This window comes from Aotus nancymaae, unplaced genomic scaffold, assembly GCF_030222135.1.
Source record: "Aotus nancymaae isolate 86718 unplaced genomic scaffold, 86718_ANA_hifiasm-v0.15.2.pri h1tg000011l, whole genome shotgun sequence".
Lineage (NCBI taxonomy): Eukaryota > Metazoa > Chordata > Mammalia > Primates > Aotidae > Aotus > Aotus nancymaae.
The window spans coordinates 77274799-77415621 of record NW_026988422.1 but is presented as its reverse complement, the minus strand read 5'-3'; the positions used below and the strand labels follow the sequence as shown (position 1 = coordinate 77415621).

At 51.5% G+C, this 140823-nt stretch overlaps 5 protein-coding genes and 3 pseudogenes across 5 annotated transcripts in view; 3 read left to right on the top strand and 5 right to left on the bottom strand.

The window, feature by feature from the left end:
• Positions 1 to 11166, top strand: part of DDX24 (DEAD-box helicase 24) — a 24384-nt gene extending 13218 nt beyond the window's left edge. The window contains exons 3-9 of the mRNA XM_012458267.2: positions 1 to 357; positions 1379 to 1532; positions 1833 to 2348; positions 4535 to 4610; positions 7239 to 7427; positions 8990 to 9119; positions 10618 to 11166. The exon at positions 1 to 357 is cut by the window's left edge and continues 165 nt beyond it. Coding sequence (XP_012313690.2) covers positions 1 to 357; positions 1379 to 1532; positions 1833 to 2348; positions 4535 to 4610; positions 7239 to 7427; positions 8990 to 9119; positions 10618 to 10889 — 1694 coding nt within the window. The 3' untranslated portion in view covers positions 10890 to 11166. The remainder of the gene's footprint in view (positions 358 to 1378; positions 1533 to 1832; positions 2349 to 4534; positions 4611 to 7238; positions 7428 to 8989; positions 9120 to 10617) is intronic.
• Positions 11167 to 12719: 1553 nt separating this feature from the next.
• On the bottom strand, positions 12720 to 35414 carry OTUB2 (OTU deubiquitinase, ubiquitin aldehyde binding 2). Its single transcript, XM_012458266.2, has 6 exons — positions 35368 to 35414; positions 24897 to 24992; positions 23321 to 23439; positions 18144 to 18228; positions 17399 to 17593; positions 12720 to 16611 (listed from the first exon to the last, which is right to left on the bottom strand). The coding sequence occupies exons 1-6, from the start codon at positions 35368 to 35370 to the stop codon at positions 16405 to 16407; spliced, it is 705 nt and encodes a 234-aa protein (XP_012313689.1). The 5' UTR covers positions 35371 to 35414; the 3' UTR covers positions 12720 to 16404.
• A 17615-nt stretch (positions 35415 to 53029) lies between these two features.
• On the bottom strand, positions 53030 to 132990 carry CCDC197 (coiled-coil domain containing 197). Its single transcript, XM_064374531.1, is given in 8 exon segments — positions 53030 to 53233; positions 121031 to 121147; positions 122893 to 123030; positions 124846 to 125024; positions 126655 to 126771; positions 127761 to 128145; positions 130297 to 130393; positions 132950 to 132990. Coding segments are annotated over 8 exon segments (1278 nt in total).
• Positions 54155 to 66571, bottom strand: LOC105721261 (myb-binding protein 1A-like; annotated as a pseudogene).
• Positions 78203 to 79489, bottom strand: LOC135274152 (embryonic growth/differentiation factor 1-like). Its single transcript, XM_064374430.1, has 2 exons — positions 79315 to 79489; positions 78203 to 79128 (listed from the first exon to the last, which is right to left on the bottom strand). The coding sequence occupies exons 1-2, from the start codon at positions 79487 to 79489 to the stop codon at positions 78203 to 78205; spliced, it is 1101 nt and encodes a 366-aa protein (XP_064230500.1).
• LOC135274151 (uncharacterized protein C14orf132-like) lies at positions 97716 to 100352 on the top strand. Its single transcript, XM_064374429.1, has 2 exons — positions 97716 to 97809; positions 99933 to 100352. Exons 1-2 carry the CDS (start codon positions 97716 to 97718, stop codon positions 100208 to 100210), a joined length of 372 nt encoding a protein of 123 aa, XP_064230499.1. The 3' UTR covers positions 100211 to 100352.
• Positions 100921 to 114332, top strand: LOC135274150 (sphingosine-1-phosphate transporter SPNS2-like; annotated as a pseudogene).
• LOC135274149 (myb-binding protein 1A-like) lies at positions 116216 to 120287 on the bottom strand (annotated as a pseudogene).
• Positions 132991 to 140823: the final 7833 nt, after the last annotated feature.

Sequence of the window (140823 nt, the reverse complement as noted above, 5' to 3'; positions counted from 1 at the left end):
CTGGAGTGTTGCCTGATACTGTAACTGAGAGTGAAGCACTGCCCAGTGATACTGCAGCTGAGGCCAGAGCCAAGACTGGAGGCACTGTCTCAGACCAGGTGTTGCTCTTTGGTGATGATGATGCTGGTGAAGGGCCGTCTTCCCTGATCAGGGAGAAGCCTGTTCTCAAACAGAATGAGAATGAGGAGGAAAAGCTTGATGAAGAGCAGGCTGGAAATCTAAAACAGGAGTTGGATGACAAAAGCGCCAGCTATAGGGCATATCCAAAGCGTCCTCTGCTTGGACTGGTTCTGACACCCACTCGAGAGCTGGCTCTCCAGGTCAAACAGCACATTGATGCTGTGGCCCGGTTTACAGGTGAGGTTTAGTTACATTTAATAAATATTTTCTAAGCAAATCCCAAATGCTGGGTGGTAAAGATGAATGAGCTATGACTCCTGCCCTCTAGGGTAAGCCATTGTTACCTATGAGCCAGAGAATTAAGCCCTACAAAAATTGAGTGACGTTTTCTCAGTTACCTCAATGATAATACATAGTTGGTGCCATTGTAGATGCTTGGGAAATTTATTGGCTACACTAGATGCTCAGGGCAGGGATTAGCAAACTGCCTGGTTTTGTAAATAAAGTTGTACTGGAACACACCCACACCCATTTGGTTTTATATTGTCTATGGCTGGTTTTGTACTATAAAGGCGAAGTTGAGTAGAATTAATAGTTGTGACAGAGACCAGTAATGTTTACTAGTGACCTTTTAAGAAAAAAGTTTGCTGATCCCTGCTCTCACCAATTAGGATTTAATTCTCTCAGGGAATTCATTCTGGGAAGGGCTTCACTCTGTGTATTTTAATTTTATAATAAAAGCAGCAGTTAATTACCAAGTTGTTAATATGTGCAAAGCACTAAGCCATTCACCTGCATGATACTAAGAAGTTTTCCACTGGAGAAGAAAATAGAACAGGCAATTAGAATAATGGCCTTTCAGAATAATTCTAATTGAGGGAATGGGAAAGGCTTCCTAGGAGAGGTGTAGCACAGCTGAAGGTAATATTCCCCATAGCATTGTGGTACACCAGTGTTCAGTTTTCCCAAAGCTTTGGAAGTAAGCATACATGGGTTCAAATTCAGCCCTTTGATGCGGTTGGAGGGGAGGGAGTAGAAAAGAAATGAGTTCAAAGAAGTAGGGCCCAGTTCATAGAAGACTTGGTAAGCCTTCTAGGAGTGGCACCAGCAGTCTGGCCAGGCCTGCTCTTTTGTCAGTGCTCTAGAGCATTATGCTGTGCTGGTGACTATCTCAGCTAATCTGGGGTGCCTTTGTCAGCCATGTAAGAAAATGAGCACCCAGGTTCAATAAGTGTCCCTTATGTTTTCTGTCCCATAGGAATTAAAACTGCTATTTTGGTTGGTGGAATGTCCACGCAGAAACAGCAGAGGATGCTGAATCGTTATCCTGAGATTGTGATTGCCACTCCAGGACGGCTGTGGGAGCTAATTAAAGAAAAGCATTATCATTTGAGGAACCTTCGGCAGCTCAGGTAATAAATGGTACCTCTTCTTTCCCCTTTACTGCCTTTTCTGAAACAAACCTCAGGTGACATGGTGTGGGCAGTGCCTTCTTCCCATTGCAAAATGTCATGGTGTGGTATCATCCAGACCCTGGCCTTTAGAAAGCCAAGTGTGCATGAGGGAGATTAGTTGAGGCACTGATGGTGGTGGTGGTGGTAGTGAAGGGGGTGTGTGTGTGTGTATGTTTTTAGGATGAGAGTAGGGTGTGCTATAGATGATTCCTCTTGACCTGCTGCTGACCAGTGATACGGGTCTGTTTGGATCTGCAGGTGCCTGGTAGTGGATGAGGCTGACCGGATGGTTGAGAAAGGCCATTTTGCTGAGCTCTCACAGCTGCTAGAGATGCTCAATGACTCCCAATACAACCCAAAGAGACAAACGCTTGTTTTTTCTGCCACACTCACCTTAGTGCATCAGGCTCCTGCTCGAATCCTTCATAAGAAGCATACCAAGAAAATGGACAAAACAGCCAAACTTGATCTCCTTATGCAAAAAATTGGCATAAGGGGCAAGCCCAAGGTCATTGACCTTACAAGGAATGAAGCCACGGTAGAGACACTAACAGAGACCAAGATCCATTGTGAGACTGATGAGAAAGACCTCTACTTGTACTACTTCCTGATGCAGTATCCAGGCCGCAGCTTAGTGTTTGCCAACAGCATCTCCTGCATCAAACGCCTCTCTGGGCTTCTCAAAGTCCTTGATATCATGCCCTTGACCCTGCATGCCTGTATGCACCAGAAGCAGAGGCTGAGAAACCTGGAGCAGTTTGCCTGTCTGGAAGAGTAAGTTAGGACTGTCCCCAGAGGCATAGCCTCTAGTTAGTTACTGGGGTAAAAGTGGTCGGGAGGGTGGGGAAATGGTGAAAAAGCTACCTTCTATCATAGGGGCCTTATCTCAGTAGAAGGTAGCCTTTTGTTTGCACAGCATTTGGCAAGGTTACTCTCTTTAGTGGATTTGGTGGCTGTTAAATACCTTACAGAAACTTCAGTACTAATGAATATGGGTGAAAATACATAATATTGAATATTTAGACAATAGGTTCTATGCTGACACTTTAGATACATTATCACATTCAGTTACTCTCCTAATATCCTTAAGAGGAAGCAGAATAGATTCATGGTAAGAGCACAGAACCTGGAACCAGAATGCCTGAAATCAAATCGCAGCTCTGTCACTCCTTAGGTGGTCAAGTTATTTAACTTCTCTGTACTTTAATTTTCTCATTATTGGGATAATGAGAATAATAATAGAACCCATTATAGAGTTGTTGTGAGGATTAAGTGATTGTGAATTCATGCGTGTAAAGTGTTTAGAACAGTCTCTAGCACATAGTATGTGTGTATTGCTAAATGTTAGCTTGAATAATTTCTAGTCCTACTATTACATGTTACCATTATCACTGTTCTCATTTATAGATGAAAAAATCAGGTCTAGAGAAGCTGATTAGTTTGCCCAAGGTTTCTCTGCCTGGAAGTGGTGGAGGTGGGCCTCAAGACAAGTCTGTTGGACCTCAGAGCCCATGCTGTTTCTCATCCTGCTGTCTTTGTCCATCTACCTTTGGACCAGATTGATGCTTAGGGAACAGGGTGCAGATTGTCAAGATGAGGGCCTGAGAAGTTGAGGCAGACTATAAAGTGTCTTTTGCCAGTGTTTTGTCAGGTCATGGGGTAATTAGTTTCTAGAACAAGTGTTTGATTTACTCGTTTTTGAAAATTGGTAAGTGGTATCGGTGGTTTACTGGGATTAGCTTAGCGCAAGTCTTGGCAAACTATAGCCCTTGTGCCAAATTTTGCTTGCTGCTCTTTCTGTTTTCTTTTTTGAGATGGGGTCTTGCTATGTTGCCCAGGTTAGACTCGAACTCATGGACTTAAGCAATCCCACCTTAGCCTCCTAAGTGCTAGGACTACTGACGCACGCCATCTCACCTGGCTGCTGCCTGTTTTTATAGTAGAAGTTTTACTGGAACACAGCAAGACCCATTTATGTATTGCCTATATCTGTTTTTGCACTGAAATGGCAGAGTTGAATAGTCACTATAGACACTATGTTGTTCACAAAGCTAGAAATGCTATCTGGCTCTTTGTAGAAAAGGATTGCTGACCCTGACTTACAGCAGTAGTTTAATGTTTTACAAACTAGGATTTTCATTGCATTTCCCAGCTTTAGCTCAGAAATTCAGGGAGTGAGGACCCTGAAGGGTCAGAATCTTACATTTTGAAGCACCTGAAGTACTTCTGACTTTCCTTGAACCACACATTGAGAAACATCATCCAACACATTTATCAAATGCTTACCATGAACCAGACATTGTTCTGTGTGGTGGTAATACAGCAATGAGTAATGCAAAGTCCATGCTTTCATGGAGCTTACGGGAGATAGTAAATCGCAAAGTAAGCCCATAGTATACAAGTGATCCTAAGAATTAAGACGAGCAGGGGTTGGAGAAAAGAGATTGGGTATGTGTGGTCAGGGAGACTTCTCTGATGAGGCGAGAATTGAGCAGAGAACTGAAGAAAGCAATGAAGTGAGTCATGTGTATATCTGAGACAAGACCCTTGAAGGCCTAAGGAGTAGCAAGTGCAAAGGCTTAGAGGTGAGAACATGCTTGGTTTGTTTGGGGAATATCAAGGAAGTCAGTGCCACTGGGAGGAAATGAGAGGTTGGTAGGAGAGGAGGTCACTGACCCAGAATATATATGGCCTTATTTAACTCACTGGAGGGAGTCTTTATCATTGCGGAGTATGGCATGTTGGTTGGGGTCAGTGAGTCCCAAGTTTGGATCCAGACTCCACAACTGAATAGCCATATACGTACCTTGGGAAGTTAATCAGTTTATCTGTAAGAGGGAGATAACAGTGCTATCTTGTAGTTATTGGTAAGGACTGTAATGTTTTAGATGCTCAGCAGTTGGTAAGAATTTGATTAAAGATAGCTGTTATTATTAATGAGCTTTCTCTCTCTACTACAGCTGTGTTCTCCTGGCAACAGATGTGGCAGCTCGGGGTCTGGATATTCCTAAAGTCCAGCATGTCATCCATTACCAGGTAGGGGTATCTGAGAATTTATAGGCATCTTCCTGCATTGAATAGGGAATTTTTAAGGTAAGGTTGGGGGAGGGAAGAGGAATTGTTGGTTCCAGGACTCTTGCATCAGAGAATACATACCAATGGTGTCAAGTGCCCACTGCTCCCACTTTTGGAACTCTGCTAAGATTTGGTCTCCAGAAAACCTTGCTTTGTCTGATGTCAGGTAGCCCTTCTCTCCAAGCTACTTGATATTGTCAGGTTAGTGTCTTATGTTTTTCTGTGAAATGGCCATAATAAGTTAAGCATGTGAAGTGGTTACCCTGATGTAGAGAAGTATTAATAGAAGAGTGTGGTAGTTTAGATCTCTCCAGGCTCAAATCCTAGCTGTGTAACCTTGAACAGGTCATATAATTAAATTTATAAAATACTTAATATTTCTCGTGTTTTAAAAAGCAGTGAGTACCTACTTAGGGTTCTTATTAAGATAAGTTACTAGATATAAAGAGCTTAAGAAGCAACCTGGCACATTGTAAGCACTTACTCATGTTAACTGCCATTGATAGTAGCAATAATATCAGTGTGTGCATCTAGTGAATATCAGCATAGAGTTGTGGTTAGGAGTATGGGCACCTGAACCAGACTGCCAGGGTTCTAATCCCCAGTCTGCTGCTTCATAGTTGGTTAGCTTTAGGCAAGTTATTTAGCACCTCTGGTTTCCATGTCATTGTTTGTAAACTGGAAGTAACAATGCTAGCTACCCCATAGGGTTATCCTCAGAATTAAATTGAGCTGATGCTGGTGAAGCCGGTAGCACAGTGTAAACACTCAATAAATGGTAGCTATTATGGCATTATTATTTTTCCTCTTTAATTCCTCTTTGTGCTTTTAAAAATCTTTTAGGCTGCTCTTTCAGTGAAAAAACAAACTCAAAGTGATTTTTCCCATTCTTTCATAACAACAATCAACACAGAAGACTTCTGTAACCAAATGTGTGGGTGTTTTCAGCACATATCAAGCAGTAGACACCAGCTGGGTGTCCTCTAATTCAGTTTCATTTTCTGATGCTGTCTTCCTGGAGATAGTCTCAGATCCCACAAGATGTCCCTCCTTCTCACGACCAGTCAGTAAGTCGGGACCTCTAGAACTTCTGACCAACCAGCTTCAAGTTGGGGTTCCCATGACCCCTCTCTTTGGGTTCAATTAATTTGCTATGGCAGCTCTCAGGACCAAAATAAACACATTTACAGTTTATTATAGAGGATATTACAAAGAATATAGATGGGGAGTTGTATAGGCTGAGGGTACAGGGGAAGGAACATGGAGTTGCCATGCCCTTCTTGAGTACACCACCCTCCAAGAACCTCCATATACTCAGCTTATTCAAAAGTTCTCCAAACCCTGTCCTTTGGGGCTGTTTATGGAGACTTCATTAAGATGATAAATTAAACCATTGGCCTTTGGGAAGTACGGCTGAAAGTCCCAGCCTTCTAATCCTGCCTTGGCCTTTCTGGTGACCAGCCCCCATCCTGAAGCTACCTAGGGGGCTATCAGCCATCAGTAGTTTGTCATTAGCATACAAAAAGACATTACTTTGGAGATTCCTTTGCCAGGAAACAGGGATGAAGAGCAAATATATATTCCATGGTATCACAGGTGCTAATTTTGGTTTAGCAAATCTCTATATACTCTGCCCTTTTTGGGGGAAGTAGCAGGGTCAACCTTTGTGGAGTCAAGATGAATCAAATGCAGACCCAGCCCCTAAGAAGTATTGGATCCAGCAGAGGAGGTGAGATGACCACAGCCATAATTTAAGGTAGAAGTTATTAGAAAATTACAAAATACAATGGAAGAAAGAGGTAACTTCTAGTTTGGGAGTCTGGAAAGTACTTTCTAAAAAGATGCCTGGCATTTAAGGTGGAGAGGTTTTGGGCATGTAGAAGCAGAAAAAGAAGGAGCAAAGAAATGGGCAGTGTTCAAGGGCACTTGGCTTAGAGTGAGAAGAGGGGATTTGTTGGGAAAGGAGTAGTTGCTGAGGCTGGAGGGGTAATTTGGGGGCAAGTTGCTGAAGGCCCTGAGTGTCAGGTTGAAGAGTTGGGTTTTTATCTTCTAAATAAAGAATGGCAAATAAATCTCATTTCTAGAACTCTTACAAACACTTCATAGTGTCTGCTTAAAGTACTACATCGGAAAGGATACCTAGATGTTATCTGGGTCTAGTGGAGAAGACTTGTGTTTGATTAATGCTGTGTGCCAGAGGCTCGGTGAATGTCAGTAACCATGCCACATTATCTATGGCCAATATATATATTGGATTAGTATAACCCAGGGATTAACATGGTCTGTGGAGCTGGGCTGCTTCACTTTAAATCCTGGATAATAAGTGACTGCTGTGGTCTGGCTGCATGGTCCTGAGGACCTGAATCAGCAGGAGCATGGAGAGGAGAGCCTGCACAGTGAATGGGCTAAACCTGGGAATATTTTGAATGTGGGATTAAGAGAGGAGGGTTAGATTGCTCTACAATGCTGCAGAGGTTTCTACCTGCCTGGCTGGGAGTGGGGAGGGTCCGGCTTGGGGATGTGGCCCTGAGGAGAGGACCAGTGTTTGGCAGTGGCCATGTATTGATCTCCCAGTTCTTCCTGTGGCAGGTCCCACGTACCTCAGAGATTTATGTCCACCGAAGTGGTCGAACTGCTCGAGCTACCAATGAAGGCCTCAGCCTGATGTTGATTGGGCCTGAGGATGTGATCAACTTTAAGAAGATTTACAAAACCCTCAAGAAAGATGAAGACATCCCACTATTCCCTGTGCAGTCAAAATACATGGACGTGGTCAAGGTAGAAAGCAAAGTTAAAACCCCAGTGCTAATGAAGGGATTGTGCTGCTCCCTCACAGAGCACCTTGCTGTGGCACTCTGGCAGCATAACCCTTGAAAACTAAGGAATGGTTCTGCCAACAGCTGAACAAGACTTGTAGAAGGGATTGAGAGCAGCATGCCTGGGAAAAGGGAGAAAAGGGGAGTGACTGAAGGTGTGAGGCATTTTCTCCCTGAACCATTTCTTCCTTGTCTGGCCATGAAGTTCCCCCTCCTTACTGGACAGTGCAGTGGTTGGCTGCCTGGACATTCTCTCAGAGGGTTTTAGACAGTGTGGTTAGTTTTTTCGCTGAGGCGGATGCTGCAGGTTTGGCACATCCCTGAAGCAGGTACCAGTAAATTCCGTCTTTGGGGTTTTATTTTAACTCAGGTATTCACCAGGTGAGTGCTGCTTATTGAGGGACACTGTGTTAGGGACCAAAGTGGGGTAGGTTCTCCTTCCCAGAGGTTTGCCAGCTGTGAATATTAAGTTCAGGTACAATGGAGCCATGTGGAATTACTGGGCATATGCTTATATTGGGAGGAGAAGATGTTCTATCCAAGCTTCCTGCAGGCAAATATGTGGAAGGGTACAGAGGAGATGGAATACCAGGAATTGAGGGAGCAAAAGCATGGAACAATTCAAGGACTGTTGGCTTCTCTCACTCGAAAGAAATATTAGCTGTGTGGGGAAATAGGATGGAGGTAAGGATGGAAAGGTGGAAATCATAAGAGAATTCCCATTAGTAAGGAGGGTTAGGAGCTACCCAGACTTCCCATGGTTCCTTTCCCCACATCACAAGATCTTTCTCATTTTCTCAGGACATCTTGCCACCACATTGTAGCCCCAAAACCCCCTCGAGGGAGAATTGAAATGTTTTTTTTCTTAGCTTGGCTATAGAAACCAGCTGTTTTAAGAGTTCACTTTGGTTACCTATAGGCTGGCACTCAAACCAGTAAGGGTTTTCAAAGGATCTGGCTGTTAGATTGATTGTTGGGAATGTTGGCGGTTGTGTTTACATGTGTACACACAGATGTACGCAGGGTAATGGTTGCCCACTGGGCTTTTATCAGGAAACAAAGCAAATGAAGTTCAACAGGAACTGAACTGCTTCTCACTGATCACTGATCTCAAGAGCTTTTTAAAAACACTTCTTGCTGGGCGTGGTGGCTCATGCCTATAATCCTAGCACTTTGGGAGGCTGAGGGAGAAAAAGCACTTGAGCCCAGGAGTTCAAGACCAGCCTAGGCAACACAGTGAGACCCTGTCTTTACAGAAAAAAAAAAAAAAAAAACAAATTAGCTGGGCATGGTGGTGCTTACCTGTGGTCCCAGCTGCTTGGGAGGCTGAGGTGGGAGGATCATATGAGTCAGGAGGTTGAGGCTACATTAAGCCATGATCCATGCCACTGCTCTCCAGCCTAGGCAGCAAAGTGAGATCCTGCCTCAAGCAAACAAAGACACACAACTCAACTCAGGTAGGACTTTGCTTCCCAGAGGCCTGAACTCTCTTTCAGATGAGTATTTTCTGTTACTTTAACCCAGGAGCGAATCCGTTTAGCTCGACTGATTGAGAAATCTGAGTATCGGAACTTCCAGGCTTGCCTGCACAATTCTTGGATTGAGCAGGCAGCGGCTGCCCTCGAGATTGAGCTGGAAGAAGACATGTATAAGGGTAAGCCCTTCAGCCGGATGGGAATTGAGGAAGGTGAAATTTCCCTTTAACTTTTGCTTCGTTGGAACCTTCGCTACTACTGTAGGTCTTGTCAAAATCAGCAAGACGTCCTTCCCCTTCTTTGCTAACAGGCCCTAGTCCCAGATGGGCTTCCTCTGTCTCTGTCTTGCATCCTCAGCTGCCGCCTCTTACGTGGACAGGCAGTGGATACAGTGAGGAAGGGAGCAGGCTCTCTGGCTAGGCTGCCTGTGTTAGAATGCCTGCTCATTCCTTTTACTGTGTTACTGAGTCAAGTTATTTAACCTCTGTTGTGTCTCAGCTTTCTTTTTTCGATAAAATGGAAGCAATCAGCCATCTACTTCATGGGATTGTTGTGAAGATTGAGTTAAAAAATGTTAAGTGTTTGCAGCATTGCCCGGCAAATAGAAAGTATTTTGATACATTTTAAGCTATTTGTGACTATGGTTCCTACTACACCTGCCTTCCAAGCTGACAAAGCACTTTCATGCCATTATCTCATTTGATCCTCTCCACTTTCATGACATGAACATACCAGGAAGTACTATTATTTTACATATGGGAACTAGATACTCACAGCAGAGGCAATTTGTGCAGGGAAACAGCTCTGTCACCAGGCATTTCCTGAGCTGCTACTCTACATGTGGCCAGAGGATGAGGCTTCAGGGATGAATCTGCTTAGTCCCACCTTGAGAAAGCTCCTGAGTCTAAGAAGTTGTAGAACCAGATCTAGAATTCTATGCTTCTTCCATACCACCAAATGTACAGCTCAGCTGAGACATTGACACCTCAATGCTCAAGTCAGCAGATTCAGAGCCAAACTTACTGCTGTCTGCTTAGCATGGAAGCCAGGAGCCAAACCAGTGGGCCTATAGACAGTGAGCTAGTCCTGGTAGCTCAGGGTTGGGGCTTGGGCTGAAGATGTGGAGGCCCTGGCTTCCCTTCCTGAGGACAGGCTGAGATGGAACCCTTTGGCTCTGCCCCCCTCTGCATGTGCAGTCACAGCACTGGTGGCAAGGTACAGGAGAGCTGGGCTACAAAGAAGCATTCATTGTCTCCTAAGGGGGTTGTAGTTGTGAAGTCTCCAAACCCCAGGTGGGCAGTAAGTGGGTGGGTCATAGGAAGAAAAGTGATCTTCTGTCAGGAGACTTGGGTTCTGGGCTCTGTCCGATGGCTGGCTCTGAGATGTAAGCCAGGTGACTTCTCTAAGCCAATTTGCTTCATCTGTAAAGATAATTCCAGTCTTTGGGTGTTTTTACAAAGGAGAAAAGTACAGAACGATCCTGCGTATCCCCCGCAAATGGTTAGATGTTACCCATTTACAGCCCCTGCCAAACCACCACTGACTTCTTTGGAGAACTTTTGAACTCCGCCTCCCTAAAGTAGTTCTAAAACATTTTTTATTGTGTTATCCATCAAGGGAAACAAAATGTTTCTACAAACCATAGTAAATAGGATCTTTTTTGTATTGTGTTTCAAGGAGGAAAAGCTGACGAGCAAGAAGAGCGTCGGAGACAAAAGCAGATGAAGGTTCTGAAGAAGGAGCTGCGCCACCTGCTCTCACAGCCGCTGTTTACAGAGAGCCAGAAAACCAAGTATCCCACTCAGTCTGGCAAGCCGCCCCTGCTTGTGTCTGCCCCAAGGAATAGCGAGTCTGCTTTGAGCTGCCTCTCCAAGCAGCAGCAGAAGAAGACAAAGAAGCCAAAGGAGCCGCAGCCGGAACAGCCACAACCAAGTACAAGTGCAAATTAATTGTCCTGGTCACCTAATGTGTCGGTGACTGCACATTGGTCTCTGTTCTCTGGCTATTTGCAAAACCTCTCCTACTCTTGTGTTTCACTCCATCATCAACCCCAGGTAAAAAAGTCTCCCTCTCTTCCACTCACACCCATAGCGGGAGGGACCTCATGCAGATTTGCATTGTTTTGGAGTAAGAATTCTATGCAGCAGCTTAACTTTTCTGTAGTGTCGTGTTTATAGGCTTCTTGTGTGTTCAACTTGATTTCTTAAATTAAAAACAATGGTCAGAGCCAGTGTGTCATCCTAATTTTTTTTTTTTTAGCTAGAAGATGGGGGTGGTGGTATAGTTTGTTTCATTATTAACTTAGTGATTCTCCTGGGCCAGCACAGTGCTAAGCCCTTGAAAAGACAGGAATAGTGTCAGGTCTCTGGCTGAAGGCCAAGGTTGGACAGTGTGAATGGAGCAAGAGGCTGGAGTTGAGGCCTCTGTAGTACATCCTGCCAGGTCCTTGGTGCATGTTCCTGCTTTACCCAGAGCAACACCCTAATGGCTCCTTAGCTTTTTCCCACTCTGTCCTGGCTATTATCTGAGCCTCCCTGGGAGGTGGGCAGGAATGAGGTTGCTGTCTTCGGGCTTCCCTCACATCATAGAGCCAACAGTAATAGTCACTGGTTCTGGCATGTGGATCTAGCCCCAGCCTTGTCTCCACTCCCCTCCTCTGTGACAGAGCAGTCTCCTGCCCACGGATCTGTGCTTCCCTTCTCTTGTCCTGAGCCTTGGTACAAAATAGGCTTTTCCCTCAGTCTGCATTGCCTTTTGGCCTTCTCCGTCCTATGGATCTTCTAGTCCTGAGCCTCTAAGGGTTAGCAGTGCTTCTCCTGGGGCTCCCTTAGTGTCCTGTGCTTACCCTCTTCATAGCATTTGCCATGCTACGTTCCCTTAGCTGAGCTCCTTAGGAGAAGAGGACCTCAAGGCTTGGGTCAGCCTGGTGTAAATGTGCATTGAGGGAACTAAGGACCTCCTGGTGCTACCCCAGCTTTCTCTGGATCACTGTAGGTGAGTATCCACAACTCCCACAACCATGGGAGCAGCACAGATTTCTGCACAGCTGTCTGCCTTCCAAACAGGTATTCACTGGGGCACAATACAGTACAGCTGTTTAGTTCAAGGGATGCTAGGGAATTGAAGAGGATACATAAGTAGACCAAGATACCCCAAGATTTAAGTAGCCAGCCTCTCTCAGTATCATGGTTGGCACTTTCATCTACCTGAATTAGCATTTAGTCTTGAAGGTCCTGAGAAATATATATATATTTTGAGACAGGGTCTTGCTCTGTTGCCCAGGTTGGAGTGCAGTGGTACAATTACAGCTCACTGCAACCTCACACTCTGGGGCCCAAGCAGTCCTCCTGCCTCAGCCTCCCAAGTAGCTGGGACTATAGGCACACACCACCACCCCTGGCTGATTTTTTTTTTATTATTACTATTTTGTAGAGATGAGGTCTCACTAAGTTGCCTAGGCTGGTCTCAAACTCCTGCCCTCAAGTGATCCTCCTGCCTCTGCCTCCCAAAGTGCTGGGATTACAGGTGTGAGCCACTATGCCCAGCTCTAAGTCTTAATAGTCTTTTTTTTGTACTAAGCATATAGACACCCAGTGATTGAGACTTGCCCAGGGCCACACAGCAGCCAAGTGGCAGAGGCAGGATTAGTGTCTGCCTTCTGGGCCCAGGACAAGTTCAGAAAACTACTTCAGTCTTAACAGTGTTGCCAAGGAATGGCCTCCCATCTCCCAGTGTCAGCAGTGACCTGGATAGGAGGGGAAAGTGCCCCTGTCTGTGAGGTCAGCTGCTGACTAACAGCTGTCAGAGGATGGCAGGGAGACTCCAAAATGATGCAGTGGAGGTCAGTGGGTTAATAAGCAGGCTCAAGATCCCCTAATAGTACTTAAGCCGTGGGAGTGAAGCCACTTGTCACAAGCCAAACATAGATCCCCTGATAACTGTCAATGTCCTGCCCTAGCCACCTAACAGCAAATTATCTTCCTTTTTTTGGCAGAGGAGCTAAGTAGACAGGCTTTAAAAGACGGGGGCAGCCTTCCAGGCAGTGCTGTTCTCACCTGGTGAGGTGAAGTCAATGGGCAGAGCTTCTTGAGTATCCTGTATCTATGATTAAACAAGGAAGATCTCTCCCCAGCTAATTCACTCAGTACATAAGCACCACAGCAAAGCAGAGTTCTTGGCTGCATGCCAGGTACCCAGTATTAAGAAGCCAGGACAAAAGTAGTTATGGAAACCATTTTTAATGCTAGGAAAATGTTTTTACTTTTACTGCCCAGGGAAGCTGTAGGGCTTGGCCTACATCCTGGAGGGCCTGGGGCCTCTGGAATCCACTCATTGTCACTGAGCTACAGCCCCCTTCCCACTCCCGTATCTGCTCAGGGTGGCGATGTGTTTGGCTCCTAGACTCTGTCTAATGGTTCCCCTGACACTCCTGCTTGGGAAGCCACAGAGTCACTGCCAAGGTGGCATGCTTCCCCATCTGCAGTGCCCTGTGCTTCCCGTCAGGAAGGACAGGTTGGGAGCATCCCTTTGTGGAGCCCATACAATGAGGGTGTCAGGTGTTACAGCTGCTTTGACACAAGGAATCTCATTCCATTTTAACCAATAATCCAGTGATACATAGGTATTGTCACCATTTCACAAACTTTGGAATTGGGGCTCTGGGAGGTGAAGTGACTTGGCCAAGATCACACAGCTAGTAAGTGGCAATGCTGAGGTTTGAACCCTGGCTCCAGAGCTCTCATTTGTGCTTAAAATAGGAACCTAGTTGGCCAGGCACGGTAGCTCATGCTGGTAATCCCAGCACTTTGGGAGGCCAAGGTGGGCAGATCACAAGGTCAGGAGATTGATACCATCCTGGCTAACATAGTGAAACCCCTTCTGTACTAAAAATACAAAAAAATAGCTGGACATGGTGGCACTTGTCTGTAGTCCCAGCTTCTTGGGAGGCTGAGGCAGAATTGCTTGAACCCAGGAAGCAGAAGTTGCAGTGAGCCAAGATCGTGCCACTGCACTCCAGCCTGGTGACAGAGCAACACTCCATCTCAAAAAATAAATAAATAAATAAATAATAGGAACCCAGGCAAAAGCAGGGACTGTGCTCTTTCTGTTGCTAATTGTTCCCATTGATTTATAAAGTTTCCTTTGGAGACAAAGTATCATCATAAATATGCAGTTGTAAAAACAAGCTCTCAAAACAGCTCCTTCCAGCTTTTGGTCTGGAGAGAGATGGCTCAGTGGGGTGAGGGGGTAGAATTATCCAGGAAGTATGACTGCCAGGGTGATTGGCTGCTGTGGGCAAGCAAAGTAATGTCCACAGATGACTAGATTTTAACAAGGTGCCAAAGCCTGCCACATCTTTTTATCCATTGTGGTTTCCCTTCGAGACAAAGATCTGAGAAGGAACGAAGTGGGAACAAGAGCAATGGTTCAGATTTGGCCGATGGCTTTTAACTTGGCCTGCCTCTGCCAGAGCTTGAGTGTCCTGATTCTGAAGTGATAGAATAGATTCCTTCCTGGAAGAGGGCCTCTGTGAGCTTCTGGGGGGCTCTGTGATCCGGAAGCACAGCACAGGCAGATCTCACAGAGGGAATTTCTCCAGTCAGTCTGTCAAACAGCTCTGCTTCTGAGGCCACCACCCAAGCCACAAAGACATAGCAGCCAGTGAGAGCTTCTGCTGTGCTTGAGAGCCTGGCTGGAAGGCCCAGAGCCCACCTTATAGCCCCTCAGAACAGCCAAGGCACCATCCAGGCCCTGTGTGTCTGTTCACACCTTTCAGTTGGGAAACAGGGATCCCCTGGAGACTTGTCTGGCAAAGATGATAGTATTCACAAATCATGTCATGTGTTCACCCCACGCTTCCAGTGTACTTGTCATAGACCATGGTGGGACACTGAGCAAATTCAGAGGTGACGGTCAAGTTTACATTCCTGTGAAAAAGTGACATAATGACTTAGCCAGAGCCTTTGGATCCAAACTCCAGCTGAAGGTAGTATGGGAACCAGGGGCCCTGCTTGGAACTAAAGTCCCCTGACATTGGCTTTTCATGAAGGCAGAAGAGTTAACACAAATCTGACATTTGTGTCAAAAGGACTCTGAGGAGTCTGCTACCCAGTCCTTGTGCAGTCGGGTTGTCTGCAGACTCACGCAGCAGCACCAATAGATTCCAGTAAATCCCTGCAGAATGAAACCTGTGAGAAGGTGGCCTTTGATTAAGGATGGACCGCAGAGGACAATTCCATACCCTGCATTTTCCATTTCCTCCTACAGAGGAAGAGAGGTTGCTAGCAGCACCTCCACCCAGCCAGGGTGTGGGTACCCACTGGTGCCGTCTCGCCTGCCAGCCCACGGACGGAATCTTGAAGGTCCTGAGGCAGCAAGGTGAGGGGCTTATTTAAGGGGCACGGCCAGGTGGCCAAATGAGGAAGCTGCTGGCCAGAATGCCCAGGCAGTTTCCACAGTGGAAATCTTCCACACTCCCAACTTACATGGCTTGTCTGTTCTTTCCTACCTACCCTCTCACCAGCCCATAAAAAGGGCAGAAGTGGGAAAGAAAGAAGCTAAGGGTAGACTGCAAAGCGTCTGCTCTGCTCAGTTGGGTCCATGGCTGTGTGTGCTGATGTCTCTACCCATTAAGTATCCAGACTCCTAGGATTTGCTGGGGATGGTGGGACAGCTGCAGCTTCCTGCAGACAGAAATACACAGATTCTGGTCCAGACACGACCAGACCCTAGTCTTGTAAGCCTCTGTCCAGGTGGGGCTGACAACAGAACCCTGAAGGGCTCGTCCACCAGAAGTCAGGCAGTTCTGGCCCTGAGAGAGGTAGAGGGGCCCCAACAATTTGAGCTCCTGCTGAAGGCTAAAGACCCCTTTCTGGACTTTGGCAAAAAAAGAAGGTCTTTTTTTCTCCTTAAGTTAGGGACAGGAAAACACATCCATCATGAATGTTTGAAGCCACATCACAGCCCTCACATTCAAGTTGACCTCACCAGGCCATGTGCCAGAGCCAAGTGACTGGACTGGACTCTGCAGGCCTGGTAAGTCACTTGAGTTAAGACAGCTAACCTTGAGCTTTTCCTCCACTGCAGAGAGGCACTGCCCCTGGTAAAGAGAAACCAGAGGCCCCATTTTTCTACAATGGAATGTCTACATAGGCAGGAACCTCTTCCAGTTGAAGAAACAAGTCCAGAGAGGGCAAGTGACTCACCCAGGCCTCACAGGGAACTGGGGTGCATAGCCAAGGGCCCAATTAGAAAGCATTTGATCCTCCATCAAAATAAATGCTAAAAATGCCACCAAGTTACCACAGTCCGTAATGGGTAGGCCTCATTCACAGGGGCTTTGCCCAAAAGGCTGCACGTTGTCTTGCTACAGTCTAAATCGCTTAAAAAACGGAAAAGTCGGAATGTTCCATTCAGAATGCAGTCCCATTAGGTGACATGTTCCACTGCATGGCCTAAAATTAATCAGTGTTTATCAGCTGCGTAAAGGATGTTGTAGTGGGATGTTTTATAGAGCAGGTAAACTGAAGGGGTGGCGCCCTCAGGGAACACGTGGTGGTTCAGGGCGGTATCCATCTCGTCCACGTACTCCACCTGCAGGGCGATGCTCAGGGCCTGGGACAGCGCCGTGATCTGGATGTGGTCACACTCCGTGGCCATGGGCTCCACTTCCTGCAGGGGCCAAAATGAAAACACAAGCCAGCTTAGGAGGGAGGCCTGGCAGAGGACAAGTGCGTTCAACTCTGGCTCTCAGGGTCATGGTCACAGCCTCTGCTGGGACGTCATCTTCAAAACATACCATGAGTTGGGTACGGATAGTCTCATGTCACACAGAGAACAACCTCACTGAGAGGCAGGACAGCTAGAAATTGCCACAATTGCAAGAAGCAAACCTAGATCTTTTCAATTCTAGACCTTGTAGTTACACCTGAGAGCAGGCCACTACTTTAGAGGGATCTGGAAAGGTGGGGCAGAAATTTTTCAGGTTGGGCGTCAAAGAATCTTAGAAATAAAAGGCACCCTGTCATAGAGGGGTGACTTTAAAGCTTAAGTGTTTACAGAGGCCAGGCTGGTGAGTGAGTGAGCGAGTCCGGGTGCTGCAGAGACGACGGAGGAGGCAGAGGCAAGCAGGGTCTACTGCTTAGTGCCTGCTGACACTGCCCTGCAAGAGCAAGGGCCGAGGGGCCAGATCAACTGATTTTCCAACAGAAATCCAAACATTCATATGAAAACTGCCCAATTTAAAAATATCATGCATCATAAACGCGTCTAGCAAATGTGACTCTTAGACTGTGACTGGAGTTTTGTAAACAGGCCAATCCAAATCTCTTATTTTTCAGATAGGAAATCTCCAGGGAGGGGAAGTGCCGGATCCCCTGGCTAGGGATGGGGTGCTGAAGTCTGCAGGAGAGGGCCAGGAGCAGAGCCCGGGGTTGGGGCTGAGACCCCAAGCACCTACATGAGTGCAGAAGTCTTTGATGTCCATCTCCTCATCAATGAAGTGCCGGAAGAAGTCTGCTCGGTTCTTGATGAAGGCTGACGTGAGCAGGCGCAGGAATTGCACGATGTGGTCCGAGGTGCTCTGGTCGTTGAACACCTTCAGCAGGCTGGACACCGAGCCGTCCTTCTCTACCAGTTCCACCACGCTGTAAAACTACGTCCACCCGGCCCTCAGCCAGGGAGGCCCAAGCAAGCCCTGGCCCTCCATCCGCACTCTCCCTCCGCATCCTCCCTCCCCACGAAGCACTCATGAGCATTTTCATTTGTAGATTCTCAGGTTGAGGTCGAAAATCAGTCTGAGATTCTGCCTAAGCTAAGTAACCCAGGGTTAGCTAGACTCGGTAGTTTGTACACTAGCCCAGAGGCACGTCTAGGGAGCAGCAGTTGGGTCTCCCCCCATCACTACCTGGGTTTGGATTCTCAGGTGCACACTGGGCAAGGATTTGAGAGTCCTCAATCCCCGCCCCTTCACTAATTGGATGGGGAGGCACGGGGTGGACATGGAACAGGGTGACGGACGTGCCTTCTCCCAGAGGGAGGGCAGGGCCTTGGGCTCCCTGTGCCCACACCCCCCACAAGCAGGAAGCAGCCCTCTGTCCTTCCCCAGCCAGGAGGAGCAGAGCTGTGGGTTGTTCGGGGGCTCCAGCCAGTGCCCGTTTCTGCCTGCTCTGCCACGTGTGGAAGGAGGGACCAGGTGAACTCACAGCGTTAAAGAAGTTTCTGAACTTGTGCTCCTCAAAGCCAGCAGCCAGAAGGTCATTTGGAGTCTGCAGTACACGTTCTTTGAACCTGCAGGGGGTTAGACTGGGTGCTTACAGGGAAACAGCGAGTGTGCTGTGATTGGCAACTGTGCGTCCCCCTCTCAACCCACTGCACCCACCAACCTCAGCTCAACCGCAGAACTTCCCGCCCCACCCCCGACACACAGCCATGTCCCATAAACATCACCCCGGCACGGCCAGGCCCTGGTGACTAAGGTGTGTTGTGCGTGCATGGTGGAAAGACAATATGGACTAGGGCGTGTGTGTTTCTGCATCTTCTCCAACTTCCTACTCAGTGACCTCTTGAGGACAGCTTGACTCAGTCATGACAGTATTGAATATTGACACCACAGCAATCGGCTGACGACACATACCAGGCCTCCCGAACACCCAGAGCTGGCTGTCAAGCATCTGCCAGCACCGAGTCCCCCTTGGGGACCTGCTCCACAGGCCCTTGCTCTGTGCATGCTGGGTGGTTCCTCTCTGCACCCATTGCAGGTCCCCCTGCCATGGCGCAGCCCCTTTCTTGTCCTGGTGCCCTCGGGGGACATGGCAAGAAACCCAGGCCTGGCCCTGGCTTCAGGACACTCCGAGTTTAGTGGCAGCAATGAGGTATGGAGGAAGGGCTGTCTCCCACAAAGACCAGGTGAGTGGCCCTGGGTGACCGGCTGGCAGGCACAGAACACTAAGGCCACACCTAGTTCTCCAGCCCTGCACCCATTCCCTGGGCAGGGGGACCAGGCTCTGACAGGACCCAGGAGGCAGGTTTCACAAGGGAATACAGAGGCCTAGGCCACCTCAGAAGCTGCTGTGCTCCTGGAAGGCCTGGTGCCTTGTAGGAGGACGGGGGAGGTGAGCGGGGAGGAGAAGGTAGTGTGTGTGGACAGGAAGCAGGTCTCCTAATTCAGAAGGAGTGTTTTTGCCTAGAGGCTGCCTGCCCCTGGCTGGTCCTGGCATATCTGAGTCCTGCCTGAGCCAGGACTAAATTGTCCTATTGCAGGTTGAGATGCCTGAACTGGAGGAAAGGAGCCTGTGCTGGCTTCTAGCCGCAGTCCCCTCCAGACCTGTCAAGTCCCCCTATGGCTTCTGGCCACAGGTTCCCCTTTGGCACAAATGCGAATGGTGATGACGCCTCAACTGCGGGGGTGCTGAGGGTGAACAGAGGGCTGCCCGAGAGGACGAAGCCTCCACTGTGGCGGGACCTGCCTAGGCTTCCTCTCTGGGCCAGGGCAAGGATCTGAAGGTCGGTGCTGGCTGACGCCTCTCGCTCAGGAGCCACCCTCATCATCACCCCCTGTTCTGTCTTCAGCAGCAGCAGCCTAGGTGGCCCATAGCCAGGGCACTGGAAGCAGCTCCAGGAAGCAGCCAGCTGCAGTCCACCCGGGTCACTCCAAGGGCCCGCACCCTCTTCTGGTCACTCTGTCCCTGCATAGCCATGAAGTGCACTGCTCTGCTCCCAGCTCTCCTGTCCCCACTCCCGCCCCTGAACCTCTGCCTCATTCCACATTCATTCCTTGCCAGTGACTTGCGGGCCCCTCTGTGCCAGGCACTGGGGACGCAGAGATAAGCAGCGCGTGGGCCCTGTCAGAAGGGGGCAAGCCCCTAGGCCAGGACATGCACCCCCGGGAGGCAAGGCAGGGATGAGGGGAAGGACGGCACTGGGGCTCAGAGGGCAAGTTCAGACAGGCCAGGGCTACACACAAGCCTAGGTGGGACCTCTGCCAAGTCATTTGACCTCCACGACGCTCCTTTGGCTCATCTGTAAGACTGGGTAATAACAGTGGCTCCCCTCAAAGAGCGTGTTCTCCAAGCCTCTGGCACACAGAAGTACTTTGCATACTTCTGGAACAAGGATGCGAGCTCCAGGGCTGGGGCAAGCAAGCATACTGCTGCAACATGCTTGCCCCAGCCCTGCAGCAGCACTGAGCAGAGAACGGGTGTCTGCCTGGGCAGCTCTGGGCTCACTGCACACACGGAGACGGCGGGTTGTGAAGGATGGATGACACTGATGGTAAGAGCTAGCACGGAACACGTCAGTCAGTGTTGCAAGTACTCACGAGTCAATCACTTAATGCCCCGGACAGGGCTATGGCCACTGTTCAACCAGGGAAAGGAGCTACAGAGGAGTGAAGCGACCTGCCTGGGGCCGAGGAATCCAAAGCCGGGTCAGAAGCAGGGCTACCTGGGCCCAGAGCAGCATCAGGCAGCATGTCAGGCATCCGCAAGCTCTAGTGTGTGTAGGATAAGTGGGTCCTTGTGCCTGGAGCTCAGGGTGGGTAGGCAACGGGGCAGGAGGGGCAGGGGCCTGGTGTGGAGGGCCTTGGTGTCAGGGACTTCCACTGCTCCTAGAGGCCAGGGGCATATTTCAAGCCTGGGAGTGACATGGTCTCAGTTTTTGTGTAAGAAGATGCAGGCTGAGGAGGGAGGACTGCCTGGGCCCGAGTTCGAGGCCAGCCTAGGCAACATAGCAATATCCATCTCTTAAGAAAAAAGAAAGAGAGGAAGAAAGTGTTTTTTAAAACATTAAAAAGAAAAAGTGCCGCCGGGCACGGTGGCTCACGCCTGTAATCCCAGCACTTTGGGAGGCTGAGGCGGGTGGATCACGAGGTCAAGAGATCGAGACCACCCTGGTCAACATGGTGAAACCCCATCTCTACTAAAAATACAAAAAATTAGCTGGGGCATGGTGGTGCGTGCCTGTAATCCCAGCTACTCAGGAGGCTGAGGCAGGAGAATTGCCTGAACCCAGGAGGCGGAGGTTGCGGTGAGCCGAGATCGCATGATTGCACTCCAGCCTGGGTAACAAGAGTGAAACTCCGTCTCAAAAAGAAAAGAAAAGAAAAGAAAAAATGCCGATGGTCTCATAGAGCCTTGTGGTTTGACTTATCACCTGTGTGCCCCGGCCTGCCTGCTGAGCGCCAGCCTCGGACATCCACTGCCCACCAGACACCCCCACTCCATGGCTCCCAGACATTTCAGACTTAGCATCGCCAAAACAGAGCTCCTGATCCTCCTCTGCCCTCCCTTGCAGCAAACAACTTCTCCATCCTGCTAACTCTCAGGTCAAACTCCTGGGAGTCATCCTTGACTCTGCCACGTCCAACATGCGAGTCGGGCACGAATCCTGTCTTCGCCACCTCCACGGGTGTCTAGACCTGGCCACTTCTTGCTATGCCCGCTGCATCCACCTGCTCATGCCACGGCCATCTCCCCTCCGGATCTCTCCCTAGCCACATCCCCCTGGCTGTGTCCCAGCCTCCGAGCAGCCAGCAGGGCTGGTCCCCCGCGCTATGCAATCCCTCGGTGGCTCCCATGTCCTTCAGGCTGAAAGCCAAGGTCCTTAGAAAGGCCTGAGGCCCTGTGTACCCTGCTACCCTTACCTTTCCAACCCTACTTGAAGATGCCAACCCCAGACCTTGCACTCTCGGCCTCTTTCCTGCCTGATTTTTCCTATAATATTTATCACGGTCTGACACCTCAAACATGATACTCATGTACCGTCCATCTTCTCCCATTAGGACACAAGCCCCACGAGGCAGGGATTTTCGTCTCTCTTGTTCACTGCAGTATCCCCACAGCCTAGAGCAGGGTCTGAACGTGGCACCCTGTGTGTGCCGACTGGACTGGGGAGACAGGACGGAGTGAAGGTGAACAGAGCACGTGGGCTGGCGCAGAGAGAGATGCAGGGGCCGGGCTTGGCCAGCATCGCCCACTGAGTCCTCACAACAGAACCTTGAAGTGAGTTATCATGTCCACCTTCCACAGGCATGAAAACTGAGGGTCAGAGAGGTCAAGTCACTTGCCCAAGGTCGCACAGCAAGTAAGCGAGAGAGTGAGGTCTGACCTCAGAGCCCCGGGCTGCTGCATGGCACAACTCCAGGGGACACGGGTGATGGGGAAAATAAAGGTGGGGTCATAATCCCTGCACTGTGCTGTGTTGGTTCCCACAGGGCTGTGAGAAAGTTGGGGAGGGGAATGGCTTGAAATAGCTGACTCTCCATCAAAAGGGGCTCTGCCAGTCTGTCGCTGGGAAACGGCTTGGTCAAGGAACAGATGGGTCAGCTTCTACCCTCTTTGAGATCATGCGTATTTTGAACAGGAGATGATGGCCTTAACCTAGTAGTTCTCAACCTCATAGGGTCCACTATTTCCCCCGAAAGGAGATTCTTGGCAGTGTCTGGAGACAGTCTGGACCGTCATGACTTGGGGAGGGCATTACTACTGGGATCTCGTGGGTGCGGGCCGCCCCCACGATAAGCATGATCTGGCCCAAAACGTCAGTCGTGCTGCTGTTGAGAAACCTGCCTTAGCCAAAGAAGTGCTCTGTGACCCACTGCCCCCTGTACTGCTTCAAGAGTGCATGTGGGTGCAGGTCTCAGACGAGGAGAGCCCGTGGCCCTCACCAAAGCTTCCAAGGGCTGTGAGACCCCCAAAGGTTAAGAGCCAGGTGGGTTCCTTAGCTCCTTGCTCCTCAAAGCGTGGTCTGAGGCCCAGCAGCCTCAGTGTCCCCTGGGAGCCGCTGAGAAAAGCAGTCCCAGCTCTGCCCGCTCCCACTGAGCAGGAATTCGGGTCCTAGCCAGGTCTCAGGCCTTGTTCATCTTTGTTTCTTTTTCTTGCTATGGACTAGAGAATCAGGGGCTTTGTACAAACATTCAGGTGTGAGAAGCCCTGAACTAGCCGAGAGGATAGGGGCCGCTCTGGACACAGACCTTCGCCAGCATGAACCTCAGGGCCAGGCCTGGCCAGCTGAATGCCTGGGTCACACACACTCCAAACCAAGGTCAGCGGGAATTATGCAGAACACTGGGGCAAAGGTTCTTTTGTGCGTGTTCTCTTTTCTTTTCAGAGTGGGTCACAAAGTACCTGCTCCGTGTAACTCACCTGGACTGACCCAGGCCAGTGGCTGAAACAGAAGGCTGGAAAGTGCCTGGAAGGTCACGGATTCCATCCTTTGCCCTCGGCCGCCCCCACCTCCACCACAGCGGGCAGCTGGGCACCCCCAACATCAAACACCTCTGCCAGGCAGCCCTTCAGCTCACTCTCTGGGAATCTCCAAGAGACTTGGGGCTAACCCAGCACAGGAAACACAGCCTCAGAGCCCAGGAGGCCCCGACACTCACTTGAAGATCTCCCTGCTCTTCCCCAGCAGGGACTCCAGGTAGGAATAGCCCAGGGCCCTGTAGAAGCAGTTCCCATCCCCTTTGGTCTTCCGGATGGCGGTGAACCTTTTGCTGAGTTCCTGAGGGGACAGAAAGAAATGTGGGTATTTGCAGCAGCAACGGCTCTGTGTGGTTTGGGTGCTGGGACTGGCCACATGCCCCCATCTCTCCCAGGAAATGCCTGCTCCTTCCCTTCAGGCTCCTGTCCCATCAGCCTCCCACCCTCGTTCATCCCCCGAGATAAAAATACACCACATTGTCCTGTGTGTCCATCCCTGCCTCCAGGCAGCCTACAGCCCAGGAAAGAAGATGGATGATTAGACAGTGGCAGTGTGATGACAGAAGGTGTGCCCGGCTGGGTCCCATGGGGCACCGGCATTGCACTGGATTTTGAAAGTTGGGGAAGGCTTCCTGGGGGAGCAGCACTGAGGATTGGCAGCTGGCAGAAGTGGGGGTGGGGGCTGCATGTGTGAGCAGGGGCAGGAAGGGTGGGCTCCAGCTCTGCCTCTAGCAATAAGTAGGTGTCCCTCTGAACTGGCCTGCAATACCCTTTCCTGCCTCACAGGACTATAAGCAGCGTTTCGACAGCAGAGGATGATTTTCAAGGGGCCTGGGAGTTCCTGTTTCTCCACATAGCCATGAGAAGGCTCAGAGCTGACTTGGGCCCACCTGAGGGCATCTGGCAGTGGGCAGGCAGGCACTCTCTGGAGTCCCTGGCTCATCTTCCAGGAGGGCTCTGGGGTACATGAGAGTCAGCAGGCTGCAGAGCCCAGATCCTGCCCTGGGGGTGCCCCTACAGCAGCGTCCCAACCACATGATGCCCACACCACTACCCCTGGCTGCTGATGGACACCTGACCCAAGCTGGACCCATCAGAGCTCTGAGGATAAGTAATGGGGCCCAGCAATCGTGTTGCATGTCTGAGATCGAACTCGAAGGAAAGGGGCTGTGGGGCCAGTGCCAGAGCAAGCCTGTCCTACAGCGAGAGGAGGTCTACAGAGTGCAGAGAGCAGCCAGGGCCTGATGCCAGAGGGATGGAGCAGGCACCCACCTCCTCCTGCCACCCATGAGTGAGTGCTCCATGAGCCATCCCTACAGCCCGCCCACAAATCCCTTTAGCCTCACTGGGTGAACTTTCCCTCCAAGAGGACTTCCAGCACAGCAGTTATGAATGTGGCTTATGAGACTCGGCTGCCTGGGTTTAAATCCCAGCTTAGCCACTCATGAGCTACATGGCCACCACTTAATTTCTGTGCCTCAGTTTCCTCAGCTGTAAAATGGGGGTCATAAAAGTACTTACCTCACAGAGTTGTAATGAAGTCTCGGTGAATAAATAAAACGTTAGGATAGTACTAAACTTTTAAACGAAAATTCCTTTTTTGCTAAGGCAAATGTCCAACATCAACAGATCCTAGGAGTCCTTGCATTCACCCCCGAACCCAGCCCAAACTATTGGTCCTCAAAGAGGCATTGCCTTTACGCTCCCAACCCCAGCCTGTTCCGTTTAGGATGCTCTTCTCGCCGACCTCTGCCTCACCTGGATTTTCCTTCGGTAAATCCTGTTTTCAGGATGGTCCCGAAGAATGCATAGAATGTCACATTTTTCTGATATTAGGTTGAAAGATGTTTCACTCTGAAAGACAGGGAAGGAAGAAATGCTGTGACAATTTCAAAAGCAACCAATGGGATTCTGCGAGCTGGTGGCCTCTGAACTGCAGGTTACAGAAACAGTGAATGAGACCTTCCCACCTTCCCATGCTGGGAGTATGTTACCAGCACCCTAGACGCCTGCTGGGATCACCACGTTTCCAGGACAGGGCTAGTTTCCAGGATAGGGTTGGGGCCATTGTGAAAAGGTAGCCCTGGTTATGAGGAAACTCATCTTGTTACTTGAAACCTGATTCATTTCATAGAATGTGTACCTCAAACCTAATGAACCTTCATGCTGGAGGATAAGGCCCTTTGTCTCCCTTCATCCCTCCTCTCTCATTCATGCATTCATTCATTCTTTTATTCATCCCACAGTTCCTGAACATCCAGCCTATGCCAAGCACTGTGGCGCATGTTGGAAAAATGAAGGAAGAACACCTGGCTCCCCCCACCCACAAGGCTCACCGTCTACAGGGAAAAACAATAAAGATGGGGATAACAAGGTCCCCAGAAGAGGCTGCAACTGCATGACACTGGTACATGGAGACGCCAGGGAAGGTGTCAGCGATCTGAGTTCACGGAGCATAGGGCGGGAGGGCATCTTCATGCACCACCTACCGGCAAAAGTTCATACTGCAGCTCAGCTCTGGGTCTAGGTTAATTTCAACCCCAGAAAGGCAAGCCTGCTACAGACAGGGTCTCTCCAAGTCCAGGAATAAATCAGAGGGCAGGGAGGAGGCAACTGCAGAAGGAAGCTTCAGGGTGAAGGGAGCTTCAGGAGACACCTTGTTCTAGCAGCCGGCTCCCCGTGGGCCCTGTCTCCGCATTGTGCTATCTTGTCAGCAGGGTTCAAACAGGCAGGAGATGCATCTCTGCCTTCAACCTGCCCAGAGCTGCTTTGATTGCAGCATAAACATACTGTGAGAAAAATGGTGTTAAAGCCACTTTAGTTTGCAGCTTAAAAGAAGCAAGGCCGGCTCCTGCACACAACCCGGAGAGACCATTTTTATGCAATAGAGCACTGTGGATGGTCACTGTTCATTAGGATTTTTGTAAATAGAAATCTAGTTTTCCATCCATTTATCACCATCATTTTTTACATTTAGTTGTAACTGGCCTTTTTCACGTCACACCTCTGGCCACAGTGGCCTTTGCTGGCAGCCTCTCAGCCTCATCACTGACCAGATAATGACCTCAACCCAATACCATCCTGCTCAGAGAGGAGCCCTCTGATACTACAAACCCCTTTCTCCACTTGGAGAAATATCTCCAGGTTTTTGATGATTAGCTTTTTCTAAAACACAGCACACAGAAGCAGAAAGCTGGCCCATGAGATTAGACAATGAGGCTTAAATGACTTGTTGCCGCTGTCTCCACATGGGACAGAAGGCAAACTTCCATCTGGCCCTGAGCCTGTGTCCGGTATCAGGTCAGGGGAGAAGCTGGGACTGGGCAGGGGTGTTTTTAGGGGGCCTGGATGACAGCTTGTCATACTGTCTGCCATCTTCCATTCACCCGGGGCCTGGCACAGAGAAGGGGGTAAGCTACCTCCTCCATGAAGCCTCCCTGCTCTCCCCACCTCATCTGAGTCAGGCTCAGGCTCTCCCTTGAATTTGCACTTTATTCCTTTTCTCCCTTTCTGGTGGCAACAAACACAATCTCCCCCAGGCAAGGGGGATTTAGGGAAACTTCCCAGGAGAAAGCTTAAAAATAGAGGATGAGTTAATTGTTTTAAAGAACAGGATGAAGAATGTTTCCTAAAGAGTAAACAGCATGCAAACACTTGGGGGGTGGGGAGAAGGGATTCTGGATTTTGCTTCTAGAAGCTTTCATTCTTTACCCACCCTTCTTTGCAAAATTAATCCTGCCCCAGGCTCCTTCCTTCCTTCTGCCCTGACATCATAGCACAGGCTGGCAAAGCAACAGGAAAACCATCAGGAAGAGACAACCACAAGAGGGCAGGTGCCGAGGGCTGTTGTCCTATCAGCCGTGGCCCATTTCCTCCCCGCTAATGGAATCCCACAACACGATAAAAAATGCCTGAGTAAGTCACAACAATCCTACCGCTTTCCCATTTTCCTAGCCTCCCTTGCAGCTATGGGCAGCCAGGTAGCTGGGGTTGGCCAGCTGGACCAAAAATCCACTGGGGATTTCTGGGGAAGCTTTTGGTTTTGGATAAAAGGAACAGAGATGGAGTGTTCTACCCTATCCTGCCGTTAATGCAGACGCGATGTCTCAGCAGCCATCCTGCAAGCATGAGGCTGAAAGTCAACACGTGGAAGATGATCAGGTGATCTGCTGCTGCCCTGAGCCCAGGAGGTTTGGAGTGATAACAGGTGCCATTATTGTGCACAAACTATGTTCCAGAATTGGGGAGAGAGGCTGACATGTCCCCATTATCTCACTTAATCCTCACAACCACCTCCTGAGATGGGTATCATTATACAACAAGTTCAGGTGCCCTGTGCTAAGAAGTAATTTTAGGCAGCTCTATCTGACTCTGAAGCTCATGGAAATTCTACCATCCCAAACTGCTAGGCAGGCAGAGCACAGAGTCCAGGAGGTCTTGAAGGACCAAGGCTGCTAAACACAAAGGAACATTCCACACAGGGCAGCCTAGGGCCTTCTTCCCAACAGGCCAGGTCCCGACCTCCTGCCCCTGGGGCCTCCCCCAGCAAAGTTCTTCATCCTACTCCTGACCTTGGAGGCTCAGTGTCCACAACAGCGTTTTCTACTCTGAGAGATGCTCACCACAGGTGGAACAAGAGATGATTTACAGGCAACATCCAGACATGGTGGTAAAATATGTCAGTGATATCCAGAAGGAAAATGACTTTTCTACCTCCTTCAAGCCTTCTAATAGCATCAGGGAGAAAGACGGCTCTAGCATACCTTGAACTCCTTTCTACTTTGCTAGTCTCTCAAGAGTGGGCAGGCCTCTGACTCGGAGCTTAAAATCATTCCATTTTCATTTGTGTTTTTTTCTTTTAACTTAAACCAAGCCAGATTTATTGACTTCAAAGGCAAATTTATAAAAAGTTAACACGTTTTGGTCTATTCTAAATCATGAAAGATTGACATTACTAGCATAATAACAGTTGCTAGCTGTACAATTAATCTGGCACTCATACAGCATGCTAATACAGCAAATATTCATAGGATTCCATACGTTTCAGAACGAAAGCTCTACCTCTGCTGCCTGGAGTGGATGGTAAGAGGACACACAGGTGATACTGAAAAACAAGTGCTCCTGCTCTGCACCTCCCGTTCCCACTCACGCATGCTGACTTCATTCCAAAGTCCCATTATTTACCTAACACTGCGTTTATACTGTATAAAAGGCTTGTTGTTTTTACAGACTGCTGACTTCAAATGATGGCTTGGGTCTTTTTAAATCATGATCAAAAAGCAGAACAACTATATTTGATACTGCTTTGCTTAGACTGCCCAAAACCAAACCAACATGGCGGAAGGGGGACAAAATTAGCTGCGTTTACTCTGCGGTGTGTGAGGAGGCAATCGACGGAGGAGTGGAGAGGATTGAAGGAATTAGTCTTCAACATGCAGAGATAAGTACTTCAGTGCAGAAAACTGCCATCAGAGTTAAAACGAGGAATACTTCAAGGTGGATTAGGAACGGGGGTGGCACCTATACCAGGAAAGACGAGTTAGGTTTCCATTTGCTCTATTAATATAAACTTTGCATTTTTGACAAATCTACTTAAGCTCTTTAAAAGAGCCAAGTTAAGGAAAAATACTGCATAGGGCCGGGCGCGGTGGCTCATATCTGTAATCCCAGCACTTTGTGAGGCCGAGGCGGGCAGATCACCTGAGGTCAGGAGTTCGAGACCAGCCTGGCCAACATAGCGAAACCCCGTCTCTACTAAAAATACAAAATTGAGCCAGGCGTGGTGGTGGGTGCCTGTAGTCTCAGCTGTTCGGGGACCGAGGCAGGAGAATCACTTGAACCCGAGAGGCAGAGGTTTCAGTGAGCTGTGACCACGCCACTGCACTGCAGCCTGGGTGACAAAGGGAGACTTCATCTCAAAAAAATAAAAATAAAAAAAACACCACATAGCAGGTCGGAGCCCTCTCAGCTGCTAAGAGCTGAGTTCACACACCCTCAGGACACGCTATGGGCACCAGCCTCAGGAGGGTCTTTTTTCATTGCCCGCTTCATCCCTGATCCCTATTTCCATTCCTCCATCCCCCCACGCCTCTATAGGGATTCTCTACAGCATGTCTTTCTAGATATAGTTGTTTATTATTACAGTAAAACATACATAACCTAAAACTTATGATTTTAACCGTTTTTAAGTACACAGTTCAGTGGCATTAAGTACCTTCACACAACAGAGCAACGATCACCACCATCATCCCCAGAACTTCTAATCTTCCCAAACTCAAACTCCCGCACCCATTTTTTTCATGCATGTCCTTATGATGAATCTCTACTCATTAAATACTAACTCCCATCTGCATGCCCCCAGTCTCTGGCGACCACCTTTCTACTTTTGAATGTGACTATTCTAGGTACCTCATATAAATGCAATATATCTGTCCTTTAAAAAATACAGACTTGTAAGTGTGCATGCATTTGATGTTGGCATAATGTTAGTCTATAGATATTCTGGAGGTTTGTTTTTCCTTTACTCCACACTGTGTAAAGCTGCCCCTGCTTACAAATGTCTTGCAGGTGGGCTACCTCCATCTGCAGGTGACAGAACTTTAAGCTAGCTCCAGCGCCCCAGTGGTCCCAGATGTGCTTACTGGGGCACCTGGAGACAAGTGGATTCTCACTTTGGCCCTTCAAGTCCCCACCTGGCACTTCCGGAATGACCCAAGTCCACCCAAGTCGGTCCCCTGCCATGCCCCCCTAGCAGGGCCCTGGCCACACCCCTGGCAAGACTAGAGACTCAAGCTCCCTGGAGAACCCCAGGCATACCCTAAATTTACTAGCCCATAATCAGGCATGACGCTTGCCCTGGCTGACTCTCATTCATATTTGCTTTATAAACCATGGCTGAACATTTCTAGGATGTTATGGAGAAAGGACAGGCCACATCTGACAATGTCCTGTCAGACCTAATTAGGCCACCTAAAAGGACTTTAGCCCTTTAATTGCTGGTTTGCAAATAGATGCTAATTAATTAAGTCAGATAGCACAGTGGCTTGGAAACAGATTTAGCAGCTTGTGTGGAGGAATACATTTCAAAGTGAGAAAAGGATGATCTTTAATCACTGCTTTTCTCCAGTAACCCTGGGAACTAGCAGAAAGCGCTAGGACGTAGGCTTGCTGTTCAGACTGGCTTCGAGTCTTTGCTGGGAGCCAGCACTACATCTGCCCACTGGTCCTTCCTCCTACATCCCTGGAGCACTGGCTGAGACTGAAGAGCTGGCATATGAAACTCCCACCATGACGCCGGAGAGCCTGCCCTGGTAACCCCATCCCTCATCCATGTACCGAGCCCCACCTCCAAATTTAGGGAAAGTATGAGTCCCCACGTTCCTCTGGTTTTGCTGATTGAATTAAGTCAGAGAGCCTGCCAAGCCTCTGTATAGACTGCAGCCTGCCCGCATAACCCAAGGACTCCTGAAGCAGCCCTCAGCCATGGGCCCAGCACCGTGGACTGCTCCCGGGGCTGGAAGGAAATGCCCCTTTACATGTGTATTCCGGGGTATGATATGTGACATATGTATGCATGCAGTGCTCGACGTTTTTTTGTTTTTGTTTTTGAGATGGGATCTCACTGTGTTGCCCAGGCTGGTCTCAAACTCCTGGGCTCAAGCAATCCCCCAACCCTGGCCTTTCAAAATGCTGGATTACAGGCATGAGCGCCCAGCCTCAGAGGTGTTGTATTCATGAGGTGAGCGATGATAAAGGTTGGGAAGCCATGGATATAGGGCGGCCGAGTGCCCTGTGTGAGTTTCCTGTGACTGCTGTAACAAACAGTGTCTTGAAATAACACACATCTATGATCTGACAGTGCTGGAGGCCACAAGTCCCAAAGGAGTGCTGCTGGCCTCAAGCAAGATGACAAGTGACGGGGCTGTGCTCCTTCCACGGGCTCTAGAGGAGCATCTGTTTTCTCTTCTTCTGTTTCTAGAGGCTCCCGGGTTTCCTGGCTCACACACCCGCTGTGCCCCCACCCTCTCCCACATCACTCTGCCTCGCTCTCATAAGGACCCCGTGATTACATTATTGTGTCTACCCGGATAACTCAGGATCCTTCATTGAATCCCATCTGCCAAGTCCCTCTCACCATGGTAACATAGTCACAGGTTGTGGGGATTAGGACGTGGACATCATTGGGACCATTGCTCAGCCTGCTACATGTCCCTTCTCTGCTGCTCCGCTAAGAAAAGTGAGAAGACCCTGCCCTGAGGCTTCACCCCCTGGGTCAGTTATTGGCTGGCTTTGCAAAGACCCTGACCTGGGCCCTGGTCTTCCCTCTTATAACATGCCTGGACACGTACAGCATCCTCCCAACAGACCCTCAGATCTTCCTCTCACTAGAGCTCTGACTCCACGGCCACCCACCGCTCGGAAGTCCGACTGCCCTCCTGCCCACCTCGCCCCCTCCACCCCCCGCAGGCTTCTCCAGCTCCCCAGAATGCTCCTCCATCCAAGCAGAGCTCACGCCCAGACCCGGAAGTGCTCCTCCACTCCTCTCTCCCCGACCGCCCTGTTGACCCAAGCTGCCATCATCTCCCCCCAGGGAGGCTGCACTGACATCTGCCCAGTGACCTCCTGTCTTCCACTCCTGCCCCCATCCCAGCCCATTCTCCACAAGCTGCTTAGCCAGCAAGGGCACACCCTTCCTCCACGCCCTCCAGTGTCCTCGCTCACTGAGGCCAAGACTCAACCTTTTATACAACAACCTCCCAGGTCTGACCCCATGTGGCCCATTCACAAGACACACCCATTCTCACCTCAGGGCCTTGGCACAGCTGCTCCTTCAACCTGAATTCTTCCTCTGCCTTTCCCAAGATGCAGGTGGCGTCACCTCCTCAGAGACCTTCCCATTCCCATCCACATCCCTCTCACCTTTATTTCTTCAGGGCACGATCTGACAGGCTCACCTGCTTACCTGCATGCTGCCTGGCTCCCTCCACTGGAATGTCAATTCCATGAGGGCAGGGACTTTGCCTATCGGTGCTGGCTCCTCAGAGCCTGGCACACAGCCATGCTCCAGAAATGTATAGAGTGTTACGGGTTGAACTGTGTCCCCCTCCCACAAATTCCTATGCTGAATTCCTAATCCTTGGTACCTCAGAATGTGATTTTATTTGGAAATAGGGTCATTGCAGCCATAACGAGCTGAGATGAGGTCATACTGGAGTAGGGTGGCCCCCATCCAATCTGACTGGTGTCCTTATAGAAAGAGGAAGCTAGGACACAGACCCACAGGAAGCACGCCACGTGAAGATCAGAGTTCGGCAGCCACAAGCCAAGGAGCTTGGAGGGAGGCCTGGAACAGAACCTTCCTAGTACCTTCAGAGGGAGCACGGCCCCGCTGCCACCTTGATCTTGAGCTTCCAGCCTCCAGCACCGTAAGAATCCATTTCTGTTGCTCTACACCGCAGTTTGTGGTGCTTTGTTATGGCAGCCTGGGAAGCTCACACTGCGTGAATGAACGGGCGGATGCATGCATGGGATTAGCTGGGCTCTGGCTCCAGCCTGGCTCCCTCCAACCCTGTGTCCACTTCACTGTCAGAGACAGCATCCAAGTCAGCCACCTCTTACTTGTCAAAAATATGTTACGGTTTCCCCCTCGTTGGCGGAATAAAACCCAAAACCCACAGCACAGCAGTGAGGCCCTGCACAGATCATCCTGACCCCACCACATTTTCTAGACTCAATTTCCCTACCTCCCTCAATCTCCTTGCATCTTCAGAGGCTGTTTACCCTTGCCAAAATCCCCCATTCTTGACCATCCTTCAAGGCCTGATAGCCCACTGTCCCTTCACCCCGCACCCCCCAGTAGGAATGTACCCTTCCCAAATCCTTCTTGAACACTCATGTACATCCTTCAACACAGCTCAAAAGACCTTCCCCAGCTCAAAAGACCTCCTCTGCAAAGCCTTCTGACACCCCAACTCCCTCAGAGCATACTGACTTCCCACTGTGTTTCCAAAGTCCTTAGGCCTCTTAGGCATGACCTACAGCTCAGACACTGCTTGTGTCCAGCTGTCTTGACCAGCAGGCAGTGAGCTCCTAGAGCGGACAGGCACCTTGTCTTTCTCATCTGTCACAGTGCCCAGCACAGGCCTGACAAAGGTGCCTACTGGGGGCCTGTTTGACAAATGACAGAACAAAGCACAATAGGACCCTGTGGTTTTCCTGCTTATGTCTGACTCATTCATTCACCAAACATGAAATGCACCTTGAACGCAGGAGACCCTGCGCTATTCGCAGTCCCTGCCAGAGGCCTGGTCCTTGTCTCACCCCTGCCTTCCAAGGGGCTTTGTGTCTTCCACAGGGGGCCTTCCTCAAGCTTAGCCCAGTGATGTAGAAACAGGAAAGCAAAGAAGATGCTGTATTTTCCAAGGATATTTCTTCTGTCCACCACACACACACACTCACCACCATCCACACCATGCAGGCTCAACATAAAAACCCACCACGAAGCACAGAGCCACGACATGCCCTAGGTGGCTCAATGAATGCCATGTGAAGGGAAGGAAACAGACCCTGCATGGCTTCCACCCCTGTGATTCCCAGACAGATGTCCTATTTTAGTGGGTTAACCACTACATCCATCTCCAAGGCACCCAAGCCTCCAGTGAGGGGTGAGGGCTTTGGACCCCATCTTCCCTCTAACTCCCGGTCTCCCGAGTCAGGGCAGATGGGGGCAGAGTGAGCAGCCTCACTGCATGGCACAGAGAGCAGCTATGGCCTCTGCTGTGCTCTCAGCTGCCAAGTGGTGGCCAGAGGGCATGCCAGTCTCCAGCTCCAGGTGGCTAAGCCGATCATTACCCCAGCTCCACCACTCCCTGGTGAGTGATGCAGAAACACCTGGGCTACCTTCCAGGAGCAGCTCAATCAGGTAAACCCTAGGGCAGGAGGTAGAAGCAGGAAGCTGGTGCTTCCAGATGCCGCAGAGGCCCCCCAGCCACGCCCCAGCAGTAGGCTGGCTTGGCTGGGACATCCCCAGCTCGAGTGCGCTGGCTGCCTAAGCCACACCCAGATTGTGCCAGGCCATGACCAGGCTTTGACCCATGCCCCCATCCGGCAGCATCCTGCCGAGGTGACCCATTTTCCTGCCCTGGCATAGGAGAGAGGAGCTTGAAGAACCAGGGATCTATGCACACCCATTTCCCGGCTAATCATCTCACAGGGTCCCCCAGCAGCCCATCGCACAGATGTGCAAAACGGTGCTGAGGGGGAGAGCAGACCAACCAAAGACTCCTCGCTTTCCAAGAGGTGGAAGTGAGACTTGAACCCAGGGCTGTGTGGACCCAACTCAAGCCACCCAGCCCTCACTCCACAGGCTCCCTGTAGCCCCCCTGATCAGGGTTGAAGGGTCTTAGGGAACCATCCCACCCAGTCACCTACAGGATGCCTGACCCCACAACAACCTGGAAGGTGAGCTGATGTAACTCAAAGAGCACTGAACTGAGAGTCCAGAGGTCTGGGTTCAAGTTCCAGGTCCACCACAATCAGTACCAGCCCTTTCCTGCCTGGCCTCAGTCTCCCCACCTGCCCAAGCCTGGGGTTAGCCTGGCTCAGAGCGTCTCTGGCCCCGTTCTGTGCAGACAGGGCTCTCCATCAGGGATTCCCGAGTGTTTGCTTTTCCCCTACCCGTAACTCACGCATCTCACAACTTGAGGCAGCCTCTCCACGTGGGTCCTGACTCCAAAGATGGAGACTGTCCAGCTGCCCGCGAGGATAGGCGACCTGGCCCCCCGTGCAACCCCTAGATCCTCTCGTGGGGTTGGGGCAGGGGCCGAGCCCTCGGGTGGGTGGGGCCGTGGGCTGCTTACTGGGGGGCTACTTAACTAAGAGGAGGCGACCCGTAGCGCTGCAGCCTCCCTGTCCCCGCTCCCTTCGAGGGCTCCCACCCAGCGCCGTCGGGGCGGCGCCAGGGGCCACCTGGGGCGGACACGCTGGGAGCGGGGACTCGGGGCAGAGCTGGACCTCCTCAGCTGCGCGTCCACGGGGGACAGGGGGGCGCAACCCGGCCCCCAGCCTCCGTCCGGACTCCGTTTTCTAGGGGGTCGGAAGGCGGCGGGGGTGGGTGGGGGTCTGAAACTCTTGCCCAAACCCCGACCCACGGGTGCTCCCGCCATGGCGGCGACCCCGCCCACTGCGCCCCCTGCCCGCTCCCCCTTCGCGATTCCCCAAGATCACTGACCATAGTGACCGGAGCCGCCGGGCTAGGTCCGGCCCCAGCGAGGAGGGATCCTGTGCGGGAGGTGCCGCGGCTGGCGCGGGCGGGCTCCGCCGCTGGGTCGGGTGGCGGAGACCTCGAGGGCGTGGGGGCAGCGGAGAATACACCCGACCGCTCCGCAAACCAAAGGTTAGACCTCCACTGTGTCCCAGCAAGACACACGCCCCGCGATTGACGTCGCAGGAGAGCAATTAGGAGCCGGGTCGCAGGACGTCATAGAAAGTGGGTGGGACTTCACGCTCCTTCAGCCTATGCTTTAGGGCCCATTTGACAGGATGCCTCCCCCTTTTAAAGACACAGAAAGCTTTTAACTAGCCGAGGAGTTAGCTCAACCCAGAAAGACAGGTCCTAGTTTGTAAAGGCTGAAGGGCTTTTGAGCAAACCGAAAATTGGAGTCTTCGGAAGGATTAGCTGGCCCTCATTAATTCATAAACAAGGTCACATAAGTATAGTTTGCACAAGATCAGAGGATAGGCGCTTAGGGAACACGTGTCCAATAACATTAAGTGTGGCTTCTATATAATATTTTACCCCCTTCCAACTCATGAATCAGTAGGTTGCCACGCACCCAATTAATGTTTGTTGAATGAATAAATGTCCCGGATCGTTGACTCTGTGGCTCTGGAATTGTAGGGATATCCGTGAACCAGGTCTAGATGACTCACCTTGCGTACAAGCTCATTATTACTGGACATCAAAATAGGAATATTTATCATCCAAAGATTCATTCACTAGCCCTTGAGTCCTGGAGGAGCTGCTTTGGGTGTGGGAGGGAGAGTTTGTAGGGGAGGGGGACTCAATGTACTGCATGCATCCACTTTAGAATATTAATATTTCCAGGAGCATGTATTGAGCAATTCCCCTTCCTGCTGCTGCCCCCCTCCCCACCACTGTCCCCACTTACTCAGTAAGCCCCAGGCACCGGGCTAGGCTCTAGGCAAACAGACATCTGAAACCATGTATCATGTCCTGGGTAGGGAGTGTGGAGTTAATGGAGGCTCCAGGCGCAGTAACAATAACGGCTAACTTTTTACAGTTATTTATAGTTATGCAGAACACTTACTATGTATCAGGTGCTATCCTGAACTCTCCACAGAATTATTATTATTATTATTATTATTTTTAGATGGAGTCTCTGCTCTGCTGCCAGGCTGGAGTGCAGTGGCAGCGATCTCAGCTCACTGCAACCTCTGCCTCCCAGGTTCATGGGATTCTCCTGCCTCAGCCTTCCGAGTAGCTGGGACTACAGGTGCACGCCACCACACTCAGCTAATTTTTGTATTTTTAGTAGAGATGGGGTTTCACCATGTTGGCCAAGATGGTCTCAATCTCTTGACCTCATGATCCGCCTGCCCCGGCCTCCCAAAGTTCTGGGATTACAGGCATGAGCCACCTCACCCGGCCAGAATTATCTTACTTAATTTCCTCACAACCAGTTTATGGGGGTAGGTCTTGTTAATATTATCCCTATTGTACGATGAGGAAACAGGTACAGAGAGTTTAAGTTCCTTGCCTAAGTCCACACGGCACTCAAGTGGGATTCAGTCCCAGGCAGTGCAGTGTGACTCCAGAGCTGGTTTTGAATTCACTCTGCACGAGACAACAGGCTCTGTGTTACCCACCCCTGCCTTTGACCTCTGTTTGCTTTCGGAGGGTTTCTGCTTTTTTTTTCTTTTTTTTTTTCAGCCAAGGAAGCCAGAAAGGTGACAGGAGCAGCCCAGTGCTGCTGAGCTAAGAAGTGGCCTGGCTGGGCTGGATCCCCAGATTCCTGACTCCCCGACCACTACTCATTCCAGGGAATGTTAGGCTTCCCTCTGCAGAGGACTGGCTGAGCCACGTTCCATGGTGTCTGGGTGCGGGCATGGGTGAAGAATTTCTGGCCAAGGCTTCGATGAACCCTCAAGTTGGGCTGCACTAAGCCCTGAGCCCTGGGCCCACTCTCTGCCCTTCCTCAGGTCCCAGCAGTTCCAAACCAAGCGAGCACTGAAGTGTGGAAGGAGCACGGGGCTGGATTCCCTGAGAGATTCTGGGCCCCTGGCTCTGGGCTCTGCCACTCACTGCTGTGTGGCCCCAGGCAACGCCCGGGCCCTCTCTAGTCTTCTGGTTCCTCGCTCAGTGAGAGGATTAGACAATCTAGGTGGTTAAAAATGTTTTAAAAATTTTTTTTTAGTAATGAAGCCTTTAAACAAACACACACACACACAATCTTACAAGCATCTCAGTGTATGTGTAATAGAATATTTCCTCAAATTTAGCTCAATTAGCAGGGAAAATGTAATTTTAGTCTAACTAATCAGAATTCTTTGTAAGCTCTCTAAAGCCTGGTTAGAAGAGAAAAAATGTTGCAGAAGGGTTCTGTGGTTTTTGTTTGCTTGCTGTTGTTGTTGTTGTTTGAGACAGAGTCTCGCTCTGTCACCCAGGATGGAGTGCAGTGGCGTCACCTTGGCTCATTGCAACCTCCGTCTCCCAGGTTCAAGCAATTCCGCCCCAGCCTCTTGAGTAGCTGGGATTACAGGCACGTGCCACCACACCTGGCTAATTTTTGTATTTTCTTTTTTTTTTTTTCTTTGGTAGAGATGGGGTTTCACCATGTTGGCCAGGCTGGTAGCAAATTCTTGACCTCAGGTGATCCACCTGCCTCGGCCTCCCAAAGTGCTGGGATTACAAGCGTGAGTCACCGCACCTGGCCCTATGGATTTTCAACCTGGGTCCATGTTTAAAATGTAGACAGCGTCTTTAGGGGCTGCTCATGGCAGGGTGTCCACGTATCCTGTCTGGAATGAATTTGCTCCCTTCTTCCTGCATCCCTTCTCTCTGATGTCCAGGTGGCTGGGTGGAGGGGTCTAGGAATGGCAGCTGTCACTTCACAGGTCCTGAGGAGCCGGAGGCCTTGGGTGTCCTATCTTCCAGCAAAGGACGTGTGTACCTGGGTGCTGGGTGATGGATGCTCCAGATTTGGGGGCTGGGTTCTGCTGCCCATGCCACTCACAGTCTGACCCTTCTCAGCCTGGTCAGACCCAGCGAGCTCTCCCGGGTTGACTTCATCCCCCTCTCTGCAGTGTGGCCCCAGACTACCTTTCTCACCTTCTCTCCCTGACTTCCCCACTTGTCCCATAATACATGAGCTTACAGGGATGGCTTTGAGAGCCTGGACCCCTCCTCCTCGTGTTCTTGCACCTCTACGCACCTTTGCTCCTCCTGGCATGTCCGCTTGTCAAATACCACCCATCCTTCAAAGCCTGGCTCCTCATCCATGAGGCCCTCCCGGATTGCCCAGACGGTCATGAATCCCTTTGAATGTCCCCACCATGTCTGTCCTCCTTTGGGCCTCATACCTCTCTGTGCCTCAGTTTCCTCATCTGTAAAGTGGGAATGTTCATTCCTATATCAAAGATTACATGAGATGATAATGAAAAGTACTTAACATTGTACTTGGCATTCAGTAAGTGCCTAATAAATGTGGGCTTTGCACGGTGGCTATTCGGGGCCTGAGTCTCCTTCCTCCTGGTGTGACGAAGCCTAAAGGGGATAAGGTCACCATGAGGCCTGAATCTCGTGGCTTCACCATGAGGCCTGAGTCTCGTGGCTTCAACATTAGGCCTGAGTCTCATGGCTTCTATTAGCTGGTATAGATTTGCATGTGACAGGGAGGAGCCCCATCGAGGATGGTGTCTGGGTGTCTGAAAAGGGGGTTGTTTGCCATTTCCCTAGATCAATGGCATGAAGCTATGCCAGAGGGATTTCAGGCAGCCACACCATGCTGGCAAGAGTGGCCATTTTCCTGATGCTGATTACACTGTGCTATTTTATTCACTTGACAATGCCTTCCCCACCCTGCCAGCTGCCGGCAGAGTGCTTGGTAAGAAGACTGGGCCCCCAAGATGTAAAGCGCTTCACCTCTGTGCAGAGTGCAGGCTCGGCTCAGACTGAGTTTCCTCTGCTGGGTGCCGGCACTCTCCTCCGGCAACCTTGAGCTGGAAAACTTGAGATAAAAAGTCAGGTGTTGTTTCACTGCTGGGAAAGATCAGAAAGAGGAAGAGCTAGAATTAGCCCTCCCCTCACTGCTCCCAAACCCCAGTCCCAGGGGGCAGAGCTGGGTGCTGGCGCTGGAGCCAATGGCTGTCCTGGCTCCCACCCTCAGGGGCAAAGGTGAGAAAGAGGCTTTTGTTTTTGAGAAAAGAGGATCTTTCTAGGAAGTAGAGTGGGTTTGGGGGGATTAGGGAATGGGAAGGTGGATCCGGCTGAGTAGGGAGAAGTTTCTGGAATCCAGGAAGGGTAGAAGCAGGTGTCCTGGAACAGAGGAGACTCACAGTGCAGCGCAGTGACTCCTCATTCACAAGCCACTTGTGGAACCCCGAGAGGACAAGCCTGTATTGTGTGAGGGAACTCGGGCCCTGGCATGGTGGAGACTCCTTTGTCCTTCCCTTAGGGGCATGTTTTGGGCAAGGGGTGTAGCCACAAGGCAAAGGCATTCATTCAACACTCCACAAAGAGTTATTGGAAATCTACCAGGTGACAGGCACCCACTGCACATCCCTGCGTGAAACTGACAAAAGTCACTGCTGTCACTCAGCTTACATCCTCCTGGGGAAATAACCTCAATTGTTCTGCACTAAGTTGCTCTGGACCAGGCCACCTCAATGGGGTTGGGGGTGAGGATGGGGAGGGAGTTCCCCCAAATAACTGAGGTTCAACTTTCCACCAGCCCAGGGATACAGGACACACAATGAGTTCATTTTTGAGAGGAGAAACAAAAGAACCATGGGATTTCTTGAACCCCCAGAGAGGGCTCCAGAGGAGGCATGAATGGTTTTTCAAGTGTGAGGCAAGGAAATCGGAAGGAGAAGTCATTTTACGAGCTGGGTTAGGACCATGACACGGCCCCCGCTTCAGCTTACCCACAGCCCCAGGAGGGTGATAGATGGGCCCATTTTCCAGCCAACCACCCCTTTATGGGTTATCCAGAGCCTGGGTTTTGAAAGCTAGCGTTTTTCAGTTCACATGGCAAATGCATGTACCCCGTGCAGCCTCCTGGGCTGGGCAGAAAACCATCTCTAGTTTCTATGGGAGAAGGTGCATTTGCTGTGGTTTTCAGAAAGCCCAAGGCCAGTAGGAGTTCCCCAGGTTTGGAGAGAGCTGACTGTTCCTGCCCCATCTTCGCTCCCTGTGGTAGGCACAGAGAGCCCGGCTCCCAAAGGCAGCTGGAACACATTCTAGCAACGAGACCTTGGGAGGGTTATGTGACCTCTGTGATCAGTAGCCTCTAATGGTCCCCAGTGACTACCTGCCCCTCTATCTCCTGCGTTCAAGCCCTCGGGTAATCTCTTCCTTTGAGTGTGGGCTGGACCGAGTAACTTGCTTCTGACCAATACAGCACAGCAAAATGATAGGCTGTCATTTCTGAGATTAGGACTCCCAAAGCCTGTGGCTTCCAGCTCACTGTCTCACCCTCGCTCCCTCAATTGCTATGTTAGGAGCTGCTCTATGGAAAGATCCACAGGGTTGGGAGCTGAGGGAGACCCCCCCACCAACAACTGGCAAAGAACCACGGCCTTCAGTCAAACAGCCAGGGAGGAACCTCATCTGCCAACGCTGTGGGAGTGAGCTTGGGAGCTGATTTCTCCCTGGTCAAGCCTTCAGGTGAGACTGCAGCCCTGGTTAATAGTTTGATCAAAGCCTCTGGAAAGACTCAGAGACAAAGGACCTTTCTCAGCCGTGACCAGATCCCTGGCCCATAGGAATAAGATAATAAATGATCATTGTTTTGCTAAGCTTTGGAGTAATTTGTTAGGCAGCGTTAGATGACTAATACGGCCTCTCTCGTTCTCAGCCTCAGTTTGTTCCTCTATGGCATGGGTTAATGATACATCTCTGGGTGATTGTGTGGATGAACACAGCCTTGGGGACACCGAGTAGGTGTTCTACAGCACATTCCTCCGCACTGCTCTAGTTGCACAAATCAATGTCTAATTGCAAATTATGGCATGTACTGGGGAAGAAGAGAACAGCGAGCTGTGGAGCAGATGAGCAGGGGCCTGGCCTGTCTAGGGGGAAGGGGAGGCTTCTCTGAGGAGGTGAGTTTTCAGCTGAGGCCTGAGGATGAGTTGGAAGAGGCTTCACTTGTCGTCTTCCCCGTCCCCACGCTGACGGTCTCTTCCTTAGCACTTTGCTATTTCCCATCCTAGCATTTATCACAGTTCATGATTATTCACGTGTATCTGTCCCACCTGTTAGATCATAAGCTCCAAGAGGGCAAGAACTAGGTCACCACAGTACACAGAGTACCTAGCACAGTGCCAGGCGCATAGCAGGTACTCAGGAAAAATGCCCTGAATAAATGCGTGGGAGTAGGCAAGGGCGAAGGGACAACACTGCAGACAGCTAGGACAGCATCAGTGAACGTCCTGAAAAGGAGCCTGGTGAGTTCTAGCAACTGGGAGGGGCCAGTCTGGCTGGAGCACAGGAAAGAAAGGGAAAAGTGAGTGCATTGGATGAGGCTGGAGAGGTGGTCAGGGCCATGCAGGCTTTGTAGGCATTGGAAAAGGCGTTGACATGGGCAATAGGGAGCCATGGAAGGAGCAAGAGGGAGGGCGAGCATGACCAAATTTGTTTCTTTGAGGGATCGCTGGGGCTACTGTGAGGAGAATGGGTTTGAGAGGGCAAGAGTGGAAGCAGAAAACCAGGAAGGAGGCTGCCTAGTGGTCCAGACCAGAGATGGGCGTGGCCAGGTCCAGGTGGGGCGCAGAGGTGGGGAGAGTGGAAACGTGTCCAAGAGCAGGAGGAACATTGACAGCGCTTGGCGGTGGGCTGGCTGTGGAGCTGCAGGAGAGAGGGGCCCGCCCGGCTGGCTGGGGCAACCAGACCCCAGCGCAGCTCAGCCTCCGCTAGACTGAGACAAGCCCAGTGCCTGAGGGAATTCCTCAAATAACATCTCCCAGAACACAAAACATGGAAAAGTTCAAGGCTTTGTGATTTCTAGAAACTCTTTAGGCACCTGGAGAGCAAAGTTCAGAAAAGCTTGGGCTTGGAGTGGTTGGTAAAAACTTTTTTTTTTTTTTTTTTATTGCATTTTAGGTTTTGGGGTACATGTGAAAAACATGCAAAGTTGTTGCATAGGTGCATTCATGGCAGTGTGATTTGCTGCCTCCCTCCCCCTCACCCATATCTGGCATTTCTCCCCATGCTATCCCTCCCCAGCTCCCCCCCCACTGTCCCCCCCACTCCCCCGCAACAGACCCCCGTGTATAGTACTCCCCTCCCTGTGTCCATGTGTTCTCCTTGTTCAACACCCTCCTATGAGTGAGAACATGTGGTGTTTGGTTTTGTGTTCTTGTGTCAGTTTGCTGAGAATGATGGTTTCCAGGTTCATCCATGTCCCTACAAAGGACGCGAACTCCTCATTTTTAATGGCTGCATAATATTCCATGGTGTATATGTGCCACATTTTTCCTGTCCAGTCTATCATCGATGGGCATTTGGGTTGGTTCCAGGTCTTTGCTATTGTAAACTGTGCTGCAATGAACATTCGTGTGCATGTGTCCTTATAGTAGAACGATTTATAATCCTTTGGATATATGCCCAGTAAAAACTTCTTACAACACGAGCCCGTGTTTACAGATAGCGGCGGGTTGTGTGGGGTGAGGGCGGCTCCGCCGTAGCGGTCCCGGGTCTCCACGCTCTGCCAGGCAGGACTTGATGCGCAGCTTCCTGGAGCATTGATTTTACTCAGATTTTTACGGGGACAAAACATAGTTTTTGTACTAAAGCAATGCATTATGAAATAGAATGCAAATTCACTGATATACAATTTTCCGATGAAATACGAAACTGCAAAGAGATCCCGTGCTTCCCCTCTGGCCTCAGCTCCTGCGCCTGAAGGTCCGAGTTTGCTCTCCTTTGCCGTTAGGGATGTTGGGGAAAGGTTGAGAAGCTTTGACCAGGAAAAGCAGCTCAGCTTGAAAGTCAGCCAGACTTGGGCTCTGCCACCTCTTTGCTGTGTGGCCTTGAGCAAGTTACTGTCCCTCTCTGAGTCCAAGCATCAGCTTTGGTTGCCCTTGAAAGTACCTACCTTTCTCAGGCAGACTCTGACCAGCTGTTCCTCTCAAACTGGCTTTTCAACTCTCACAATCTTACCTTTTTACCATTTGCTGGAAGAAAATTAAAGTTTGTTCATCTTCTAGATGGCAGCATCTTGCCTGAAATAATTTCTATGGGAGGTCATAGGAAATAGAAAAATTGAAATAAATTATTGCAGAAACAAATAATTATGGGGGACCCGCCACACCATGTTCAGTGCAGGATGTGATGGTCAAATTTAAATTGTTAGAGGTCTTATATCAACTTTTCAAAATCCTTTAAATGATGTGCTACACTGCTCTATGTGAAAGAAAGAATTAGCTCTCGACTTCACCCCCCATCAGACAATTTTATAGCAGCCATGAGATCCTATTTTTAGTCAAATCTTCCCAAATCCTTTCTCTAGAGTTAGTGATAATCTATCCAGCCACTGTGAATAATCTAGAAGCAGACAGTAATTTAAATACACGCACATACACAAAAACACTCCCCGCCCCCAGGGGGCCCATCCTGTTTTTCTGGCCCTTCCCATCCCACCCATCGCAATTCCATGTTAAAGGTCCATAGGGCCAGGGGGCCTGAGGGACTTGAAAGGGCACCATGGCCTGTGTGGCTGCACTCCGCCCGGGACAAGTCCTGCTGGCTCCCGGAGACAGACACCATCCTCCGGTCGGCTCATGAGTCTCCTCCCTCCATATTTCTTGGCAGCAGCCCAGGGTGACTGGTGACAGAATTCCTGTGATTTCTGATGCTGTGGCAGCTGGGAGAGGGAACTCTCTCCTCCGGTGATTCCCCTGGAAAACTCACGGGCACTTGGCTGGCTTTGCAGGATGGGTGCTAGAGAGGCAGCTCATCCTGGGAGGTGGTGTGCCCTGTGTGCGGGACACAGATGACCCCGAAGGCCAAGTCGTAGCTAATATTCTTCTGCCCCGCCTTAAGCATCCCTCTCACTTTTGACTTCTACACGTTCCTTAAAATTTTCAGTTAGAGATTCACTCCTACGTTTGAGAATTTCATTCATTCCTCATTTGTTCTGAGGACATAAGTATGTATCACCCAACACAGATGTACTGAGGGCCTGTTCTGGACTGGGCTTCACACTGGGTTCTAGGCATGTGGTTAAGACGAAGCTTTTCCTCTTGAGAATTTCTCCTTGTAGTGGGGGAGAGAAGAGTGTAAACAACTAAGTGATGATTGTGACAAGGCAGGTGCTCTCAGGAGCCTGTGAGAGAGGCTGGAAGCCTGGGGAACAGCTCTGCTCTCTCTGCCTGGGGTAGAGGCAGCTGGGAAGGCTTCATGGAGGAGGTGAGACAGGAAGCGGCCAGGGAAGAGAGGGATGGGAAAACAACCATCAGGACAGAAGGAACCTCCCTAAAAGCACACTCAGGACTGGGGCTTGTCCTACCCCGTGTCCTGCAGCTTGAATGTGTGTCCACGCCAGTGCAAGCTGGGGGTTTGAAGGTTGGCTGGCCAGGGGCTTTGCGTCTCTTAGGTAAAAGCCCCTGGAGCAGAAGCTCCGGATGATTCCAGCTGTCCACAAGGGTCACTTTCTTGCTGGAGGGCAATGCTCAGACTCACCTCAGAGCAAATCAGACCAGTGCTCGCAACCCTTACTGTGCACAGGGCTCACCCAGGGGCCACACTTGAATGCAGATTCGGCCTTTCTCACAAGCTCTCAGTGGATGCCCACGATGCGGGTCCTCAGACCACACCTGGGCAGGGATCAACAATAACACACTCCTCCCTTGATTCTGTCTGTGAGCTGTCTTCCATTTGCACCTGAGCTGTACAATCTGTTCCTAGATCATGATTCACTATTGTGCTCCCTTCAGTCTATAGTGGCTGAGAGCTCTAACTCTGAAAGGAGACAGACGTGGGGGCTGTGTGACCTTGGGAAAGCCTTTAACCTGTCTGAGCCTCTCTGTACAATGGGATAAGCACTCTTGCAAGGTTCTTAGGAAAGCTGCCTGAGCTCTAACGAGCTTAGCACCCAGCAAGCATCCCACACGTTCGCTCTTGTTCTTACAGTTCCTTTACCACTGAACTGTCCTGTGACAGTGACAGTGGTTCAATTTAGAGCCCAATGCACTTGAATTCGTGTCCAGGCTCAACCACTGACTGTCTCTGTAACCTCAGACAGGCCACATTTTCACACTGAGCTGCAGTTTCCTCCTATAAAAGGGAATTAGGAAACACTTTCTGGGTCACAGGTTGTGGGGACAACTCAGTGATGCACGGTGACTGGTAAGCAGCATTCTGGTACCCCGTGAGGAACCTAACTTCCTTGTTCATGCACACACGCACCTGTTCCTTCAACACCGAACACCACCTGCTTTGTGCCAGCCCCCCGCTAGGCACAGGGAGTTAGAGACAAGGACACAGGGCTCCTGCCCTGAGCGTGTGCTCTGTCCACAGTGCTGGAGAGCAGGCAGGGACCTGAGGCTCCCTCTCTTGGATCTGTGAATTCAGTGTCCCATGCATAACTGAGTCCTGCAGAAAGCCCAGCAGCCGCCAGCGAGGGGTGAGCAAGTTCTGGCACGAAAAGGCATGGCAACAGTGCCAGCATCTTCTAGAGACTCCAGTCAAGGGAAATGGGGGAGCCTGTGATTTTGAAGATGTCTCAGACGTTCCCATGGAAGGCCTTTGGCCAGACTGGCACTTACAGCCTTGGAGCACAGGCCTCCCAAGTGGCCTAGCTGCTCTTGAGCCAACAGTAGGGCTGGGCCGGGCATCTGGCCCCTAGTGAAGGGGGTGGAAGCGGGGCTGGAATGCCTAGCACCTTTTCAGCTGAGGCCATGGCAGGGAAGCTGCTCCAAGATATTTCCTGTAATCCCTGTCTGGCCAGCTTCCTTACCTGGAGAATAGGACTCAGGTTGGGACACCAAGATTTAAGGTTAGAGACCAACGGGGACCCCTTCAGAGAGCAGGAGCCAGTGGTGGCAGCGTCAGGGGCAGGTGCTCATACAAGAACCAGAGTTAATGAACTTGAAGAAAACCCAACAACTGCGGGGGGCCAAGTACGTTTCTTCAGAGACTTAAAGACAGTTACATGGGTGAAGGATTTGACAATTCCCATTGTTCTTGGGGACACCAAGGGTGAGGATCAATGAGGTGCCAGGAAGAGTGGGTTTCTAATTTTTTAATAAAGTCTTTCTTTCTGGTTACAAAAAAACATGTTAATCACAGAAACTTTGGAAAATATACAAAAGTATAAAGTAGATAATAAAAAATCCTACAGCCTGGAGATAACCACTGTCAGCATGGCAGAGCTCTTCTCCACTTTTATGCATCCCGGCATTCCTGAGACAGGATCCATGCCCTCGCATGGCCTGGTTTCCCACAAAGGGGTGATGCTTAGGTTGGAGAAAACACAGAATTTGGATGTGTGCAGGTGTATCGGGCAGCAATTGCTATCATGCTGTGTAACAAGCAACCTCAAACTTGCCCTGGCTTACAGGTAGAAGCAGCATTTGTTTTTTCACTCATGAGTCTCTGGCTTGGCTGAGGATTGACGGATTTAGGTGCGTCCCAGCTGCAGGTTGGGTCCATGTCTGCTCTGCGTGACTCGCATCCTCTTGGAACGAGGGGGCTCCCTGAGGCAGGTTCTCTTCATGGGTGAGCTCACGGGTGGTAAGTGCACTGCACAATCATGTTTTAAGCCTCTGTGTCATAATCCACTGATATCTTATTGGCCAAAACACACAGCCAACCCAAGTCAAGAGATGGGGATGACTATTCTGTCCACCAGGAGGCCCTGGCCAGAGTGTGGATGTATACTACTGTCACAGCAGAGTGGAAACGAGGGGTTGATCATTTAGTCTACTACACTCGGTGGGTCTAATATTTGCTGCTATCTCCGAGGGTCCTGATCCTCCTGCTTAGAACACTGTTTTAGTAGACTACCTTCTACTCTTATATATGTATAATTTTTACTAAATCGAGTTTCTATTCTACCTTTTTTAAACCCCTTCTTGGTTTTTGTTTTCACTTTATACCTTGTAAATTTTTCTACATTAAGTATTTTTGAAAGTATGTTAATGCTGTGGAATCATAACATGTTTTGGCATCATTCATTAATCTCTTCTTCTAGGGTTGGGCTACTATCAATAACAACGTGATGAACATCTTTGTACAGAAACTTTGTCGGCATCTGTCATGGGCATTTCTTGCTTCTATTTGCCCAGTACCAAGCCCCACCTCCCTCTGAATCAGTGAGTCAGTGCCCTGATTTCTCTTTGGGGGAACCACCCCTCACCTACTTTGAGTCCATGTAGCTCATAAGGCATCCATCACTGGTCCCGGGGAATGGCCTCTAGCCATGAAAGATATTCTATCTCACTAAAACTCAAAAATTGGACCCGGGCCTGGCCATCCAGAGTATGGAATCCCCCTCATTACAGAGATTAGTTCAGGAATGACACAGTGCCTAGGCATGGTCAATTAATCGTTGTCTAAAAAGAGGAGTATGACCCAAGGTGATCCAATCAGAGTGGATCCTGAGACTGGCCAAGGAGTAGCTGGGAAGAGACATTTTCTCTTCTCTGAATTCAGCTTCAGAGGGTGCTGGCAATCCTGAGATTGCCGGCAGTGTCTTGTCTGCGCTGAGCCTAAGAATAAAGCCAAGACCTGGGCGATCAAACCCAGAAACAAGGAGACTGGATTCTGCTGACATTGTTCTCCTGATGAACTGTGCTTCCAGCAGGAATCCCTGATCTTTTCAGTTTCAGAAGCCAATGCCTTTCATTTGTCTCCTAAACTGAGTTGTGCTTTCTATCACTTTCAACCAAATAATAGCTCGGTGTTATTGACAGAAGTCCCTGAGCTGGAATTACAGTCGTCTGTCAGCATCTGTGGGGGATTGGTTTCAGGACCCTCCCCAACCCCTCAACACATTCCAAAATCCTCAGATACTCAAGTCCCTGGAATTAAAATGGTGTCAGATTTTATGCGCATCTCCTCATCTACTTTGAATCATCTCTGGATTACTTTAAATACCTAATACTATGTGCTCTATAGCTGTTGTACTATATTTTTAAAAATTTGTATTATTTTTTATTGTATCTTTAATTTTTAATGTTTTTCTTTTTTTCTGAATTTTTTTTTAGACCAAGGTTTGCTGTTGTTGCCCAGGCTGGAGTGCAATGGTGCTATCTTGGCTCACTGCAACCGCCTCCTCCTGGGTTAAAGTGATTCTCCTGCCTCAGCCTCCCAAGTAGCTGGGATTACAGGTGCACACCACCACGCCCAGATAAATTTCAAAAATATTTTTAGTAGAGATGGGTTTTTTTCTGAATTGTTTCATCTGTGGTTGGTTGAATCCAAAGGTGTGGAACACGTGTATGCAGAGGGCCGACCACACTGAGTCAAAGGACATTTTTAAGCCTCTCAAGACCTCTGAGCAAATTGCTTTCCAGCGAGTTTATGCAAACAATTCCACGGTGAGCCTAAAAGCATTTGTCTATTAGCTTTAAATTATTTTGACAGGCAATAATTGTATGATTGAAATATTCTTATGTTTATAGGCCATTTTCATTTATTTCATGATTTGCTGAAAATGAGCAACTGATGTCATTTTTTTGACTTTATAAGAGCTCTTTAAATATCAGAAACATTGATCCTTTCCCAAATTCCTCACCATTTACCCCCAGCTTACTGTCTTTGGATATTGGGATGTGCTCTGCAGTAGATGTATTTGTAACTTTTATGTGGTTAGTTTCTGGGTGTTACTCCTGTCGTTCTCATGCTTCCAAAGTCCTTCCCCATTGAAGACCTGGTGAGTATGGACCACGTTTTCTTCTTTTTGACATTCAGGGCTGGGCGCGGTGGCTCACACCTGTAATCCCAGCACTGTGGGAGGCCGAGGCAGGCGGATCACTTGAGATCAGGAGTTTGAGACCAGCCTGACCAACATGGTGAAAGCCCGTCTCTACTAAAAACACAACAATTAGCTGGGCATGATGGCAGGCGCTTGTAATCCCAGCTACTCAGGAGGTTGAGGCAGGAGACTCACTTGAACTTGGGAAGAGGAGGTTGCAGTGAGCTGAGATTGTGCCACTGCACTCTAGCCTGGGCTGCAGAGTGAGATTCTGTCCAAAGGAAGGAAGGAAGGAAGGGAGATAGAAAGAGAGAGAAAGAAGGAAGGAAGGAAGGAAGAGAGAGAGAAGGAAAGAAAGAGAGAGAAAAAAAGAAAAAGAAGAAAGAAAAAAAGAGAGAAAGAAAGAAAAGGGAGGCAGGGAGGAAAAGGAAGAGGTGGAGGAGAGAGGGAGAGAGGAAATTCCGATGCCCAGTGTTTCTCTGCCTGTGATTTCAGAGCTGTCTGCATTGGAGTCACCAGATTTCTGGGCCTTGCCCTAGAATGAGAGTCTCCAAGAGGAAGCCGTAGTTCACTCCATTTTTAGCAAGTTTCTCATGTGGTTTCAGTAAACATTAAAGTTTGAAAACCACTGCTGAAAAGAATTATAGAACACAAGTTGAGAGAGAACACAATTTGATTTCCCCTTCCCAAGAGCCAGTTTCCCCAGCACCAGCCATTTGGTAATAACCCAACTCTTCTAGGATGGTCCGTGGGAAGAATTTTCTCTTGCTTGAAGTTGCTGAAAGCTGGGATTCGTTGGAGGTAATGAGCTCTCGGTCTCAAAATGTCCAAACCCAGGACTGTTGGTGTTTTGAGATCCCACGATCCATCCAACTGGGAGGTCAGAAGAACTGACGTTTCATAAGGTACCTGAACTACTGCTTTTTTTTTTTCCTCCAAATGCCCTCGAAAGTTTTTCTCCAGCTAATATAGAACCCACGAGAAAAGTGCTTGGAAGGTGCAGGGTCAGGGCAGAGCGAGCTTTCTGTATGGCAAAAAGCCAAGAAAGGAGAAACAGCATTCTGGTACTTAACAGCAGCCTGAAGTAGCCACGCCATTAAATGCGACGCCCTGTGTCCAGTTCATGGCCCCAGTCCTGCCTAGGTGAGGCTGGGAGCTCCCAAGATACCCAGATGCTGGCTGCAAATGTAGATTGGTGGCCAGGCCATTGCCACGCCAAGCAACGGTTCCAAACACACTCCTTGTGATTGAGCTAGATCAAGCACGACAGGGGCACAGCAAGCAGGTGACAGGGGACAGAATGACATAGAGCCCTCGAAGGCACAGCCATCAAGCCAGAGAACTGTGCCCTGGGCGTAGAAGGCAGTGCTCTCCAGCACTTCCCGGGAAGTCAGAAAGGGTTCAGGCAGCCCTCCTGGAATGCCTGGTTCAGCTCCATCTTGCAGGGGGAATTCCGAAGTCCAGGCGGGGGAAGTTGGTGGTCACAGTGGAGCAGTGTCTGGCTTCAGCACGTAGGTTTTGCCATTACTCTAAAGCAGTGGTTCTCAAAATGTAACCCGAGGACCAGCAGCATCTGCCACATCCGGGGACTTGTTAGAAATGCAGATTCTAGGGCCTGGATGCTCTGGAGGTGGCCTACACTTTGCACTGATACAGGCCCTCCTGATGCGTGTTCAAACCTGAGACCCATCGGCTTAATCCTCTGCAATGGGGAAGACTAACGGGATACTTTAGCTTGCTTCGGAAAAGTGGGAAAGACAGAGAACAGAGAGGCATGAGTGTGAGAGGCTCCCCGTGCGGCCCTTGATGGAGTCTAAACCTCACAGCCTGGTGTTTGGAGCCTCACGTGGTCCCCCAGCCCACCTTCTCAGGCCACTCGGGGATCCTGCATGCTCCAGCCAAACTCCAAGTCCCTACTCTGGCATTTCTGTTGCTTTTCTTTAGTGCAGCCTCTTCCTTCTGAAATCCCACTCAAGCCTTACCTGAGGCGCCCTCTTTTCTCTGAAGGTCTATGAGATCAAAAACTCGAAACAGCGGCTCCCTCCTGGCTCTCCTTTTAAAAGCTACACTACTTGCTGGGCACAGTGGCTCATACCTATAATCCCAGTACCTTGGGAGGCTGAGGCATGTGGATCACCTGAGGTCAGGAGTTCGAGACCAGCCTGGCCAACATGGTGAAATCCCATCTCTACTAAAAATACAAAAATTAGCCTGATGTGATGGCACACGCCTGTAGTCCCAGCTATTTGGGAGGCTGAGGCAGGAAAATCGCTTGAACCCAGGAGGTAGAGATTGCAGTGAGCAGAGATCAAGCCACTACACTCCAGCCTGGGTGACAGAGCAAGACTCAGTATCAAAAAAAAGCCCCCAAAACCCCCAAAATACAACTACACTACTCCTAAAACCTGGCCACACTCAGCCTTCCTTCTTCCGTGCATCTTCCCTATTTAACTCCGTGGCCAAGTCTGACTCACCCCCACCCTCTCCCGGCAGCACCTGGAGTCAGTCGGGCTCTCAGGGTTCTTGGCTGTCAGTCAGCATCTTTTCTAAAACTCTCCTTTGAAAGTTCATTTGCTGACTCACACCTGTTCACAGCTCAGCAGCTGCTCTTAACTTTCAACCTTTATCTAGATAAATTAACAGCAGCCGACCTCTAGAGCTCAATTATTTTGGGGGCTGTGCTGGTTGCTAAGATGATTTTACCCCAGTGGCACAGTGAAAGCAAGCAAGTGCCTTCTATGCAGACCCGGGTTTTCCAAACTTGACCTAGAATGTCAGCCTGGAGTGGGGGGCTTAGACATTCTCTCACTGAGCCCCCATTTTTTTAGAAAAAGACAGGGTCTAGCTCTGTCACCCATGCTGGAGTGCAGTGGCATGATCAGGCTCACTGCAGCCTTGACCTCCCAGGCTCAAGCGAGCCTCCCACCTCAGCCTCCTAAGTAGCTGGAAACACAGGTGTGTGCCGCTGCACCTGGCTAATTTTTTATTTTTTATAGAGACAGAATGTCCCTATATTGTACAAGCTGGTCTGGAACTCCTGGGCTCAAGTGATTCTCCCGCCTCTGCCTCCCAAAGTGCTTGGGATTCCAGGCATGAGCCACTGTGTCTGGCACTCTCTCCCGATTTTACAGGTAGAAAAACCAGCCCAGAGAGGGGCCTTGCCTTGCCAAGGGCTCCCTGAGAGTACCATCCATCCCAGGCAGCTCAGACACCTACAGGATGGGTAGAAGCTACCAATCTGGTGCTCAACTTCCAGAAACCAGTGATGAGCTGCTCCCTACACATTCAGCGCCCCCATTAGCTCTGCAGTCTGCTGTGAGCAAGGTGAACTCCCATGGATCCCATGGCCCTGGTGGGTCTTTACAGAGCTCCTGTGACTGGGACATTCCCAGCAGCCAAGCATCTGTCCAAAGCTCCTCAGTCTCAGAAGCCCACCATGAAAGTGAGATGCAGCCCCGGCTCCCAGGTGGGGAGTCTTCAGCCCCGGGCCTTTCTGCCCCCAACTCAGGAAGCTGCCTCTCTCTCCCTGATCCCAGGCAGGCCTCACCTGGATCCCTGCCAAGCCCCCAGGATGGGGAGCAGCACCCCAAACCCCAGCTGGGTCCAGGACCCTGCCCACCCCCTCAGTGCCCCCAGACTCTCTTCCACTGGCTTGGAGGTGTCGGTGGCAATAAAAGGAGGCCAGGCAGGTAAGGAGAGGTCATGATGCCTCAGGGCCGGCAGGGCACAGGCTGGTCAGTGCAGGCTGGAGCACTCTGAAGTACGGGGACTGGGAAAGGGGGTCCTGGGAGTAGAAACCCGGCTCCTTGGACATTTCCTGAAGGGTCTGGGGTGTCTTCTGAGCTCCCGGTCCCTGAGGCTGTCCCATGATCAGCACACTCTGGGCTCCATGAGCAGTGCGATCACTCTCACGGTCTCCATTTTGTCCAACATGAACTCCTGGGAGGAAAAATAAATCTCTCTCACCTGACAGTGTTTTGGCCTCTGGACACCACTTCCCAGGGACCAAAGCATCATCAAAGGTTGACCTACTTCTCCTTTAACTCTCACAAGGGCCCTGCAAAGGATGTGGTATCAGTGCCACTGGGCAAATGAGCAAACTGCGGCTCAGAGAGGTTAAGTGACTTGTCTGATGTGGCACAGCCAGGAGGGACGGAGCTAGATAACTAGGAGTCCAGACCCTGATGTGACTTCCTGAATGTGGTTGCCTGCCTCTTCTCACTGCCTCCTTCAAGAAGCCCACCCTGACTGTCCCCAGCCTCCATCTCTGAAGGGTATTCATTTCTTAAGGACCAGATGAGCCTCCATCTCCTGTTACCCAGCAGAATGCTGAGCATATTCAGGTGACTCAAAGAGTCACTGGCTCTTAATTAGCATTGGCTGAGTGACTGACAGGTGTCAATCCAGAGGCCCAATCTGATTGTTGCTTGGGACCCTGTGATGTCACCACATAATTTCTTCCTTTTCCTTGGGAAGAAGATGAAATTAATACACTGTGACTATTTAAACAAATGTGTCCTTACTCAGAAATCTCATTATCTCTTTGCAATATGAGTAAGTTACAAGCTGTTTATAACTGGGGATGCCAATTACACAGACTTCAACTGAATGGTGCCCACTGAGTTGTGCCATGCAGCAGCCTCGATGCTGCCCTCCATGGTAGCCCTCCACAAACCTCGATGGGAGGTTCCTGGAGAAGCCCTTCCTAGCTGAGCCACGGGCTTGCTCACTGCCTACTGCTCACTGGACACTAGGGAAGAGCCCTGCCCTCAGTGTTCCTGGGGAGCTAAGAATCCTGTGTTTGGACATCTGCACTGAACCTGCCTCAAATGAGGTAAGCAAGTTCTGATTAGGATGAAGTCAGTGCTAGAGGTGGCAGATGGGAGAGTGTGGAAAGGACGGGTCTTTGATGGTGCCACTGAGCCTAGGATCACACCATGCCTGAAACCCACCGAGGCACCAAACTTCCACTCATGATACAAGATGTGCCCTGGTAGAGGAGCCAAATGACCTCAGAAAAGAACAAAGTTGGAGGCCTCACACTTCTCAGTTTCAGTATTTACTACAAAGCCATGGTAATCAAGACAGTGTGGCATAAAAACAGGCGTAGAGATGAATGGAATAGAATCAAGAATCCAGAAATAAGCTTTTGTATCACAGTCAGTTGATTGTTGACAAGGGTACTGAGAACATTCAAAAAGGAAAAATAAGACTTTCTAAACAAATGGTATCAAGACAACTAGATATCCTTAAGCAAAATAATGAAATCGGACCCCTACCTTACATCATATTCAAAAATTAACTAAAAGTCAATCACAGACCTAACAGTAGAGCAAAAACCATAAACTTCTCCCAAGAAGACATAGGTATAAATCTTCAGGACTTTGGATTAGGCAATGGCTTTTTAGACATGACCCCTAAAGGACAAGCAAATGCACATACACAAAGTAAAACTGTTGGATTCTTGGCCAGGCGCCGTGGCTCACACCTGGAATCCTAGCACTTTCGGAGGCCACAGTGGGTGGATCACTTGAGGTCAGGAGTTCGAGACCAGCCTGGCCAACATGGTGAAACCCTGTTTCTACCGAAAAATACAAAGATTAGCCAGGTGTGGTGGCGCGTGCCTGCAGTCCCAGCTACTGGAGAGGCTGAGTCAGGAGAATCGCTTGAACCCAGGGGAGGAGGGGCGTCCCCCAGCTGTTACCTCCGTGACCTTTGTCTGAACCTGGCCGATCAGCTGCTTTGACTCGGGGTCCTGGAAGCACGACCTCACCTCCCGCATGGACAGGGTCTTCTGGAGCAGCAGGCAGGCTTGTACCTGTGGTTGACTGAAGGCAGGTGCCTGGAGCCTTAGCACATCGGGTGCAAGAGGCTGAGGAGGGCGAAGGGGCCTGCCAGGCATGGGTGTGGGCGGCATGCTAGGCCGCCTGTTGCTCTGGGCTCCGTGACCACCTGCTCTCATGCCTTCGTGCACAGGTGGGGGCACCGAGGCCACCCAGCTGGACAGAGGTGAGACCACAGGTGGGACAATTCCTACCCATTCCTGGCTAATGCCATCTTCATTCAGTCTGCCCCCAGCGGCCCTGGCGCCTGAGCAGACAGTACCGGGGTGTCCTGTGTGGCCAGATGGGCAGCGGTGGCTGCGGGAGTGAGGCTGGCCCCGCCCCCTCAGCGCCTCTGTGCTCATGGTGTGGCAGGGACGGCTGCGCCCGTGTTCACCAGGGCAGCGCTCTGAGGCCCCAGAAGCGGGTTAAGCAGGTTAATTCACACAGGCCCTGGGCTGGGAGCCGGGAAGTCTCTAACCTGCTGGCGGGACTGCCCTGGGCCTGTGATGCACTGGACCAGGACGGGGAGCAGGCTCTTACAGAGCACCTGGCGGGGAGGGGAGGGCTGTGAGGCGCGCATGGGGCTGAGCAGGGACCTTAAGTGGGTAAGGTGGGCCCCGACACTCACCAGGTGCCGGGAGAAGAGGCTGAGGAACATGGGGACCGTGAGGGGGCTATGGCACTTGGTCAGGAAGGAGCTCAGTGCTGACGAGTAGACGCGCATTGCGAGGTTCAAGTCCAGACAGCCGGCAGCCTAGGCCAGGTGAGAGAACTGGCTGAGGCCAGGAGAGGGCCTCTGGGATGGGAGCGGAGACTGGGCTAGCTTCGGATGGCGGAGGGTTGGGTCCTGGGGAAGTGTGAAGTGTGTGGGCTCCGCCTGAGCCAGGCCCTGCTCACCTACGCGCCCTCGCGTGCTGAGCTGGGGTCGGTGCCAACCTCCAGCTCCTCCTGTGTCTCGTGCACGCGCCCCTCGGCAGTACCACCCTTCAAGACCTGGAGCAGGTAGAGGGAGGCACTGAAGTGGTAGAGGGTGGTGGAGTCGGGCTGGCGGCCAGCCTGCTCCACCAGCCGTGCCACCTGGCCAATGCAGGGCCTCGACGCGGTCACCCAAGTCATGGCAGTAGCGACGGCCAAGGCGCAGGTGGTGCCTGCAGGTGGTAAGGACAAGAGCTGGTGAGAACACTCTCGGTCCACCCCGCTCTGCCAAGCAGCGCCAAGCAATTCCCACTTTACAGGTGAGGAAACAGACCTGGAAGACAGACGTGACCGAGGCCACCGAGGAAGGCAGGGCCGCCTGCAGGTTGCTTGGGAGCTATGTGGGCTCTGCGTGCTTGGGGGAGGGGGCATCCCAGGGGAGAACAGAACAGCTCCCCGAGGGGGTCTGCACCAGGGCCAACCACCCACCTGGCGCACCTCTCCTGTCCATACTCATCCCTCATGGGGCAGTGGCCTCCAGGCCTTTTGTAAAGCGAGGCGAGGGTTCTGTGCTCAGAACCCTATGTGGCCCTGCAGGGCCGGGACAGAGTGGGGATGAGGGGCAGGATGCTCAATGAGCAACACTGTCCACACACGCTGGCAGAACTGTCTGAGAAGCTGTGGCCTGGGGCTGAGTGGAGGATGACCGCCAGTCACGCCCCCCGCCCTGCAGACCTTCTACGCAGTGCCCAGGAGCCCAGGCCTTCAACTACCCAGCACCTGAGCCCTGAAGGCAGGCCTGCACCTGGCACCTGCCTGGCTCTCCCGGGCCTGCCATCGCCTCCCTGCTGGGCCTGCCTCCAGCCCAGCCCTGCCCAAAGCTTTCTTCACGCTGCCAGCCTTTCCAAAAAGGGAAACCAGACCCACAGCCTTCCCCACGCCGATGCTCCTGCTGAAAATGCCACTGTGGTCCCAGCCCCACGAGGGTCAGGGCCTGCGAGGGTACAGGGGCCTGTGGCCTCATGCCTTGCCTGACCTCCCAGCTGGTGGTCTGACTACCTCCCATCCGGATGCTCTTTCCCCTTTCTGCACTCCCCAAGGCCTCCCAGCCTGACAAACTCCCAGGTACACTGCACCTCCAAGGACTGGGTGGGTGTCCCCTGCCACAGGTGCTGCCACTGTCCCCACCCACCCCCCACGCAGCCCCACTGGAGACTGTCAAGGGTTAGGATGGACCCCAGCTCCAGGGCACCGCTCGCACGTGTCAGGAGAACACGGGGATGGACCAAGGACCGTGTTAGTCACTGAGTGACACGTGACCTAGGGCTGAGCGGTGAGCCTGCAGGCTAGGGCCCAGGCTGGAAGCTTGGCTCTCTCCTTCCTGTACAGAAAGCAAGCCAGGAGTTCTGCCTGGGGGCTGGGGGCTGGGGACTGCTGGTCGCACCCACCTGCCCTGCCCCCGTGCTCACGTGAAGATGAGCGCCGTCTTGTGCAGGAGGTCATGCTCCTGCTTGGACCTGCTGCTGTGCAGGCTGCGCCGGATGATGCTCCAGCAGTGGCTCCAGCAGCTCCAGGACCAGGACATTCTCGGGCTGCTTGGTCACCAGCACCTCCACCAGGTCCAGCACCTGCGGCCAGGAGAGCTGGTCAGCAAGGCGGGGGCAGGGAACACGGGGGCGGTGATGGAGGCGGTGGGGACGCCGGCCCCCAGGCTCACCTGAATCTGGAAGTCACGCCACAGCGCCTTCTCCTTCTGCAGCTTGCTCTTGTCGTCTCGCCGGGCCTGGATCCGCAGCTTCTGCTCAGCAAACGGGCTGGCGAGGCTCTGGTCCAGGGCCATCATGGCCTCGTCCCCAAGCTCCTCCTCGTCCTCACTCTCCTCTCCACCCTGAGGGACAGAGGCCCAGCAGTCAGCCTGGCACACAACACGGGGACTCATGAGCCCTCCCCGGCCCCGCTCACCTGTACCTTCCCAGCCTGCAGCACACTCATCAGCTTCTCCAGGAAGCCCTGGTCCACGTCCCCGTTGCGCTCCTCCTCCTCGCTCTCCTCCCCCTCACTCCGGTCTTCACTCTCCGAGCTTCTGTTCTCCTTGCCATCCTTGATCTTGTCCTGTGGGTGGGGGCAGGCTCGTCACACACCTCCCGATCTTCCCACTCCCGCCACCCCACCTGGCCCGTACTGGCGGCACCTCTGCAGCCTTCAGCCACCGCTTGTCAGACTCATCCGTCACCACCACATGGTCATCCTCATTCTCACTGGTCTCGGGGTTCAGCACCTGGGGAGGAGACCCAGCCACTGACCCATCTGCGGCCCCCACCCTCCTGACCAGGCCCTGCCCAGCCTTGGCCAAAGGTCCTCATTTCAGGGAAGAAAACAGAGCCTAAGAGAGGTGGCCACACCCTGCAAGGCCAGGACAGGGCCTCGTCGAGACCCCTCCCACCAGGCGCAGGCTGGCAGGAGGGAGGTTGGGAGGCCGCAGGGCTGAAGCGCTCCCCCACTCGGTGCAGCTCGATGCGCAGTGAGCCCCAGCCCAAGGTGCATTCCCAAAGGTCCCAACTCACATACAGAATCAGCTGTAGGGCACGCGGGGTCAGGTGGGAGCGGACGTGGCCGAACACACTCCGGGCCACTTGGCACATGAGGTGGCTGGGCTGGGCCAGCAGGGCCAGCAGGATCTCCACCAGCACCTCTACCCATGGGGGCTCCTGGGGGTCTGCAAGCGGGAGGGATGGAGCCCAGGCACGGGACTGTTGGCCTCACTGTGCCACTCCAGTCCCTCTCGTGCCCAAGGACGCACCGTGTCCCAGGAGCAAGGACCCACCGATGGCCTTGGTGCGGCTCCCGCGGCGCCTCGCTCCCAGGCTCTTTCTGATGCAGGTCTGGATGTTGCCCAGCAGGTCACACCTCTCTGTAGGGGACTGGGGACAGGGTAGGACACACACTGGGGACAGCCCTTCTGAGCCAGGCAAGGGGCTGGTCAAAAGGAAGCAGTGGCACCAGAAGCCTTCAACAGCCCAGCCACTGGCCCGCCCCGGCCAGCCACCCTGCAATCCAGAATGGAAGACCCCAGCTGGACCCCAGAATACCGAGGGCTGAGGGCCTTTTTACACCTAATACACAGTTACAGGATCTGAAAACCTGCAGGGACAGACAAGGAGGCCAGCTCCCACTTTGACACTCAAGACAGGCAGAGCTGATAAGGATGGTCAGGGTCCCAGAGCAGCCAGCAAACCCCAGCCCCCAATTCGTACTTCTAAATTATTTCCTCCATGCTTGGCTTGGCATGAGACAGAATTGAAAGTCATTAGTTTCAACGAATTTAATTATATCTGAACTCATCTGACAGGACAGCCCCAGACTCCAGGGACTGAAGTGGCAGAGTGTGTGTGTGTGTAGGGCATCTCCACAACTGTGTGATCTTTGGTACTGAAAAGGCAGACTTTCCCCTCACAATGCAGTGGGCAGCTTCAACGTTTAGGCCAGGGTGGAGAAAGCAGCCCAAAGCCCTGGTCACTGCCCCCAGCTCCAGGCTGTGTGCCACGCAGCTCCCTGTCCTCCGGGCTGCACCTTTTTAATTTATTCATTTTTTTCTGAGACGGAGTCTCGCTCTGTCCCTCAGGCTGGAGTGCAGTGGTGCAATCTCAGCTCACTGCAACTTCCGCCTCCCAGGTTCAAGCAATTCTCCTGCCTCAGCCTCCCGAGTAGCTGGGATTACAGGCTCCTGTCACCACGCCTGGCTAATTTTTGTATTTTAGTAGAGACAGGGTTTCAGCATGTTGGCCAGGCTGGTCTCAAACTCCTGACCTCAGGTGACTCGCCTGCCTCGGCCTCCCAAACTGCTGGGATGACAGGTATGAGCCCCCGCACCCGGCCACAGCTGCACCTTTCATCTGAGGGTTGGCACAGCAAACTGCAGCCTCCTCTGTGCAAGGCAAGACCAGAGACCCCAAGGTTGCAGGCTCCACGTGTGTCCTGGAATCAGCAGGGCCATCATGGGTAAACTTTACCCACACAGCTCATCCACAGGCTGGGCTCGGAATAACAAAAGCTGGCAAGTAAAACCACCACAGCCAAGTGGCCAGACTGGCAAGTGACAGACCCATCTACTCAGGCTACGTAAGATCAGCAGCCTCGATAAGAGCCTCCCATGTTGTGAGAAGAAAACTCTCTAAGAATCAGGGTAAGGGCAGACGCAGTGGCTCACGCCTGTAATCCCAGCACTTTGGGAGGCCAAGGTGGGTGGATCACGAGGTCAGGAGATCGAGACCATCCTGGCAAACATGGTGAAATTCCGTCTCTACTAAAAGTATAAAAATTAGCTGAGCATGGTGGCGGGCACGTGTAGTCCCAGCTACTCAGGAGGCTTAGGCAGGAGAATCACTTGAACCCGGGACACGGAGGTTGCAGTGAGCTGAGATTGTGCTGCTTCACTTCAGCCTGGCGACAGAGTGAGACTCCATCTGAAAAATAAAAAGTTAAAGAGCAATACAGATTGTGTTTAAATGATCTCCCTTTTTCTTTTTGTCCTGATAGCTCAAACAGCAAAAGCCAATGGTCTGTTGATGATCCTATACCCCTTTTCTCCAGTCTCAAGTTGAAGATCTTTATGTAGAAGGAATGTTTTTTCCTTTGTGAGACAGAGTTTTCACTCTTGTTGCCTCGGCTGGAGTGTAGTCGCATGATCTCGGCTCACTTCAACCTCTGCCTCCTGGGTTCAAGCAATTCTCCTGCCTCAGTCTCCACATGGGCCAGGCTGGCCTCAAAATCCTGACCTTGTGATCCACCTTCCTTGGCCTCCCAAAGTGCTGGGATTACAGGCATGAGCCACTGTGCCCAGCCTATTTTATGTATTTTTCATCTTCCCCTTTTTAATTTATCTGGGTCCAACTTTGAGTCAGTCATGCCAGTGTTAGCTTTTGAAACATGAACACCGCCCACACCTGACTGGCATGCAACTTACATTTTCTTTTACAATGTTGTGCTACTTTTGCTGAAGAAAAGAGTATCCATGTCTTGCTTTTAGGCCTGAGATTTTCAAAGCATATGTGGGAATATATGATTGTTTTTGTAGATATGTAGAGGAAGATAGCCTTGAATACAATGCAATATTAAAGGATTCCATTTAAGATTTTGTAGTGTGCTTCAAAGAGCTGTGTGTTGCCAAGTTGCCACTTTAATTGTGAGGACACATGCTCCATGAAGCAACTTATGAGACAATTTGCAATTTTTTTTTTGTTACTCTTTAGAAACCTCAACTGAAGATTTAGTTGTGCTCAAGCATTCAGATTGCCTTTTCTTAATTTTTTTCTGAGAGGGAGTCTTTCTCTGTCACCCAGGCTATGTAGTGCAGTGATGCGATCTCAGCTCACTGCAACCTCCCCCTCTTGGGTGCAAGCAATTCTCCAGCTCAGCCTCCTGAGTAGCTGCGATTCCAGGTGCCTGCCACCACACCCAGGTAAGGTTTGTATTTTTAGTGGAGATGGGGTTTTACCATGTTGGCCTGGTTGGTCTCAAACTTTTGACCTTGTGATCTGTCTGCCTCAGCTTTCCAAAGTGTTGGAATTACAGGCAGGAGTTACTGTGCCCAGCCTGTCTTGTCTTTTCAAAACCACCCTTGGTGATTAAATATTAAATGTGTACTAATGGATATTACTTTGCTAAATACTGCCTAGTGAATATTAAATATTCTCACCTTTCAGACATGAACTTATGAATTCAATAACTGAAGATTTGCAGCTTGATAAACCAGCTTCAGGAGGTACGTCTTCAGTCTTAAGTCAGATGAGAAGATTATGTGCAATAATTATTTAATAATTAACATTGATTTCTTTAATGGTACCTTCCACATTAAATAATATGTCTCTAACTATTAATTGTTTTCCAGGATAAGAGAATTCATGCTGTCAAAATTCTAATACTCTCTAAAACAGTCAACTTATTTTCTTTGTATTAACCCATTATAAATACATGTAGATACTGGATTAATGGGTAGACAGCAGTAAAATAACAATCTTTGTCCTACTTCTCAGATGCAAGATTTATTTGGCACAGTGCATCGAACAGTTTATTGTCCAAGTCTATGCCAGTCAACTGAACAAGCATTCATCAAATGCTCGTGATACCCAGAACATAAGAAAGTTTCCTTTTAGAGTATGGAGCCATGCATATCATGTCTTCATTGTTAGATGTGTTTTCTCACTAGTTTTGGCTCTGGCGAGGTGTGGGGACAAAACAGAATGGAATTAAACTGTTTAGATTTACTAAAATGGGAGGATTGCCAGCAAGATCATGTCCCTAGTCTCCCCATAGCAAATGTCGCCTGCTAGCTGTTTATTTATTTATTTATTGAGATGGAGTTTTGCTGGGTTGCCCATGCTGGAGTGCAGTGGCATGATCTCAGCTTGCTGTATCCTCCCACCTTCTGGGTTCAAGCAAATCTTCCTACTTCATGTTTCAAGTAGCTGGGATTATAGGCACCTGCCACCATGGCTGCCTAATTTTTGTATTTGTGGTAGGGATGGGGGTTTCACCATGTTGGCCAGGCTGGTCTTGAACTCCTGACCTCAGGTGATCTGCCTGCTTCACCCTCCCAAAGTGCTAGGATTACAGGCGTGAGCCACTTTGCCTGGCCTGGTAACTGTTCTTGAGCACACTGAGTTCTGCTTTTTTCCAGCTTTAATGAATGTCTGGTTCTTCCTTTTTTTGTTCAGTGTTAGCATTGTTTCAGTAATAAGTACATTCTGGAATCTTAGAAATAGTTTCAGTCACAGGAAAGAAAAAATACTGCCTATTTTATAATAATAGTATTTCGGCCGGGCATGGTGGCTCACACCTGTAATTAAGGTGTGTAACACTTTGAAGGCCAAGGTGGTTGGATCACCTGAGGTCGGGAGTTCAAGACCAGCCTGACCAACATGGCGAAACTCCGTCTTAAAACAACAACAATAATAATAATATTTAACATCCCAAGTTAGTAAACCCATTACATTGAGAAAACTTGTATTTTTGTGATTTCGACAGTAAAGGAAGAATGATGTGCCAGAATCACCAAATTAAGAAAGACAGTGGATCAGCTTTTCTGCAAAAAAATTTGGTAAGCCTTTTTTTCCTCCTTTAAAGTATATTACTGAGTAATGTCTTTTGTTTTGTTTTGTTTTGTTTTCTTTCTATGGAGTCTTGCTCTGTCACCCAGGCTGGAGTACAGTGGCTCTCTGCAGCCTCCACCTCCCGGATTCAAGTAATTTTCTTGCCTCACTCTCCCGAGTAGCTGAGATTACAGGCGCACACCACCATGTATAGCTAATTTTTATACTTTTTTGGTAGAGATGGATTTCACCATGTTGGCCAGGCTTGTCTTGAACTCCTCATTCTGTGATTCCCACATTTTGGCCTCCCAAAGTGCTGGCATTGCAGATGTGAGCCACCACCCCTGGTGGTAATGTTTTTTTTATAATGTTTTATCTTAGGAAAGTAAATACAATGAGTAGGACTCAGCTCCAGTTTTCTCTTACTGGTTTTTTTTTTTTTTTTTTTTTTTTTTTTTTTTTTGGTGATGGAGTTTCAGTGTTGTTGCTCAGGCTGGCGTGCAGAATGGCACTGTCTTGGCTCACTGCAACCTTCACCTCCCAGGTTCAAGCAATTGTCTTGCCTCAGCCTTTCAAATAGCTGGGATTGTAGGCACCTGCCACCATGCCTGGCTAATATTTGTATTTTTAGTAGAGTTGGGGTTTCATCATTTGGGCCATGCTAGCCTAAAACTTCTGACCTGAGTTGATTCCCCCTCCTCCCAACATGTTGGGATTACAGGCATGAGCCACTACACCTGGACTCTTTGACTTTTTTTTTTATTATTTAGATAGAGTCTCATTCTGTCACCCAGGCTGGAGTGCAGTGGCAGGATCTCAGTTCACTGCAAACTCTGCCTCCCAGTTTCAAGTGATTCTCCTGCCTCAGCCTCCCGACTAGCTGGGATTATAGGTGTGACCACCACGCTTGGCTAATTTTATATTTTCAGTAGAGACAGGGCTTTGCCTTGTTGGTCAGGCTGGTCTCAAACTAACCTCAGGTGGTTCAGCTGCCTCAGCATCCCAAAGTGCTGGGATTACAGATGTGAGCCACCATGCTTAGATTATGGAAATTTTAATCCTACATAAGAGGAGAGAGTCGGGTAATGGAACCACATATGCTTTCTACTGAGTAGATTTTTCTGTACAGTCAAAGGTTTTCTGCAGGAGGATTGACACCATTGGGAAGCCACTTTTCTTTGGGCTTTACCTGTGCCTGGGTGCCACTCTGCAGTAACAGAGAGAGCTTTGGCAGTAGCCACCACCGGGCATTTGAAGGTACAACCTCAGCCAACCTTTCTTTTCTATCGTGTTCCTTAAATACTTCATCAACACTTCAAAATACTTAGTTTTAATTTTTTATTCAACACCTTTTGCCACCCAGAGTTGCTCCTCTGCCCCATTTTAATTCTGCTTCTCAGCAGAATTCTAGGTTATTGTTCTCTGTCCCCCCATTTTTTATAAAAATGTTCAAATCTTGTGGACTCTTTCTTGGCTCCTCTCTGTCTCATTTTCAGTCTCTTGAGGCCCCTGCCCTCATCCTCTCTACACTGGAGAGTGCCAGCTGGCAGCTTCATCCTGAGCCCTCTTTCTTCCTCTTGTCACCCAGGCTGGAGTGCAGTGGCACAGTCTTGGCTCACTGCAACCTCTGCCTCCCTGGTTCAAGTGATTCTCCTGCCTCAGCCTCCTGAGTAGCTGGGATTACAGATGTCCGCCACTATGCCTGGCTAATTTTTCTATTTTTTTAGTAGAGATGAGGTTTCACCATGTTGGCCAGGCTGGTCTCGAACTCCTGACCTTGTGATCCACCTGCCTTGGCCTCCCAAAGTGCTCAGATTACAGTCATGAGCCACTTCGCCCAGCCTCTTTCTCTCTTCGTACTGTGTCTTACTTACAGATAATCCCACCCTGCCCACCTCTTGAAAGTATTATATTGTCTGTGTCTTTGAGACTCTCATTCCTGGCCCTGAAGATGCTCCTCATACCAGACCTCTATATTTACCTATCTGCTTGACCCCTCCTCAGGCTTCTTGTGTCCCAGGCAAAGTCCCCATTTCCCTCTCCATGAGCTCCTCTCAGGGTCTACCAGCTGCCCAAGCCAGATGCCCAGGAGTTACCCTGAGTTATGATTGTCTCCCTTCCCGTATCCAGCCTAGCAAGACCTGCTGACTCTGCCCAAACACAAAGCCCAGGTTCTACCCCATCCTCCTTCACTGCCCTCTAGTGCTCAGTTAGAGCCATGCCACAGAGCAGCCAGGTCAGGCTCATTGAAAGTAGGAGGTGGAGCCTGTCATTCTCTGGACTGTCATCTGTAGTGGCTTCCACTGTACTTGGAGTAAACCTCACAGCCCCTGATTGGATCTGCAGGGGCATGGGTGAGCTGCTCTCTGCCATTCCTCTGCTTTTTCCACATGCCCTCTGTGGATTGCTTGCTCTGTGCCAGTCACTCTGGTCATTTGTGTGCCTCTCTTCCTCTCAGGTCACAGCCTCCTGGCACTGTTGCACTGAGGGCTGGTGTTTGTGGAATGCTGTTAGTTGAGGGCTTTCTGTGCTTCTCCTTTCTATTAGCATCACAGTTGAAATGTCACCATGCTGGAGAGGTCTTCACTGAGCACCGTCTCACCTCAGCCTCGAGGCTCACTGACTCATCCTCCTTTCATTTTTCACAGAGCGCTGCTGGCTGACTTTTTCCTCCTGCTTCAGCACAGTGGCCCTGACAGCCCAGATCATACCTGTCTTGTTTACTTCTCAAGCAGGTTCTCAAGTGATTCTCCTGTCTCAGCCTCCCAAGTAGCTGGGATCACAGGTGTGCACCAGCACACCCAGCTAAATTTATTTTTTATTTGTAGTAGAGATGGGGGTTCCACCATGTTGGTCAGGCTGCTCTGAAGCTCCTGACCTAAGGTGATCCACCCACCTTGGCCTCCCAGAGTGCTGGGATTACAGGTGTGAGCCACTGTGCCTGGCCAGGAATGGATTATTTGTATGCTTCCCCTTTTGAGACGTTGCCATGGCATTTGCAAACTGTCATGGTGTTGGTGGGGGTGTAGTAGCAGTGAGGATGACCAGAGGCCACTCTCGTCACTATCTTGGTTTTGGCTGGCCGCTTTGCTGCAACCCATTTTATCAGCAAGGTCTTTATGAACTGTATCTTGTGCTGACCTCCTTCCTCACCCTGTGACTTAGAATGCCTTACCTATCTGAGAATGCCACTCAGTAGGTCTCAGCCTCATTTTACCCAGCTCCTATTTTAGATGGAGTTGCTGTGGTTCAAATGCCTCTGACAGTATTGCTGCTTTCTTTATGGTCCCCGAAAGGGGAAAGGAAATCTTAGGATTTTCATTGCTGTGAACCACTGCAAGTATTGAGGAAATAATCACTACTTCCAACCTCATAATCCTGAAGTCATTTGGTACCTGTGAGTCAGGTGTTGGAAACTGGGCAGTGTGGAAGACAGTGCCCTGCCCCATGCGTTCTGGAGCATTTAATCTGGTGGGGAAATCTGTAGTAAGTAGGAGATATTTACTAGGTAAGAAAGTGTTGTGGTCTGGGAAAGAATTAAGTGGAATAAGGGGGATGATGAGGCAGAGGGTGCGATTGGGACAGCCTTGGTGATGCGTGATGAGCACATTCTGCAGTTGGTCTCACCTCTTTCTAAAACTTGTAGTTTTCACTCTCAACCCCAACAAAGCGTTCTTTTTTGTTTTATAGAAAGTTTGCCAGAATTAGGTTTATATATTTTCTTGTTGAAGTAACAGAATAATTTGATTTAACATCACTCTCTAGTATGACTGAAAGCCTCTAATCTTTACTGTTATTTATTTATGGGCATATTTCTTTTTACAGCTATGGTAATTATTTCACTTTGTGTGATTTCTCAAAAACACGTGTTTCTTATGTCAAAGAGCTCCTACACTAGATCCCTTCAGATTTGATGCTAATAACATGAAGTAAGAATTTAAGACAAGTCTTTAGATGTTAGAGGAAAGCCAATCTAATAGCAAAGAAATTAATTAATTAATTTCAAGTTGACATTCAAGTTGAGTTGTGGAGGTGCGGGAGGCAGTTTGGTAAATGAGTTCGGAAGTAAGGAGAAAGGTCTGGCAATAGATATAATTTTGGATTTTGTAGTAGTGTTTTGATAGCAGTTGTTGATAGCACCAAAATAAATTATCAGTGAGCTCCCTGACAGCTCCCTGACTTTTCTTTTTAAAGAAACAGGGTCGTGTTATGTTTTCTGGGCTGGGCTAGAACTCCTGGGCTCAAGTTATCCTCCTGTCTCAGTGTCCTAAGTCGTATCTAGGGCTACAGCCATGGGCCACCATGCCCAGGTTTGAGCCACTCCCAGCCATCGTGTTGCAAAATATTTAAATGTTACATTCAGAGGTGCATGGGAGATCTGTATATAAATAGCATCACGTAAATTGCTTGAATGTTTCTCTTTAGAGTTCTGTTTGGATGTGGCTTAAGAGCAGGGATTAGTAAATTCAGTTTTACTTTTTTTTTCTTTCTGTCTCCCGCTGGCCTTGACAGGCCCTGCTACTGCCTGACATTGGCCACTCCAGGCCCAGCTCTGGACTCCCCACAGCCTACCCAGCACCAGCTGCTGCCTGCTGGTGGCTTCCCCAGGCCAAGATCCTGCCTGCCTTCCTGCCTGCATCCCGGCTGCATCCACAGGCCCAGGGCCTCCCTCACATTGGCCCATTGGGGCCAAGCTTGTGCCTGTGGCAAACCTCTCTGGACCGAGCTCTCACCTCGTGCTGGCCTCAAGTCTAGGCCCAGGTCCTCCCTCGCAGCAGCCTTCCTCAGCCCAGCTCACATATCACGGGCTCTCCCGGACTAGCTACTGCCTCTCGGCGGCCTGTCCACGTCCGAAGCTTCTTCTCTGGTCCTGGCCTCTGCAGGCCCGGCTCCTGCCTGTGCCAGGCCCCTCCGGGCCCAGCCTCTGCCTTTCAGTGGACCCTCCTGGCCCAGCTCATGCCATCATGGTGGCCTCTGCTCAGGCCCAGCTCCTGCCACAGAGGCCCTGCCCCCGGCCTCCCTATGGCCCCATTGGGCCAAGCCAGTGCATCCCAGCGGCCCTTACGGGCCCAGCATTGGCCTTCTGGCATTCTCCCCAGACCCAGAACGTCTTCAGGTAGGCCTCTCGGGTCCCAGCTCCTCCTCTCAGTGGCGTCTACAGGCCCAACTTCCGAATTTGCCTTGTAGCAACCTATGTGGACTCGGCTCCTGCCCAGCTTTTGGACCTTTGTAGGCCCAAAAGCTCAGGCACTCAACTCAGGCTGTCCAGGCCCACCCAGCTCATGCCTCACGCTGGCCTCTTCAGGCTCGGCTCCTGCCCTCCCAGGGCGTCTCCAGGCCCCAGACGTTCCCAAGTCAGCTTCTGCCGGCCCGGCTCCTGCTGCCTCCTCCCGCTGGCCTCGGGAGGCCCAAGCATTGGGTCCTGAAGTCCGCCTCTGCAAGCCCAGCTCCTGCCCTCCTGACAGCCCCCTCAACGTAGGCACAATATGTCGTCACATGGGCGCAATAGGTCATCACGTGGGCTCCTCCAGGACCAGCTCCTGTCTCCCAGCGGCCCCACGGGGCCCAGCTCCTGTGTCTCACCAGCCTTCCAGGAAGCCCAGCCTATGCCTCCCTATTGACGGACTTCCCAGGCCGGGATCGTCCTCCTGGCCGTGTCTATGGGCCCACATTTTGCCTCCCAGCAGCCTCTTTTGACTCGTCTCCTGGCCAATTACCGGCAGCCTTTCATCTGTTGTCCCGAAGCTTCCTCAGGTGGGGCCTTCTGGGTGTCCCTTCTGCCTCCCAGTGGCCTCGACAGGCCCAGCTACCTCCTGACAGTGGCCTCTCCAGGCCCAGCTCTGGCCTCCCCACAGCTTCCCCAGCATCAGCCACTGCCTGTCAGTGGCTTCCCCAGGCCAAAATCCTGCCTGCCTCCCGGCTGCGTCCACAGGCCCAGCGCCTCCCTCACACTAGCCAGTTGAGGCCCACCTCGTGCATCTGACAGACGTCTCTGGACCCAGCTCTCACCTGGCACTGACATTGAGTCTGTGCCCAGGTCCTCCATTACACCAGCCTTTCTCAGACCACCTCACCTCTCATGGACTCTCTCGGGCCAGCTCCTGCCTCCCGGCGGACTCCCCAGGCCCGTCTCCTGCCTGCGCTAGGCCCCTCCAGGCCCGGTGTCTGCCGCTCAGTGGACCCTCCAGACCCAGTTCGTGGCCTCACCGTGACCTCTGCTCAGCCAAGGTCCTGCCTCTGTGGCAGCCTGTATCCACAGGCCCTGCCTCCGGCCTCCCCGCGGGCCCCTCAGGCCAAGCTGGTGCCTCCCGGCGGTGCTCCCGGGCCCAGCATTGGCCTTCTGGCATCCTCTCCATGTCCAGAACATCTTCAGGTTGGCTTCTTGGGGCCCAGCTCCTCCTCCCGGTGGCATCTACAGGCCCACCTTCCAGCCTCTGTGGACTCAGCTCCTACCCAGCTCCCGGCAGCCTTTGTAGGCCCGAAAGCTCAGGCCCTCGACTCAGGCTCCCCAGACCCACCCGGCTCATGCCGCACACTGGCCTGTCCAGCCTCGGCTCCTGCCCTCCCAGGGTGCCTCCAGGTCCCAAACGTCCCCGAGTCAGCTTCTGCTGGTCTGGTTCTGGCCTTCTGCTGGCCTCAGCAGGCCCAAGCATTGGGTCCTGAAGTTGGCCTCTCCAGACCCAGCTCCTGCCCTCCTGGTGTCTCCTCCCCATGGGAGCAAAATGTCATCAGGTTGGACTCTCCAGGGCCAGCTCCTGCCTCCCAACGGCCCCCTGGGGCCTAGCTCCTGCCTCCTGTCGGCCTCTCCAGGACGTCCAGCCGATGCCTCCCCAGGCCCGCATCCTCTTCCTGGCCGCATCTAAGGGCCAATGTTTTATGTTTTGCCTCCCAGCAGCCTCTTTTTTTTTTTTTTTTTTTTGAGATGGAGTTTCGCTCTTGTTACCCAGGCTGAAGTGCAATGGCGCGATCTCAGCTCACTGCAACCTCTGTCTCCTGGGCTCAGGCAATTCTCCTGCCTCAGCCTCCTGAGTAGCTGGGATTACAGGCATGTGCCATCATGCCCAGCTAATTTTTTGTATTTTTTTTTTTTTTGAGACGGAGTTTCGCTCTTGTTACCCAGGCTGGAGTGCAATGGTGCAATCTAGGCTCACCGCAACCTCCATCTCCTGGGTTCAGGCAATTCTCCTGCCTCAGCCTCCTGAGTAGCTGGGATTACAGGCATGTGCCATCATGCCCAGCTAATTTTTTGTATTTTTTTTTTTTTTGAGATGGAGTTTCGCTCTTGTTAACCAGACTGGAGTGCAATGGCGCAATCTCGGCTCACCGCAACCTCCGCCTCCTGGGTTCAGGCAATTCTTCTGCCTCAGCCTCCTGAGTAGCTGGGATTACAGGCATGTGCCATCGTGCCCAGCTAATTTTTTGTATTTTTTTTTTTTTTTGAGACAGAGTTTTGCTCTTGTTACCCAGGCCGGAGCGCAATGGCGCCATCTCGGCTCACCGTAACCTCCGCCTCCTGGATTCAGGCGATTCTTCTGCCTCAGCCTCCTGAGTAGCTGGGATTACAGGCACACGCCACCATGCCCAGCTAATTTTTTTGTATTTTTGGTAGAGACGGGGTTTCACCATGTTGAACGGGATGGTCTCGATCTCTTGACCTAGTGATCCACCCGCCTCGGCCTCCCAAAGTGCTGGGATTACAGGCATGAGCCACCGCGCCCAGCCCCCAGGAGCCGAGCCAAAAGAGGCTGCTGGGAGGCAAAACATGGGCCCATAGACGTGGCCAGGAGGAGGTTCCGGGTCTTGGGAAGCAGCCAGTAGGGAGGCAGAGGCTGGACCTCCTAGAGACATCGACGGGAGGCAGGAGCTGCCGGGAGGTAGAACCTGGCCCTGGAGCAGCCCACGAGATGACGTATTGCGCCCATGTTGGGGGGGCCACTGGGAGGGAAAAAGCTGCACCTGCAGAGGTGGACTTCAGGACCCAATGCTGGGCCTCCCAAGGCCAGCGGGACTGGGCCTCCGGGCCCAACTCGGGACTCCCCACAGTCTCCCTAGCACCAGCTGCTGCCTGCTGGCAGCTTCCCCTTGTCAAGATCCTGCCTGGCTGCCTGGCTGCATCCCAGCTGCGTCCACAGGCCCAGAGCCTCTTCACACTGGCCAGTTGAGGCCCAGCTCGTGCCTCTGGCAGACGTCTCTGGACCTAGCTATCTCCTGGCACTGGCCTCAAGTCTGGGCCCAGGTCCTTCCTTGCACCAGCCTTTCTCGGCCCAGCTCGCCTCTCATGGACTCTCCCGGGCCAGTTCTTGACTCTCGGTGGCCTGTCCAGGCCTGAAGCTTCCTGTCCAGGCCCAGCCTCCCCAGGTCGGGCTCCTGCCTGCGCTAGGCCCCTCGGGCCAACATGGTGAAACTCTGGCTGTACTGAATATTCCAAAATTATCCAGGCATCGTGGTGGGTGCCTGTAACCCCAGCTACTCAAGAGGCTGAGGAACAAAAACCACTTAAGCCTAGGAGGCAGAGTTTGCAGTGAGCTGAGACTGTACCATTCCACTCCAGCCTGGGTAACAGAGTGAGACTCTATCTCACAAAAAAAAAGGTGATAATTAATTCAAAACTCTTTTTGTGCAAATAGGTGGTTAGATGAATAGATAAATTGATGAAAAACAACTCCATATTTTGTTTGTGTTTAGTTTAAATATATATAAGTTTCATTCGCGTGGTACAACAGAAGCTGAAGAAACTAAAGTAAGGTGGGAGAATTTCTGAACTTCAGATAAATGCCTGTGTGCAAGTGATATCTTTTCATTGAAAGTTCATTAAAATTATGAAAAAGTTAAATGTGTCGTGATTCTTTTTAATCTGCAGTTTCTATCTTCACCCACAGCTGCTGTATTTTTGAAATAGGTTTGATAGTTTCTTTTTAACGCTTGTATGCTTGGATGACATCATTCTTGGGAGAATATTCTTGATTCATTTTTCTTTAGTTCTTTAAGTTCTGACTCTATCGTCATCTGGTTCTGGCTGGGGCTATGGGAAGGTCTGAGGCTGGCTGGAGGTTCTTCTCACATGTTTGTGTGTTATATTTTCCTCCCAACAGGCCAGTGGAGTACTTTTTTTTTATCATTGAAGTTCAGTAGCTTAGCCAGGGTTGGCTCTAGGTCAAAACTAATTCTGTATTAGTTTTTCCAGGTATATGGTGTGCCCTTTGATACTGATTATGTACTCCTCTATCTCTGCATTCCTTCCTTTCCTTCTTTCTTTTTCACTTTTTCTCCTTTCCCTCCCTCCCTTGTTCCCTGCCTCCTTCCATTCCTTCCCTCCTTCCTCCCTCTCTCCCTCCCTCCCTTCCCTCCCTCCCTTCCTCCTTCCCTTACTCCCTCCATTCTTACATTTCTTCCTTTCTTTCAAGACAATGCCTTGCTCTGTCACCCAGGTTCTAGAACAAAGTGGTGTAATCATAGCTCACTGCAGCCTTAAGCTCCTGGGCTTAAAAAAATCTTCCTGCCTCAGCCTCCCTCATAGCTATAACTACAGGTATGCACCACCACACCTGGCTAATTTTTGTTACTTTTCTAGAGATGGGGTTTTGCTATGTTGCCCAGGCTTTTCTGGAACTCCTGGCCTCACACTATTCTCCCAATTTAGCCTGCTAAAGCACTGGGATTAAAGGTGTGAGCCACATGCCCAGGCCTGTTTTTTGTTTTTTTTTTAGGTTCTCTAACTCAGGGTCACCTATTGACAACCCAGTGTTAGACTACTATCTCTAATTTTCATAATTTTTTCAGTTGCTTTAATGTAGTTCTTTTATTCTCTGATTCACTTTGATTTTTTTTTTTTTTAGATGGAGTGTCACTCTATCACCCAGCCTGGAGTGCAGTGGTGCAATCTCAGCTCACTGCAACCCTTGCCTCCCAAGTTCAAGCGATTCTCCTGCCTCAGCCTCCCAAAGTAGCTGGGATTGCAGGTGTGCACCACCACATCCTGCTAATTTTTGTATTTTTAGTAAAGACAGGTTTTACCATGTTTGCCAGTCTGGTCTCAAACTCCTGACCTTAGGTGATCTGCCCACCTTGGCCTCCCAAATTACTAGGATTACAGGCATGAGCCACCACACCCAGCTGCCACATTTTCTTGATTCTTTTTTCTGTTGATGGAAGGAAACTTAGGTTGATTCCATCTCTTCACTATTGTGAATAGTTGTCTGCAAATTTTTTTGCACTTGTCATGGAGAGATAGAATTCAGTTTCTCTTCCCTTGAAAATGAGCTTAGACCCCTGCTTCTGTAAGTAGAATATAGTAGAAGTGCTGCTCTTGACCTGCCAAAGTTAGGTCTTAAAAGATGATACTGTTTCCACTTGGCTCTCCTTCCTGGGAGGTGTGCACTTAGAACCCATTCACCGTTTTGTGAGAAAGCCCAGGCCAGGTAGGGAGGTTATGTGTGGGTATTCCACCAGGTAGCCCCAGCTAAGCCCTGGCTGACAGCATGCATTAACCAGGAGATATTTGAGCAAGGACACCTTTGACACTATTCTAACTCCATACTGTTTGAAGGCAACCGCATCCTGAGCCAGAACTGCCCGGGTGAGTCTAGTCAGACTCCAGAAGTGTGAGAAGACTAATAAACATCATTGTAAATTTATACCTTGGGTGGTTTTTGTTTTTTTCTTGTTTGTTTGTCTGTTTGTTTGTTTTCTGAGACAGAGTCTCACTCTCTCACTTTGTCCCCTGGGCTGGAGTGCAGTGGCATGATCTTAGCTCACTGCAACCTCTGCCTCTGGAGTTCAAGTGATTCTCCTGTCTCAGCCTCCTGAGTAGCTAGGATTACAGGTGTGTGCTACCACACCTGGCTAAGTTCTGTATTTTAATAAAGACAGGGTTCATAATGTTGGCCCAGCTGGTCTCGAACTCCTGACTTTGTGATCCACCTGCCTTGGCCTCCCAAAGTGCTGGGATTACAGGTGTGAGCCACCATGCCAGGCTGGTATGTTACACAGCAATAGATAGCAAATGCACAACGTCATCTTCCAATATAAATATTAAGTCACTTCTCCACTTGACAGCATTTAATGGTTTAGAATTGGGTGTAAAATAAAGACAAAACCCAATCCTGAATCCATCTGATGAGGGATTAAAAACCAGAGTATATAAGGAGTTCAGGGGAAAAACTAAATAGGAAAAAAAGCTCTAATAATCTGATTTAAAATGTGCAAAAGATCAGAATAGGCATTTCTCAAAAGAAGACGTATAAATGGCAAATGGGTATATGAGAAGGTCCTCAACATCATTGATCATCAGAGAAATGCAAATTAAAACTACAATGAGCTATCATCCCACCCCAGCTAAAATGGCTTATATCCAAAAGACAGGCAGTAACAAATGCTAATGAGTGTGTGGAGAAAAGGGAACCCTGGTACACTGTTGGTGGGAATGTAGATTAGTGCAACCACCATGGAGAATGGTTTGGAGGGTCCTCAAAAAACTAAAAAGAGAGCTTATTTATGACATAGGAATCCTACTGTTGGGTATATACCCAAAAGAAAGAAAATCAGCATATCAAAGAAATATCTACATTTCTATATTGATTGCAGTACTATTCACAATAGGCAAGATTTGGAAGCAATCTAAGTGTCCATCAACAGGTGAATGGATAAGGAAAATATGGTACATATACACAATGGAATATTATTCAGTCATTAAAGAGAATAGAATCTGTTATTTGCAACAACAAGTGTAGAACCGGAGATCACTATGTTAACTAAAATAAGCCAGACACAGAAATACTAATTTTGCATGCTCCCAGTCACTTGTGGTGCTAAAAATAAAAACAATTGAACTCATGGAGATAGAGAGTAGATTGATGGTTACCAGAGGCTGGGGAGGGTAGTGGGCTGGAGGGAGTGCACAGGAATAATTAATGGGTACAAAACTACAGTTAGAAAGAATAAGATGTAGTAGTTGATAGTACAACAGAGTGATAATGGTAAACAATAATTTATTGTGTATTATAAAATAACTAAAAGAGGCCAGGCATGGTGGCTTATGCCTGTAATCCCAGCACTTTGGGAGGCCAAGGCAGGAAGATCAGGAGTTTGAGATCAGCCTAACCAACATGGAGAAACACCGTCTCTACGAATAAAAAAAAACAATTAGCTGGGGGCAGTGTCAATCACGGTCATGTCGACTGTTCTGAATCCATATCCCATCACAGCCCTTCAGGGGCCTTGAGCTGTGGCCATGCCAGCCACATGGGCACACACGCTTCCCAGACTTTGCACGTGTCCATGTCTTCCACTAAGAGCACCATCTCCTCTCTTGTGAATCCTGAAATCCTCCTTCTGCAAATCTCAACTCGAAGGCCGCTTCCTCCAGAAGCCTTCCCAGACCACTCTGTCCTCATGCCAGAATTCATGTTCCCACTTGGGCTCATGCTGGTTTGGGTCCCAGGAGGCGCTGAGGGTTATGGGGCTTGTCCACGGACAGGGAGCCCAAAGGGTGGAGACCAGAGCCCAAGAGTCCCATGTGCAGCAGTGTCCCTGGCTCTGCAAAGCCCCAGCCCTGCCCATCCCCCAGTAGGGGGAAGGGCCACTGCTTCGGGGAGGATGACGCCAGCCTGGCCGCAAGCAGAGGGGCCGGAGCTCCCTGCCTCTCCCAGCTCCACGGCCCTGGGCCGGTGCCTGCAGACATGGATATGCTTGTGTGTACAGCAGGTTCGCGGAGCAGGCTGGACTTGGGGAAAGTGAACCAGGCACGGCTCTGTGGTCCTCCCACTAGTTTGGCTGCATCCCCCACCCATGGCCAGAGCCCATCACTTCTCCAGTCACATGCAGGAGCTAACCAGGCTGGTCCCATTGAAATCATTGAAATCAAAACTTTAGCCCTGCTTCCAAATAAACTTCTTCTTCTTCTTCTTTTTTTTTTTTTTTTGAGACTGAGTGTCTCTGTCGCCAAGGCTGGAATGCAGTGGCATGATCTCAGCTCACTGCAACTTCTGCCTCCTGGGTTCCAGTGATTCTCCTGCTTCAGCCTCCTGAGTAGCTGGAATTACAGGTGCGAGCCACTACACCTGGCTAATTTTTGTATTTTATTTTATTTTTTGAGATGGAGTCTTGCATTGTTGCCCAGGCTGGAGTGCAGGGGCATGATCTCGGCTCAGTGCAACCTCTGCCTCCAGGGTTCAAGTGATTCTCCTGCCTCAGCCTACTGAGTAGCTGGGATCACAGGCACACGCCACTGCACCCGGCTAATTTTCGTATTTTTAGTAGAGACAGGATTTCACCATGTTGGTCAGGCTGGTCTCGAATTCCTGACCTCGTGATCCGCCCACCTCGGCCTCCCAAAGTGCTGGGATTACAGGCATGAGCCACCGTGCCCGGCCCCAAATGAAGCTTCTTTCCAGGACCAGAAACTTGCCTTGGGAAGTGGGGGGCTGTAGTCTCGTCTTGTTCTCCTTGTTCCATCTTCTACCAGCATCCCGACACCACGCGTCCCCTCGAGATTCTGTCCCATCCAGAGATGAGCAGGCGAGGAAGGACGGCTCAGAACGGCCGAGCATCGCCTGTGTCGGGAGCTGTTTTTGCTGCCTGTTAGTGCCTTCCCTGTGGCAGATGCCCAGAGGCAGGGTGGGGTGGCACTTTTGTGGGTGTTTTGGGGCCTCTGGCCCTGGTTTCTGCTTTGCCCAATTCCTCCTTGCAGGGTCGCCTTTCCAGCTCGACCTTCTTGCCGGGGCAGAAGATCCTGCAAGGGGTTCCCTCTCATGAGCATCTGTCTTCCTCCATGGTGTCCATCTGACCCCTGGAAGAGGTCAGGAAGGGAAGCCTCCCCCACTGCCACCCTATCCCCCGCCATGACACTGCAGACTGCTCCATCTGGCATCTCCCTGGGGGGAGTCAGGCCCCAGGATCCGTCTCCCCGAATGCCAGATGACGTGCATCTGGGTGTCCTGAGGATGCTTTCTGTGCACGCCCCTCAGGTGCCCTGGTACAGGAGGCTTGGCATTTAGCTGGTGTCCAGCCAGGGGGAAAAGGCCAACTTCCTTCCTGGAAAGCACTGCCCTCTGTGGGGGATGTCACCTGAAGCCCCTTACTCAGCTTAAGAGTGGAACTCTTTATTATTTGTTTATTCATCTTTTAGAGATGGCAGTCTCACTATGTTGTTCAGGCTGGTCTTGAACTCCTAGACTCAAGCAATCCTCTTGCCTCAGCCTCCTGAGTAGCTGGGACTACAGGCTTGTACCATGACACCCAGCTAATTTTTGTATTTATTATTATTACTACTGAGACAGAGTCTCGCTCTGTCGCCCAGGTTGGAGTGCAGTGGCACAATCTTGGCTCGCTGCAACCTCCACATCCTGGGTTCAAGCGATTCTCTTGCCTCAGCCTCCCTAGTAACTGGGATTACAGGCATGCGCCACCACACCCAGCTAATTTTTGTATTTTTAGTAGAGACAGGGTTTCACCATGTTGGTCAGGCTGGTCTCGAACTCCCGACCTCGTGATCCGCCCACCTCGGCCTCCCAAAGTGCTGGGATTACAGGTGTGAGCCACCCCGCCTGGTCAAGGGCAGAACTCTTTTAATAAATCCTCCCCCAAACATGACTTCGATGCAGGTGGGCGGGGGCCACATAGGATAGTTCTGTTCTCCTGCCGAGTCCTGAAGGTGTGTCTGGCACCCCTCTTAAGGTGTGGGCACTGCTCACCCCACACTGCTCCCCCTTGCTCTCAGTCTTGGGTCTCTGCAGAAATTCCTGAAGACTAGAAAAGTCTCGTCGTTCTCTTCTGCATATACTCTGATTTAGTTCTCATGACTGACACCTTTGTGGGGAAGGTTTCTTCTTTCCTTGTTTTTTTTTTGAGACAGAGTTTCTCTCTGTTGCCCAGGCTGGAATGTAGTGTCACGATCTCAACTCCCTACAACCTCCATCTCTCAGGTTCAAGTGATTCTCCAGCCTCAACCTCCCCAGCAGCTGGGACTACAGGCATGGGCTTTTTTTTTTTTTTTACCCCCACCCCCAGGCAAGGAGTCCCAGGAGACCAGCAGAGCAGACCACGGGGGCGTTTATTGGGCCCACATTCCTGCCTGCGCCTGGTTAGCCGCAGCCACACTCGTCCACCACCACGTCCTCATACTGCCGCAGCACCACGTTATCGCTGTTGTCAAAGAAGAGCACGGAGATGGGCAACAGGCGCGCGGGCACGCAGCAGGGCAGGTCGGCGGCTCCCGGGGCGGCTGCGTGCATGAGCGCGCGCAGTACGGCGTGGTTGAACGCAGGCGGACGCCCGGGCCCCGACAGCGCAGCGGGCAGCGCGCACTGACCCTGGCAATAGTTGACCAGGAAGCCGCGCGGCGCGATGACCCAGCGGTGCCAGCCCACCTCGCGGAAGCTCACGTATAGCCGCCGCGCGCGACACGCGCCCCCGGGACCGCCGCCCAGCACGGGTTCGGCGCCGCGCCGCGGCCAGGCAAGGGGGTGGCCCAGGAGCGGGTGGAGAGTCACCAGCAGCAGCGAGGCCTCGGCCAGGCGCGCGCAGGCCGCAGGGGTCCGGGGGCGCAGCGCCAGCGCCAGGCGGAGGCTGCGCAGCCACGAGGCGTTCCGATCCCAGGCGGCGCCCAGCAGCTCTGCGCGCACCGGCGGCCCCAGGGTGGGCACTGCCTGGCGGAGCAGCACCAGCCCGGGGCTCGCGCCTGCGCCCGGACCCGCCAGCGCCACGCTCAGCTCCCACCCGCCCTCCGGAGCCTCTGCCGCCGGGAAACGCAGCTCCAGGAGAAGCTGCTCTGCCTGGTGCGGCACCGGGCAGGCCACCACTGTCAGAATGCCGTGATCGTCATCCTCATCCTGGCCTGGGAGGGCATCCCCCGTAGCCTCGGCAACGACACCCTCTACCAGGAGCTCACGGACACCCTCCGGAAGTATGGGAACCCCACCAGCAGGAGATGCGGCCTCAACGATGACCGGACCTGCGCTTGCCAAGGCAAAGACCCCAACACCTGCGGTGCCTCCTCCTTTGGTTGTTCCTGGAGTATGTACATCAACGGCTGCAAGTGTGCTCGGAGCAAGACACCTCGCAAGTTCCGCCTCGCGGGGGACAATCCCGAAGAGGTCATCTTTCTAGGTGTTAGATTTAGCAGGAAAGGCGGTCTCCGGCGCATGGACCACCCTCTGGGTCTTTGCTGTACTTCCCGAGGCATATACCACCCTACCTGGCTGCTGGACAGATGCTGGGCAGTCGTCCGGGCCCTTGTCTCCATGCCGGGAACCTGGCCTGGTCCCCGAGCTCTGGACTGGCGTCCACACAGTATGGCCACTAGCTCCTAGTACCAGAAGGGCTTCCCACTTCCCGTGGCGCACGGACATCCTCTCCACACCAACACCCATGTCACCTGCTGTGCTCTGACTGCCAAGCTCAGGTCTTCATAAGGAAAAGAAAGCATATTAAAATTTAGAACTCTTTATTTACCCCCCCCAAAAAAAATTGTTCTATATGTTATTTTTCTGAGATGGAGTCTTGCTCTGTTGCCCAGGCTGGAGTGCAGTGGCATGATCTCGGCCCACTGCAACCTCCATCTCCCGGGTTCAAGCGATTCTCCTGTCTCAGTCTCCTGAGTAGCTGGGATTACAGACAATCACCACCATGCCCAGCTAATTTTTGTATTTTTAGTAGAGACAGTGTTTCACCACGTTGACCTGGCTGGTCTCGAACTCCTGACCTCAAGTGATCCGCCTGCCTTAGGCTCCCAAAGTGCTAGGATTACAGGCGTGAGCCACTGTGCCCGGCTGTTGGATGGGCCTCCACAGATTCCGCTGCCTGGCCCAGCCCTCCCAGGTGCCTCCTCTGGCATGGCAACAGTAGGGCTGCCACTGGCAGGGCTGGAAACCTCTGGGGCGCTGTCTCCTGTGCAGGCCCACAGGTTGCCCAAGCGGCTTCAATTCCCCAGTCCTGGCTCTGCCAGAGTCTGGTTGCATGTCCCGAGAAAGTCACAACGGAGCCTGTTTGCATATTTGAAGAAGGGCTCAAGATTACCTTTCCCAGACTGGGCGCAGTGGCTCACATCTATAATCCCAGCACTTTGGGAGGCTGAGGCAGGCAGATTGCTTGAGCTCAGGAGTTCAAGACCAACCTGGGCAACACTGCACTCCAGCCTAGGCAACAGAATAAGACACTCTCAAAAAACAAACAAACAAAACCTGGCCCATGGGTTTATTTTGGACGTTGGATGTGGTAATTTGTGCAAACAGCTTTGCAAATATAACAGACAGTAATGACACAGCTTGACACATATTGAGCGCTCATGAAGGGCCAGGCACTGCTCTCAACACTTATCATCATTCCCAGTCTACAGATGAGGAAACTGAGGCCCCAGGGTTATGCCACCAAGCCACACAGGGAGCAAATGGCAGAGGGGGATTTGCAGGTTGTGTTTGGGCATCCTTACTGTCAGCCGCTTGCTGTGCTCACCTGTCACACAGCAGCATAGCTCATAGGATATTCTTTAACCTGGCAGCAGACTCTGCTGAGGGGGCCCTAGTTGAGTTGGGTATTCCTTGACCCGGTAACATCCGTCCAAATTCCCATGTCACAGCTGCAGCCCTTGACCCCTCCTCTCCTCCTCCCTGGACCACTGCAGGTATTCCTCATCTGGGGGTCTGTCTCCAGTTGCTTCCTGATCTGTTTCCTTTCTTTACCTTTGCCAGAGAGAGCTTTCTCCTGCTGAGGGTCTTCTGTGGCTTCCTCTGTCCATGGGATACAGTGCCAGGTCCTTGGGCCAACCCTTGTTCCCATGAGCACACCCTATCTCTAGGCCTGAGCCCCAAATGCACCTTCCTGGCACCCACACAAGCCAGGCTGAGACACACACAGCTCCCGATGGTGCTGCCCCAAACTCTCAGTGCCTTGTCCCTGGGATGCCCCCCTCCCCACCTTCACTGGATTCAGAACCCCCTTCCCACCATCCCAGGTGTCTGGGTCCTACACACTAAGACGCTGTCCTTTCTTTAAGTGGCCAGTGCTCTTCTGTAGCATTCCTAGGGACTTCTCCCTCCCTATCTGCTAGATAGTCATTTGTGCAGATGATTGGCTGGTTCTTGTGTGGCTCCCACAGCACAGGACATAGGGCTGGTATGAAGTCGATTCTGCACAAATCGACTGGCAGAAGGAGGTGGGATTGGAGTCGCAGGCCCAGGTCTCTCCTGGCCCCTACACTTGCTGTGGGACCTCTGCAAAGGTGGCCCCCTACAGCCACCATCTCTGCAACAGTAAAATTGGGATGACAGCCATTCTATTGGCACAACAAACACTGACCAGCCAAGGGAGCTGCAACGTGCTTTGTGACACGTGGAGAGTTCCAGTGTCTGTTGCTTGAGTGGCTAAACAGAATGTTGAGTCTATTCAGCAGATTTTTCATCCACTGCACCCTCATTCTCATGCTACCAGCTGGGGACTCAGGGCTCAGCTCCCTAACAGAACAGTGTCCTTCCTCCCTGCCTTTCTCCCTCGCCTCACCCATTCACTTGATGTCCTCCTCGGCCACCCCTAATTCCCACGCCGCATGCCTGAAAGAGGCAGGAACTTCACCTCTATCCTTTGGCCAGAGGCTTCTTCTCGCCCACCCTGCCCATGCCAGGGACTCAGCCCAGCATCAGCAGATCCAGCAAACACATCTGTCTAAGGAGGAGTAAGTCCAACATCTCCCGTGCCGAACGATCAAGGAGCTGAGATGGGAAGGGTCTGGGTAAAGGGTTCCCTGAGCCCCCAGACACACCCTGCCCGTTTCCATTGTGGATTTGCTGTAGACCTTTGAATTGGAAGGAAAACAGTAAGCTCATAGTTCTCAAGTCTGCAAAACTTCTTCCAAGAACATGCATCATCTTAAAATAGTAAAAACAAGGACAGGGCCACCACCATCACCTCCTACTATTTAATGCTATTAAAACTAAGAGCAATGGCAGCTTATTAACTTACGATTTACCTGACGCTAGGTTCTGTGCCCGATACCATGCACTGGGCCTCATCCTCAGGGCTTTTCTTCTGTCAGCTCAAGAAGTCCCCACAGCACCTCAAGGAGGGAAATATTTTCATTACCCACATTTAGAGATAAGAAAGATAAGGCCCAGAGAAATGAGGGATTAGTCCACAGTCGCACAGCTCCTTGGTAGCCAAGTCAGACATGGGGTACGGATGGCCCAGCTCTTTGTTCCTGCACCTTCTGTCTGTTGGAGTAGCTGGGGTTGGTGTTATCTGTTGCCATTGGTCATGTGTATTCACACCCCTCATTTTAGTTCATAGGTTTCTTTAAGGAGCTACCTGTGTGTGTGACAAACAGCAAATGTGGCTGCCTGGAGAGCCAACTGCCAGAGCTAGCGCTGTGTGTGATGAACGTCTGCAGTGGCAAATATGATTCACTGGGGTTCTGATTGTATGTGTTTAACTTACTGTATTTTCTTTTAAGTAGAACTAATTAGCCACCATGTAAGCAGCATGTAACAGATGATGCCTTTGAGTGGGCAATATTTAAAGAAATAAACATTTCAGGATGGGTGCAGTGGCTCACACCTGTAATCCCAACAATTTGGGAGGCTCAGGCAGGAGGATGGCTTGAGGCCAGGAGTTGGAGACCAGCCAGGGCAACATAGTGAGAACCTTGTCTTTATAAAACATAAAAAGTTAGCTGGGTGTAGTGGTGTACACCTATGGTTTTAGCTACTTGAGAGGCTGAGGTGGGAGGATTGCTTGAGCCCAGGAGTTCAAGGCTACAGTAAGCCAAGATCACACAACTGCATTCAACCTGGGTGGCAGAGTAAGACCCTGTCTCTAAAAATAAATAAATAAATACATAAATAAATAAACATCTCACCGTAATTCCACAGCTTTCTTACAAACCCTCAACAGAAAAATTATTCTAATACTTTGTCTTCTATCTCAGTCACCCCATTCCCCCTTAATGAGGAGTTAATCAAACTTCCTCAGGATAAACTCGGCTGGTCCAGTTTTTGGCACATTTGAAGTCAAAAGTCCTTGCAGGCAGCTTTTCCTGTCTGCTCATGGCTTTTCTCCAGCAAGTCGCTCCATGGATTGCATCCCTGCCATGTGCCTATGTCATTTCTGAACCTTCCATAGTCTGCCCATCGGGGTGTTGAACCACAGGTCAGGTAAAGAAAATGGGCTTGGAGTGAAGGAGTGGATCTGTGGCCATGCTACCAGTTGGAGAGAAAGACTGACTTTGCACCCCACCCTGAACCCCCAGTCCTCTTTCAACCTCAATCACGAGATGAGCATCACCATCTCTGAATGCTCCCCATTAATCAAGAAAGAAAGCAGAAAAGACCAATGGATCTTTGTGTTTTCCTTTCATTAATCTACTTCTATTTCCCCTGCCTCTTGCAAAAGCTGACATGGAGATTGCGGCCCTCCGCTTGTGTCTTTCTGTTAATGATTTGAAACACCAGCACTGTCTGTTTCAATTGGAAAGGAGGCATTTTCTGCCTCTTAAGAAAAAGTCCTCCTGCCCAGCTCCCTGCTCGCGGCTGCTAACGCTCACATCCTCACAATTCTACCGCTCTGAGCTGCATCTGTGTCAGACCCCCTAGGGAATAGTCTAGATGCTTTTGCCAAACATTTTGGCAACTGGACTCAGGTTTTCCAACAGAGGATTAAAGTACTGTCTTCACTCCTGGGCTGGCAGGTACGTTCTTTCTTGGCCTTCAGAGCGCTCTTACATACTCTTAGGATGAATCTAATCTTGTTTCTGAGATGATTTTTTTCTCCAACAGACAGGTTACCTGTGGAGCATAATATAGACTTGATTTTGCCCAGACAAGCCACTGAGCATTTATTGAGTGCCTGCTGTGTGCAAAACACCGAGGATCAAAGAGACACCACAGACCCTCTTTGCCCAGAATCACAAAAAGAGTGGGTGTCAGTACTTTATCACAGAAAAAATTTTTTCATCTGGTGCTCGTAAAGAGTTTGGGAGGTGGATGAGACTGGGATCGTCTTGTCTGTTTGAAAGCTGGGTAAGCAGAGGCCAGGGAGCTGTGAAGCAGCATTGACTAGCAGCTGGGGCAGGTCTCAGGTCTCCTTACTCCTGTCCAAGCCCCATCCCCACGTCCCCCATGGTGGCTGGTTGCCCTCAGGAACGAGGGTGAATAGGATGGATGTTCCTTATAAGAAGTGACCTCTCAAAAAGTGCTGTCCACCTGAGGAACAGGGCTGTGGCATCCTTTTTTTTTTTAAGACAGTATCTCGCTGTCACCTAGGCTGGAGTGCAGTGGCACAATCTTGGCTCACTGCAACCTCCACCTTCTGGGTTCAAGCAGTTCTCCTGCCTCACCCTCCCTAGTAGCTGGGACAACAGGCAAACGCCACCACGCCTGGCTAATTCTTGTATTTTTAGTGGAGATGAGGGTTTCACAATGTTGGCCAGGCTGGTCTCAAACTCTTGACCTCAGGTGATCCATCTGCCTCAGCCTCTCAAAATGCTGGCATTACAGGTGTGAGCCACCATGCCTGGCCATATGGCATTCTTTTGAGGAACAACAAAAGTCACGTCCCTACATTGGCTTAGGCAAGGATTTCATGACCAACAACCGAAAAGCAAATGCAATAAAAACAAAGATAAATAGCTGGGACCTAATTAAACTAAAGAGCTTTTTCATGGCAAAAGGAACAGTCAGCAGAGTAAACAGACAAGCCACAGAGTGGGAGAAAATCTTCACAATCTATACATCTGACAAAGGACTAATATCCGGAATCTACAATGAACTCAAACAAATCAGTAAGAAACAAGCAAGCAATCCCATCAAAAAGTGGGCTGACGATATGAATAGGCAATTCTCAAAAGAAGATAGAGAAATGGCCAACAAGCACATGAAAACGCTCAACATCACTAATTATCAGGGAAATGCAAATCAAAACCACAATTATTCAAATCAAATACCACCTGATTCCTGCAAGAATGGCCATAATCATATAATCAGAAAACAGTAGTTGTTGGTGTAAGGTTTGTTCTTGGGTTCTTGCCGAGTTTAAAAGGAAGAAACTGAGGCCAACACAAGAAGATCCAATGTGAAGGAATTTATTCAGCCTCCCGGGTGAGGTTCTGTGGTCTGACAGGAGGGGCCAGAGAAGTCACAGGGACTCCTCTCAGACGTGGGGTTTTATAGGGAGTGAAGGAGCTCGATTGGTTGTGGGAGACCAGGACTACTATTGGGTAAGATTACAAGCCTTTGTTTGCATACAGGACTTGGCTGCTATTGGTTAGAATTACTCGGCTGCTATTGGCTAGAAAGACTTAGCTGCTATTGACTAGAATCACAAGACCCCGTTTGCATACTGGGTTCTTTAAGGGAAAGCCAGAGTGTGCAAGAAGGGGAAAAGGGAACAACCCGAGCATGTCCGAGCTTTCGGAAAAAAGGTGGGGGGGATGTGCGTCCGAGCTCCCGGCGAGGCAACCGGCCTTACAGTTGGCATGGATGCGGTGAACAGGGAACATTTCTATGCTGCTGGTGGGAATGTAAATGAGTACAACCACTACAGGAAACAGTATGGAGATTCCTTAAAGAACTAAAAGTAGAACTACCATTTGGTCCAGCAATCCCACTGCTGGGTATCTACCCAGAGGAAAAGAAGTCATTATACGAAAAAGATACTTGCATACAAATGTTTATAGCAGCACAATTCACAATTGCAAAATCGTGGAACCAACCCAAATGCCCATCACCGATGAGTGGATAAAGAAACTGTAGCGCATATATATCTATAGATAGATACAGATATATAGATATATATGATGGAATACTAGGCAGTCATAAAAAGGAATGAATTAACAGCATTTGCAGCAACCTAGATGAGATTGGAGACTATTATTCTAAGTGAAGTAACTCAGGAATGGAAAACCAACATAGTGTGTTCTCACTGATATGTGGGAGCTAAGCTATGAGGAAGCAAAGGCATAAGAATGATACAATGTACTTTGGGGACTTGGGGGGAAGAGTGGAAAAGGGACTACAGATTGGTGCAGTATATACTGCTTGGGTGGTGGGTGCACCAAAATCCCGCAAATCACCACTAAAGAACTTACTCATGTAACCCAATACCCCCTGTACCCCAATAACTTATGGAAAAATAAAATAAATAAATAAAATTTTAAAAGTCACACCCTGGTCTTTATTTGCTTTCCTGGCATTTTGCATTTTCCGTGCTGGGATTCCATTCAGGCTAGCTCCGTTGAACGGGCTCGCTGGTTGGCAGGGATGGTGCACACACGTGGCGCCACCTCCCTTAGCTCCTCTGGCCCTGTCTTCCTCCTTACCCGGTGTGCTTTCTTCCTCCCGTACACAGGTAGGGAGTTTTGACGTGACTTCCTGGACGTCATGTGTAGTGTGGGGGGAGTATTTCTCTTGCTTCTGACCCAGCTGGGTGTACTGACTGAGCCTGCAGGGTTCTGAGCCTTATTGTGTTGGCACAGGACAGCCACCTGTGGGCCTTCCTCTTCTGCTCATACAGAAGCCCCTGGGAAGAGGCTGCAGTGCGTTCCCCTGAGAGCTACACTAGTTGGAGGAGACTCTAGTGTCTTATAACGTTCCCTTGGAGATTCCAACATGCACCTCCAGTGGAGAATTTGGCCTTCTGTTGCTGTTGTTTCATGCCATCATTACTACTGAAGTCAATTTTGCCGTATAGAGGAGAGGAAGTTTAAAAATAAACCAAAAGGACCCATTTAGGGAGGTGAACACGCTGGGCTTGCCATTGCCCCAGCTCCCCACTTTACTCCAGGATGCGTGTGCTCACTGAGGGAGAATGATGCTCAATTTCACTTTTATTCCTTTTGTCCTGTCCTTTTAGCCTTCGTCACCGCGCCCGACCCCAACCTCCCCACCCCCTGCCTTTGCCTTTCTCTCTTTCTTCCTCCAAAATAAGGATTACATAGTTTTTCTCTTGTTACCTCTGGCTTCCAACCTGACCCTCTGGCATGTAGTAGGTGCTCAGTAAAATGTCTGTTTAGCCAATGAATAAGATAACAATTGAACAAACAAATTCCCCACCCATCCTTCTAAGGCCCGGAGACTTTCTCTGCTCAGTGGAAAGGAATTTAATCTGATTAGGAGGCTGCTGGCCCACATAGGGGACACCCATTTGGTTCCAATAACACTGCTGAATCACTTCAAAGAGGCTATCGAGTTAATTGGGGTAGAATAAATACTAATTTATGACAACATTTGCCAGTTGTTCCCTAAGGGAAAATTTTAAAATTTCCCATCATCCTCTTTGCTTTGCTTGATGGCTGAGATTCAGTGAGACTGACCCGACCTTCTCATAGCTGAACCAACAGAGGCACAGCCTTCTCCCCATTATCCTACCTCAGGAAGCCATAGCCAGGTGGAGGAGCTCCTCAGGTACAGCCAGGGAGATGGGACATCTCAAACTGCCCTTGGCTCTTTCTCTTTGAGGTTCTTAGCCATCCTGCTCTGTGCCTCTCTGGGGCTTGTCCCCGTGCCCTGAGTTCTCACCATGGATGGTAGGATGTGTGTGGAGGACAAGGTCCCCAGGGCCCTGGACCACACCATCTGAGCCTTGCTGTCCCCACAGGGCAAGTGCCCCCTCCATTATTGCTGATCTAAGATGATGTGCTCTGATGAGACAGCGTTTTCTCCCCCTGCGTTGTGCTGAGTTACTATGGCAACACTTTCAGAAGAGGTGAATTTGCTTTTTCCTCTAAATTCTGTAATGCTCTCAGACTTTCCAAAAATATCTTTATTTCCCTGGGTCCTACTGTGGGTCTAGGCTTGTCGAACACACAGAAAATTGGGCCATCTCCTCCACTATGTATATACCACATCGAGTAGCTCAATGCACGGCAATTGACTAAGTAAACATTTTTTTAATAAAAAAATGTTTTTAGCATCTGCTCTGTCAGTAGATGTGCTAGGCACTGGGATTCAAAGAGAACTTAGACTCAACTCATATCCTTAAAGAGCTCACAATCCCTAAGAAAAATAGACAAGTATACAGCTAACTACAATGTAAAATAAGTACGCATGTATCTATAAGGTGATGTGGCATAACACAAGATATTGTAACAGTGTTAATACAATGTACTATAATACATGTAATGTCATAAATATAGTATAATGTAACAAATATTTTGTCAGTTCTAGGAATAAATTAATGTAGGACCCTAGTAGAGAAAGCTGTTAATTCAGCCTGGAGTGAAGAGAGTTAGGAGTCGTAGATCTAGATTTTGATTCCTGATCAATTACATGTGAGCTGTGCCAGTTCAAGGAAGTGAACATCCCTCTCTGAGCCATCTCATGCTGAGCTGTTGTGAAAATTAGGGGACACCAGCCAGTCCCAGTTACAGCAACCAGTCCCAGAGCAGCTGTTACTCCAAAGATACTGCGTCTCCCTGCCCAGATGCTGGGGTGCCCAGAGGGGCTCAGGGGAAAAATTGAGCACTGACAGAGGGACCTGCAGGCAGTGGAGGGGCAGACCAGCACTTCCGTCAAAGGCAGTCAAGCCAGCAGCGAGGCGGCTGCATGAGCTCACCTGGCATGTCAGTTCATGGGGAGATAGGAAAGCCAGTGTGGCGAATGCATGGGGACTGGATCTGAAGCCATTGCCATCCCTGGGCTCTGGGTGGGATCCCTTTTGAGAGCTTCCGCTGAACCAGAAAGATAGCACAGTGGTAAAGTGCTCACAGGGGAGGCACCACAACAAACATGAACATTGCTCTAAAAATTAGCGTGCGCTCAGTTCAGGTCCCAGTGTCATTGTGCCTGGTCACATTTGGAGTGCTGTAGGTGTGCCCTCTACCTTCCCTGCCAGCTTAGGTGCCCTTTGAGGGAAGAAAGCAGCCCTCTTTTCCTTGTACAATGTTAGCACATGGAAGTGGCCACATAGGGGTTCCAGAGGGTTGTGTCTTCTTTACCATGTGTGCCTGTGTCCTCGCCTGTCAAACAAGGGTGACGATAGTACCCACCTCATAGGGTTGCAATAATAAAACCCAATCATGCCTATAAAGTGCTCAGCTCATACCTGGCATAGAGCAGACTCTCAACAAATATTAGCTTTCATTTTTATTTCATCTACCTCACTGTAAATTGAAGACTCTCCAGCATGGAAACATTAGCCAAGGAGAGTGGCAGGTACTGATATCCAGTAGCAAATCTTGCCCTTAACTGCAGCCTGAATGGGCAAACAGCCCAAAAAGTCTTGAAATACAGTAGCATGAGTTCACCAAATTTGTTTTCTTCTTCAAAAGTGTTTTAACTATGCTTAGTCTTTGCCTTTGCAAATAAATGTTTGAATCAGCTTGCTGGCATCGACAAACATTCTTGCTGGGATGGCATTGAGGTTCTACATCAATCTGGGGAGAATTCACATCTTAGCAATATAGAGTCTTTGAGTCACGACCATAGTATTTCTCTTCATTTATTTACATCTTCGTTATCTCATCAGTAAGTTGTTTTTGGCATTTGGATCCTACACATATTTTGTTAGATCTACACTAAGTATTTTATTTTTTGGTGATGTTGTAAATGGTGCTTTTTGGTTTAAGTTCATATCATTTGTTGCTTGAGTGTAGAAATACAACTCATCTTTTAATATTTACCTTGTGTTCTATGACCTTTCAAAATTCAGTTATTAGTCATATGATTTTTTGGAAATTCCTTGAGATTTTCTATATAGACAGTCATGTCTTCTGCAGTTAGAGGTAGTTTTATGTCTTCTTTATATATAAGGCATCTATGTAGATATAACTTTTATTTCTTTTTCCTGCTTTATTGTATGGGCAAAAATTTTCGGTGTGATTTTGAATGGGAGTGATGAGATTAGACATCTTCTCATATTCCCTAGATGGTAGGGGGGAAGCATTCACTCTTTCACCATTAGGTACGATGTTAGCTATAGGTTGTTTGGTTTTGTTTTCTAGATGTTCTTCATCAGATCCAGGAAGTTCCTTTCTATTTCTAGTTGACTAAGAGTTTTTAATCATGAGTGGATGTTTACTTTTGTCAGTTTTCTGCATCTATTGATATGATTGTTTTGTTTCTTCATAGTTCTATCAGTGTGGCTTGAATTATATGGATAGATTTTTTTTTAATGTTGAATGTTTGAATGCTTTGCATTATCTTGTTTATATATTGCTGGATTCAATTTGCCAATATCTCGTTGACTGCTTTTGGTCTGTGTTCACTTGAGATATTGATCCACAGTTTTCTGTTCCTATAATGTCTTTGCTTTTGTTAGCAGAGTAATGCTGCCTCATTAAGATGATTTGGGAAGTGTTCCTTCCTCTTATTTTTTGGAACAGAATGTCTACAATTGGTATTTTTCTTCCTTATATTTTTGGTAAATTCTTCAATAAAATCATTTGGTGATTTTCTCCCAGAAGATTTTTAACGAAAAATTTAATTTGTTTAATAGCTATAAGGACTGTGTGGTTTATCTTTTTTTCTTGAGAAAGTTTTGGTAGTTTGTCTTTTTAAAGGAACTGATTCATTTCGCCTACATTGTCAAACCTATGGGTATGCAGTTGTTTTTAATCATCTCAGTCATTCCTTATTGTCTGCCTTTTGATGTCAGTGAAGTCTGTAGCAAGATCCCTTTTCCATTTCTGACATTGGTAATTTGTGTTTTCTCTCTTCTTGCTCAGTCTGGTGAGAGGTTTATCAATGTTATTGATCTTTTAAAAGAACCGGTTTGTAGAGTCATTGATTCTTCTCTTTTGTTTCTGTTTTTTAATTTTTTTGAGTTTTGTTCTTCTCTCTATCATTTCTTTCCTTCTGTATGCTTTCGGTTTAATTTAATCTCCTCCTCTTTCTAAGTTCTTAAGGTATAGTTTAGATCAGGGATGTCCAACCTGTTGGCTTCCGTGGGCCACACTGGAAACATTGGAAGAAGAAGAATTGCCTTGGGCCACACATAAAATACACTAACGATAGCTGACGAGGAAAAAAAAAAAAAAAAAACAGAAGAAAATCTCGTAATGTTGTTGGGCCCCATTCAAAGCCATCCTGGGCTACATGCAGCCCGTGGGCCATGGTTTGGACAAGCTTGGTTTAGATTATTGAATGGAGACTTTCTTCTTTTCTCATATAAACAATTAGGACTATAAATTTTTCTCTAAGCACTGCTTTAGTTACATCGATGCATGCTGATAACTTGTATTTTCAGTTTTATTCAGTTCAGAATATTTGCTAGTTTCCCTCGAGACCTCCCTCTTGACCCATGGATTATTTAGAAGTGTGTGGTTTAGCTTCCAAGTTTTGGGAGATTTTCCCAATATCTTTCTGTTATTGACTCCTAGTTTAATTCCAATATGATCAGAGAGCACATTTCATAGGATTTTGATTCCTTTAAACTTGTGAAGGTTTGCTTTATGACCCAGGATATGGTCTGTCTTGGTGACGATTTCATGTGCCTTTGAGAAGAATGTGCATTCTGTTGCCAGGTAGAAGGTTCAATACATGTCAATTAGATCCTGTTGGTTGATGGCGTGTTCAGGTCTTCTTTGTCCTTGCTGATTTCCTATTTCTTTCTATACCGAGAGAGAAGTGCTGAGGTGTGATAATTTTGGATTGGATTCTGGGAGTTTTGGATATTACGTTGTGAGATGCTGGGGGCTATGGGCTGAGTTGTTGCCCCCTCACCATTCCTACATTGAAGCCCTAACCCCTAATACCTTAGATATGACTGTATTTGGAGCTAGTGTCTTTAAAGGTGGTGATTAAGTTCAAATGAGGTCACTAGAGTATGTCCTAGTTCAGTATGATTGAGGTTCTTATCAGAATAGGAAATTGGGACACAGACATGCACAGAGGGAAGACTATGTGAAGACAAGGGGAGAAAGTGGCCACCTGCAAGCCAAGGAGAGAGGCCTCAGAAGAAACCAGCCCTGCTGACAACTTGATCTTGGACGTCCACCCTCCAGGACAGTGGGGAACTAACTCTCTGTTGCTTAAGCCACCCAGTCTTGGGTATTTTGTTACGGCAGCCAGAGAAAACTAGTACACTGCATCGTGTTAAAAATGTAAGAACATTGCTTTGTTTTAGCAGGCTGGGTCTGGCCTGAAAATTCTCTGTCACCTCTGTAAGCAGTGGTTGCATGTCGTTCAGACTATAAAGCCTTTGCAGTGCCGTTTGGGTCTGTCTTGTAGGTGCATCTCTCAGGGGTCAGTCTCGACATGGCAGGGGTTTGTGCCGTAGTTCAGCTATCAGAGCCTTTACAGTGCTTCTTTGAATCTCTTCCGTGCATGCAGTTTGGGGTGACCCAAAATGTGTACAGGTTCACATAACCTTTCGGCTTCCCTGGGCCACATTGGAAGAAAAGAATTGCCTTGAGCCACACATAAAATACACTAACAACAGCTAATGAGCTAATCCCTCTGGGATTTCCCTGACACTGTCTGCCTAACCCTCTGGCTGCAAAGCCGGCGTTTCTGCCTGCTGCAGCCTCCTGTCCTGCTGCACAGGTCTCACCACAGGGGCACCCTGTGGGCAAAGCAGTAAGAGAAAATGGAAGAGATTAAGGGAGCCCCCACACTCTTCAGACCTTGGGGCCCTTCCCCAGGTTCCTCTGGCCAGCGGGAAGGGTTTTCTCTTGTGTTTAGGTCACTGTCACTGCTGCCATCACGACCGTGGCAACACAGCTCAGCAACTGACACTGTCTTGAAAGGCAGGGCCAGGAGAGGAAAAAAAGAAAACAAGCAAAAACTGGGAACTCCCCTCAAACTGTCAGCTCACAAGAGCCTGGCTTCTCGATCTTCTGTCTAGAGAGAGGGGGTTTCTCCTAGAGCTTTTGTGCTCAGTCCTGGGAGATAAAAAAGGCCAAAACCCCAGTAAGCTCACGATGCCCATCTTTCTCCAGATTTGTCTTCTCTCCCCGAGCCAGCTGCTGCTGCCTACTTGTCAGGGTCCTCCGCCGTTGCTTGTTGGCACCTGCCTAGGGTTCTGAGCTGTAATCTGCAGTGGGCTCACTCTATCTGCGCCTTTTATCATGTTCATCTATTGTCATAATGGTCCTGTGGGTCCCAGGCTGGAGTTCTCATGTTGAGACAGGAACAGACCTGGCAACAGAAGTGACCCAGTCCAGCAGGCAGACTGGGCTGGCACCAGGATCTCACATTCCCCTTTGGGGCCTCTTCAGGCACCGCCCATCCCTTCAGTAAGACCTGCCTGCCTGTTCATGGTCCTGCAGTCCCGCCCGTCCCAGGTCAGGAGGCCACTGTACCTTTCAGAGCTCAGCCTCCCAGCAGTTCCTGCTGATTCCCAATGTGCCGGGTCCCCCAGAGAGCCTGGGCCACAGATGGTGTGTTCTGAAGAGACAAAACTGAAGGCGTGGTTCCTTGGGCAAATTCTGAAATTGCTGCTATTTTTTAGATTAGCCACACATAGAGTTGTCAGATGCAGCAAATAAAGAACACATAGTTAAATTTCATTGTCAGATAAACAACAAATAATTATTTAGGATAAGTATATCCCATGCCATATGTGGGATATACTTATGCTAATATGTGGGATATACTTATGCTAAAGGTTTTGGTGGTGTTTATTTGAAATTCAAATTTAACTGGGCAACTTATATTTTGTTTGAGAATTTTATTGAAGGTTTATATGGCAATATTTGCCACACAGGCACTCACTTTAGGCCCGTCTATAGTCTACAACTGAATTCAGCCTTCTTAGTATTAGGCAGGGACTTCTGACCTTAGCTATCACCCCATCCAAGCCGCTTCCCAGTATGTAAGGCTCCAAGATGAGGCAGGGCTGGAGCAGGGCCAGATCTCAGGTCTCCAGACCCAGAGCAACGTGGGAGCAGCACAGCCCACTGGAGACATAGTTGTCTTTACCCGCAGACAAATTTAACTCTAAAATTCACAGCCCAGGAGCATCAGATTTTAGCTGTTCTGGGCCAGGGTGCCGCAGGACGGGTGAGGTCAAGCTGGGCACTGAGACTGCACTTAAGGGAGGAGGGTCTGGTGGCCCCCGTATCAGAAGCCATCACAATCACACTTCCGTTGGTTCATGTTTCCCTGTCCTCTGAAAGGCCTGCCAGGGTCGCCTCTGATAATCACGCTTTAAAGATTTCCTTCTGAAAGCGTTTTCCGTTCCTTTCTTTGTAGAGGTGCAGCTTAGGGGAGAATTATATTACTGTCTCTTCCTTACAGGAACAGTTGGAGACCTAAAGGCCTCCTCACTCCTTGGAGCAGCTCTGCTCTGGGAGCAGGGTGGAGACTGTCTGGAAGGCAGGGCCCTCTGAGGCTTCCGGGAGAGGCTGTCTCATTGTCCACGATGGCCCAACCACCTGGGACCCCCCCACACACTGCACTCAGCCACCACATGCCACATGGTGCCCCAACACTGCAGGGCAGGGACCCCGAGCCTGGGACACCCTCCTGAATTCAGAGAACACTTAGTCCCAAGGCCACAACCAATTATAACCATCATGTGTGTGGTGCGCTCCGATGCTCAATGCACTGCTCTTAATTTCAAGGCAAAAACACCAAAAAATAACAGACACTCATATACCCACTGACCAGAATAGGCCATTTATAATATTTTATCATGTTTGCCTTGTCTTGCCTTAAAAGAAATGACTGCAGATGAAATCAGTCTCCTTTGTCCCATCTCCCCCTTTCCCAGAGGTAGCCACCATCATGAATCTGGCTTCACAATCCATGTTGGTACTTTTACTAACTTATGTATAAATCCATGCATAATACATGATAATATTATGCACGCATGTTTTTGATCAGGAATGCTATCTGAGTTTATTCTGTGGCATGCCTTTTTCCCCAAGAAAGCATTTTCATCCAGTGCTAAGAACCTCCCAGCAGCCCCCTTCTATAACGCTGTCTTTATTATTTTCCCTGTTTTTAACTGAGAAACCGCAGCCTCAGAGGTGGTTAAGAAATGGACCTAGATGACACCACGAGGCAGTGTTGGCCCTGGGGCCAAATCTCATCATGCCCTCAGGATTCTTGACTGACAGTCCTAGAATTCATTCATTCACCAAATATTTTTTGAGTGCCGCTCCGGTCCAGGCACTGGGGATACTGTGATACCGTGGAAGATCCTGCCTTCTGAAAGGTGTAGGCAGAAAATACAGCCTTCTCTCTTCAATAAGCCAACAGTGTTTTTTGTTTTCTTTTTTGAGACAGGGTCTCTGGTGCCCAGACTGGAGTGCAGTGGCGCCATCCTACCCCACTGCAGCCTTCATTTCCTGGGTTCAGGCGATCCTCCCACATCAGCCTCCCTAGCAGCTGGGACCACAAGTGTGCACCCCCACATCCAGATAGTTTTTTTTTATTTTTTGTAGAGATGGAGTCTCACTATGTTACTCAGACTAATCTTGAGCTCGTAGCCTCAATCCTCCCACCATGACCTCCCAAAGCGCTGGGATTACAGGCATGAGCCACTGCGCCCAGCCAACTTTTTTTTTTAATCTTGATGTGAATATCTCCTCTGATAGGGAAAGAAGCCCCTCATCACCCCCCAGGTCACCCTGTGTTGTGCTGCTTGCTGGTGTCTAACTCGGCGAGAGGAGACCGTTTTCTTGTTCTGCCCCCTTAAGCCACTCTCTCTTCTGCACGGTAGCTTTTCTAGGGTTTAAGGTTAAGGGTCACACCCCCAAATCTGCTCTGAGTTGAAACCTCATCCAAGAATGCCGTTCTCTTGAAGGCCGGTGGCCACCCCTGCCCGCTGGTGTAAGAAGCCGAGTTGCTCGTTTCCAGCAGTGGCGTGCTGCACCAGACGGGCATCTTTAAAAGTGGCTAAAATAGACCGGAGCTGATTGGGCGGGCTTTGAGAGTGACATTCTCTCGCTGCCTGCTTCCAAGATGACCTCAGCCAACACCCCTCATTCTGACCACAAGCCAGCTCCTGATTAAATTTTTGAAACTTCCAAATGATGGAATTGAGACTGAATTTTTTTTCAAGTCATGGAACCCTGCTGTTTTAAGTTATTTTTGTGTCTAACTCAGCACTTTCAATTTAGAACCTATTTTACAAAGGAAAAAAAAATATCGAAACAAAATAAAACCAACAAACCTGAGACAGACGGATGGAGCAACAGGGCTGACCAGCTTTGGAGCGCCTCTCAGCCACCTGTCTCAGCATACACGGGGGGCGCGGGCGGCCATCTGCTGGCAACTGAACATGAGTATCTGGTTATCTATCACACAAAAAGCACATGAGCAGAAATGCTGTGTTCCTGATTTCCTCACTTTGGTTTAAGCAGCTAAGTAAGAGATGAATATAATACCCTCCTACAAGGACAACAGAGGGAAGGAATACTGGTAACTGTTGTGTAACTGTCTTGGGCCATGCTTTATTATATATGATCTTATTCACTGCTTGCAACGATCTCACTGGTTGACTGCACTGGCTTCATTACTCACAGAAGGGAAATTGAGGCAAGTGGGTAAGTAATTCACCCAACGTCCACCATATGTGGCAAAGTAGGATTTACCTCTGAGCTTTCTGACACCAGAACCCCCCTCATTTCCCATGCTCCGAAACAGCAGAATCCGTCCAACACTGACCATCCTCTCTAGCAGTTCTGAGCTCCTACCACGGGTGCAGGGCAAAGGGGACTCCCCATGAGGCCTGTCCCACAGCTGGGAGTCCCACGATTGGGGTATATGCAGTACCACCTGCGGGGAGCCCTCCTGCTGATTTCAAATTCATTAATTACACATGCTTTTACTTGTGGCTTTTTGTTTGTTAAGAATGGGGCTGAGGGAGTTTGTGATGAATAGACCATATCCTTGCCTTCAAGAGTTCTCTGTCCAGTGGGAGGTGGACATCCAGTTACGCACACCATCCTGACTCCTTTCTGGAACAGAAGTCTGGGGGTATGGTCAGCAGAATGATGTCCCCTCCAAGGATGTCCACGTCCTAACTCCTAGAACTTGTGGATGGGTTGCCATTTGTGGCCAAACTTTGCAGGTGTGATTAAGGATTTTGAGATGGGCAGAGTGGCCTGGATTAGCCAGGGGAGCTCAGTGTCATCACAAGTGCCCTTCTAAGAGCGAGGCTGGAAGGTGAGAGAGAGATTGGAAGGTGCCACACTGCTGGCTTTGAAGATGGAGGAAGGAGCCATGAGCCCAGGAATGTGGGCGGCCTCTAGAAGCTGGGAAAGTCGAGAAAACACATTGTCCCCTAGAGCCTCCAGAAGAAGTACAGCTCTGCCAACACCTCAATTTTAGTCTAGGGAGATCTCTGAAACTGTATGATAAGTTGGTGTTGTTTTCAGCCACTGTGCTTGTCTTGCGGTAATTAGTCACAGCAGAAAGAGGAAACTGACGCGCAAAGGCATTAAATAAATATCTGAAGGGAGTCAGAGGAATGAGGGGTGCAGAGGCAGGAGGGCACTGCCCTGACCCGGTTGGCGGGAGGGCCCATGTGGGCCCCACAAAAGGCTCTGTCCAGATTCCCTTCCTCTTTCCCCGGTGATTTGGATGAAAATGCTCATCACATTCACATGTGCCCTAAAGAGAGGAGAGAGACGGGACGTATGCCCAGAGAGCTCCACAGGGTGGGAGAGTGGGTCAGATCCCACGTGTGGAGTCCAGGGAGGCGTCTGTCTGAGCACCCAGCGGCATGGTCCTGGCAAGGGAGGAGCGACATGCAATGAGTGGGAAGGGACAGGAACACTGGTTAATTCTGGGGAGTCTGCCAGGGGCCACCGGGGAATGTGGGGGCAGAACAAGCCCCCGCAGCCTCACCATGCCCTAGAGGAAGGAAGCACTACTTCCCACCCTGAGCCTGCTTTCTAAGAGGCCACCAGGCGGCTTTATCTTGGTCTGGGAGCCCTTCTGTTGTGGACAGGCCGGGCAAGGGCACCGACGATGTCGCCTAGGCAAGGGGAAGCTGTCCATTAGCTGGTATGTGCCTGATTCACCTACACCCCATCCACCTGCAATTCTTTTATTTCCACTTGTAATTATATTTTTAGCATAAAAAACTGTTGTTATATTCTTGTTTGCATTGGTCATTATATTTAATTTAAATACGTTAATGGAATATGTTATACATATAAGAAGTACTTATATAAAAATGTATCCCTCGAGGGGTGAACCCAGCGTGGTAACCTGCAGCCCCCGTGATGAAACTGTGCCTGGTCTGCTGTGAGCCCCACAGCAGTCCCTCCCAGACACTGCACTCCCAAGGTCAACGACTGCCCTCTTCCATCCCTCAAGGACAGCACCATGTTAGGAATACAGGTGCCAAGTGCCTTCTGGCAGAAGCCCATTGGAAGCAGATGCTCAGGGACCACCTGATGACCTGGTAATGGTCATCCTTTAAGAAGAGCCTTGTGAGACTCAAGGTGGGCCAGGGAGCTTCTGAACAGCAGCTGCCCAGGCACCTGTGTGCCTCCCATGTTCCAGGAGCCCGACCCTGGAGCCCATGGGGCTGCATGCAGAGCAGGGAGTGCCTGGACTCACAGTCAGACGCTCCTGGCTCTCAACCCTGACACCACCACAGATTAATGTTATGGCCTTGACCTCTGCTTATCCATCTATAAAATGGGGTTACAGTAGTAGCCTCCACCGGGACAGTTGAGTGATTGAGAGTGTTTTACTACCTCTAGCACAACCCCTGACCATAGCAGGAGCTCCACAGAGTGGGGCAGGGAAGGGCCTCCTCTTCACTGCTGTGTCCAGGATCGCCCCCTCCCTTGGAGCACCCCACCTCCCACCTGAAGTCTGCGCAGCAGAGAACCTTTAGAAACAGAAATAGGAAGTTCTGATCCATGTATGAAACGTTCTGGCATCCCGTGTGCAGTGATGTGCAGCGTGGGCAGTGGGAATTAGGGTCACTCTTCTGGGATATTTGTTCCTGTCCACCAGAAGGTGTACACTGTTCATACTCATTGACTCAGAAATGTTGGCGGCTTTACCTTAGTCTGGGAGCCCTTCTGTTAGAAATAACAATGTGTGTGCAAGGACGCATGTACATGCTAATGGATGTACGAGGATGTTCGTCAGTGCATGATTTTTCATAGGAAAAGTGGAAATTGCTAAATCCCAACTCAAGGAGAATGGTTGAATTTTGGTTTATGTTCATGATAGAATAATACACAACTATTAAAATGGAATTTTGATGGCCATTTTAATAGAGGGATTAAAAAACAAATTTAAATGTGTTTCTCTCTCTCTCTCTGTCTCTTTCTCTCTCTCACACACACACATAGAAGAAAAAAGATTGGAAAGAAAAATCATCAAAATGTTAGCAATGATTATGTGGTGGTATCATGATTCTCATTTTTTATCCTGTTTCATATTTTCTTAGTGTTCTATGCTAAGCGTATACTATTTTTAAAATTAGAAGAGGGGCTGGGTGTGGTGGCTCACGCCTGTACTCCCAGCACTTTGGGAGGCCGAGGAGGGTGGATCACCTGAGGTCAGGAGTATAAGACCAGCCTGACCAACATAGTGAAACCCCTTCTCTACTAAAAATAAAATACACACACACGCACACACACACACACACACACACACATAAGGAATGAAGGCATTTTACAACTTTGCAACTCATATTGTCGTGGAGGAGCCTGGCATGGGGGGAGGGGAATGGCTGGAGGGGTTGCTGTGAGTGCTGGTGAGTCACCAGCTAGCTGTTGGGTGAGTTCCTTGATGCTTTCACAGTAGTGTGGGCATGAGAACGTCTGCCTCAAAAGGATGCTGTGCACACTAAGTTTTATAGATTACCATATGCACCATCCATTATAAAAATCACAAAAGCAAAGCCCCGTTTTGCAGGTCAGTAGAAGTGGTACCTTCGTGTGGGGTTAACCAGGCCACTTTCCTTTTGGAGGGTACATCTGCCTAAGCGTGGCCCTGGGTAATTCTCTCTCTCCTTCTTCGCAGCTGCCCATGATGGGAGGAGCTTTCATGGACTCACCCAATGAGGACTTCAGCACTGAGTACTCCCTGTTTAATTCCTCTGCCAATGTCCACGCGGCCTCCAACGGCCAGGGCCAGCCGGAAGATCCTCCTCGATCCTCCAACGATGCCGTCTTGCTGTGGATTGCCATCATAGCCACGCTGGGGAACATCGTGGTGGTGGGCGTGGTGTACGCCTTCACCTTCTGAGGGTGGCGCACTCTGCACCACCATGGGGTGAGGCTTGGCATGTGGCTCTGTCTTGCTGTTGGCCTTTAGCTGCTCCCATGTTCTAGAACCAGGAGTTCTGACCAGGGGCAGCGGCCGTCCTTCTGGAATTTCTCCCTGGCAGCCCTGATTTCAAATATCCCATGTGTGGTCAAACTGAGTCAGAAAACATGGAAGTATGGGCCTCCTGCTCCTAGAGGCATGACGGGGCAAGGCCTTCAGAAGGCAGATTTGGGGATTCTTGAAACTACATTCCAAGAACAGGAGACCAGATGGAGCAGCTAGTTAGGTTTAAAACATAGACATGGTTTGATGATCGCTTTCTGGTGGTAAATAATCACTTGTGTGTCTTGTTTTTATTCAAACTTATCAAACTTAGGGCATGGGGTGCTGGGGCAAGAGCAGCCCTCAGAGTTTCAGCATTCCCCACCCAATTCTGGTTTCGCATTCAGCCCCTTGGCCATCCGATAGGGCCATTGGATGGTCCTAATTTGACTTTGAAACAGCACCTTTGTCATGAGACACCCAGCCCTTTCCAAGACCCAAGTGCATCAGGAGACCCAGGAATGGGGGGGTTTACTGGTAATAGGGTGGGGTTTCTGGGGGTGTCAGCGGTGTTTTTTACCTGCTGGTCGGACTTTTTCTTCTTTTTAAGAAGAGAGGATGTCTTTAAGAGCTGGATCTGCCCGGCCATGGACTCTTCAGGCCACCCATGTGAAGATGCTCTTTCTTCTCTGAGGAATTGTGGAATTTTAGAGATGAACAAGGTTTGTGTCCACTGAATGATTCAATGGAGGGGTCAGAAAGTGGGGAAATTCACCTGCGGTAGTTCGTGGAGGAGTCAGAACCGAAAGATGCATCTTCACTCCCAGCTCACTGCTCTCTCTGCCCCAACTAAGCACTTCCCTGAGGAGGTTCCTGAGAAGCTGCCCTCAGGAGAATGTCCAGGCATCTTGAAGCGGGGTGCAGGATTGGCAGGCTGCTCAGATACCCATCTTTTATGCTCAGTTTGGATACCGTGCATTCTCCTCCAGCTGTGAGTGCTTCCGCCCAAGCCATTTCCTTAAATTCTTAAAAATCAGCATCTGGGGGGGCCTGGCAGACAAGGAAGCTTCCAAGTAAAAAACCATAGAGAAGGGCCCACTTTCTCTCTTCCTTAGGAAGTCCTATTGCACAGGACTCACCCCCACCCCCCACACCTTCCCAAGGCAGCCTTCCCATGCAGATGGATCCGGAAAGGTCCCAGAAAGGGGCTTACTCACCTCTAGGCCCAGAGAGGTTTTCTCCTCACTTTCTACACTGCAAAAACAGAAAAATCACATCAGTAACCCCCTCTGTGATAGAGAAACTTACAAAGCTGGTTAGGAAGCCCTGTGTATATTTAGGGACAATTACAAAAAAGCTGGACTTGCCAATGTGGTCTCAGGAGAAATGAGTGTTCTTGATGACAGGCAAAGGGACATCTTAGTTGTCTAGAAGCGGCACTCTTCTCTGGAAGCCGCCATGATAATAGGATTACTAACCTGGCTCCACACGATGCCTGCTCATGGCTGCCAGTTCTTACTGGTCACATCTGTCACTGCTGCCATATATCATCCACCAGCTTCAGCTTAAGAGGACGTCACAAGTGCAAAGAAACTGACCTTGGCAATGAGAGAGAAGGGACATGGACCATCTCCCTGGAACTCCTGGAATCACTGACAGGGCGGAGGGTGGGCTGGGTAGTTAGCCATGGTGTGCATGGGTGTTTCCAGCAAGTCTCTGTCCATCAAACCCCAGGTCTGCCCCATAAGCAAGGTCTTTAACAGATGGATGTCTCCATGAAAAAGCCCAGGGAGAGAAGCCCAGAGCCAAGGCAGGGTTGCTTGATGTCTTCATGGAGTCACTCTTGCCCACATATTCAAATCTTCCCTTCTGACCCCACATCCCTAGGAGGCCTGGCCCTTGTAAAGATGCAGGAGGCAGCTCTCTGGCCTCCAGTGGCCCATGGAGATGGCAGTTGGGAGAGAGGGTTCTCTGTTTGCTCCAGTGAAGGGAGGAGAAGGCAGGAGAAAAGAATGGCTTCTAGTGCTGAAGACGACTCCAGCATCCCAGGCCCTGGGTGCTTCTGGCTGCAGGAGTTTTCCCTATGGAGGCCCCTCAGCCTCCACCCCCGACCTAAATGTCAGTTACATTCAGTATTCAAGCCTCGCTCCCTCTTCAGTGTCAGAGCAGTAGATGATCCAGAGTATTGGAGACTCGTCCACTCTGCGTTGCACAGATGACAGTGACTTCCTCGGGGTCGCTCCATCTTGGTCTCCTATGGTTTCTTTATCAACGTCTTACCACCATCTCTCAAATAACAGTGAGGATAGATATGCCCGTTAGTGTCTGATTAAGGAGCAAAGGATGGATTTCCAGCCAGAGCGAGCTGCGCTCTCCCTTCTGCCTCAGCGGGGGTCCATCTTAGCAGTTCGGAAAGGGGAAAAAGACGCCGGTCCTCACTGCTCGAGTATTGTGTCCAGGTGCCACTGGACTTGCGTGCACATTAACTCCTTACCACCACCACACAGCATCATTGTCCCAGTGCACGGGTAAGGAACTAGAGGCTCAGAGGAGTGAAGTCACCTTCCTGAGCTTACAAGCATGAAAGTGACGAGCTGGGATTTGAACCCGGGAAGTTGGGCTCTAAAACCAGGCTCCTTCTGCCACACCATACTGCCTTCTGCGACTGGGTGGCACCTCCAGGGCACATTTACACCAGGCCTTGAATCTGCAGAGTCTGCTTTTCAGGATACCACATCATGGTGTGACCTGGGCCAGCTCTGGCTTCCACAGGTTCCTGACTGTCGTCAGAGTAGAACACTCTCAATGTCCCGCCCAGTGCTCTCTTTTCCCGGACTTCAGGGGTGCTGGTCCCCGAAGCCTGCCCTTTCTTTAAGGTTCAACTCAAGTCTCCTTGGAAGGCCCCAGTGAAGTTCCCAGAGATCGGTTTTCTTGAGATACAAACAGAAGGGGACCCCCCAACTTGGCCAACACCCAGAAACCCAACAGAAGCACTCACACATAGAAAGAGGCTCACTGCAGCCGGAACTGCAGAGTCAGAGTCCTGGGACCATCCTGTTCTGCAAGGTGACCCCAGACTCCCCAGGGCAGGGGAGAGGGATTCCCCTCGCTCAGACTTTAGCTGGGACCTCTGTTCTGGCTTCTCCCTGGGTGGGGTTGACCCCAGAGCCCACCTAGATTTGATGAGTCAGTGCTGAGAAAAGGCTTGCCTGTTAAATAGCTGCACCTCAGAGAAAGCGTCCTGCATTTTCTGGAATGTTCTCTGTGATCACCCCTCTGTGTGCCCCTCCATTGCTCCTCTGCAAGCAATTAGGTGTCCTTCACCTGTGTTTGCGTGTGGGACACTTTTGATTCAAAAGAACAACTTAGGCTGCACACAGCGACTCATGCCTGTAATCCCGGCACTTTGGGAGGCCAAAGTGGGCAGGAACAAGAGTTCGAGACCAGCCTGGCCAGCATGACAAAACCCCATCTCTACTATAAATACAACAATTAGCCAGACGTGGTGGCGTGTGCCTATAATCCCAGCTACTCAGGAGGCTGAGGCAGGAGAATTGATTGAATCAGGAGGCGGGGGCTGCAGTGAGCCGAGATCGTGCCACTGCACTCCAGCCTGGGCAATAGAACGAGACTCTGTCTCAAAAAAAAAAAAAAAAAAAAAAAAGAGCAACTTGCTGCTTTGTGAGGTTGTGAGTGACTGCCACTGGAGGTCTTTGAGAAGAGGCCAGACGCCGCTGTGGCCAGGCCTGTCTTAAGAGGACTTGTGCCTCCAGGGACCCAGGCAGGATGATGGCGCAGCTCTTCCTACTCCGAGCCAACGCTGTCCTTCCCCTTTCCTGTGAAACCAAGGTCAAGAGGCAAATAAGACTCCCAGCTCCACTCCACCCCCGAGAGAGAAATGATTCTCTCTCCTTTCAGATCCCCCAGGATCTGAGGGAGAAAGGATGGGAGGAGGGGCGGCAGCACTTCGCTGGAAAGGCAGCAGACACTTTTCTAGCCCGGGCTGAGCTGGAAGTCTTGGAGGCCCGCCAGGCCACGCTGGCGTATCCTGGGGTGGGTCCCTGGAGACTGAAGAAGGTTGGTCAGTCTGCCTGTTGTCAGCACTGCTGCCTGAGCCCTGCAAGACAAACGGCACTTTCCTTCTTCAGAAGCATGACCCGCCTTCGTCACCAGCAGTAGTATTATTACCAGTTATTGTTCCCACTGCTGCCGGTTTTGCCCGTCTTCTTGTTGCTCTATTTGTATCTCATTTACTTCTCAAATTGCCCCTGGGGACAGGAATGAGGATGCAGAGAGATGCACATTAATTATTGTCGCATTTTTCTGTGAAAAAAACTGAGGCCAGGGCTGATTGCTCGTAGCTAAGAAGCTGTGATTCAGACCCAGTTCTTCGGCTCCAGAGGCACCCTGCATCCGTGCCCCCCAGGGTCCCCCTGGGATGGACCATCCCGGGATATGGGACCTCAGAGGCTTGGGCTGAGGTTTGGTTTGGTCCTCAAGAGCTTGTAGCCAGATTGCCACGGTCAAGTGTAAGTCCAGGAAAGGCGCAGGCAGCAGTGCACATGGATTTGTCGGTTTCAGAACCTCAGACTGATAAGAGGCTATAGAGAGCGTCTAATCGGGACCTTTATTTTCTCGGGGAGAGCAGCTGAGGCCACGTGGAAAATTCGTGGAGAGCTGACAAGTTTCTGGGCGCCTGGCCCAGAAGTCCGCGGTCCAGCACGTTGTGCATTTGGTGGGAAACAAAGGGCTTTCCCGGGATTACCTGCCCCGGTTCCGAGGTGAGTTGTGCTCACTGCAGCTGCCACCGGCCCCCTTTGCTGCTTCCTGGCAGATTCCCAGTGATTGTCCCTGAGCAAGTCCTAGGGTTCGGCTGAGCTGCTGTGACAGGGAGGTCCAGGGAGCTCCACTCAGAGGACCAAAGGGACCAGTCGGAGCCTGTATGTTCTATGTTCACCTGCTCCAACCCCTCCCCTCCTGGCCTACTCCATGGGCCCCTGACCTTTGTCACTCAGTGAGAAGCATGGAGAAGGTGGTTGAACTGAGTACTGAGAATACAGAGGGACAGAGTCTGCAGCTTCCAAGCAGGAAAAGCGACCTCTCTGAAAGATCTGGATAACCAGAATTATCACAGCACCCACGTACTCCCAGTGCGTCCTTCTGAGATCAAACCTTGAGCATTTACTAGGTTTCTTTTTGAGGAGGAGGGAAAGTAACAAAGGACAAAGCAGTGCAAACCATCCTGACTGCAGACGAGGAAAGACTCCCCCGGAGCGAGAAAACAGTTACTGCCAGAAGCAGAATGGAAGAGCCAAAACATACACAAAATTGACTACATAAATTTTGAAATGTAAGCGTATAGCGTGTTCTGAGTCACTGTACAAGTCATGCATTTATTATCAAGATGGAAAATGAAAGCAGAGAACGACATGGACACTGGTCCTTGGAGAGGCTGCACGGGTGATGCTGTCCCCGGGGGGACCAGACACTGGTCTTTTTGACCGTGGCAGCAGCCTTGTGCCTGCCCAGACATCTCCATGCAGACATTTGGCAAAGCAGTCAACTGCTCTTAGGTCCTTTTTCAAGCTGGTTTCCTGCCTCTCCAAGAGGAGGTTTGAGCTCCAATCTCCCTTGGAAATAAATCCTGACAGATATGCACAGCATATTTGCAGGGAATTTGCAGGCCCCGGTTATTGGGGGAACCAGAGCCCGTTCCACACTGAGCCCGTCAACGTGGCTAAGCAACTCCCCTGTATCCTTTGTATCTATCTGTCTCACTTGGTGTCTTACTGCCAGTTTCTTTAAGAACCAGAGCATCACCGCGTTTGCCGTTCAATGCATTGTCCCAACAAGGCAGATGGTTCTGATAAGGGCTCAGTAACGATGGCAGGAAGGGAGCTTCCAGCCTTTTACCTTGAAGAAACTGAGTCTGTGAGAGGCTTGGGAGTGTTGCCAGGTGGAGCTTTTTAGGAGAGAGGGGTCTCGAGCCCAGAATACCTAACTAACTATGGAGTTTTCACTGGGAGACTTAGTGGTGGCTTCCATGAGGCCAGTGGTTCTCAAGGAAGGGCTGGGGGCCATCAGCAACGTCTGGAGACATTTTTTATTCTCACAGCTCGGTGGGGATGGCTACCGGCATCTCATGGGTGGAGGCCAGGGATGCCACCAAACATGCTACAATGCACAGGGCAGCCCCCCACAAATAAGAATCATCCAGCCCCCAATGCCAATAGTGCCAAGGTTGGGGGACCTTGCGCTGAGCCATCCTATCTCTGATTTCAACACTATGCGTGCTTTTCACTTTTGTGAGTCATTGAATAAATCAAAGCTCTTCTGAGCAACATCAGAGATCCTGGTCACTGCCCTGAGTTCAAATAATGCCAGCTGAGGGCAGTGATCTGGAACTCCCAGAATGTCATATGAGTCTCTTGGAAATCCATGTGACTCTGTTTCCACCATCTTGGGCATTTGTGGGGACCCCCAGACTGGAGGGAGAAAACCCAACAAAGTAGATGGGAGTGTGGGGCTGAACTTCTCCACCCTTAACTTTGTGTCTCTGGGACCTCCAGGGACCTGGCCCCTCACCAGTGCATCTGAGGAGCACGTTTAGGGAAAAGCTTAGGATTGGGGTGGGAGAGGGAGTGCTGGGTAGCAGCTTTTGAGCAAATCTGCATCTTCTCATATTCCTGACCCTTTTCCACGTTCCCAGCCCTATTTCCACCAGTTGAAGGCATACTAATATTATTCATGCTATTTAAACGTTTGAAGAAAGCTTATTCTTGTAACTTGCTGCTCTCCAGATACCAGTTCTTCATGCCGAGGGCATCGGAAATGTTTCTGTGTCTTACTGATGTTTTCATGATCAACCTTGTAAATGTAAGCAGTTGACTTCATAAAAAGGTATTTTAACCATTCTTGGAGTCCTTTGCTACCAAAGCCTGTTTCTCCATGCGATCACTGACTTTTCTACAGCGAAGACTCTTTCTTAATGTAGGATTTCAATGTGCTCTTTTGATTAAAAATATCTAACCTTATGTAAAAACGTAGCTGTGAAATCTCACTTTGTTAGCATTGTTGCTGTTGTCATTTTCTATTATGATAATTGAAAAGAGAAAAGAAGAAAACATAAACTCCTCTGTGTGTGGTTCTCATCTGTGCTTATGTAAAACAGACGGTCTACTCAGCTTTAAAAGCCTCAGCCCCAGCATTACCTCCATTCTGATGCTTTTCCTGCCCCACCAAGGCAGAGCAGGGCCCATCAAAGGGTCATGCCACCAGCAGCTGGCAGGGTCCCACCCTTCCCCACTGAGCCAGGCTTTGCCCTTTGATGTGTGCAGGGGGAGGGGCTCTGGGCCCCCTGGGCTTCCCTGCCCACTCCCGACTCACACTGGGCCCGCAGCGCTGCCAGAGTTGGCCCAGTCACCCGGCTTGGGAAAGGGACAGAGTGAAGTGTGGTGGCTTGAGGCTCCCGAAGTGCAGTCAGAACCAGGGAGCAGGTCTCCTAGTTGGTGGAGAGTGGACGCCTAGGTTTGTGTCCCCAGAGCTTATGGGGGCAGAGGGGTCTGCCTGGGCCATACCACTCTCAAGCTGGGATCGTCTTGTCCCATCCCAGCATGGGCCAGCCAGGCCCCGTCAGACCCACTGTACAGAGGGGCAAACTGAGGCCCGGAGTGGCCAAGGTCGTTTTTACAAAGGTGCAGCCCACCAGCACCCTCACCCTTCTCTCCCCTGGCTCCTGGGCCTGGCCGGGGGGAGGGAGCAAGTGGGAGGCAGAGATGAGAGGCAGAGAGTGGGTAGCCGGTCCCCAGCATCCGCCGCCCCTCCCCACAGTACTTCTGGCTGCTGGTCCTGTCCTGGGGCTGGTGGGCATCAGCGAGGCCAGCTACTCCACCATCACGCCCACCGTCATCGGCGACCTCTTCACCAAGAACACTCGCACGCTCATGCTGTCCGTCTTCTACTTCGCCATCCCGCTGGGCAGGGGAGAGCCGAGACACCAGGGTCTGGCTGAGGATCTGGGAAAGGTTCCCTGCACCCTCAGGGAACTCCACAGGTGGATGGTCAGCCTTTGAGAAACACCTGGACCCGCTCCCTGGCCAGTTGGCTGGGTGGTGAGGGTGGGCAGCCCCCTTGCAGACCAGCGGACACTCCCTGTCCCCAGCCCATCTCTGCTCAGCCTGACGTGTGTCTCTTCTCTGTAGCGGCCTGGGCTACATCACTGGCTCCAGCGTGAAGCAGGCAGCCGGAGACTGGCACTGGGCCTTGCGGGTAAGGCCTACGTCCCTTCCCTCCACAAGGACACCCTCCAGTCCAGACCTCGCCCCAGGGTTGCCCAGAGATGAAGCCCAGGCTAAGACGTAGGCCTCCAGGATTCCTCCCCAGCTACCTGGACCCTGAAATCCCTGCCCTTCCATTAGTGCAGATCGAGGTCAGAATGCTCAGGCGTGCAGGGAGCCAGACACAGTCCCACCCCCTCAGGGCCCCCAGGCTGAGGGTTGGAATCTCCCGCCCGGGAGTCCCAGGTTGAGAACCAAGGATTCTCCCACCATGTCAGGAAATTCCAGGTCCATGGTGGTGCTTCCTGCTTCGAGTCCTGGCGCTGTGCTAGGGTAAGGCTCGGACAAGACCTCTGCGTGGAGGCCCCAGGGTCTGGAGTCACTTTCTGTCTCACTGGGTTTGGGGCAAGTTACCAAGGCCCCAGGACAGTGCAATCGGAGGAAACAGAGGTCCCCAGTCTCTCGGAGGAGCGGAAGCTTATGACAAAGTGTTTTTTCCTAAAAGCAGGAAGAAAGCAGCCTCCGTGGAATCTCTTAATGGGGGGGCAAGAGGGAGGTGGCATGCAGAGGAACTCCGCAACCCAGGGGCTCCCAGTCCCAGGGGCGCGAGGGGAGACTGTTTTGAGGGGCCAGTGGGATGGAATCCAGGCTGCCAGGATGTCACCCTCCCATCTGGAGAGAAACCTGGGGCCTTGGAGGTTCTCTTCTGGAAAATGGGCTGGACACAGGGAAGACCCAAAAGGGCCGGTGAGCCTCTTCTTGTGGGGCCTGTATGGGCCACCCCTCTAAATGCCAGCCCACCTGGTCTGTCAGTCAGATGCTCCACGCTCAGACAGCACCTTCCCAGTGCCCTGTGGCTGAGGGACCTGTGTTGGGAACCTGCCTCAGGAATTCTCTCCTCCCTCAAAGTCATCATCACATCTGGCTATCTACTTCTCTCATTCGTCCATCTGTCTGTCCATCCATTCATCCATTCATCCATCCATCCATCTGTCCATACATCCATATATCGATTCATCCCTCCATCCCTCCCTCCCTCCCTCCATCCCTCCTTCCATTCTCCATCCATCTCTTCAGCCATCTCTCCTCCTCTGTCCATCTGCACACTGCTCCTCTTACCCACCACTTCTTCTTCCTCCAGTCTGTCTGGCTTCCCTGCACCTTCCCCGCTCCGGTCCTGCCCCTGGTCTGGAAGGTCCATCTCAAGCCCCCAGCTCCTTGACTGACCTCAGCCCCAGCTTTTCTCAGCAGCCCAGTTAGGAAGGCTGGGCAGACCCCAGCTCAGAGGAGAAGCTTGTGGCCTGGAGAAGGCGCGGTTTGCCTGAGACCCCCCCTTCTGCAGCAGAGACGAGGCTGGCCAGGCCCTGGTATCCTAACTTCCTGCTCCCTGACAGGTGTCCCCTGTCCTGGGCATGATCACAGGAACGCTCATCCTCATCCTGGTCCTGGCCACCAAGAGAGGCCATGCCCACCAGCTTGGGGACCAGCTCAAGGCCCGGACCTCATGGCTCAGAGATATGAAGGCCCTGATCTGAAAGTGAGTATGGCTGGGAAGGGCCTGGCGGGCAGGGGGAGGAGTGCTGAGGTGAGGGGCTCTCCCTGCAGGGCAGCCCCCCACACCCTCAGCCGGACACCCACCAGCTCTGCTGTCTCAGTGCTGGGAGGGACGTTTGGCCCCAAGAAACTATTATTCCTGCAGCCTGAACCCTCACCCCTGGGGCCTGTAAGATGAGGCATTTGGGGCATTCTGTCCCCCCAACGCACAGGGCTGCCCGTGGGAGCTGAAGGAGGTCCCTGAGCTCAGCGCCACTGCTTGGCCTCTCCCCAGCTGCAGCTATGTCTTCTCCTCGTTGGCCACGTCGGCTGTCTCCTTCGCCACAGGGGCCCTGGGCATGTGGATCCCACTCTACCTGCACCGCGCACAATTCGTGCAGAAGACGGCGGAGTTGTGCAGCAGCCCACCCTGCGGGGCCAAGGACAGGTGGGGCCCCTTGGGATGGGACCTCGGAGGGGAGGGGCCCTCAGCCTGAGCCCTGACCCCCTCAACTCATGCCCCCATTCTCTGTCCCCACAGCCTCATCTTCGGGGCCATCCCCTTTCTTTACAGGCTTCCTGGACGTGGTCACGGGTGCGGGAGCCACGCACTGGTGCCGCCTGAGGACCCAGCGGGCCGACCCCCTGGTGTGTGCTGTGGGCATGCTGGGCTCTGCCATCTTCATCTGCCTGATCTTCGTGGCTGCCAAGAGCAGCATCGTAGGGGCCTATGTGAGTGCGTTGTGGGGAGGGGTGCTGGGGGAGCTGGGCCTGGACCACGGGAGGGTCTGGAATGGGAAATTCCGTCTGACTTGTGGGATGGTCCCTTCCCTCAGGAGGCTCCTGTTCTCTGGCTGCCCGTGCGCATTCCTGGCCTGTTGGGGCCTCTGGGTGCCTCGGGGCAGTGGGCATGGCTTGAAGTCTCTGGACGGTCCATGAATGGATGTGGGCCTGGGAGCGGGGGTGAGGTTTTGTGGGCTCCCTGCCAGCAGCCAGTGTGTAGGGAGCAGCCTGTGGCCGCTGCAGGGGGAGGGTCCCCTGATGATTGCTTTGCTCTCTCCTGGGCAGATCTGTATCTTCGTCGGGGAGACACTGCTGTTTTCCAACTGGGCCATCACCGCCGACATCCTCATGGTGAGCCAAGCAGACCGAGGTCACCTTGTGCAGCTGACCCAGGCCTCGACCTCACAGGGGTGGCTGGGAAGGGCGGAAGAGCTTGTAGTGGGTGGGCAGGAAGGCAGGCCTGCCAGGAAGGTGAAGCCAAAGGCAGGGAGGGGATCAGAGTTTGGGGTCTGCGTCTGAACAGGGCCAGGAAGCAGAGGGCTGGGCAGGCAGAGCGAGATGTGGGGACTGGGTGGGGAGGGGTGTCTCGAGGCTCAGGTTAGTGTCTGGGAGGCTGGCAGTGCCAGGCTGGCACCGAGGTACTGCTGCTTGCCAGCACTCCTTCCCCCGGGTCTGAGTGTTCATGGGCTCTGCCCCTCCCTGCTCAGCCTGGGAGCTCGAGGCTCAGGTTAGTGTCTGGGAGGCTGGCAGTGCCAGGCTGGCACCATGGTACTGCTGCTTGCCAGCACTCCTTCCCCCGGGTCTGAGTGTTCATGGGCTCTGCCCCTCCCTGCTCAGCCTGGCTCCCAGGCGCCCCTGCCCGAGTGCCTGTGGCTGGGGCCGGCGGACAGAGGCCGTCTTCACGGGGCCAACAATGGGCTCCAGACCAGCCGGCCGGGGATAAAGGGCCGTCTGTGTGGCCAGCAGGGGCTTGTGTCCCTGGGCGGGGACGGGAGCACCCTGGGAGGAGCCAGGAGGGGACTAAGAACTCGTGGCCATCTGGGGGTAGCAGGGGTGTGACACTTGGTCCCGTGCCCAGGGATCAGCCTGGCCAGGGTCAGCAGGGGACAGGAGAGTGTGTCTGGGAGGTGTCAGGGCAGGCTCTGGGGCAGACAGAGGAAGGACTCATGAGTGGGCCTTCAGGGTGCTCGGGGTCGGGTGCCCAGCATGGGACAGCCCAGGAGATGAGTCTGCCGGGCACCGCAGCCCCTGCTGGCTCCTGTGCTTTGGGAAGCCTGCCTTGCCCACCCTGAGCCTGGTGAATCTGCTTCCCCTGGGCTGTCTCTCTCTGTCCCTCTGAGTCCATGGGCTAGGGTAGTGGTGGGGAGGTCTGATGCGGCTTTGAGCCTCAGCACGGAGCCAGGCAGTGGCAGGGGTGGGCTGGGGTCGCTGCCCAGGCCCAGCGTGAAGGGAGGAGTGAGTCTGTGCAGATCAAGTGCCCTTGGTGCTGGCCAGGACCCCTCCTCCCCTGCCTCCACCACCCCCGGGGGAGCCCCTGATGGCTGCCGGCAGAGTCAGGGTCCCAGGGAAATTGTGTCCCTGTTTATTCAGTGTCTGTTTACTCCTGCTGGAAATGGGGCCACTCCATTTAACCAGATTCAGGCTTTTTTCCACCCGTCCCCATCTCTCCTGCAACGGCGTGCCCATGGGTGCTGGCTGCTGATGCCCACTAAGGCTGGCACTCCAAAGAGGTGAGGCAGCTGGAGCTCAGGGCACAGGGGCTTGGGGCACCCACAGAGTTGGCCGTGCCTGTCTTGACCCCGCCCCAGCCCCTCCTGACTCTGGCCTGCCCAGCTTTGACGTGTGCCTCCTGTGGCTCGGGCCTGCTTGGTCTGATGGGGGCCTGCCTGGCATTCAGTGCTGAGGTGCCCACGGGTGTGAGCAGAGGCTCTTCCAGCCAGGGGCCTGCCTCACCAGCTCCCGTCCCAGGCGTCAGGCCTTACTTGGTCCTCAGGGAGGGGAACCAAGATGGGTCTTTAGCTTGATGGGAGTGAAGACAAACGGCCCCAGCTGGGGTTTGGGTTCCGCTGGAACGTGTGCCTCTCTGGGCCTCAGTGCCCCCGTGACTATGGGCCAAGGGCAGAAGCCATGGCAGCCTGGTCTCAGGAACAGAGCGAGAGCCAAGCGGGGGAGGTGGCAGTGCGGCCATTCCTGACGGCCCGGGTCCTGTGAGGCCCGGAGGGCTCTGGGCTAATGGCCTCTAGTGACTGGCACCTGGGCAGCCCCCAAATTACCTTCCCTTGGCTACAAGTAGCTGGGAGGGAGGTGAAGATTCCCATTTCTGAGGGGCGTCCTGGGGGCACATCAGGTTTGAGGCCAATGACGCTTTCGGTCTGGGGCAGGTGGCACTGGTCTGGGCTGGAGGTGGGGAAGCCCCTGGGGCTGAGGGGGTGACTGAAGCTGTGTGTGGGTGGAGGGGCTCAGGGAGGAGAGGGGTGGCTGACGGGAAAGAGCAGCCAGGCTGGCGAGGAGGAGGGCAGAGTCCAGGGGAGAGAGGAGTGAGTCTGAGGGTGTGGGGCTTCGGAGGTGCCAGGCCCTGGGCTGGGGCCGGCTCCTGGGGCCGCTGACCTGCCCACCTCTCCCACAGCACGTGGTCATCCCCAGCCGGTGTGCCACGGCTGTGGCCTTGCAGAGCTTCACCTCCCACCTGCTGGGGGACGCCGGGAGCCCCTACCTCATTGGCTTTGTGAGTCGCCCTGGGCGGGGGCTGGCCTGGGGAGGCTGGGGGCTTCGGGGGCTGTGCCCTGACACCCACCCCCACATCCTCGCAGATCTCAGACCTGGTCTGCCAGAGCACCAAGGACTCCCCGCTCTGGGAGTTCCTGAGCCTGGGCTATGTGCTCATGCTCTGCCCCTTCGTCGTGGTCCTAGGGGGCATGTTCTTCCTTGCCATGGTGCTCTTCTTCCTCAGCGACCGTGCCGAGGCTGAGCAGCAGTGAGTGGGGCTGAGGGGAGGCCTGCTGGGGAGCCCTGCTCGGGGGTGGCGGAGGGGAGACCTGGGTGCACCCAGTGGGTGGCCTGGTTGCTGGGGTCCAGCCCCCGGGCCTCCCCACACCTGTGGGGCTCAGTGCCAGCATTGGCCTGGAGCTGTGGGGGGCCACAGGGGTGTCTGGTGGGTCCAGGCTTGGACTTGGTGATTTTCGAAGCTGGGACCCCTCCCCATTCCTTTTCCTCTCACCTTCTGACTTCTTTCTCCTTTCCTCTTTATTCCTCTCTCTCCTCTCCCCACCCCTGGGCTCTCCCACCTCCCCCTGGGGCTGACGAGGTCCCTCCCCAGCACCTCCAGTCAGCTGGCCCCCACAACGTGATGTGCCAGAGCAGTGCCCGGGCCCAGGCCCGGCCCCTGCTGACGCGCCACCCTGACCCCCGCCCATCTCTCCCCCAGGGTGAACCAGCTGGTGATGCCGCCCAAATCTGTGAAAGTCTGAGGTGGTGAGTGCAGGCAGAGAGGCCCTCGGGAAGGGGGAAGGCCAGGGCTAGGTGACAGGGAGCACTCTTCCTCCTGAGTCCCCTCCTGCCTCAGCACCTCCCACCAACCCTGGGCTTGGACTCTGATGTTGCCAGAATTCACTGATGGAGCCATGGGTCAGGGCTCCCGCTTCCAGTAAATAGCTCCCCCTTCTTTCCTTCCTTGCAAGGGCTGGGTGGGGCCTGACCAGAACTCCCCACTCTGTCTGGACTTCCACCCTCCCGGGGCCTCCCGGATGTACAAGGGTCTGGCTCCTCGGACCTTCCCTGTGGGAACTAGAGCTTCCCAGCAGCACGAGAACCAGGGTCACAGCCCCAAGCCCAGGGGGAGGCCTGCTGCTCCAACAGCAAGTGTAGGAGGGTGGGCGGCCTGGCAGGGGGCCCCACTGACCCCGTTTCTGACCTGATGCCCCTTTCCCCAGGTGCCACTGGGACAATGAAGAACCCACACTCCCACCTAGTCTAGAAGGTGTCCTACAGCGTCCGGGACCGCCTGGGCTGCCCACCGGCTTTCTGTGTGATGCACAGCTAGGCGCCCACCCGCTCTGGGCGGGGCCTGCTCAGTAGCCCTGACTTCAGGAAGAGGCGGTGTCCTCAGTCACTCTGGAAGGCTGTGTGTGTTGGAGCCGCGAGGTTGGACAGATTCCCGGCCCTAGGTTTGGGCTGCCGGGCTCCTGGGGCCAAGGAAGAAGGCAGCCCGGAGTGGGTGTCCGGCAAGAGCCTGGCCTGCCACTAGCCTATGTGATCCTGGGCAAGCCCCTGCCCTCCCTAGAACGAAGGGCCAGGGGGCTGGACTTTCCCAGGCAACTTGCTGGGCAAAGCACGATCCGCAGCTTTGAAGACTCACCAGGCCCTGGGCCATACAGAGAGAGAATGGCCCATGCCTCGGGGGGGCAGTCCCAGCTTTGAGGCCCAGGCGAGGGCCAGCATGCAGGACCACTGCTTCTCAGCTGGCCTCTGACCTTGGGGACATCGGACTCAACCTGGCAGATGAAGCTAGGCACCCCCTGGCTGGGCTGGTCTCTCTCGAGGCCACTGTCTCACTATGTTGGGTTGGCCACTGGCCTGGAGGTCCCAGGCAGGGACTGTTCTGACAAGCTGGCATCACCAGGGGTGAAGGCCCTGGCCGCAGCATTGCACCACTGGGCCCCAGGCTCGTGGTCTCGGGGGTTCACACACCAGCCCACCTCTGCAGGGCTCCTGGTGGCCCCAGGAATATTTCTGCTGTCTAGCCCTTCCCTGCCACCACCCCAAGCCAGGAACCTACTCCCTCCAGAGGCTGGGGTCGGCCTTGGCCAGGGCCAGGGCCCAGGAGACCATTCCCAGAATCCACGGGGCAGCCGCCAGGGCTCCGCTGCTGGAGGAAGCAGCTCTCCACAAAGCTTCCTGCATGGGCTGAGGCGCTGGGAGAGGCCAGCCCCTATCACACAAATGACCCCTGGGGTCAGGCCTTCATCCTGGCTTTGATCACCCCACTCACGCCTGTGTGCACACCAGGATGCAGCTGCCAACGTCACACCAGTCCCAAACCCCTTTGGGGGAGCTTAGCCCCTGTGTCACACTCTCCCTGCACATTTGCTGCCATCAAGGTGGTGCTGGTGTGGGGGGCCCCTGTGGCCAGTAGGAGACCCCGAGCTGGCTTGGACAGTGCTCTTCCCACCCCTTAGTTACTGGCTGGCTGTGGCTTCAGTGGGTGTAAGCTACTGGAATACCCACCCACCGAGCTCTGGGGTCCCCGGGGAGGCCTGACGAGGGTGGGGTGGGGGTAGTACCCCCGAAGCCCGGCCTCGGCCCCAGCGGTGTTTTCTTGTTGTACAAGAACCAGGTCCAAGCGTTGCCTCCTCTTCCTTCCGGAAGCCAAACTGCTCCTTTATTTTTTAGAGCTGCTGATTGTGAATCTCAGAGTCTTAAGAGAGAAGCCAAATATATTCCTCTTGTAAATGAAGAAATAAACCTATTTAAATCACCCCCTGTGGCTTCCTCAGCGAAAAAGCCTGGGGCGGGGGGTGCGAGAGATGGTCACACCTGTACCCAGCCTGCAGCCAGCATGTCACCCTGTACCCACCCAGGCGAACACCAGAGCCCTGGACCCAGCCCACAGGGCCCTGAAGCCACAGTCCCAGCCTAGAACCAGGGGGGTCTCTGCATCCTGGGACCCCTGCAGGAACAGCTTGGATTGTGCTTACCAGAGCAGGATGCCTGGGCAGGCAGTGACACCCTCCCTGGGGACAAAGACTTAGAAGTGGCTTGCATATTCAAATCATGGTGGAAAAACAGGAGTCTTGGGCAGATGGAGGCTGAGGGTGGCCTGCACTCAGGGCTTCCCCCCCTTCCTCAGCTGCGCTTTCTTCCTCTTGGCCCCACTCTGGAGCAGGCTGGGGCTCCTGATGACCAAAGGCAGCCTTGCGTTTTTCCGTGCCAGTGTGGATGGTGGTGATTTGTCCAAGACTCCGTTTTTGGGAAGAACCTCGTGGTGCTGCTTTTGGCCTGCAGGCTTCGTGGGGGACCCGGGAGTGCCATTCACCTCGGACAGCTTCTGGTTTTTCTTCTACAGTTTTGGGGACTTGGCAGGGGTGCCAAGGTGGGGGCACCAGGGGCTGGGCCCTTGGTGGTAGGCATCCCATTGGCCCGGGCCGGGACCTTGGCCTTCGTCCTGTTCCTCTTCCTGCCTGTGCCGGGGGGGCTGGCTCCCGCTGGTGGCTGCAGCCATGCCGTCCTCCGACGCGTGTTTCTTGCACTCCTTTGTCTCTGGCAAGAATCCCTTTTTCTTCCGCTTCCTGCTGATGGGGCCCTAGGTGGTGCTGGGGATCTCCTTGGTATCCTTCTTCTCCAACTTGGGTTGCCTGAAGGGGAGTGAGCAGGTAAGAAGGTGCCCAGTGAGGGCAGCGGCCACCTCCACCCGGGTCCCGTGGGGCCCCAGAGGCCCAGGGCTCCCACATCTGAGTGTGTGCAGCAGTGAGGGCGATCCTAGCCCCGCCCAAGTGTGCATCCCCGCCCAGAACCTACTGGACTCCCCAGGGTTTTCATGGCCTGCCAGTAGAGGTCGAGCAGGCGGCTGGAGCCGGTGGAGTGCGCCCCCTGCCACAGGCCCTGCTGCTGTCCCTGCTGCTGCCCCTGCAGCACGCCCAGGAGCACTGCCAGGTCCAAGATCAGCTTCTGCAGAGGGTGGGAAGGCAGAGCGGTGGTGGCTGCAGGGGGCAGGCTTCTCTGGGGCTCCCAGTGGTCTTCCCACCCTGGCCCCGCTGCTGTCTTGCCAGCGACCCCTGCACTCTCCTGGGCCTCAGCCTCCCCTTCTGCCTGTTGTTAAGGCGTCTGTGTCTCTCTCACCGTTGGAGGAAACACGTGCCCAGATGTTGGTTCTCCTCCTCCCCACAGCCGCAGGCCTGGTCTCAGACTCTTTGCCGTGGCCCTGGCGCGCTCACCTCCAGGAGGGCCATCCGCACCACTCCATCACTGTGGGGCTGCCAACGCCCTTCCCCTCAGCCTCCCTGCACGTCCTGAATGGGTTACTGTTGGAATCCGCTGGCTTCCAGGAGCCCCGCTCTCCTGGCTTCCTTGCTATCACCCAGTTTTGCAAGGCCCCATCCTGGGCCCCACCTCTGCCTGCTGGCGCAGCCTTGGCAAGCTCTCCGTCCATAAGGGCTGACTGGCACCTATGCTGAGACCTCCCAAACCTTGCTCTCTGAGCCAGACTAGGGGACCGAGATGGCCACATACAGCTGCCTCCCGGCCCTGCCCTGTGGCTGCCCGACATGTCACATTCCGCCCGCCCACACCCTGCACCAGGCCTCCCTAACGTATGTCCACCCTGAGTCTTCTCCCACCCTTCACTGTCTCCAGCCCTGTCGACCCCTTCTCAGCTTTCTCACCGGACATGGCAGCGCCACACCCTTGCACCCCGCCCTGCAGGAAGGGGTGGCACAGTCCCTTCCCTAGTCACTCGTCCACCCATGGCTCTGTAACTACCCAAATGACAGCCCAGAGCCCCAACCAAGGCACTGAGAACCTTCCCCACATGACCCCCGCCCCCGAGGTCCGGCCCGGGGAATGGCATTGCTGCCCGGGAGGCCCCGAGGCCCCCAGGAGGAACCTTACACTGCCCCGGGCCAGGCCCCACCTCACCTCGTGTTTGCAGGTCCTGAAGACAGTATTGAGCAGCTCCAGGGAGGACAGCGCCTGCTGGTGCTCCGCCTTGGTCTGCGCCTCCCCCAGTGTGCGCAGGTTCTGGGGAGGAGTGGCCAGGCTGAGGCACTCTAGAGAGCTGTCAAAGCCTTTGTTTTCCAGCAGGGACTAAAGCCCAGAGGCAGGGACCATCTCCTGGGACAATCCCAATTCCCTGTCCCCTCAGCCCCCACACTCCAGAAGGCTCAGGCTCCAATCCTGGCTGGTACTCTCCCAGAGAACCGATCCCGAGCAGGCGGAAGTTGCAGTGAGCCGAGCTGAGATGGCACCACTGCACTCCAGCCTGGCAACAGAGTGAGACCCTGTCTTAAACAAGCAAACCAACAAAGAAATTGGATTTCATCAAAATTCAAAACTTCTGTGCTGCAAAGGACACCATCAAGAGAGTAAAAAGACAACATGCAAGACAAGAGAAAATCTCTGCAATCATATACTGAATAAGGGACCTGTATCCAGAACACAGAAAGGATTCTTACAACTCAACTAAAAAAAGACAAATAGGCCGGGCGCAGTGGCTCACGCCTGTAATCTCAGCACTTTGGGAGGCCTAGCTGGGCAGATCACCTGAGGTCAGGAGTTCGAGACTAGCCTGGCCAACATGGTAAAACCCTGTTTCTAATAAAAATACAAAAATTAGCCTGGTGTGGTGGTGCATGCCTACACTCCCAGCTACTCAGGAGGCTGAGGCAGGAGAATTGCTTGAACCCAGGAGGTGGAGGTGACTGTGAGCCAAGATCCTGCCACTGCACCCTAGTCTGGGTGACAAAGTGAGATTCTGTCTCACACACACACACAAAAGACAAATAACAGAATGTTTTAAATGGGCAAAGTATTCGAATAGACATTTCTCCAAAGGAGAGATACACATGGCCAATAAGCACATGAAAAGATACTCAACATCTTTAGTCATCAGAGAAATGCAAATCTAAACCACAATGAGATGGCACTTCACACCCATTAGGAGGGCTAAATTAGAAAAGATTGGCAATAGGAAATGTTGGCAAAGATGCAGAGAAATTGCAACCCTCATGCATTGATCATGGGGATGATAAAATGGTGCAGCCACTTTGGAAAAGAGTTTGATAGTTCGTCGAATGTTACACACAGAGTTAACAGATGACCCAGAAATTGCACTCCTAGGTGTGTACCAAAGAGAACTGAAAGCATATCTCTGCATAAAACTTTGTACACAAATGTTCGTAGCAGCAATATTCATAATACCTAAGGAATGGAAACCATCCAGATGTCTGTCAATGAATGAATGGATAAACAAAAGGTCTATCCATACAAATATGCCCATACCATGGAATATTCAGCCATTAAAAAAAAGCACTGATTTGTGCTATGACATGGATGAACCTTGAAAGCGTTAGGCTCAATGAAAGCAGCCAGATGCAGAATATCTTTTTGGGGGTGATGAAACATTCTGGAATTAGAGAGGGGTAATCGCTGTGCGATTCTGACTATACTGAAAACACTGAAGTGCATCCTTTTAAGGAGTAAATTTGATGGTATGTGAATTATATATCAATAAAGTTATTATTTTAAAAAGGCAGGCTTTGTTGTTATCAAAGCCAATCTGATCACATTTTCTATTACTGCAGTAACAGCATCCTGACTGTTGGGGGCGATGAGGAGAGATGCTCAGTAGACTTACAGTGTGAAGTTTAAGGTGAGGACTCTGTGTAAGAGGCTCCTTCAGTTACTGAAATGCCTGCTGCCAGCGTGCTCATATGTGTTAAGTGTGTGATCATACTTGTATGCATCTTCTTGCATGCCAGTTGATGCTTATGTGCTTGTTTGCAGGTGTGTCTGTGTATGTCTCGTGTGTTGTTGGTGTGCAGAAAGCACACATGGATGTTAATGAGCATACTGTGTGTGTGTGTGTGTGTGTTTGTATGTGTGTGTGTGATGTGCCAGAGTGGAGTTACACACAAAGACCAGGTGGGGCCAGGCGTGGTGGTTCACACCTGTAATCCCAACACTTTGGGAGGCCGAGGCGGGCAGATTACAAGGTCAGGAAATCAAGACCATCCTGGCCAGCATAATGAAACCCCATCTCTACTAAAAAAAAATACAAAAAAATTAGCCAGGCGTGCGCCTGTAGTCCCAGCTAATCGGGGGGCTGAGGCAGGAGATTTGCTTGAACCTAGGAGGCAGGGGCTGCAGTGAGCCAAGATCACGCCACTGCACTCCAGCCTGGGCAACAGAGTGAGATTCTATCTCAAAAAAAAAGACCATGTGGGAAGTTCCTTTATGCACCCTCTACACTGACCCTTCACCTAGTGGGTGTTCAAGTTTGTTGAGAGACTAATAGAGACCTTAGGACCTTGCTGCACCAGACACCTATGTAGTTATGGAAAGGGCTGATGGGAGGCTAAACACAAATGCAGCCTGAGCTAAGGAGCAGGACTGGCTCAAGTTGGAGGTCTGCCTGGGGCAGTCAGGAGCCTCGAGGCCATCCGTCTATCCTTACCTTAATCAGATGGAGCTTGGAGAAGAGACTCATGCTCTTGGGCATGCCGTGGGCAGAGGGGCAGCACTGCTGGGCCATGTTGTTGATGGTCATTTGCATGTAGCTGAGCAGCTGATCCTGCAGGAAAGAGAAAGAGGAGGCGGTGGCTCAGGCTCTCTCCCAGCATCCCCTGCACCTGCCCCTGGCTCACTCCGGCCAGCGAAGTGTCCTGACAGAGCTGGGACGCTGGGAGCGTCCTTCTCATCCTGGCCTGTATTCCTCTCCTGGGGGTCTTGGTTGAGTTCCTCCCCACCTCGGAGCCTGGGACGCTGGGAGCATCCTCATCCTGGCCTGTATTCCTCTCCTGGGGGTCTTGGTTGAGTTCCTCCCCACCTCGGAGCCTGAGCGTCCTCCCCTGCAAAGAGGGAGGTTGGACTAACTCCTTTCAGAAGGGCCTCCTGAGGCATCTGGGGTCCATGCCTGGTTAGAAGTAGAGGACTGGGAAGGGGCATGGAGTGGTGCCCTGGGCTTCAGACCTCCAGGGTCCTTGTCTTCTACAGCATCTTAGAGAGAAAGACCTAGAAGGGCCTCTGTAGACTGTGACCCACCCAGCTCCCTAAGCCCCTTGGCTTGGCTGGAGGTCAGCAGCTGACAGCCCCCAGCCCTCTGTCTTCCAAACTCAATCCCTCAAGGACCATCAGTCTGGGCCTGAGCAGGTCTCACAACCACCCCACGACCTCATCCTGTGCAGGGTGTGCCCAGCGCAGCCCCGTGCCCCAGCCAGGTCCAAGTGTCCTCCCGCAGTCCCTGAGGCCAGAAGAACACAGACCGCTGCCTCCATTTATGGTGAGGAACTGGGGTCCAGGGGTGACCACAGTCCCACACACTAAGGTCAGTAATGGGCAGTGCGGGAGCAGAATTCCCGAATTCCTGGAATTCGTGGCCACAGACTTTGGCCACGACTTGTTCTTTCTGAGCCTCATTTTTCTCATTTTAAAATAAATGTGGGTAAAATTCACCAATATTTAGGAGCATCTACTCCAGGTCAAGCTCTGTGCTAAGCACTGCCTGGAATGATCAGAGAGACACCAGGGTTACCGAAGACAGTGCATAATAACCGCTCACTTAAATGCCATTGTTTTATTATTAACCACAAACATTATACAAAGACCAAGTGCTCGGCACAACACCAAGCTCTGGGACTGGGCCGGTGGATCCCGGCTCTTGGTAGAGCTCGGTCCTGAAATATCTGTGACCTCAGTTTTCCCACCTGTAAAGCAACATCTGACCCCTCCAAGAGAGGCCCCTCAAAAGCAAGCTGTCACCAAGAAGAAGTGGTATGGGTCTATCTGTGTGTGTCTCTGTGTCTCTATGTATGTCTCTGTGTGTGCCTGTGTGTGTGTGTCTGTGTATGTGTTTGCATGCCTGTGTGTGTGTATGTGTCTGGCTGTGTCTGTGTTTGCGTGTGTGTCTGTGTGTGTCTGACTATGTCTGTCTCTGTGCATTTGTGTGTATTTGTCTGACCGTGTCTGTCTGTCTTTATGTTTGGTTGTGTCTGTGTATCTATGTGTCTGGTTGTGTCTGTGTGTGTCTATGTGTCTGATTGTGTCTGTGTGTGTCTATGTGTCTGTTTATCTATGTGTTTGGCTGTGTATGTGTCTGTGTGTGTGTGTCTGGCTATGTGTGTGTTTGTGTGTGTGTCTATGTGTCTGGCTCTGTGTGTGTGTGTCTGTGTGTATATGTGTCTTTGTGTGTTGGGAGTGATAATGACCACTGACTTAAATGCCATTGTTATTATCACTCCCAACACACACAGATGGAAGCTATCAGCCTCCCCTACTCTGCCCCTAGCCCCGCCCCCGGGGCTGAAAGACTGGACTCACGTTATAGCTGCTGCTGGTGTGTGTGTGTATGTCAGAGTCAGTGTCTTTCTGGTAGGTGATGCCATGCTTCAGCTGCCACCACTGCTCCTGCTTGCGGTGACACTTCTTCTGCAGCTGACACAGCCGGATCTTGAGGCTCTGGGACAGAGGGAATGGATCATCTTGGCACAACAGACCCTCCAGGGCATGCGTCCTGGTCTGAGTCCCCAGGGTGGTCTGTGCAATGACAGGATAGGAAGAAGGAATACTTCTGGGTGGCTGCGGCCATTCAAGGCACGAGAGATGCAGAAAAGGGCATGTCCAGGCTGCTGGAGTTTACCTGAGCCCTAGTTCCTGATGGTTTTATAAAGGGAGTTCCGCTACACACGCTCTCTTGCCTGCCACTGTGTAAGATGTGCCTCTGCTCCTCCTCCACCTTCCACCGTGTGGAACTGTGAGTCCATTAAACCTTTTTCTTTATTTTTTATTTTATTTTTATTTTTTGGAGACAGAATCTCACTCTTTTTGCCCGGGCTGGAATGCAGTGGCATGATCTTGGCTCACTGAGACCTCTGCCTCCCGGGTTCAAGTGATTCTCCTGCCTCAACCTCCCAATTAGATGTGATTATAGGCATGCACCACCAGGCCTGGCTAATTTTTGTATTTTTAGTAGAGACAGCATTTCACCATGTTGGCCAGGCTGGTCTTAAACTCCTGACCTCAAGTGATCCGCCTGCCTCAGCCTCCCAAACTGCTGAGATAACAGGTGTGAGCCACCATGCCCGGCCCTCTTTTTCTTTATAAATTGGCCAGTCTGAGGTATTTCTTTATTAGCAGCATGAGAAGGAACTAATACATGTCCCTAGCCGGGCTCTGTGGGATAGGAATTTGAAAGATACAGAACAGGCCAAGTGTGGTCGTGCACACCTGTAATCCCAGCTACTCTGGAGGCAGAGGCAGGAGAATCGCTTGAGGCTGGAAGATGGAAGCTACAGTGAGCTGAGATCATGCCACTGCACTCCAGCTTGGGTGACAGAGTGAAACCCTGTCTCAAAAAAAAAAAGGAAATAAAAAGAAAAGAAAACAGGACATACCCCGTTGTATGTGGCCCTGCTTCTCTGAGGCTTACTTTCCTCCCCTTGAAAATGGGAGGAATAGCATGGCTGGACTTGCCTTTCCCTAGTCCCATCCCTGGGAATAGCAGCACCTACCTGGAGGTGCTGGTGTGAGATTTAAGTGAGATAAAGCACATGAAGTTCTTCCTGCAGTGCCCAGCCCATGGATGAATCCCATTCTCCAAAAAAAACGGTACAAAGTGGTGCAGGCTTGCAGCGCTGCCACTAGGGGGCAGGTGCTCTCTCCAAACACCAAGCAGCAGCCCTTTGCAGTGCACCAACCAGCAGGTCATCCTTCCTCTGGGATCCCCAAGTCCCCAGTCCCAGTGGCTGCAGGAATCTTCATGATGTCACACCTTCGTCAGAGCAGGCTCTTCCACCTGGAGGCCCACCCCTCCCAGTGGAAGTCCTATTTATTATGAGATCACCACGAAGGAAGGGGAGGGAAATGATGTCTCTGGCACTGACTTCGAGGCAGTTTGTGTGTGGTGCCTTGCAAGGACCCTAGAAGCTAGGGTGTGTTGCCCCCATTTGACAGATGCAGAAACTGAGGCTTAGAGAGGGTACAAACTAGTCACACAGCTAGTTGGTGGCTGAGCTGGGAGCTGAACCCAAGTCTGTCTGCATCCAGGACGCATGGCTTTTCTACCATGCAGAACAACTTTTAGGCACAAGCTGAGCCTCAGGCAGCAGAGGGGAGAGGAAGGGGATACCGAAGGCCGCTCAGGAGCCACACCCCACCTAGGGCCCCTCAGCATTGTGCCACTGCTCCCTCCAGGTCTTCCCCAGGGGTGCACAAGAAAGGGGGCCCCACGCTCCCAGCTCCCTGGGCCACAGGGAATGGAACAGCAGCTGTTACAGGCACAAGAGCCCTGTGGTCCTCCTCTAGAGACTCCAGGCTCTGGTGGACGGCCTGGCTCATCTGGGAGAAGGCGTCGAGGCGCATCTGCATGTCCTCACTGGCTGCAATAAGCTTTCCATAATGCTTCACCATAGCCTCCACCAACCCCAACTCTGGCTCCTCCCATCCCATGCAGCCTGCAGAAACAGCACCATAGGGATGGGTGGGCACCCCTACACTGCCATGCCAACAAGCTGACCAGGAATTCTGGCTGGGGCGGCCAAGTTGAGAGGTGCCGGACAGTCCATGCCAGCCTGACCACAGTAGGATGGTCCCGAAGCTCTCCGGGCTTGCCATCAACCCCGCCACCACCCCCCTGCCCCCACCACTTCAAGGGACTCCTCAACCTTGGAAAGTTCAGCCAGAGACTGAGACATGGACTCTGGATCGAGACCACCCACGAGGCCTCAAGGAGTCTTTGCTGTTTGGGGGAGCCTGAGAAGTGGACAGGAATTGTTCCTGTCCTTAGAGAGCAAATGCCAAGTCCTGGTGGTTCTGCATTTTGGATGGGTTGAACAGAGCAGAACTGCTGAATTAGGAAGGTCCCAAACCACAAGCCTCGCTGGGTGCTGGGGCTGCCACAACCCATGCTTCCCCATGAGTGGTCACCTCCTCCATGAAGCCTTCCCCGACCTCCAGGGCAGAGTTTTTGGAGTTTCTTTAGCTCCTCTCATTCTAGCACTTACTTAGTACAGTGGCTATGAAGTCAGATGAACCAGAGAAGAGCCCAGCACCACCACGTCCTGACCGGGCGACCTGGGCAAGTTCCTTAACCTCTCTGAGCCTGAGTAACACAAAACTGCAAAGCTCATAGGAGGGGTAAAAAAGATTTACTAAAAAGCTTAGCATAGCACACATGTTTAGTAAATGGTAATAATTATTTGATTATTATTGATGATGTTGAAATAATAATAACAATAAAGATGTCTGACTCCCCTTCCCTTTTCTCTTTTTTTTTTTTTTTTTTTTGAGAGAGAGTTTCGCTGTTGTTGCCCAGGCTGGAGTGCAATGGCACGATCTTGGCTCACCACAACTCACCGCAACCTCCGCCTCCTAGCTTCGAGTGATTCTCCTGCCTCAACCTCCTGAGTAGCTGGGATTACAGACACGTGCCACCACAACCAGCTAATTTCGTATTTTTAGTAGAGATGGGTTTTCTCTATGTTGGTCAGGCTAGTCTGGAGCTCCTGTCCTCAAGTGATCCGCCCACCTTGGCGTCCCAAAGTGCTGGGATTACAGGTGTGAGCCACTGCTCCTGGCCTTCCCTTCCCTTTTCTAATGAGTTTCCAGTACTCATAAAACAACACACAAAAACTCATCTCAGATGTCCTTATACTCTTAGTTAATAATAGTTACAGCGAAACAAAAACACAAAAGTAAAGACAAGCAAAATAATAACAATAATGGCCAGCGCTGATCAAGTACTGGCTAAATGCTGGGTCCTGTGCTATGCTTGTAAAGGACAGCCTCCTCTCGTTCACATACAATTGCTGTTCCCATTGTACAGATAAGAAAGTCAAGGCCTGGAGGACTTGCTGGAGGCCACACTGTCAGTGACAGTGGAGCCGGGGTTGGGACCAAGCAGTGTGACTCGGCTGCCTGTGCCCTTCTTCCCCACCGTGGGGTTGACCTTTGTGGATTCCCATTCCATAGATGAGTAGCTCGGGGCTCCATGAGGCCACACGCCGGCCACATGCCGCATCGCAGTCCTGCAGTCAGGAGGCAGCTGCGGAGGGAAGGGGCTTTCCGAGGAAGCTGTGTACATGCCCTCGGGGATTTTCTCAAGGACCTTAATCAGATAGTCTTCAAAAAGCTTGTGCTTCTCGACCTCTCTCTTGAGCTTCTTCTGCATGTAGAGCCAGATGCAGGAACATGGGCTGGAGGCTCCCAGGTATCACAGGACCCCCACGAACGAACCCGGACACCCTCTGTGATCTCCTGCTTGAACCCGCACTGGGCCGGCCACGTATCGTGTTATCAGCTGGCCATGGACTTAGGAGTCTCTCCACCTTCATTTCACTGCTGAGCAAACTGAGCCATAAACAGTTCAAATAAATGCCCATGGAAGCATCTCCCAGGCAGCAAAGAAGGCGCCGGGGGAGAGTGAAGGCCGAGCCTCCCCTGGAGGCTGTGCAGGTGCCTCCCATCTCGGGAGATAGTCCAGCCCCTCCCAGCTGGTGACGTGGGGGCCAGGTGCTTCACCTCTCTGTGCCTGGGGTGCCATTACAGCAGGGGTGATGTGAGTTGCTGGCCAGGGTCATGCGTGGGGCGCCCAGTGCCTTGGGAGCACTCCATCAGAGGCGAGGCCCCCACCAACCCCCAGAGGGGAGATGGCCGTGTGCCGTCCGTACATGGCCATGCCTGGCCATACATGACTCTTCCAGGAATCCCTAAGCAAGTCTCCCGCAGGTCACTTGCTCTGGACCCAGCCAAGGTCAGCAGTTAAGGGCAGAGACCAGAGCGGGCTTGGCCTGGCCAGCTGGCTGAGCTCCCGACCCATTCTCTGATTGTGCAGCAGGGGCTGTGCCGGGGGTCTCTGACTGGCCCAGGGGAAGCCACTCTGCCTCTCTGGCCTCCCCGCCTCATCCATATGGTTCTGAAAAGTGTAGGACAGCATCATCCCCTTCCCACAGAAACCACGTGGCACCCCGTGAGCCATGACAGCGCTAAACCCAATTGGGATCAGGAAGCTCTTCGAATTTGTTGGAAGAGTTGGCCCTTTTCTTCATAAAACTTTGCATAGACATATTCTTTTGCATCTAATTCAGGCTTCTGTGGGCAGCCTGAAATGTCATCTCTCCTACCTCCCATCCCCGTGGGATGAGGACCCAGGGTCCCGTCTGAGAGTCAAGGCGGCAACCTCGTAGACTGACTTAGGGGGGCCGAGTCAACAGGTCGGCCGATGGTCACCCACGGTCCTCCTTCCTGATGTAGAGGCTCAGCCTGCAGAGGGCACAGGTCTGGCCCAAGATCTGAGGCTAAAGGGCAGTAGCCACACCTCTCTCTCCCACCACAGCTGTGGCCCAGCCCCTGCCCATCCATTTGCTTCCAGGCCACACTGCCCTCCTCATCCACCCCTGTCCTGGTCTCCTCAGGGCATGTTTGCTCAGTCCAGCCACTTAGCCCACTGGGGAGGCACTGGGGCTGGGGCTGGGGCTGGGGCTGGGACAACGTGTACTTAGCCTGGAGCTGGTGGAGTTCCTGCCACAGCACTTGAAGGGCCCCTTCTTTGTCACTAGGATTGCTTGGGCCAGCTCTCTAGTCTGTGCCCATGACCACCCCAAGCCACGTAGGAGGGCAGGAGCGACGTGAGCCAGGCAGGAGGAAGACAGACTGAAATGGGACAGTTACAGCTGCAGCTTCCTCTTCGGATCCTCAGAAGCCAGGGCTTACATCCCTACCTCACAGAAAAGGAAACAGAGGCTCAGAGAGGGGCTGTGACCAGCTGGAGGTCAGCCGCCAGTACTGGATGAGGACCCATGGCTCATTAAATCCACAGCCCAAGGTCTTTGGGCTGCATCCCCAGCTCTGGAGAGGTTAAAGGTGCCATTCTGCAGGGACCTTGTTTTCCTTTCAGCCCTATAACTGGCACAGCCCCATCACCCCAAGTCTTTAGTTCCCAGCCACCTAGAGGCCTGGGAACTTTCAACAAGTGCTGGCTTCTGACAAACTCTGGAGGGAGTCATAGGGTCAGAGCTGGAGCTGGTTCAGAAAGCAGCCTGCTTAGGGAGGAGGCAGCTTCATCATCATCTCTGCCCACTCAGACATGGGCAGAGCATTTCTGGGCATGCTCTCTGGCTCAGAGTGGGGGTGAGGCGGGTGGCCTGGCAGCGGGAAGGACTTATGTTTGTGAGTCCATGCCGGAGGGTCATTTCATCTTCCATGCAGGGGGTCATTTCATCTTCATGACACACCCACGACGTCAAAGCTGTTATTTCACGGAGGGCAAAACTGAGGCCCAGAGAGGTTAAGTAATTTGCTCAAAGTCTCACTGTTAGAAAAAGTTTAGATATTAATCCAGGAAGCCAAGATCCAGAACCATCTGGGAGGCTGAGTTGTTAGGACCTTGAAACTGATTGATAGGGGGTCCCACAGGCTGTGATATGGAACGGGAGGCTGTTCTTGGGGAAGAGTTCGTTAGCACTTCTGGGTATGGGACCTTCATCTGGGCCAGGCAGACCACAGGCCCTCCCCTGGCCAGAAGCAGATGCTTCTCATCCCTTCCCATGCTCAAAAATTCCAGGACTTTACTTCCTGGAAGTTCAAGGCTGTAAACCACTTGACTCCTTATAGCCATAGGTAAGAGAGGGAAGGTAGGTTTGGGGTGGAGATGGTGGCACTATTTGCTTTCCAGTGACAATTTCCATTTTTGGCCTGAAGTGTCCCATAAGTGCCGAGAGAGCTCACAGGCAAGGCTGGGAGAGGCTGCGGCTCCTCGGGAGACGTTTTTCCCACCCAGGCCCCTAAAGAGCGACTGTCACCAGTGCCAGGGACAGAGTCCTATCACGGACTTGCCACTGCCTGGCTCTTTACCAGGAGTCTCTTGTCTCATTTTCAGAACAGTCCTCTGAGGTGGTGGTAGCATGGCTCCTCTTTTCAGACGAGAAAGCTGAGTCTATGGGACGAAGTAACTTGCCCGAGTACACAGTTAACACAAAGTAACAGGGCTGGCTACACAGTTTGTGGGGCTCAGTACAAAATGAAAACGCTGGGCTCCTTGTACGAAAGTTATTAAGAATTTCAAGATGCAATAGCAGAAGATAAAGCCGAATGTGGACTCATGTGGGTACAGACCCTGCGCAGCCGCATACGTCCCACGCTGGGATTTGGACCCAGGACCAGGGATTCCAGACCTAGTTATTCTCCATCCTGCTCCTTCCAAACCCACAGGCCTGCCTCAGACTTCACCGCCCTGGTTCCTTCTCTTCTTCCTCCCCCTTCCCCAGCCTCATCCAACCAGCAGACCCCACCCTTCCCTAATTAGAGGAGGACTCAAGCACTTACATGGAGGTGAAAGGAACTTAAGAAGAAATGACCAAGGCAGAGAGACAGCAGCTGCCAAGGTTGCGAGTGGTGATGGGCCCAGGCCTCCCGCCTCCCAGAGTAGCCTCTACCCACTGGGTCTTGGGCAAGAGAAATCCGAGGCAACGCTGTCTGTTACAGACAGCTGGGAATCTTGGGAGCTGGGAGTCTGCTTCAAGGACAAACCTGCAATTCAATGGCAGTAGAACCCCCGTTTTCAAAAACCATAACAAGGACTCCTGGGGCTGGAATCTGCCCCCAGGCTTGGGTCGCCAGGCACAACGGAAGGAAGGGCCTGATCAGGCCTTCTGCAGATTCACCCCATCTGGTCTGCAGCCCCAAATGCCCCCAAACAGGGCCAAGCTCAGCCCTTCCTCAGCCACTGACGCTCAGGATGCAGAGTGGGGCCGTGGGTGTGGGGCCAGGCAGGGCTACCAGCTGTGTGGCCTCAGGAAAAGCACTGACCCCTCTGAGCTTCAATTTCCTGAAAGGCAAAGTGTGGGTAATATAGCAGCACCTAGGGATTACATGAGAGAATCCACATAGAGCACTTAGCATCTTCTCCTTTTTGTAGAATTAACCCATATGTGCATAGGAGAAAGTCTAGAAGGATATGAATGAACATTTTATGTCTTAAGGGTAGAGAAAAGGGGAAACTTTTCAACTATCAGAACTCTTTAAGAGAGTATCTGTTCTGATTCTTTGGGAAAGCAAGCAGCCCAGAGCCAGCACATCATAGGGATTCCATGGATGTTAATTTTGTTTTCTGCCCGTCTCTTCTCTCTCCCTCCAGAGGATCACAATGACCTGATCCCATAACACAAAAGTGCAGAAGCTTCGACAGAGGTTTGCTGGGGTTGGCTGCAAAGGTGGCTCTGGTGGGAAGGGGTGAGATGGTGCAAAGAAGACAAACTTGGCCTGTTGATTCTGCCAGGATTTTGCTAACACATGGCATGACTCGGCTCCTCCCTCACTCACTGAGACAGAATCTCAGTGGGCTCCCTCTGTCGCCTCCCTCCATTTCTGGCACAAGAAGGGGCAAACCCAGGGCATCCCGGGCCCAGGAAGCTGTACTGGGGCCCCGCCTCCTCTGAGGCCCCCAGCCTGGCCCAGTGCCCACTTCCTTGTGCCCCTGCCCTCATTCTTGCTCTGCACCAGGAAAGGCTCCAGGTCCCAGAGCTGAGAGTCACCCAGGCAGGTCCTAGGACACTGTGAGGTGATCTCCAGCTCAGTTCTCCCAAGACAGGACCTTTCTGTGGGGGAGGATGGAGGATCTGGCCATGGTCCCAGGGGCCACAGTGGAGGGCTGGGCTTTCCAGTGTCTATGAAACTGACATCCTGCCACCCCTCAACTCCTGGGAATAGCTCAGAGGAGACACCTTCCCAAGAAAAGGTGTGAAAAGGGGCTGCTCTGGCCAGAGGGAGCCAGGGTGGAGGAGCAGCCAGAGCATCAACTGTTTTCTCTTGTCCCAGAGGAAGAATCACTGAGGTGTGGGGCACAGAATGAGTTTAGGGACCCTGCAGGCCTGGGTTCAAGTCATGCACCTCCGTGCCACCTTGTCATCTCTTGCTATGAACCTTGTGGTGCAGGATGGCCCAGCAAGGCTGTTGACTTTGCCTCCAAAATCTCTGGAATCTCTACAGTTCTCTTCACTGGCCACACTGGTCCCATCTGGAGTAAGCACCAGCCTCCCCTGCTGCTCTCCCTGCTCCTGTCCCCTGCAGGCCACTCTCCACCTGGCAGCCAGAGAGAGCTCGTCTTAAAAAGAAAACCACATCTCCCCATTTCCCTTCCAAAACCAGTGATATTCAGGTCAATGGTGAAAATTCAGGGAGAGAAACCAAGATTTGTGGCATTCTTCAATTTCTGTCAATCCTCCCGCCATGGCTAATTTCAAGCTACTAGCAATTTAACGACCTGCTTCAATGCCTGAAGACTTAACCGTGGTTCTTATGAGCTGGTGTGAGCTCGCTGCAGCACATCACTGCTTTAAAAAATGACAGAGAAATTCACATCCTGGCTGATGTGGCTCCAAATGCTCTGGCTCCCCGCTCGCCCATTCCTCTCACAATGGCTTTTTTGTTCTGCTTCCCGGCCGCAGGGCCTTTGAACCTGTGGTTCCCTCGGCCTGGAGCGCGAGTCTCCAAGCTCTTCACAGTACTCTCTCCCTCTGGCCTTCCAGATCCCAGCTCAGAACCCACCTCCTCAGAGTGGCCTTCCCTGACCATCTCAGGTCCCCTGACCCCAGCTTACCCTTGATGCCCTCACCCCTGTGTGGCTCTATTTTAGCACTCCTTACTGCAGATTTTTTCCCTCCCCACTGGAATGTGATCTCCATGAGGACAAGGACTGGGACCGAATTGTCCCTGCTGAAGTTTCAGTGTCTAGAAGAATAGTGCTGGACACACAGCAGGTGCTCAATAGATGTGTGCATACAAATGGAGCATTGGAGATGCACAGCTTTGGGTCTGAGTCACGACTCTCGTGCCAACCACCTGTGTGACCATGATGAATCATTCAGTCTCTTTGAGCCTCTGTTTCCTTATCTGTAAGTAGGGGACAACAGTGCCTATGTGATGGGGCTGTGAGAGCCTAATGATGACATAGGTAAGGCACTCAGCACAGTGTCTGTCATACCAGGACCTCAGTAAATGAGAATAGCCTCTTCATTTGCATACATTCAGTGATGGGCAGCTCATCCCCTCCGAAGGTAGCCTCTTCATCCACCTCTGGGTCCCTGTGGCCACTAAAACCCCTGCCCTTTCTTGCGTGGGATCCAAGTAAGTCTCTTCCAGTGTCCCCTCCCTCAGTCCTGGTTCAACAACTTCCCACACGGAAAGTCTCTTGCTATTAAAACCTCTTTCTTAATGTTGGCATGAAGTTGATAGAGTCGTGTTTCAGCATGAAAGGAACACTAAAGGCAGGTCAGACATTTCTCGGCTCTCATCAGGCATGAGCTGTCTGGCCTTGGGCAAGTCCCTTACCCTCACTGAGCCTCAGTTTCTTCCTCCATGAAATGGGATTAGCAATAACACTCACCTTCTGGGGTTGCTGTGGAGATGAACTTTGCTGGTATACATGAGGCACTCAGCATCTAGCACAAAGAAAGCACTCAAAAGACATCACTGTTGTCGCTGCTATCATGCCTGGTGCAGCTCCACCCTCAGATCTGGCATCTGTGGCCTTTTTCTGCCCCAAAGGCCAGGCCTCTCCTGAATGCTCTCCAGCCAAGCTGGAGAAAGGGCCTGCTCTGGCTCACCCACCCCAACCTGCACCCCCATCTGTCAGAGCTGCCCCCTCACGGTCCACAAGGGGGTGGCTCAGAGCTTCCCCAAATCTCCCATGGGACTACCTGACCCTGGGCAATCATTGCATCCACTGAGCTCGGAAGGAGAGGTCCCCAGCTCCTGGAAAACAAGCTGCCCAGAGGAGGGAACTGAGAATGGCTGGGTCCACTCCCGGCTGGGGTGGCTTCCAGCTCCCTGGGTGGCCTGGACCAGCCCTCTTTCTTATCATTTTTATGGATTTCTGATGTTCTTAAAAATGTTCATGGTGGTAGAGAATGTGGCTAAGGAGACCAAGTAAGAGCCCAAATGAGGAAGGAGGAAGACCAGGAGAGAGAAAAAAGCCGAGAAAGAAGCAGACCCAAGATAGTCTAGGAAAGAAACAGATCTAAGATGGTGCCGGGATTCCCCTGAGTCCCTGGGGCTGTAATGTGGTGAGCAGTCACACCTGTGATCCCGTCACCTTTCATGGCAATGGGGATTTTGCAGATGTTGATTACCAATCGATTGACCTTGAAATCGGAAGATTGCCCCTGGGTCTAACTGATTACACAAGCCCTTTCAAAGCAGAGCGTTTTCTCTGGGGCTGGTAGAAGAGGAAGTCTGAGATTGGATGGGTGAGAGGGATTCAGTGGGAACAGAGAACAAAGGTTCACATTGCTGACATGGCAGGGGTCATGGGGCAAAGACTGGAGCCAAGAACAGGTCCCCAGTGGCAGTCAGCAAGGAAACGGGGACCTCAGGCCTGTGGCTGCAAGGAACTGAGCGCTGCCGACCACCTGAGTAAGTTTGAATGTAGAGTCTTCCCCAGGGCCTCCAGATAACAGGCCAGACCTTGACTTCGGCCTAATGGGACCCAAAGAAGAGAAGCCAGTGGAGCCTCCCAGCGCCTACAGCACATCGGGGCTGGTCCAGGAAAGACCCTCCAAGACCTACGAGACCCACTAAGAATTTGGGTTTTGATCTAGGGGGGCCCTAGGGGCGCAGGTGGGCATGAGAAACAAGGTCAATGTGAGTTTCAAGGCTATTATTTGACCTCTTTTAATTCTAAGTATCCCAAAGCCAGGAGAATAATTGTATCTGGAAGAAATCCTGACCGCTTCCTAGGGAGGGTGTGGAGGAGAAGGGCCACCCACGTGCCCCACTGAGCATGCCAGGGCCACTGATGGCTCCTGCGTGTATAGGAGCACTACACTCTGAGCAGCATCTGCCCCAGGGAGAGGTACGGGACTGGCCAGCTGAGGCAAGCGGTGCGCTCTGGCCTCAACGGGCTTCCCAGTGCTGGATGTCACTGTGCATCACAGAGCAGCCTGCGATTTTCATAGACTGTGAGTATCCTGGGTCCTGGGGCTGCAGTGCCTCTGACCTGGGAGCTGGATGTCTGGGCCTCAGCCAACGTCAAGGGGATGGTTGGCCGTTTTGAGGATAGTCTACCTGACTCCCTAGGGTCTGCAGCAGCTGTCAAGCCTCTCAGTAACTCTGGCAGAAGGATGGGGCCTGATACATAAGGTAGACGCTATTTACCCTTGTGCTTATTCAGACTCTCCTGCCCTCTCTCACCATCTCTCCCATGGACCCCAAGCATTGCAGTTTACACAATCTTTTTGTATCAAGATCTCATGGAGCTGCAGGCACACAGGGTCTCGCACTCAGAAGTGCTTGCTTTAAGGCTCTGCTATTGCTGTCTCCCATTCCCTTTCCCACCCCCTCCTCCCATTCCTCCTTCCAACCCCTCCTCCCATCCCCTCTACCCATCCCCTCCTCCCATCCCATCCTCCCATCCCCTCTCCCATTCCCTCCTCCCATCCCCTCTTCCCATCCCCTCTCCCATAACTTCTTCCTACCCCCTCCTCCCACCCCCTCTCCTATTCCCTCTCCCATTTCCTCCTCCCATCCTCTCCTCCCATTTCCTCTCTCACCCCCTCCTCCCATCCCTTCCTCTCACCCCCTCCTTTCATCCCCTCTCCCATCCCCTCTTCCATCCCCTCTCCCATCCCCTCTCCCATGCCCTCTCCCATGCCCTCTCCCATGCCCTCTTCCCACCCCCTCCTCCCATCCCCTCCTCCCATCCCCTCCTTCCATTCCCTCCTCTCTGGCCCCACCCCTCCTCCCACTCCTCCTTCCAGAAGCCCCCACCCTCCTACTGTTTCTCCCTAGCCCCTCCCCTCCCCCACTCCCTCCTTTCCACTTCCCTCCCCTCCCTCCTCCCTGAGGCTGCACCTCCTGTGGGTAGGAGGTATACATTCCAGGAGCTGACACTGCTGCTGGCTCTTAGCAGGGCTCATGGCATTTAATTTATGCCTTGAGGATAAAAATAAAATAGTTCCACTTGTTGGGCACTCACCTCCTGCAGCCCTGTCTTGGACTGGCTGGAGTGTTAACTCTTTTAAGCCTCACTCCTGCCCTCCTGCCCAGGAGGAAGCTGCTGCAGTCCTGACTCCTGCCTCACAGGTGAGGCCCTGGGGCTGCCCACCTCCAGAGAGTGGAGGGAAGCCGGAACCAGGGCTGGCCCAGCGCCCACACCAACCCCATGCCAGCCACTCTCAGGGCCTACACGGCCCAAGGGAGAGGGCATTCCAGGCCCAAAAGGGTTCAAGAGTCCAGACACAGATGGACAGATGTGGAGCCACGAGGGAGAGGAGGCTACGCAGGTCATCTGGGACTAACACAGAGGCCGTGTAGGCCCTGCCAAGAAGATCGGACAAAATGCAATCGCCTGGAGGCTGCTTTGATGCTCTCTGGGCCAGCCTTTCCCAAAAGGTGATGCGGCAGCCATTGGGTTGAACAGGCACACCTGGGTCAGAAACTGGACCTCTGGGCACCACGGCCTGGAGAGGATCTGCAGGCCCCTACAGTCCTTTCCTGGGACGTGTGGCGCGGCAGACATTTGATCCCACTGGGCTAGGCAGTGCTGTTAAATATAAAGCCAGAGGCCTGGAGGGCAGGGCAAAGACAGAGAGGCCAGCTGGACCACCAGGAGGGCCCTGGGCAGGCCCAGCAGCAGCATCCAGTCAGCACTCGTCCTGGGAGCCCAGGGCTGGCAGCACCTCGTGGGCTGCAGGACGTCCACCCTCGGGGCATAGCCCTGGCTGTCAGCAGGCACTGGGTGTGACTGGCCAAGTCACACGCTCTTCAGGGGCCAGGCCAGGAGCTATGACGGTGCAGTTTGGAGGGGATGTGGCCAGCTTCAGTGGCACCAGGAAAAGTGGGAAGTAAGGGAGAAAGGGAAAGGAAAGACAGAAATATACTTAAAATCTGGGCCCCACATTAACGGAGCGAACCTAGAAACGTGTTTTCAAGGCTCTGTGCTTCCTTCTTAGCTGTGAAGTAGAGGGGGCCACTTTGGACCATGAAAAACACCCCCATCACGTGCCCGTTCTTTTCATGCCCTCGCCTTCCTCACTCAGCGTCAGTTCATACCACGGGGCCCTGAGCTTCCTGGAAGGTTACCTTACCGGGTATGTAGAAGACCATGCGTGTACACGAGTGTGCATGAGAGCAGCAAACATGTGTGTTAACTGAATTCTTTTTTCCTTTTTCTTTGAGACAGGGTCTTGCTGTGTCACCCAGGCTGGAGTGCAGTGGCACAATTTCAGCTTACTGCAGCCTTTGCCTCCTGGGTTCAAGTGATCTTTCCACCTCAGCCTTCTGAGTAGCTGGGACTACAGGTGCATGCCATCATGCCCAGCTAATTTTTATATTTTTTGTAGAGATGGAGTTTCACCAGGTTGCTCAGGCTGGTCTCAAACTCTGCCTGCCTTGGCCTCCCAAAGTGTTGGGATCACAGGCATGAGCCACCATGCCTGGAGGCTGAATTTTTTCCAACAACCAATTATTATGAAATAATGTGGGATAGGAGGTTGAATCCCAGGATTCACAAACTCCTCTTTCAAAATAATTATCCCATTTTTTATTTCTGTTTTTGAAAATATTTAGGTAGGCTTGATTTAAATTCCAACTGATTTACAATTAGAATTTTTCTTCTCAGAGAAAGAAGATTGGCGGATGCAGCAACTTCCAGTTGCTCATCTGGTTTCCGAGGCACTCAGGGTGTAGAAGGCCTGTATTCCTAAGAGTGCCACAGTGCATACCCGTCCTCCGTTTCTCGGGGCTCTGGACAGGGGAAAGGTTTGCATAGGCTCAGAACTTTCAAGAAGGTTGGAGAGCAGCACACTGGTGGTTAGGCCCAAGTCCTTCCCAGTGTGTCAGGTGCCTCTCATGCCTGTAGAGTTGTTAGTTTACATGTCTCACATGTGCTCATACGTGCACACTGAGGCATCCACACATGCACCTGCATGCATGTGCACCAAGAAAGAGATGGAGCGCTGTATCTGTAAAACCAGGAGACTTCAACAGGTACTTCGTATTTGTATAAGACTAGTTCAGCCGGGTGCGGTGGCTCACGCCTGTAATTCCAGCACTTTGGGAGGCTGAGGTGGGCAGATTACCTGAGGTCAAGTGTTCAAGACTAGCCTGGCCAACATGGTGAAATCCCGTCTCTACTAAAAATACAAAAATTAGCCAGGCATGGTGGCAGATGCCTGTAATCCCAGCTACTCAGGAGGCTGAAGCACGAGAATTGCTTGAACCCGGGAGGCGGAGATTGTAGTGAACCAAGATCGTGCCGTTCATTACACTCTAGGTGGGCAACAGAGGGAGACTCGGTCTCAAAAAAAGACTAGTTCATTTGCCTACTGTCTACTGACCAGTGGGTTAAATCCACCTTTTCACTTAGATAATATAAACTGTGTGTGTGTGGTGTACTGTCAGCTAAGCACCATCTGTGTGTGTGTGTGTGTGTGTGTGTGTGTGTGTGTGTCTGAATGCACCAGCTACAAGTAGGGCTGACCACCTGGGGCCCCCCTTTTTGCTTAAAGTATGACCCCCCCAACCTGCACATGGTCACTGCAGCTGTTCTTTCTGTGCTGCTCAACCCACAGCCACGTGTGCCTGCTGGTGACCTTCAGAGCTGGTTTACGAGCCCCATTCAGTGAGCCATTCCATAGTCACAAGGTATGGGAAATCCGCTCAGTTCTCCTGGTGGCAGCTATTCCCGAAATCCAAAGCCACCCCTTTGTCAGCTCAGCACGGGCCCATTCTCCTCCCTAAGAGCCACTTCCCACTGCCCCTGCTCTTCAGCCAGGCTTCCTCCCCATGGCACTGCTGACATTTGGGCCTAATTTTGTGGGGGACCGGGGCGGGCATGGGTCCCGTCTGGTTCATTGTAGGATGTTTAGCAGCATCCCTGGCCTCTGCCCACTAGATGCCAAGAGCACCCTCCCCTTTCCCCAAGTTGTGGCAACTCAAAATATCTTCAGGAATTGTCCCCAGTTAGGAACCGCTGTCCCCAGCCAACCACCATCCCCTCTGTCTCTGTCGGAAAGTTTAAGTTAATAACAACTTCTAACATTTTTAAGTCTTTAATCTAAGGGATATTTACATATATAAATATACTATGTATAAATTATATATAACTTGTATTACATATTCTGTATATGTTATATTAATATATAGACACATATCATATATATGCATGTATACATATACACATACACACATATATACATGGAATGCTTGGGGGTACTATGTCATATAATTTAATCTTTGCAAACTTCCTGTGAGCTATGGATACTATTGTTCTCCTCCTCCCTACAGTGATTGTCGGGAAACCAAGGCAGAGAAGTTAAATAGACTTTCCAAGGTCACACAGCTAGCAAGTGGTTGAGCTGGCAGATGACTCCAGAGTCTAAGCTCTCAGCCACGGCCCTGCAGAGGGATCTGGGGCAGTCACCTCACCAGAGAGTCTGTGCTGGGAGTGGCCCCCAGCCTGACCTTCTGTGGCTGGGAACAATGAGGCACAATTACATTGACACCTGAGTTGCCTGGGCTTGAAGCCCCTGGCTCCTTCCTGGGGTTTGTGATACATTGCAAACCACAATCTCCTCACCCCTAAGCATTGCTGGGAGTCTCCAGGGGGTAGCAGGCATCTTGAATGTGCCCATGAGGAAGTCCAACCTGCCCTCTGTGCTCATCCTCCTCCAGTGTGGTGAGGTTCCTGCCAATTTGCCCCACAACGTGGATTTCAGGTCTATGGTCTGATGTGATTATCAGGGGAGGAAGCTATGGAGAAGCACTCAGTGGGTTTCTGGAAGCTGTGACTCCTACAAAGGCTTGACAAGCCTCTCTTATTCTCCACCTCGCTTCCTCTTTCCTCAGGAAAACGATGTTGGAAAATGAACTGCAAGGAGCTTGCAGATCTGACATGCTTGGCTGTTCTGATCTTTCAGTCCTCTGCAGGACGGAGGCTGTGTGGCTGGAGACCCCACTGTCGCTGAGTCCAGGCAAGTCTCATGAGGGCCTCAGCTCCTCATCCGTAACATCAGGATGATAAGGCCTCTCTCACAGGGTGGCCATGCAGTGCCCAGATCCCAGGAGAGGGCTGGCAAATGGACGTTCCCTGCCCCATCCCTTCCTACTGTTGGGGAAAAGGAGAGGCGGCCCACCCGCAGGTCATGAGGATCCCTGGCCCACCCTGCATCCCAGCCCTGCCTCACACCAAAATTCCTCACCAGGGGTCTGGCTGACACCTCTGCTATGCACTTCACTGGTCACTTGGGATTCCCTGGTGATATGGCTTGACTGTGTCCCCACCCAAATCTCATCTTAAATTATAGTTCCCGTAATCCCCACGTGTCATGGGAGGGATGGCTGGAGAACACTGTATCATGGAGCAGTTTCCTCTGTCCTGTTCTCATGAGATCTGATGGTTTTATAAAGGGCTTCTTTCTTCACTGGGCACTCATTCTCTCTCCTGCTGTCATGTCAAGAAGGTCTTTGCTTCCCCTTCACTTTCCACCACGATTGTAAGTTTCCTGAGGCCTCCCTAGCCAAGTGAAACTGTGAGTCAATGAAACCTCTTTCCTTTATAAATTACCTAGTCTTGGGTATTCCCTCATAGAAGCATGAGAATAGACTAATACACCTGGGGAGAAAGGTCTAGGGTGAAAGGCAAAGCTGAGAGCAGTTACCCTCCAGCTGGCGCCCCACCCCCAGACCGGTGCCTAATGGGTAACAACTGTCTGTCTGGAGCAGATGACTCGTTTTGCTCCCTGCGAGCTCAGGCTCCAGAATGACTGGGCCAGGGACTGTGTCCACGAGGTACTCTCCTTCCCTTCCACCAACCACAGTTAGTGCTGGAGGAGACTGGTCTGACCTCTGCTCTGCCCACATGGCCCGGAGCTGTTGCATCCAGGTGGATGTGTAGGGTCCGACCCAGTCACAGAACATCCCCAGCGAAGGAGGCTGGGCTGCTGCCCCCTAGCTTCATGTGGAGAGGCCTTTCCCCTCAGCCAAAGGGCACCACAGAGCTCAGCTCATGGAAAACCTGTTCCCAGCAGCTAACTTGGGCCTGTGGGCCACTCAGGGTTTAATTTTGTCTCAGAGTTCCCAAGGGTGTTTCAAGCAGGGTAAGATTGAGCCCTGGAGAGGGTTAAGTGACTTGGCTAGAGAACAGAGGCAGCGGCCTCTGGGAAAGTGCAGCCCATGTCCTGAAGGTGGCAGGTGGGGAGGAGGAGGTACGATTGGTGGGTGTCTACTACTGAGTCCCGGGATCTCATTTCATCCCCCTAA

Coding starts and splice junctions, on each gene's coding strand:
- OTUB2 (XM_012458266.2), bottom strand. Junction 18,229..23,320: donor AAGAGCAGGGAGATCTTCAA/GTGAGTGTCGGG, acceptor AACCCCCTGCAG/GTTCAAAGAACGTGTACTGC. Junction 16,612..17,398: donor TCAAAGACTTCTGCACTCAT/GTAGGTGCTTGG, acceptor TGGCCCCTGCAG/GAAGTGGAGCCCATGGCCAC.
- LOC135274152 (XM_064374430.1), bottom strand. CDS start 79,489: ATGGGTGTTGGTGTGGAGAGGATGTCCGTGCGCCACGGGAAGTGGGAA. Junction 79,129..79,314: donor AGCATCTGTCCAGCAGCCAG/GTAGGGTGGTAT, acceptor TACATACTCCAG/GAACAACCAAAGGAGGAGGC.
- LOC135274151 (XM_064374429.1), top strand. CDS start 97,716: ATGGTCCTGGCAAGGGAGGAGCGACATGCAATGAGTGGGAAGGGACAG. Junction 97,810..99,932: donor GCCAGGGGCCACCGGGGAAT/GTGGGGGCAGAA, acceptor TTCCTTTTGGAG/GGTACATCTGCCTAAGCGTG.